The sequence below is a fragment of the Pinus tabuliformis genome, chromosome 9 (assembly GCF_031772625.1).
Source record: "Pinus tabuliformis cultivar Carrire ecotype Pingquan chromosome 9, CPIR1, whole genome shotgun sequence".
Classification (NCBI taxonomy): domain Eukaryota; kingdom Viridiplantae; phylum Streptophyta; class Pinopsida; order Pinales; family Pinaceae; genus Pinus; species Pinus tabuliformis.
Genome location: NC_142307.1, coordinates 1,126,870,085 through 1,127,014,263, shown reverse-complemented (window position 1 = coordinate 1,127,014,263; position 144,179 = coordinate 1,126,870,085). Strand labels below are relative to the sequence as shown.

The following is a 144,179-nucleotide window of genomic DNA, read 5'->3' as shown; positions in this document are numbered from 1 at the left end:
GAAACACGCAAAGGCAAAGAGACAAACGGAGAATGGAGGAAACAGAGAAGGAGTCGCATGAGTTGAAGGAGCAACTACGAAAGGAACAGAAGCTGAGCAAACAGGAGAGGGAAGCACAAAAGAAATAAGTATAGTATGGGGCACAACATGTGCAGACAGATGAAACAAAGCCTGTACAGATAGTGGACTCATCAGAATATCTAGCATCAGGAAAACAAGGTGAACCATCGCAGGAGCAAGACTTTGCACAGGAGATAGAGAGAGAGCTTAAACAGATGGATACGGACATGGAGCAGTAGGAGTTAGAGCAGCAGATCGACCTCATGCCTCACCACCAAGAGCTCGACCCACCAGCTTCACCACATCCAGAAGATGAGCAAGTTCCAAGTGACCAAGGAGACACTGAGATCCTTGGAGATCGCCCAAAAGGACAGATGCACAACATCTCATTCGATGAGTCTAAACATAGAGTTATGAAATCTCGTAGAGTGTCAACTTCAGAAGATCATACATCTCCTGCGTAGTATGAGGAACGAGTGACCGTTTCTGACGTGTGCAAACATCCAGTAACCTTGGCTGACTCCACTAGAGCATATGCCGAAGCCACTAGCTCAAGTGTTCGCTTTTTGATAACTGAGAATGAGTGAATGGATAAGGAGATACATACGGCCATGCAAGGAGGAGAGTTGGTGATAGCGCTCGCCCGAGCAGAACTGAAGAAAGAAATACTAGATGAAGTATTATCCCTTAATGTTTAGTCAATTTAGTGTTCCTAAATTGATGTCATTAATTGTCAACCCGAGGCTCGTAAGCTGATGAAGTGAAGGTGTACTATATGTACTTAAGCAACCTCTTAGAGCTTTTTGTCGTTTGGGGTGTTGTTTGTGGTTAATTTATCTTCCTAAGATGGAGTGATGAGTTTATAAACAGATGAGTGATAGTGTGTGTAAGGTGAATTCTAGATGAGTGAGGGTGTGTGATTAGTGGTTTCTAACTACTTGCTGAAAAGGAAAAGCTTGAAAGAAATAAATAACTTGAAATGAGCTGAAAGCAAAGAACCACTTTCTAATGGCATTAGTCACTACTCATGTTGCTGCAAATAAAAATATAAGAAAATCACTTCAAAGACCAATGATAATATTTGTCTCTTCCTAACTCTCTGCTTCTAACACATAGTACTGTGTAAAACATGATTAGGAAGTAGCTAAAGATAAGTCTAAGAAATGATAAAGCTCTAAATGACAAATTATAACACCACTATGCCTTTCTCCATCATTCTGCTTCCAACATACATGGTTATGTGTAACAAGTGGAAAAAAGGAGTAAGTGATATAAGCCAAGACTACTTCAAAACAAGTTGTAATTCATTAGTATTCTGCTCTCTTAAAGATAAACAGTTTATGATAAAGAGACCATTAATCAGTTAGCATACAACTTGAGAAACTAAACTAAAAGCTAAACTAGAAAATAGAGTAAAAGGCAGCACTATGAATAAGACAACTGAAACTACCACTAGATATAAAGCAAATACACAAACACACACACAATCCCGGGTTTAAAAACCTGCAGAAAAACAAATCTGATCAGTCAAAGTGAATGCTGCAAATGAAATGACAATGAAAGTGAATCAAGTTGTACATGTTTCAAAGAAAAGGAAATGTTGAATGGAAAATAAGGAAATAGCAAGAATATGAACATAAAATACTATACAAGGGCTATCATGAACGGGGGCCCTCCATTCATAAGACCCAAAGAAGACTCAAGGATTTGAAAACGTCAAAACAGCACTGTCTTCTATTACTCCTAATAGGTCTGTTGTTTTCTTCAATATAGATGTGATGAATACAAGTCTTAGGATTGATTCCTTTCATGTCAGTGTATTCCCATGCAAAGGCAGTGGAATGTTTTTGCAACAGTTTAGTTAATTCTTCTTGTTGTGGTCTTTCCAAGTTTTTGTTAATGTTCAATGTTTTTCCTGGAAGGATTTCAACTGTAGAACTACCAAACTCTTCCATTGAGAAGAGAGACATCTGTCTAGAGGAGAGATATTCAATGTCTGCATCTAACTGAAATTGTGTAGAGTCATATTCTAAAGGTATTTCAAAATTTTCTAATGTATTTAGAATTTGACTATCCTCACTAATTTCAGAGATGGTTAGAACAGGTTGAATAGTATCCTCATCGTCAACCCACTCATCTTCTCCTATTTCTGTTATTGCCTTTGCTGGAGGATACAAGTTGAATTTCTTGGTGGAATTACCATCTGATATATACATGTCCCCAGACCTACAACTTATGAAAGCATCAGCTGTGGCCAGCCAAGGTCTTCCTAAAATAAGAGGATGTCCTCCTAGATTATTCTTGGGAGTTAAAATCATAAAATCAACTGGATATTACCAAGAATCTAGAGAGACTGGAATATCTTCCAATACACCATCAGGTTTAATGATTGATCTATCTGCAAGCTGCAGCAAAGTAGGTGTAAAGAGAAGGTTAGGAAGCTTTAACTGATCCATGGTCTGTCTACTCATGATGTTGATAGCGGCTCCTAAGTCAATCAAAGTATTTGGGATTTCAACCCCATTAATATGAGTCTTGACAATAGGGCTACCGGGATCCACATACTTTTGCATGGTAATCTTACCCATCATTATGTCTGCAATTTTTCCAACTAGATGTATCCTTTTAGTATCTCTGGTTCTTTTTCCTGTTTTCTTCAAACTCAACTCCTTTATTGTCTTCGCTAGAATGGGAATTTCCTTAATGGCTTGTAACAAGGGGATCTTGATACAGACATTCTTCAATTCATCTAGGAAACTATAGTCAGGCACCCTTATCTGCTTTTCCACTCCTTTGTCGATTTGTAATCTTTCAGGAAAAGGAGGTGTAGCTAAAGGTGTAGGTTGCTCAACTATGGGAGTTGTAGAGGTTGATTCTTTTTCTTTTTCTTTTTGGATATTTTGGTTTTGAAGTGATACTTCAGAACCCTTATTGACTTTGAGAGATTCTTCCTCAGAAATGCTTGGTTGTTGAACACTTGTAGAAGGTTGATCTAAGATTCTACCTGATCTGAGTTGTACTTCATTGAGAGGAACAACCATATAGGTAGGAAATGGTTGACCTTCCATCATGTAAGCATTTTGAGGGTTCCTATTATTTGGATTTGGTAATGGCTGAGAGGGAAGTTGATTTGATTTCTGCTGGGATTGAAGTGATAGTTGAGAATTTTGATTTTGTGGAGGAGGTTTTTGTTGTTGAGGATATGGCAATGATAGTTGTTGACCTTGATTTGGAAGTTGTGGAGCCTGCTGATTCTGAAATGATGGAGGATATTGATAGAATTGAGAAAATCTCCCATAAGGATTTTGCATGCTTTGCATCCATGCTTGAAAATCATTTTGAGGTTGAGGCCAAGGTTGTTGCCAAGGATTCCAATTTGGTTGGGATTGAGAATTCATAGAGTTGTTAAACCCTTGATTCCGTTGTCCTTGCCAAGGTCTCCTTGCAATAAAACAGAGAGATTCAAGTGTATCTGGATCCTCTTGAAAGACTGCTTTGAGGCCAGGAATTGAAGGACAATCCTTGGTCTCATGAGTTTCTGAGCAAATTACACATGTTTCTACAACGTGTGCATCTAAGGGACATTCCCTTAAAGCATGTTTCTTTCTACATTTCGGGCAAAAGATAGCCAAAGCCTCAGCTTCTGCTTTTTGTTTATTGTGAATCTTAAGGGTATCAAGTTGTTCACTAAGACTCCCTAAGATGTCAGTTTTAAATTCATCAAGCATATTGTCGATTTCAGCCCTACTCACTGATCCTGTTGCAGATTTATTTGCTCTTGGGAGAGAAGGATCTCTAGGCCCTTTTTGAGTTTTTGATTTGCCCCTTGAGAGATGGATACAAAGTTCTGCTATATCATTGAGTGAAAGTTGAGAAATATCCCCTTTCCCCATCATGTTTAAGATATCTATCCATTCATCCCTAATGGCTTTTAATAAGAGGGATTTTAAGGTCTCTTCATCCAAGCTACTCATTTTTGCTCTTTTCAAGTTATATTGAAATCTTTCAAGTAAATCTTCTAAGCTCTCATCTTCTCTTTGCATCATTTTAAAAACCTCGTCCTTGTGATTAGTAGGCATACAATAGTCCAAATACCTATCCAAAAATGTCTGTTTCATTTCATCCCAAGTCCTAATGGATTGAGTGAGTAACCCCATGAACCATTTCAAGGCTTGGTCCTTCAGTGTTGAAGGGAACAATTTGAGTTTCTGAGAGTCATCCAGGTAGTCATAAGTTCGACACACCACTTCAAACTCAAATAAGAATGTTTCAGGGTCCTCAGTCCTTAACCCATGGAAATTTGGGAGGACAGATGGTGATATGTTTTTCATAGTGGCTCGGGAATCCTCATTAACAATGGGAAACCCAAATGAATTATCCCCATCTCTATTTCCTCCTCCAAGGGGACCTCTATCTCCATTATTGTTATTGTTGTTTCCTCCTCCTCCTCTACCTCTACCTCTACCCCTACCACCTCCTTCTTCTTCTGCCATGATGATTCTCCTAGGGATTTCAAAATCTTCTGGTTCCTCTACAAAAGGTGAATGAGAAGAGATTTCTCCTTCTTCTTCAGATGATTCCACTTCCTCAATTACAATTGGTCTTTCTGTAGGAGAAAGAGAAGAGTCTCTTCTTGGTTCAAATTCAATAGAAGGTGTAGGAGAGTCAACTCTTGGCTCTTGAATTCCAGGAATTCTAGGACTAGGAGTGTTGGTTGGAGATAAGGGAGGTGTCTCTTGTCTATCCCTTGAAGCAGATGGACTTGTAAAAATTGAACTTCGAGCTCTAGCTAAAAACCTTCCTCTAGAATCTCTAGCTCTATGCATGTCATTTTTTATTATTTTCTTCAAGTCAAGTTAATAGTTCTTTTTCTGATCTTCCAGTTCACTCTAGGTGCAAGAAGAGAGCATACTCAAGAAACTACCAAATCAATAACTTTCTCTTTTCTGATCCTCCAGATCACCTTGAAGTGCAAGAGGAGAGCATACTTTGATAGGTTATCAACTTCTTTCCTTGAAATTTTTTTATGTGTTTTTTTTCTAAGAATATGGCTTCTTAATTTCACTTCCCCGGCAACGGCGCCAAAATGTTTAGTCAATTTAGTGTTCCTAAATTGATGTCATTAATTGTCAAGCCGGGGCTCGTAAGCTGATGAAGTGAAGGTGTACTATATGTATTTAAGCAACCTCTTAGAGCTTTTTGTCGTTTGGGGTGTTGTTTGTGGTTAATTTATCTTCCTAAGATGGAGTGATGATTTTATAAACAAATGAGTGATAGTGTGTGTAAGGTGAATTCTAGATGAGTGAGGGTGTGTGATTAGTGGTTTCTAACTACTTGCTGAAAAGGAAAAGCTTGAAAGAAATAAATAACTTGAAATGAGCTGAAAGCAAAGAACCACTTTCTAATGGCATTAGTCACTACTCATGTTGCTGCAAATAAAAAGATAAGAAAATCACTTCAAAGACCAATGATAATGTTTGTCTCTTCCTAACTCTCTGCTTCTAACACATAGTACTGTGTAAAACATGATTAGGAAGTAGCTAAAGATAAGTCTAAGAAATATTAAAGCTCTAAATGACAAATTATAACACCACTATGCCTTTCTCCATCATTCTGCTTCCAACATACATGGTTATGTGTAACAAGTGGAAAAAAGGAGTAAGTGATATAAGCCAAGACTACTTCAAAACAAGTTGTAATTCATTAGTATTCTTCTCTCTTAAAGATAAACAGTTTATGATAAAGAGACCATTAATCAGTTAGCATACAACTTGAGAAACTAAACTAAAAGCTAAACTAGAAAACAGAGTAAAAGGCAGCACTATGAATAAGACAACTGAAACTACCACTAGATATAAAGCAAATACACAAACACACACACAATCCTGGGTTTAAAAACCTGCAGAAAAACAAATCTGATCAGTCAAAGTGAATGCTGCAAATGAAATGACAATGAAAGTGAATCAAGCTGTACATGTTTCAAAGAAAAGGAAATGCTGAATGGAAAATAAGGAAATAGCAAGAATATGAACATAAAATACTATACAAGGGCTATCATGAACGGGGGCCCTCCATTCATAAGACCCAAAGAAGACTCAAGGATTTGAAAACGTCAGAACAGCACTGTCTTCTATTACTCCATATGCAGAAAATTACAGTCAAGAGTGCTAGAACAGCACTATCAAAACAGAGTCTTGAAATGCACTAAAATTATAACAAGTTCATAAAACACAGCAACTAAAAAGTAACATTAAGCGTACACAGACGCTAGTTTTTATAAGCATCTAAACGATTGCCTAATGCATAAAGCTAGAAACTGAAAATTAACTAATCTGTCATGCGTAATAAAGGTTCAGCAACACGTCATAAGCCTCATGGATGAGCTGGAGGTTCTGGTCGTTATGGGAATTGAATCCAGAGTTGGATTATGTTTCCCACAACCTGCGTAACACGGACAAATCACCAGTTGCATTGACATGACCCAACAGCTTACGCAACACCGTTTAAGCTGCCTTTGTTGACCGTGGCTTGACCCTCGTTGGCCGAACCAATAGCACAGGAACCTTGAGCACCTTTATTTCCACGTGCCCATGTGGTTCGTTTTGCAAAATGACACGTGGAACCTTGAGATTAACAAAAAGGCTGCGAAATCATCAGATGGCTGCGGAATCGCTGAATGGCTGCAGAATTGCCAGACAGCTGCGGAATCTCTGTAAATATGTCAAAATCTAAACAAAACAGTCACACATTAGCAAAGTTCACTTAATCATGCTTAAAGACATCTAATGTAATGATCTGGGTATGTTTACAAGGAAAATGAGGCAAAAGAGAGAGATGAGTGAGGGAAAACTGTAGTTAATGATGGATAATCAAGTGCAAAGTAGAGGCTCTACACTTAACACAGTTATGCATGTGTTGTATTCCAGGTTTGGTATTGTTTATAAGGCAGTCATCCATCTCAACGGATGGTAGCAATGATGTGCTAGAAGAGCACGTATCTTGTTGAACGTGCATGATGTTGTTGATTAAATGCAAACATGGAAGATGAGATACAAGGGAGCCCCACTTCACTTGCCTAAGATGATGAAGCCCAAAGCGGTCAAGCTGAAGGCACACATCTGGAGTCAGATCCGAAACTATGAAGAGCTCTAACAACTCATCACTAGTCTACAGACATCCCATGCACGTGTATTCAAGAGTATGGATGTTGTGGTGCGCTCACATGCGATCCCATCTATTGGGACTCTCACCCAGGTGAAGACAAAGGAATAGGTCCAACTAGAGCTTGACACATACTTTGACTATTTGATGCGAATAGCCACCAGCCCAGGCTTGTCGATCAGTGAAGACACCACGCACAAGTATGTTGCTAGTCTGGTCGTGCTAAACATAATGATGCACATGCTTTCACATGAGTTGGAAAGAGGAACCCGAGCAATGTACCTGGATGATATGGAGGCAAGATTCAGGTTCCAGAAAGATGTCACCTTGTATTACATGGACACCTTGTATTACATGGACACCATTGCGAACTACCAATATTGGCATCAATACGCTATTGTTGATCATCGCGAGGATGTTGAAGAGTTGGACTTCCCACGGTTGTTAGAGTCATAGTGATGTCTTCCATGGATTTCTCAAGCCATTTTGTCTCACATGGGTAAATGTGCATTCTAATGTAACATCTTGTCAAGTGTAGTTGGATGTGACAATCATAGAGTAAATGAAGAGTCATGAGGGTAGATGAATTGTCACAAAGGGGAATGTCAAGGGTCACCCCACCCTTTGCTATAAGTAGTCCCTCATAACTCATTGTAAAAGCTTTTGGTCAGCCAAGCTTCCGATAAGACTATCTTAGAGAGAGCTTGGATAGTATTGTAACGAGCCTTGGCTTCTCCACTGCGTAGAGCTAGTAGATCTCTTTGGAGAAGCAGGTGGTTGTGGTTGTAACGTTCACTATCGGAACTAGTGGCTAGACATGGATGTATTGTATGACTGGAACTTACACTTATTAATATAATAAGAGCCAACACATTTCATGCATGTGTTGTATTGTATTTCAACTATCTATTTACTCTAATTGATATATGTATTTGTTTGGTTACGCATGCATGTATAGCTATTTCTGTGTATGTATGAATCAATATTTTTGAAATGTGTTGTTGGTTTAACCATCACTTTGGATTGCTAGCTAACTTGCCTTCCATGTTGTGATGGATTGCTAGCTTTTGCTTTTGCTTTGCTTTGTGGTCTGTTTGCTTGGTTTGTTCGTAGGTTAGTTTCATATGAAACCATGCATGACTCTTGAAACAAGCTGGGTAAAGTACAATAGGCCTTGTGCACCTATCACTACTTGGTTATCTGTCATCCTACCTCTGTATGAAGAACTTGTTACTTTTATTCCATGATACGTCAAAGGAAAATACGTACTGTTCAAAGCGAACCTTGGTGAAAACACAATGCTTGTGCGCTAACTAGTGTCATCTACTCTAGTCGGTTGTTTTTGGGTTAACCTTTGTCAGCTCAGTCAAGTAGAGTAAGGTGAGGGGTAAAACCTTAACAAGCATGTCAGAGGTATATAATAAACTACTTCTCTAAAGGAACAACCTCTTCTGCTCTCAATAAGTCGGGATCCCTCGTCCGCCTCTGAAATGAATAAGTGCTATGCATAGTTATGAGAAAATAAGAAAAAATAAAAAGTGAAAATTTTCAAAAAAATGAAAAATGAATAAGACGAAAGAAGAGAAAGGTTTCTGGAACAGATAGGTGATGCAAGTAACTCCACCGGGGTATTGACCAGGCTCACTGGCAACAAAGCAATACTTGTGTTCCTGCATGACTTCGTCGGGGTAAGGTCCAGGCCTGCTGGCAGTGAAGCAACACCAGAGATGAAACTAAGACTCTAACGACTATACTACCTGTACACCATATACCCCTCAACCCCAATCAAAAAGATTGTGTTGCCTTGGCTTGGAATGTGTGTCAATCGACGAAGAGCTTGGCAGATGCTACATCTTACAATCAAGCTAGTGTAAAACTAAGACGAGCTAAGAAGTGAACAATACTTCCGGAGGTGTTAGACTTCTTTTTCATGAAGAAGATCCATTCAGATAACTGGAGTTCTACTAGTGTGTCACCAAGTTTTGTAGCGGCTACAACCACCCTCCAAATTTTTTCCTTAGCTTTGTTTTGGAGCCTCCCTACCAACCTTTCACAACAACATATCTTTCTTTGTCAAGTACACAAGCTTCAGTGATTTGCTTGCAGAAAGACAGTCTATCTATCAAAGCTTGTTCCATCCCCCTCACAGGTTGTTTCTCCAGACTTGGTCCAGCTCTAGGTTGAGTAGCTCCCTCAAGAAATTTCACAATTTTGGAGGGAAACTAGCCTTCCCTCCAGAAATTGCGCAATTCTGCCTGGCAACCTACTAGGCTCCAGAATTGCGCAATTCTGCCAGTCAAGCTTCATCTAGAAAATTGCAAAACTCTGCCTAGCGAGGCTTCTTAGCCCAGGAATTGTGTAGTCCTTGGCAACAGTAAAATGCTCTGCCCAAAAATTACGCAAATATCCTGGGCAGCCAGACCAGCTCCCTTCCAAAAATGCACATTTTCTCCCAGCAGTTGAGTAGGCTCTTGCATGTGCATTTGGTTTGATCAGTTCCACCCGGGACCAAGGAAACTTGACTTGCATGCATGGGCTTCTTTTCCTTGGAATATAAAAATCAACATGCAAAAAGAATCCCTAGATTTTAGGGAGTTATTTTTAGCAGTTGGAGGTTACATGCAAAGATCGTTTTAGAATCTTTCCTCCAAGTGTCCCTTTTTCCTAGATTTGTGGCATGTGCATCATGAGATTCAAACTTATTTATTTGACGCTTCAGAGCTCATTTCTTCACATCGATATTGGAGTTATAACATCCCACAGCACATCTAGGACTCTTCGACACATCTAGCTCAATTATTCACCGGTAAGTGGTCTCAACTTGTCTTTTGCAGCATTTTTGTCGCTTTTTGTGTTTTCGCTTGTGTGAGTGTTGTTTTCTTGATTTCTTTGAACGCTTGTTGTTGTTTACATGCATAATAGCTTGTACTGGCACCATTTTAGTTTTCGTTACTATCTCACTATTGTGGCATGCATGAAATTATTTTGCATGAATGGTCATTGATTTGACAACTCGCTTCACCCACATGCATGTTATTCCGTTTTCTGAATATTTCATTCACTATTTGCATGCACGATCATTTTCTTGTGCTTACACTTAGTTTCGCCATGCATTCACTTTCACATTTGTTTTCAGTTTCCTGTTTGCGGGTCTGGGAAGCCTTGGCCTGGACTCTGCCTCACTGAGACAACAATGCGTAATCCTGAAAGGGAAGGATATACCTTCCCCTCAGGAAATGTGCATTTCTACCTAGTAATTGTCCCAAGCCTACTTTGCACAATTATGAGGGACACTGACTACTGGTGCAGAAAATTGTGCAATGCAGTCACTGAGTCTGCAGTGATTGCCATCTAAAATTGCGCATTGCACAATTCCAACAGTCAAAAGTCAACCTAGATTGCACATTGCGCAATTCCAGCAACCACTCATGCCTCCTAGACAACCCAGACTTCTTTTGTGCAAGTCTGGCAACCAGTCTCCCAGCTTCGTAGAAGAAATTGCATAATCCTTTCCAATCATTCTCCAGGTATGTGTTATGTTGTTCCTCCAATTTGCTTTGGTTTTTTGCTCACATATTTATTGCCATACATGTCGCTTTGTCTCTAGATCTAGCAGGTGTTCGTCCACCTCTTAACATTTCAACATCAATGGCCTCTAAGAGAGCAGGATCAAAGGATACTGATGGAAGTGCAACTGGAGCAGCAGTTGAGCGAGTGTCTGCAAGTCTACCAATCTATGAAGATAAAAAGTTGATTCTAGACAAGTACATCAAGATGAAATGGAAAGAGGTGAATGATTCATTTGCAGGCACATTTGGGGAAGACCTCGAAGACCGCCAGGTATACGTGAAAATTCACAAGTCTGGCTTGTACCAGATTGCATGCAGATACCCCATGATCAAATGCACATACATGATACACTAGATCGTCTCGCACGCTGATCCTGAGACGATGACCTTGAGCAGTGTCAGCGAGATGAAGATTGAAACCTTCAGGGCATAAGATTATGATGAGATGTATCAGATATCGGAGCCGTAACTATCATGGAGATTCCCTTCAGCTTACCCAGCACCAATGCCAACTCCAGAGACATTCTGAAGAACTGGGTAAAGGAGCTGACTAGATTTAGGATGACACCCAACTAGATCTACAAGACGAAGATACTGCGGAAGGCGTATCAATACTTGGTCATTTTTGCATGTCAACTATATGGCCAAGAAAGCACGGAAACCTTCCCATAGAGTTGGGTGATTGCACTGGACCAACTGGCCAGAGAGGGTAAACCATGCAATTGGTCTGGCATGTTGGCTCATCAGCTGAAGGAACAGGTAATGAGGGCTCGACAACCACCCAAAGGTATGCAAGCATAAATCTACATGTCCGCCTACATCTTGGATGCAGTCTGTGCCTGACAGGAGTTTCCAGGCTTGAAGTGGGCATGGTCACCGGCGGAGACTACTGTGAACACTTATTGTAAGATGTTGTCTGAATGAAACTTCATAGGAGTTATCACATGGCTTTTCGATCATTTTTTCACCCCGGTTTACAAGATGATATTCAAACAAGATCCACCCTGCATGTCAATGGCAGCAATGGAGGCACTAATAGACATAGTTGATTGGTATGCCTCACCGTTCGACACCTTCATATGGATGTATAGCGCGGAGAAGCCTCCACATGTTCTACTGAATTTTTCCTTGGACATACTCGTCATGCAGGAAGTAGCATATCACATCTCGACAGGATTGACAACTAGGTTGCACCGGAAGAAGAAGGCACCTTGGCCCACTCTTCTGCTACGCATCGGGTTATAAGAGATCCATAGTTTTAAGCATGTGGATGTCGAAGCAGGGTAGATGAATAAGTATACATTCGACCTCTGAAGTTACAATCTGTATGACCCACACTATCTTGTGAAATATCACTGCACGAGAGTACAGTTCAATAGGATCCACGGGGCATGTCATTGGGTGGAGGAGGACCCATGGATATATTGTTACAACTCCTCTAGACTCAATAAACTGGTTGGCTTCATTGTGGAATGGTTATCAAAGTAACATGAAGCAGCATCTCAGAGAATACCAGAAACAACAGCAACAGTAGAGATGAACATACCATTGTGTGTCACACGCAAGAGGAAGATTTTTGATCGCATGGAGGAAGAGAAAAGCTGCAATTTCCGAGCAGTTCCACATGTGGAGAAAGCAACTATGGCCATAGAGGAAAATAGGCAACAAGCGGCAAGCGAAACGCACAAAGGTAGAGAGAGAAACGGAGAATGGAGGAAACAGAGAAGGAGTTGCATGACTTGAAGGAGAAAATATAAAAGGAACAGGTGTTGCACAAACAGGAGAGGGAAGCACAACAGCAACATTTACAGCAAGGGGTGCAACATGTGCAGACGGATGAAACAGTGCTCGTACAGGTAGTGGACTCATCAAAACAGCTAGCATTAGGCAATCAGGGTGAACCATCGCAGGAGTAGGACTTTTCTCAAGAGATAGAGCGAGCACTTAAACAGATGGATATGGGCATGGAGCAGCAGGAGTTAGAGAAGGACATTGATCTCATGCCTCACCACTAAGAGGTCGACCCACCAGCTTCACCACATCCAGAAGATGAGAGAGTCCCAAGAGACCAAGGAGACATTGAGCTCCTTGGAGATCAGCCGGAAGGAGAAATGCACAACATCTCATTCGACGGGTCTCAACATAGAGTTGTGCAATCCTGTAGAGTGTCAAATCTGGAAGATCATATATCTCCTGCGTAGTACGAGGAACGAGTGATCATGTCCGATGTGCGCAAACATCCAAAAGCCTTAGTTGATGCCACTAGAGCATATGTCGAAGCCACTAGCTCAAGTGCTCACTTTCTGATAGCTGAGAATGAGTGAATGGTTCAGGAGCTACAGATGACCAAGCAAGGAGGAGAGTTGGTGACAGCATCCGCCCAAGCAGAAATGAAGAAAGAAATACTAAATGAAGTAATGTCGCTTGACACAGTTATGCAGGCATTGTATTCTAGGTTTGGTGCCGTGCATAAGGCATTTGTCCATCTTAACGGATGGCAGCAACGATGTGTTAAAAGATCACATATCTTATCAAGCGTGCATGTTTTTGTTGATTACATGAAAACCTGAATGATGAGATACAAGGGCGCCCTGCTTCACTTGCCTAAGATGATGAAGCCTAGGGTGGTCAAGATGAAGGCACGCATCCAGAGTCAGATCCGGAACTATGAAGAGCTTCCACAGCTCATCACTAGTCTACAAGCTTTCCATGCACGTGTGTTCAAGAGTATGGATGTTGTGCTGTGCAAACATGCGATCCCATCTATTAGGACTCTCACCCAGGTGAAGACAAAGGCGCAGGTCCGACTAGAGCTTGACTCATACTTTGACGAGGTGATGCGCATAGCCACCAGCCCAGACTTGTCGATCAATGAAAACACCATGCACAAGTATGTTTTTGGTCCAGACGCGCTAAAGTCAATGATGCGCATGCTTTCAGACGAGTTGTACAGAGGAGCACGAGCAGTGTACCCAGATTCTATGGAGGCAAGATTCAAGTTCCAGAAAGATTTCACCATGGAGTATGTGGACACCATCGCATACTACCGATCTTGGCATCAGTACTCTACTATTGATCATCGCGAGGATGTTGAAGAGTTGGACTTCCCACGGTTTTTTGAGTCATAGTGATGTCTTGCATGGCTTGCTCAAGCCATTTTGTCTCACATGGGTACATGTGCATTGTAATGTAACATCTTGTCAAGTGTAAGTTCAAGTGTCGATAGTTGGATGTAATAGTCATAGAGTAGATGAAGAGTCATGAGGGTAGATGAACTGTCACAAAGGGGAATGTCAAGGGTCACCCCACCCTTTGCTATAAATAGTCCCTCATAACTCATTGTAAAGGCTTTTGGTCAGCCAAGCTTTTGATAGGACTATCTTAGAGAGAGCTTGGACAGTATTGTAACGAGCCTTGGCTTCTCCACTGCACAGAGCTAGTACATCTCTTTGGAGGAGCGGGTGGTTTTGGTTGTAATGTTTTGCTATCAGAACTAGTGGTTGGACATGGATGTATTGTATGACTGGAACTTACACTTCTTAATATAACAAGAGCCAACATGTTTCATGCATATGTTGTATTGTATTTCAGCTATCTGTTTACTCTAAATGATATATGTATTTGTTTTCTTACGCATGCATGTATGGCTATTTCTGTGTATGTATGTATGTATGAATCTTTCTAAAATGTTTTGTTGGTTTAACCATCACTTCGGATTGCTAGCTAACTTTCCTTCCATGTTGTTATGCATCCTTGTTCGTGTGTTTCCTTCTTAACTCTGTGTTATCACAGGTTTCCAAGGGGTGCACTCATCTCAACCCCCGTGTGTTAGAACCCCTCATGCACCTTCCTTGGCTCACTGCATATGTCACACACTTGCTAACAACAGAGTTATCTTACTTTCCTCTACACGAAATCGCGGTCAAGGCATTACCATACGACCCACTGCTGGTACTCCTACACTAAACGGTCTTAGGTCTAATTCAAACTTCTTACCGAGGAGATCCCCTGACTTTTTGGCGGGTCTAGCACTATCAACACCTACCCAATGGGGTGATCCATATTTCCATAAATATTCATCTTCTTATTCTCCCAAACTTGCCATTCCTCCTTTTCAACCATATCAACACCAACCTCCTCAATGGAGTGATCCATTAATACCTAAACATCATTAGTATCCTCAACTCCCATATCAATACCATCCACCTCCACCTCAACCATAACCATCTCAAATACCTACTCACACTAAACTACCTGCACAACCATTTCCAAACCCAAATAATAAATTAACTCATCCCACTTACAGTGTTGATATACAAAATTTCCAAACAACTCCTCTTGATCTAAAGGATATTCATATTATATTGGGAAGAGTATTGCCAAAAATATATTCTCTTACTGTAATTAAAGAACAACATCTAGAAGAAGAAGATCCATAGGAAACTAAAGAATCATTGACCACATTGTATGGAGGGATGCATTGGAGCCTGATATTGAAGAATTTCTACTATGCTTATCATCAGATGCTATGTGTGTTTAAGAGACTAATCAACAAAAAGTAGAAGATTTGAATGTCATGGCAGAGGAAGACATAAAGAGTGATCCAGATGAGCAAGTGAACCAAGGGAATCACAATTATATTGAACATTGGTTCTAGAAAACCATTAAGTTGGGGCACGACTCTCCTAATCTTCAACGATTCTTGATATCATCTCAATCAAAGAAGTTGAACTCTCATATTATGGTATATATCAGAGCATATATTTCAACCCTACATATGAGTTTATTTTCCACCCTAGTACGTACATGGATCCATTGGAAATATTTCTATACTTGAAAGATAATTTTTTTTTTCAAGTAGAGTAGGACAAAAAAAAAAAGAGAAAAAGGGAAAAGAAGAGGAAAAAAATAAAATCTCAGGTGAAAACCTCCTTTGAGACGCTTGACATTGACTCACTGATTGAAAACCTCTATGAGGCAGTGAATGGTTTGAAAAAAAAAAAAAAGAGAAAACATAAAAAAAGGAAATAAGATCCTAGGTAAAAACCTCATATGAGGCGCCTAGGTAGTACTTGTTGGTTTAAAACTTCATTGAGGTAGCTAGTAGCCCTAGGGACAAAAGAGGTAGAAAAAGAATAAAAAGGAAAAAGAAGAGGAATTTTTTTTCTCGAGGTATACATCTTTGTTTGCATGTAGTTACTCTCCCACTTGCATAATCATTAACAACAAGTTAGCACCATAAGAAGAAGTTGATTAGAAAAGAAAGCATATTCTCAAGGGAAATCAAACTTTATTTTTTCACCTCCTATGCCAAGATGCTCCAATAGGGCCAAGACTAGGTCAATCCATCTCTTTTCATCCTCATAATTCATCTCCATGCAATTTCCCACTCATCCCCATTCATTTTGAGCACATTTGGAGCCTTTCCCTAAAATGATGCGAGAAACTACTAAAATGTTACGCGAAATTTCATATCTTAGTAAAAAGCTACGACCCAGATTTTTTTTTTACGTTTCAAGGGAAGGAAGTCAACCATAGGTTTAAAGAATTCTTGCACTGCCTCCAAGTGTCAAAAAGTGGGTCCCATCACCTTACATTGATGATGATGGTGGTGGTTAACGTCCGTTGAGACCAAACATTGGTCTATCGGACCTAAAGAAACAAATTATTTATTTTGATTTAAGATTTTATTCCTATGCTCAAAAAGCTTGGAGAGAGCCTCCCGAGCTCACTATAATTTTGACATTGTAAAAGGCTAGGAAGGTCAGTATTGTAACAAAGATTGTGAAACTGAGATCTAATGTGGTTGTAGGCAGGGCACTCTATGAGGAAGTGTTTTCATCCTCGATGTTCCTATTCTCACATATATGGCAGATCCTTTCCATCCATGGCATGGAGCTCATGAGAATTCGTTCTAATCTTTGCTATATTAATTTTCTTCTTTGAGCTAGTTAAAATAGAGAGATACTTTTGATCTTCTAGGGTGGGGTTGATGACCTTCTTATAATAACTTAATTTTCTTTTAGACGCTAAATATTTCTCACACCACATTTTTTCTTTGAACTTATAAGTAATAATATCTTTAATGTTATTTATGTTTTGCAATGCATCATTCTCATTGATCTCCCAATAGTTTAACGAGGCCCTTGTGTCTTTATGCCACCCTTGATTGAGCCTTAGGTGGTTTTGGCTGGAATTTAAAGCTAGCTTAGGAAGTCTATGATCGTCTATGTTATTGAGTTTGTGCTTGTACAGCAGAAACCTAATCATAGCTAGGCTCTCAATAGGGGAAATACCTGCTTCTATAAGGAGAATGGGATAGGGTGTATTACTTTTAATTTTCAGGTTATAAGTTATAAAACGCTTCTGGATTTGCTCAATATTTTTCCATGATTCTCTGGAGATGCTACAACCCCAAACCTCACAGCCATATAAGATAACAGGAGTGACTAAAGTTTCAAAGAGGAACTTCTTTTTATCCCACATTACGAGGTTTGTTGTTTTACAATTATTTTCAAGACCAAAATAAGCTTTCCAACCCCCATTAATCCTTTTCTCAATGCTATGGTTCTAGTTGAGCTTGTGATGAATATCAATTCCTAGGTACTTGTAAGAATACACTTCCTCCAAGTTATTATTATCATACATAAAATTAGTGTAATTGTCCTTCTTGGATTTGATAATCATAACTTTTGTTTTGTCAGTGTTAACAGTCATACCCATGGTAGAGCAGAAATCCTTAAGAAGCCTGAGGTGCTTATCAAGATCAGATGGGCACCTTGCCAAATGAACAATATCATCAGCATAGAGAACAAGGATGACGATTATCCCAGCTAAGATCGTGCCATCACATCCTGCGTCCTCTAAATAGCCTTCGAGCTTATCGATGTAAATGTCAAATAGGGTAGGGGAGAGGGGGCAACCTTCTTTAACTCCAATGTTACACTTAATATCTTTCAACCAACCCTCATTTCTCTTTAGCTTGGCAATTACATTCTCGTATAACCTTATAGTGGTAGCTCTCAACTCGAGAGGAACCTTTAGCTCTTCTAATCTATTCCAAAGGTTGTATCTAGGAACCGTATCGAAAGCTTTTCTAAAGTCCACAGAGCAACAAAATAAATTGGATTTATCATTACGACATTCTTCCGCAATGATCCTAAGCGTAACAAGGTGGTCTGTTGTTGAGTGATGCCTTATAAAACTTGCTTGGCCTTTAGCCCGCTTACCTTCACTTTCAAGCCATATGCTTAACTTCTTTTCCAAAATACTACCATATAACTTGGCTAAGAGAGGATTGATCATAATTGTCTGATAATTAGAGGGGTTATTTGTATCCCCACTTTTAAAAATAGGGATAATGAGGCTCTCAGTCCAAGGTTTAGGGAACCCTTGCTTGACTGCTTGATTGAAAAGCTTGTGGATGTGGGGGATGAGGACAGGACCTCCAATTTTTAATATTTCTGCCTAGTAACCTTCAATGTCCTTAGCTTTCCCATTAGCGAGGCGATTAACCCCAAACTTAATGTCTTCTAAAGAGAAAACTTCTTTCGTTGTGAGCAGGGTTTCCAAATTATCCATGACATTTGGAGATTCATAAAGCTTTTTAAGATAGGAATTTCAATCGTGAAGAGAAATTTTATTATTATCTTTAGTCTTCCTAGTCAGAATCTGCCTCCAAACTTTCTTAGGAGCTACCTTAGAGAGGTGTAAGAGATTCTCCTGTCTTTGATGAATGTACTGCCTCTTTTTCCTTTTAGTTAGGGCTTTGTATATTTTTATCTTGTCCATTTTAAGAGATTCATCAACAGCTTCCTTAATTGCTCTCCTCACACTTTTACAATCTTTGTCATGCCATGGATTGGTTTTGATATTTCTTTTATTATTTGAAACTTCAATTGAGAACTTGTTAATAGAATATGAGAGGGTTGTAGTAAAATTATGATAGAGGTCTTCTATGTTGTCTATACTAGATAAAGGAAGCAAATTAATTTTTAATTCATTTAGAAAGAGATCATTTTTATTTCTATCAAATATTAAGTTCTTTTGGCTGTAAGTATTATTTTCTGTGGGAACTCTATGCATGACAAAATTGAGAGTTATAAGTAAAGGCCTATGATCAGAGTCAGTTTCGTGGTCGTTTAAGATGTCAAAATTTATTATTTCGATGTATAATGGGATATCAGAAATAACGTAGTCTACCACGCTACTACCAAGTCCATGGATGCAGGTCATCTTGCTGGAATTGGGCCACTTATTTAGACCATTGCAAATTATGAGATCCTGAGCACTATAGAGCTTGACTAGCTCCGACCCAAACAAATTTTCCCCGAGGTCTTCAGAGCTCCTTTTGTACCTACTAGCCAAAGTAGGGTCTTCGTCTAACCAAAGAGGATTAGGGTTGGAATGATTGCTTAGAATAATAGCTAGGGGAATCAATCACTATGGTCTTATTTACAAGCTTGTTTTAGGAAAAAGCTACAAAAACAACTTTCTCTCACTTTTTTGGCTAGTGGAATGTGTCACTAGGCTTCTAATTTAATACCTCATCAATCCCCCAAGTCAAAACTCAGACCTAAGCACTTTAAAAAATGGCCTAAAAGAACTCCACACATTTAAGCATGTTTCACAAAAAAAAATATGTATGACTTTTTTCACATTTTGAAGAAAAATAAGCCATCACCATGTCTCTTGTTATCGATGACTGATCCAATCAAGCAGAATCAAAATCCCTACACTTTTAGAAATTGACATTTTTGTATGGGCTAGTTTCTTGCCTCCTTTCCACGGCCACAACTTAACCTTTCCTTTTTCCATTTTCCACAATGTTCACGTACAAAACACTCTTACCTAATCCTCATAAAGTATCCATAGTGGTCACAACTCCAAGAAATGGTGAGTTTATGGAGCCTTTTTTATTGATACATGAAACTTTGTTTCTTGTAACAGCCTTCAAGGGCCCAACAAAGCCACCATTTTCCATCACAAATTGAAGGGAAAAGGCCAAGAGGACCTTGGGAACATCACATTGATCATAAAAAGGACCCCAATAATGAGAAGAAGGTTGGGTAGTAATGATAGAAGCATATTTACATGCATCCAAAAATTGGAAGTAAATCTCCACTCACTAAGAAATGAAAGAATCAGACTTAGTGCTTGCAAACATTCTTTAGCACCAAAGTACCATGACGCAGCTCCACAATGATGCAGGCACAACATAATTCTAGCAAGCATTCAGGAATATCAACCTACAGTCTAAGCACTCACATTCAGGTAATTTAACAAAATTTGCATTCATCTCACTCATTCTATGACTTTTTCCAAGATTCCTCCATCATTTCCATGTCGCTTTTATCTTTTTTAATCACTCTATTCAAATGTTATAGGAAATCTTCCATATTTCTACAAGAAAATACCAAGAACAGAAAGAGAGTGTAGAATTAAATTTTTCCATATGCGGGCAAGAGAGGAGGTCTATAGAAACCCTTAGCACCTACATATTCCACCCATCTTCAATTTTCTCATCATTGTTCCATTGACCACCCATAACAATCCACTCGTCCACCTCTTTTTCACCCATATGTACCAAAGAATGCCTCTCCACCACCATAAGAATAATCCTCTTAAATTATAAGAATTTTTGGAGGCCACATTCAGAGGAAATTATGAACATGAGGAGCTTATGTGGCTACTACATGAAAGCACACAATCATGTAGTAGCCTGTAGAATCCCTACAAGCCCAAATTTACAACATTAATTTGAGGAGATTTGAAGACCACCATGTTCCAAGATCTTAGTAGAAAATGTTGAGTAGATATAAGGTCTCCTATATACTGCTAGAGGATCCTCAATCATCATTTATTAGTAGCAAAAAGTCAACTATAGCAACAATACTTTGACAGTCTAAACTAGAGAGGTAGAAATATAAATAAAAACTTCAAAAAACCTCAAAAAGTAATAATATAACTATTTAAGATTCTATATTGCATCACCAACAACTTCAAGACCATCAAGGAGAACTCCAACAATCACATCAATAGCCTCAAGATCCATGACACCTACAAGAAACTCTGAATGTAGGGCAAAGGTATGCAACTCTCAAACCTCGCCCTTCAAACCTTTTCTAGCTTGAGAAAAAATTAAAAGTGTGAGAAGGAAGGTATTTTTATAGCGATATTTAGTTATCATGCAACCTTGGCCTTATCTAGCAGTGAAATTAACTTTTCTCTAATGGACACCCACAAGTGTGGGGGATGAATGAGACAAAAGTGAAAAAATAATTGAGAAAGTGTGTTGTTATCATTTGGTTATGACAAAGGACAAGAAGTGCAAGGGGGTAGGTGTGGCCTAGATCACTTAACTCAAAGCACTTCGAGCTCAATTTGCATGCAATATTTATTACATAAATTTTTTAAAGACAATAAAAAGCAAGATAAAATAAAAAATAATGAAGACTTGCTACAAACTACTTGCTGCAATATCCTACAAGAATGGCTACAAGATCCTACATGCACTGCCACTAGTAAAAAATGAGAGATTGGTGACTACGTGACTAAAAACCTTAGTCACCACAATTATTTCAAGTGAATTACTACTAAATCTGAGCATTTTTAAGTGACCCAACTAAAAATGACTAACTTAAATGACTAATTTAGTCTAGGGCTAAACTATACGGCTAGATAATAAGTGACCTAACTAAACGTTACTACCTTGAATGAATAATTTAGTTTAGGACTAACATATGTGACTAGATAATGTGACAAAATTAAAAATGATTAATGTAAAAGACTATTATAGTTCAAGAATAAAAATATGACCAATTAACAAGTACACGTATATGAATTAATCTTTTTTTTGCTCAAGCAAGAATGAGACCTTCTATTCAAATGAAGCAATAAGAGGATACATAATATATAGGTTGTCAAAGATTTGACAAACACCCAAAGTTTGGGAACTGAGCCTCAAGCTCAAAAACACGGCTAAGGGCCCACAAAACCATACAACCAACAAAGCCAAAGAGCGGACCCAAAAGTGATAAAGAGACCCACGAGCCGACCTAAAGGTGAAAAACATGCACGACAAATTTGAGCCATAGATCTACATCCACAATATCCAATGGCTAAGAGGGATATCGGGCAGACAAAATGCACTAGGAATACCCGCCCGATGAGGGCAGTATTCACAAACTACCTGGAGCCACGTGTTACATGGTCAGTGGCATCAGAGGCTTTTCCGAAAACCCGCTTATGGTAAAGCAGACGCCCGATAACTAGGGAAACTGTAGCAAAACCGTCCCGGTCCCACCAACCACAATCCCGACAAACCTCAACCCTAGATCTACTGCTACCTGATCCGATGGCTAGAAAGGATATCAGGTTGAAGAGAAGAGCGGGGGATAGCCGCCCAATGAAGGCGGTATTACCTTTCTTCCTAGAGCCACGTGTAACTCCGTTTGTGGCATCAGAGACTCTTCGGTAAAACCACTTCTGGTACAATAGGATGCCCGATAACTCTAGTAACTTTTGAATCATTGACCGGAGAATCCACAGTTTTATCATTTTTGTACCAACGTTTCGAATCCCAAATGGGATCCATCTTCAGGATATGAGAATGATGATGACAGAAGAGCAGCGGAGAAATAATAAATAGTGATGAGGATAAAACTTTTGGATTAACAAACTGTCGGCTGAAATTATTTTTAATTATTTTAATTAATTTTTATTTTTATATAATTTAATATTAATTTGTTTTTTTTTTTTAATTTAATTATATTAATTTGTTTTATTAATATTATATATATAATATTAATATGTTTAAAAAAAAAATTAATTTGTTTTAATATATAATATTAATATGTTTTAAAAATTAATTTGTTTTAATATATAATATTAATTCTAAAATGAAATTAATTCCTAAATAATTTAATTAAATTATTAATATTAATTATATTATTAATATATTATTAATATTAATTATATTAATTATATTATTAATATTAATTATATTATTATTAATATATTAATTAATAATAATTATATTAATTATATATTAATTATAATAATTATTGTTATTAATTGATTATATTAATTATATTATTCTTATTTATTATATTATTATTCCTAAATATATTAATTATATTATTATTAATATTAATTATATTAATTATATTATTATTATTAATATATTAATTAATATTAATTATATTAATTATATTATTATTAATTATAATATTATTAGTACTAATTATATTAATTATATTATTTTAATTATATTATTAATATTAATTTGTTTTAGTATATAATATTAATTCTAATATGAAATTAATTTAATTTTATACCCAGGGAAATATTAATTTTCATATGAAATTGATTTTAACCTAGGGAATATTAAATTATTAATATTACTTATATTATTAATATTATTAATATATTATATTATTAATATTAATTATATTATTAATATATTATTAATATTAATTATATTATTATTAATATATTAATTAATGTTAATAATATTAATTATATTAATTATATCAATTATTATTATTATTATTATTATTAATTTGTTTTTTAAAAAAAACAAATTAATATTAAATTATATAAAAATAAAAATTAATTAAAATAATTAAAAATTATTTCAGCCGACAGTTTGTTAATCCAAAAGTTTTATCCTCATCACTATTTATTATTTCTCCGCTGCTCTTCTGTCATCATCATTCTCATATCCTGAAGATGGATCCCATTTGGGATTCGAAACGTTGGTACAAAAATGATAAAACTGTGGATTCTCCGGTCAATGATTCAAAAGACTCAAGCCACAGAACTCTAGTAACTGCTGCAAAACCCCCTTTCCTGTAGTGAAGCGATAGATCCACTTTCTGGTTTAGCGCTCTTCCTCCTCTGTCGTCCATTCCTCTGCCAGATCCAGAACTTGCACTGCCTGTTAAATTAACCCTTAACATCCATCATCTTAGTTTTCTGCTAGTTGTTTCCCCTTGAAGTGATGATAAATCTCCTTGTCTTTGCGCGCCAAAGTGTTGCAATCTTCGTACAGTTGTCCCACCTGAACAAACTCCCACAAGAAGCACTTGTTTTATTTTGTGCAAATCACCCCTTCATTAGCTAGCCTGTCTGCCACTTTGTTGGAATCTCTGCGTACGTGAACAAAGCTCAGAGTTCTAAGTGTACTGAGGTGAGATTTAACTTGATGAAATACTTGCGAAAGTCTCCAATGATTTGAAACTTTTTCTGGTGTTGTACCAGTGCTTATCCTTTTGACCAAATTAATCGTTAATTTTGACTCTGCCTCTATGATTGTGTTATGTAGATCGTAGTTCATCAGGATTTCTAAGCCCTGCTCAATGACCATGAGTTCTGCCATATCGTTGGTGGCCCTCTCCAAATGACTATGAAAAATGACTTTGATATTTCCCTCGGCATCCCTAATGACTCCTCCATACCCAGCATCCCCTAGGTTCCCTTTAGAGGCTCCATATATGTTGAGTTTCAGGAAGCCATGAGGAGGGGGTTGCCAGAAAGCTTTGCCATCTGATATGTGCCTAGCTATCTTTTTGGAGTTAAGACTGAAGTCCCAACTGTTCTAGGATGTGAGTGTCCCTTTGACCAAGGGGTTTCTCAAGAGGTTGCTTCAAAAAGACATTAACTGTTTCTTTGAGTTGTTTTAGGATCTGAGCCATGATGCCTTGAGTTGAACGAGATTTATCTTTGAAGATCCTGTTGTTTCATTCTTTCCACACATACTAGATAAAAAAAACCTGGAATCAGTGTCCAGACTGCGTTGACTATCTCATTATCTGAGAAGTCTTTCCTCCAATTCTTTAGAGTTACAGTAATGTGATCTTCACTCCTAACAGTTTGGTTGAAGATAGAGTCTACCCAATTGCATATGGAGGAGGTGAACGCACAAATGTTAAGTAGGTGATCGATGGTCTCCTCCTACAACCCACATAAATGGCATTTAGAAGGACCTGCAAAACCTATTTTTCTAAGATTTTCCTAAGTCAAAATCTTTTTATGCTAAACTAGCCACATGAACAATTTGATCTTCATCCATTGTGATTTGCTCCAAAGGTTTTTCCAAGGCTTGTCAGGATTTGGATGGTCAAATCCAGTGACTATTATTTTGGCTTCTTTGAGGTTGAAGTTGCCCGCATTGTTTCTACCCCACCTTAGTAGATCATTCGAGGTTGATGATAAAATTTTCCTCTTTTCCAAAATATCTTCAAGAACTTTAGCTTGAGCTTTCAAGGGGGTCCCTGCACTGTATTGTGGTACCTTCCAGATTCTCCACTTCCTTTCCTCTCCTAACTAATCCCAAAAGTCACTTACCCGTTTTAGTCCTTTTTTAAGGGTATCACTTTTGATGATGTCTAGACCTTCTCTGCAGAGATTTTGTTCCTGCTACCAGTTGTCCTCCCAAAACCAGGCAAGATTCCCATTTCTTATCTCCTAGAAACTATGATTTTGAACTAAGGCTCTATTCTCCCAAGCCTTGTTCCAAAAATGAGATCCCCTGATGTGCCATGTCATCCAAATGTGGTCCTTTTCCTACCAATCCTTTGCATAGTTTTGTTTCCATAGCTTGGTCCATGGATTGTTAGTTTCCGTTAGCCACCTCCACCAAAGTTTTTCCCCCAAGACTTTGCTTAGGGTGTTCGATTCGTGGAGACCTAAACCACCATGGGTTTTGGGTTTGCGGAGATTTTCCCATGCTACTAGGGCCAATTTCTTTTTCTCTTCGTCTTGACCCCAAAGAAAGTTTCTTTGAGTATTCCTGATCTGCTGTAAAACTCCTTTTGGGACAGGAAGGGCTAAGAACATGAAAACTAGAATGATTTGTAAAACAACCTTTGTAAGAGTTAGTCTCCCTGCTAAATTCAAAGATCTGCTAGTCTAGTTATTGACTTTGTCCTTTAGTTTATTTGTAACTGAATCCCAAACTTCCTTATTCAAGGGTTTGTCAGTGAGAGGCATTCCCAGATATTTAGAGGGAAGATTCTCTCTTTGAAATCCAAGAACTATGGCGATATGTCTTTGGATGGAAATATCCGTATTGAAAAAGAAAACTTTTGATTTTGTGGGGCTTACCTCTGTGCGAGCAGCCGTTGCAAAATCCTGCAGGATTTGTTTGAAGGCTTTGGCTTCCTTGACAGTGGGTGCACCCTGTAGCATAGTATCATCCACAAATTGTTGATGAGTCAATGTGTCCCCATTCTGAGTGAGTTTTGGCCCCTTGATTCTTCCTTCCTCCTTGGCTGTATTGATCATTCTACCCAATCCTTCCATCATGAGAATGAAGAGGAATGGGGAGAGAGGATCGCCTTGCCTAATTCCCCTTGAAGGCTTGAAGGTTCTTGAAGGAGAGCCATTGAGAAGGATAAAGCAACTTGTTGTTGTAACTAGGGCCGTGATCCACTTTATCCAGTTGTAGTCAAAGCCATAAGCTTTAATAATTTCCTTTATGTAGGGCCAACTTAGCTTATCATAAGATTTCGCTATGTCCAGTTGTATTATCGTACCTGCTTGCTTATTGCTCTTGAGGGAATGAACCAATTCGTGAGCTTGGATGATATTGTTGAGAATTTGTCTGCCTTCCACGTATCTAGTCTGCTCCTCTGACACAAGCGATGGAAGTAGAGGTTTGAGTCTATTAGCAATAACTTTGGAAATGATTTCGTACACCACATTGCATAACGCTATGGGTCTAAATATTTCTGGTGTCATGGCTTTTTCTTGTTTAGGGATTAATGCTATGAAGGATTCATTAATCTCTCTAAGAACTGTTCTTGATTTTCTCGAGTCCTCCACCACATCCAGAATGTCATATTTGATGATTTCCCAGCATGTTTTGAAGAAGTCTATATTGAAATCATCTCGGCCTAGAGCTTTCCCATTGTGCATCTCTTTGATTACTTCATTGACCTCTTCCTCCATTACTGGCCTGTTGAGATTATAATTATCTTCCCTAGTCACCAATTTTGGAATATTCTTTGTGAAGCTCTTAATGAATTGAGATCTGTCTGCAATGGTTTCTCTACTATGCTTTGAAAATGTTGTACCAAAACAAATTCCATTTCCTTGTGCGTATTTAACTCTTCCCCTTACGAATCTAAGAGTTTTGTGATCCTATTGTGAGCCCTGCGTTTCATGGTGGACTTGTGAAAGAATCTGGTGTTTCTCTCCCCTTCTTTTATCCATTTTACTCTATATTTCTATCTCCAGAAGATTTCCTCCTGCTGACATCGATTGTCCCATTCTTGTTGCAGAGAGTCCACCTGTATTTTCCTTGCCTCTGTGAATCCTTCTGTGATGAGAATTTGATCAGTTTCTCGTAATTTTCTCTCCACTTCTATTTTGGCTTCAAAAATGTTACCAAACTCCTTCATGTTCCATTCCTTGAGCCTTCGTTTGCTATGCTTGAGTCTCTAATTCAAGAGGAACATTTTTGTGCCCTCGGAGTGCATATCTTCCACCGACCAATTTCTAATATTAGTGATGAAGTTGGGGTGAGTGAGCCATGCATTTTCGAACTTGAAAGGTCTATTTCTCGGGGTTCCAATAAAAGAAGCCTCCAACTGGACTAGCCAGTGGTCTAAGCCTCTGAAAGGAAGGATCCAAGGATTCATAGTGTGACCGGAGAGAAGGAGATCCTCTGAGATTACGAATCTATCTAATTTCGATGCAACTTGGGCAGATCCCCCTCTCCTGTTAATCCATGTGAAGGTGCCATTTATTGTTTCCATACTCACTAGTCTCATGTTGTCTAAGAAGTTATGGAAGGCAACTGAGTCTCGTCCCAGCATTCTGTTTCCCCCTTTTTTCTCTGAGAAGGATCTAATAATGTTGAAGTCCCCTCCCATAATCCAGGGGATAATTGAGTGTCTCCCTCTTGGCTCCTCCAGAAAGGTAAGGAGCTTTAGTTTGTCTTCTAGAAATTGAGGACCATAGACATTTGTGATCAAGTAACACTCTTTGTCCCCTAAAGGTTGTATTACCATTGAAAGGTGATTTCTGGATGCTTCTGCATCTATGATCTCAAATTTTTGGGGATTCCATAGGGTGAGAATTCCTCCTGCTATATTATTTTCTTTGAATTCAAGGTACTCATAGTTGTTGAGCCATTTGCTGTGAAGTTCTCTGATCTTTTCTACTAAGCATTTTGTTTCCTGTATAAACACCATGTCTGGTTTTTCTTCTTTTATTCTGTTACTGAGATTTCTTTGCTTTCTTTTGCTGCCTAGCCCCCTAATGTTCCAGGTTGTGAGCTTCATAATGATGTGTTTGTGAAAGAGTAACTAGTAAGATCTTTCATCTTACCTGAATTAATCAGGAGTTTCCCACATTCTGACAGGAGATCATTCTGCCTCCTTCTTCCTCTTTTCTTACCTAGGTTTTTGATGGAGTATCCTGATATACTTTCCATTTGTTTGACCCCTTTATTCTCCTGATTGTCATAGTTCCTTTTGACTCCTGCAGCCTTTTTTTGAGACCTTCAAAGGAATAGTTGTTGCACTCTGTCAAACTCCTCTTGTGGCAGAGAGTCAATCCCTTTGTTGGTTCCCTGTTCTAGAAACTTTTCTAGTTCAAGGTTCTCCCTATCAAGAATCTTTTGTAGGTCTTGATCCTCCATTCCTCCTTTGCTTGGGGTCATCTCCTGGTACTTTCCAAGTCCTATAGAGCTTAGTGGGTCCTCCTTTAGTTCATTATCTACCTGTATGATGTCCATGCTGTCCTCTTTTTCTCCCTCAGTTGGGATGTTCTCCAAGTCATTACTCTTTCCATTTTCTTCCCCCTCTTCTTCTGAAATCTCAAAACTATTGTGACATGGTGGTTTTTTCTCACTAGGTTTCTTTTTGTGCTTTTCCCCCCTCCTTTCCCCCTGCTTGCCACTTTGGTGTGACCTTCAGGGTCTTTTTTGATGTTGCTTTTCAGATTGTCCTCTATTTTTTTGAGTGGTCATTATCTGAATAGGTGCCCATGTTCATGACATTTGCAACATTTGAATGGGATGTGTTCATAGTCAATCGCCTGTAGCCATACCTCATCATATACTTCCAGGATGACTTCATCCGGGAATGCTCCCGATAAGTCCATTTCTACACATATGCGGGCGAAGGATGTATATTTACCTCGCAGAGTTGCCTCTGATATCTTTAAAAAATGTCCTAATTTATTACCTATAGCTTTTAAGGATTCCGGTAGCCAGTAATCTAAAGGTAAGGAATATAATCTAATCCATACCGGGACCGATGTGAACGTTTCTCGCTCCGGAACAAAGTTCATCATCCAAGGTCACATGTAGAGGCCTACAACAGCGTAGAAGTATGGTCCTCCTTCGAAAATTCTGTCTTTATCCTCCAGGTTCGTGAAAACCATGGTAAAAAAACCCTCGGACCCAAGATGTATAGTTATTTCTCCTTTTGGTTTCCAGTTGTTTCTTATCCAAGTGTATAGTGCTTTCTTCGTGGGCCAGATACCCATAAACTTGCATATGACCGCATAGGTTGCCATGTGATCTCTGTGCACCTACAAAGTAGGATCATTTAGGACCACCTGTGGTTTAATATTAGACTTGGGCTTGCAGGGTCCCATTGTAGCCCTACCCTCTATTCTCTGACCATTGTCTCCAGCTTTGTTTCCTTTCGAACCTCTTCATGGGTCCCTTCTTTTTCATGGGGTTTGATGCCTTCTGCCTTTTGGGTACCAGTTGTTTTTGTCTCATTCTCCATTGAATTTTCGAGCTTGTTCCGACTTGGCTCTCTGCCTCTGTTTGAAACCACGTTACTGTAGGAGGGAGTGGAGCTCCCTCCTCCTTGCCCCTCCATAGTTACCAGCTTGCTTTTGTCGCCTCCAGTTCCAAACCTTAGTTGCTTCGGCGCCTCCTAAACCGTAATCTTTCACGTATATGAATTAATCATTTATGCTATTCATTTTTAATTGTGTCACTCCATAAATGGAAAATTTCAATTTTGATACTAAAGTTCTACATTTTACTAAATTTTAACACTACAAATGGATTTAGAGATCCCCCTCTCTTCGAATCCATCTGCAGGTCCCTTAATCCGTTTCTAGTGTTAAAATTTAGAGGTAAAAGGGTCTCTTAACCCATTTATAGTGTTAAAATATAGAGACTCCTTTAAAGGGGTCTCTAAATCTGCATGCACTGGTAAAATGTAGGTATATGGATTCAACAACCCCCTTAAAGGAGTTTATGAATCCATCTGTAATGCTAAAATTATAACAATTTTATACAATATAGAGTATAAGTTTACAATATATAATAGTTTTATACTCCCTTTGGAAGGAGGGAGAAGAAAGAGAGTTTGAAAGTAATATAGAAGGGTTTTAAGGGTTAATAGGAATTTGTTCCTCACATCTTAGAGAGATGACACACAATTTGTTGTGGGGTTTTTTGTGATTTTGTTACATACCATGGTTGATTATTTCACTGGATTCATAAAGACAATTATTTTATTAATTTGAAGTCAAAGTATGTTGATTTAAACTTGGTCAATTAATATAAATGTAGATTACTCTAAAGCTATATTATTCTATTAATAATTCTACATATACATGCATTACAAATGTGCACAAGTTCTAATAGAGCATTCACATTCTTAGAATGTGCACACACTATTATTAAAAACCATACATACTAACAATTCTTATGGCTCTTTATGTAGAATAACATGCCATGGCTCCCATATCCAAGATGAAATTTGAATATTCCTTAGAGAGTATATATGTGGTTGTTTGAGGGTTACTTCATGTTCCTTGAATGCTTTATTTAGGGCCTCAGGCCCTCTTTTCTCCTCGCTTAGAGATAGTACATTCCGCAAGACACATTCTTATCATGTAAACCATACCAATGGTGAAAAATATCCCCCATAGATGCCAAATATCCCATAGATATGTTCTGTGTGGTAATTCAAATACTTGTTCAAGAAGATTGATCATGGGAAAATTCAAATATGACCTAAGAACCTTATGATCCTTCCTTGACAATGGTTAAGGCCCCAAGTGCCACACATGGTGTAAAAATCCTCCTAATCATATTGAGGCCAAAATTAGAGGCCCTAATACCCGACTATGGCACACAAAACCTTGAAATAGCACCCATAACACACTTGAAGGCTAGATATATCTTAGAGAGGATATTTGTGGTGGTTTGAGGCCTTTTTCATGTCCACTGAACTACTAGAGAAGTTTTGTTTATGGATTAACGATCTTGTTTTCCTTCCCTATCTGTTATAGAGGCCATAAAATCCATTCTTATTATGTAAAACATACTAATTGTGCCCATATTCCCATTCTAATACCTTGTTGTTGTCTAGGAAATCCTCTCTGCGGATAGAGAAAAACTTGTTTTAGGCCTAAGGCCCTTTTTAATTCCTTGACCAAGATAAAAGCCCTAACTCTAGTAAGACCTAAGCCCTAAGACATAATATATAAGCTCTAAGCCCTTAAAAAACATAAATCAGTTCCACATTCTAGGGGACTCAAAATGTGTTACCAATTGGATGAAAGGAGAGGCTCGTCTGGAGGTATTAAATTTAGAAGCATGGAAACTCAAAATAAGAGAAATTGTTTCGAACTTTCGAGCTATTAGTTTTCAACACATTTATAGAGAGTTCAATGCCACAATGGATATGCTCTCAAAGAGAGCATTAAAATTGGAGCAAATAGTTATTATCATTCATGAGCTTATGGACAACAAGATTCAAAGCTCATTTACCATTTCAATTGATCATTTTCCATAGATCACAATTCTCTTGAGGCCAGTGAATCTTCAAAAAATATGAACAATATTCTACAGGATAGACTCAGACAATAGGAAATAAAAATGTTGATAATTAAGTATCTCTGTTAAAGGGTTGTAGTTTTCAAATTAGTATATTGATGTTACTACTAGAAGTATATTGGAACTTAATTAGTTAACATCTATTTGTAATTATTTTAGTCAAGTCAATCTACATAGGGAGTCCAGAGCAATGTAACTCTAACGGTAATTAATTTTCTTGCACATCTCTGATTTATTATGGAGCTATGTCTAATAGTGGACTGAAAATTTTGTATTTGAAACTATGTATTTTTCAGATTCCAAATAAATAACAAAAAAGTAACTCTTTTACAATGAAAAAAACACTCCCATATATCATATGGAAAACCTCATAATAGAACCCTTATCCTAAATGGAGGCATAAAATCCCTCAAAAAAGTTTTATAATGTTCTTTATGGCTTTTTTCATGCATCGTAAACAAACAAACAAAAACCATTTTGGGTTTGAGGCTATTGTTTTAATCCTTCGCCATGATACAACCCTACCCATCCTTACGATGTAAAACACAATAATGACACTAAATATCCCCATAGACACTAAAGTAACACCCACTTGAATTTGTTTTGCGTCTCTTGTTCTGGGGTTGCACGCTAAAATATATATAAAAAGAATAGATAATCGTATTGTTGTCTGGTTTGAGGTTCATAGGATGGGGGATGCTAAGGTGTTTCCATGTCTGAAGGCATTGCCATTGGGACCAGAGTACGTCCCATGGAAGTCAAATTCGCTGACCTAATTGGGTATATTTGGAAGATAAAAAAGAAGCTAGCTAGTGCAGCATTTCCAAGATAAATCCTCCAATACCCAAGGCACCCAAGAGGGTTCATTGAAAATATGAATCGTTGTTTGGTGCAATTATAGAGCAACAACTACAACGGTGATACAATTGGTGTTGTTGCAATATTACCACAAAATGCTCAGGGTTCCAATGCTTATAAATATGACAATGAATTGAACAAAGGCGCCAATATTACGAAATTCACTCTCCAACAACAAATAGGATGGAGTCCCAAGTAAACCATAGGGGGATATCTACTAACCATGTTGAAAAAATCAGTATGGGAGCATGGGGATACCTACACACTTGAATAATTTCATGCCAAGGTGAAGTTGTTTGCAAGGTATAAACTAAAATCCTCAAGTGACCTTGTTCCTATGGTGGTGGAAATGTTGTTCTAGACTGAAACTGTTGATAAGCCTTTTATTGTAGAGTATGCTAATGATATCTCTAGAATTGCCTTTGGGGAACCTAATGAGAAATTTATACCACAATCATCTACGCCACAAGAGACAAAAGTAAAGTACCAAAGGAAACACAGACAAAATAGGGTTCTCAGAATTCATGTTTGGACCTCTCAAACACTGCTTGGAATATGCGGATTTCCTCACAATCTCAAGGGTCATTGCTCTGTTATGTGCCTGACGAGGTGCCCAAAGTGACTTCACCAATGGTTTACATTGCCATGTTGTTCATTTGGTTTGATTAACATGTGGAGGACCATGATCTGCACAGTCTAAACTATTTGCATATTGGTGCTTCGAAAAATTCATATGTTGTGCCTCGAGACGCAGCTGTCGCATTTGAGGAAGTGATCAGACATGAAGGTTATGGGGCTAGGTTAATGCAATAGGTACATGCCCCGTATTTATTTTTCATCCGTAGTTTTTTTTCTTACCTTTATTTATTTTCCCATTGTAAAGCCCATATCCTTTTCCATTCCTTGAATTAATAAGATATCTCTCGAAATGTCACCTGTGAATTGGGGCATTGCTACTTTGGAGCTAGGATAAATTGTCCAACATCAACTGGGGGCATTGCTACTATGGAGCTAGGATAAATTTTCCAACATTAATTGGCAGCATTGCTACTAAAAAGCTATGATAGCTTGTCCAACATCACCTATGTTTTAAAGATTGCAATAACATTATATGTTATACTTTATTGTGCAGAGATCAAGGTGCTAAAATCATACATCCATTCAAAGCATCTTGATTTCTAATAATAAATGCATTATTCCAAGCTCTTAAAGAGTAAATGTATTTGGGGGAAGAGCTTCTTCAACCCATTTTCTCCACCTAGCAATCTATAAAGGGTTGTGAGGCTTACAACATGCTTGATTGTGTTCCCTGAGCACATGATATCATGCAAATGAGTGAAAAATAGCATTTTGATTTAGCATCTGTGAGTAGCACCTTGAAGTTTAGATTTGAGGCTTAAAGAGATCCATCCATCTAGCAGATGACTCGATTGTAATCCCTAAAAATTTGTAGCTGACCCAAGCCTCCTTCTAGTGCTAATGTTATCAGAAATTTGGCAATCTGTACCTCAGCATTGTTACTAGAATATAGCACCCCTTCCTGTACCACACCCAAAAAGGATTTTGAGAGATTCTTATAACTATGAACACCTTCTATTTCACTAGGGTTTGGATTTTCTTGAGAGGTCCCATTGAAAAAGCTACAAGTTATAGATTAATTAGTATCCACGTCAGAAATATCTTGCTTTTCTTGGTTCTTTCACTTATAAGTAGTACTTGTATGCTGCCTGAAATTTATAGAAGACCATGGCTGGTGTGATAGATTTTTCTTGGAAGAGGGTTGCATTTCATGTCAGCAATATTGCCCAAAGGACAAATATAGGTAGAGTGATGAGTCTTTTTTACCTCCTCATTGTCCAACAAAGATTATAAATCTTCCTCAATAGTTGTCTCCATTAAATGGCCAAATTCCAACAAAGAGGAGGAACAAGATAAAATGTGACAATCAGCAAAAATCTAGTTCCAAAAGGTTTGATATTATCTTGAAGTTCCATGAAAGATGCCTTTTAGGTCATGTAACAACCATCTAAAAGTCTTGTATGTTGAAGTATATATGTCTTTATGTGCTAGGGTATTCTTGAGAATCATCCACCCAATCACCATGGATTTAATAAAAGGGTTGCCTTCTAGTTTCCCTGAAATCTTTGAATTCACTTGATTTCCTTGTCCTAGTCAAACCATCTTCTATTAACCCATGTAAAATCAAGGAATGGGTCTTATCATAAGGTCCTTTGATCCTGTACTCAAAGAATGATTTCCTGTAGGACTATTTCCAAACTTTCCAGATAGGCCCCATAACATCTAGAATCATTTTGAGCTCTTTTTATCTTGTATTTCCATAAAATATGTTTGACTACTTTTTCCTTTTAGGTCATGCAAAAACCATCCAAAAGTTATGTATATTTAAGCCTGTATTTGTCTACTATGATATTCTTGAGAATCAGCCACCCCATCACCCTGAATTTAAAGAAAGAACAGGCTTCCAGTTTCCTTGACATATTCGAATTCACTCAATTTCCTTGTCCTAGACAAACCATCTTATATTGAGCCTTTGTGAAAGTGAAAAACAAATGTTGGATATTATTACAAAATCCGTTGGTCCTGTACTTAAATAAGGATGTCATTTAGGACTATTTCCAATTTTTTTAGATAGGCCCCTTGGCATCTAGACTTGTTTTGAAAAAACTATCATTAGAAATGATCTTATAGAGTTCCATAAAATATTTACTATTTTTCATGGAGACTTTGGGGATGACAAAATTTTCTCTGTAAGAACCAATTTCTTGAATATTCAAAATGTATAACCCCATTTATGAAATCATTTTTTGGACGTTTCTATTCCTACAATGCAGGGGATTAAAACAATTTTCTATCTATCTGACAATAAGGTCCTAATTGACCTAATCATATCCCAACCGTTTCTAGGCTCTTCAAATTCTAATGCATATATTTGGATACTAGCTGCCAAGACTGCAAATCCTTTTTGAGGATTACTAAACCTGATATACCAAAAGCATGTGTTCCACTTATAATGACAAAACCAAAACAGCCCTTTTATACCAACAATATGTATAGCATCCTGAATTTTGTTGCTCTCTAATTGTCCCTAACAACAATTGATATTTGAAATGACAACCATTTTGGGTGCCTTGTATATAGAAGGACTTATCTTGCAAATGCCACATTGGATAGCTTCATTCTCTATCTTCAAAATGTATGAAATTGGGTCTGCAAATTTGGCCTTTATGTGATGGTACTCTCGTTCCAATGGAAATGCCTTGAGTGATAAAAACACCTCAACATTGTCCATCCATTGAATCTAAAGCCATTTTGATTTATATTTTGGCATGCTACCCACAAGAAGAAACTAAATACAAGTTCAATTGGGTGTTACTTAGCTCAAACTTACTCTCACTACAAGGATTGCAATAGAAAAAATCAATCACATGATCAATGGCTTCTCCTACTTCATCATCATTCATTTCTTCTGCCCTGTAATGTGCCTATGTTTAAAAACATTCCTTTTGGTTCATATTTTTGGTCCACTCTATGTTTGACTATCTCCTCATCAACCCAATATAAGGCCAAATAACAAGAATAAAATGGAGGATATTTTTCATTCACTTTGTAGATTAAACATTCGATGAGAGACCTTTTTCTCCACGTTCAAACTTCATGTACACTTAATCACTCGATCACCTAACTCCTTTTATTTTAATATACCACCCTCATCCTCCATTTTTTTCCTGTTTTTAATCAACCATTACATGCCTAGTTAAACTTTGTCTCACACTTATCAATAAGACATCCTGCTGCTTTGTAACACGGGAAGGCATCAATGAAGTTTAACCTAAGTGATATGAGAAGGGTTGGGCATGGAATCCCCCCAAGGCATGTTTTGGGGCTCAAAGCCCAAGTTTTGACCCGATATTGTTGTAAAGACTCCACGAATTGCGGGAACGGAGCGTGAAATGTATGATAGAGTCACAGGGTTGTCCGCCCTAGACTTGTAATGTAATGTTGGCCTACCCATGGTCCGCGGACCATGGGATTGTATAAATATAGCGAGACTCTAAGTGTAAAAGATAGCAAGGAAGTAGTAGAGAAAGAGAAAGATTCTAAGTGACTAAGTGTGCCTTTGGGTCGTAGAGTAGGAGAAGGCTCTGCAGCTGAGTGTGCAGAGGCCTAGTAGTCCACAACTGAGTGCGCGGACCCCTGTAGTTGAGTGCACAGGGCGGAGTCGAGTCTGTAACTGAGGAAGAGATTAATAAAGAGAAGTTTTATCATAATTCTGCATATCTGTTCTTTGGTTAATGCATGTTTGATATAATTTACAAATATATTGTTTACTTACTGCGTGCACCTGTATGAATGGTTTATATTGTTTAGTATAACTTAAAGCATGCATGTAGGCTAAGATAATAAACTAACATTGGAATATCAATAAAGTCTTGGGTAATAACGCAAAGAGTAACGTTCAGCCCTTGAGTAGGGTTGCACGAAGGCAGTATCTCAGGCTGCGAGGTACAAGAAAGTGCACAAGGCGACTTGCACGTAGGGTCAAACTGCGGACCACTTGAACTCATCAGACATATCCAGGGTGCGGAAACCTGGTTCTAGCACCCTCCCATACTACTTCAGGTGAGACCTCGGTTCGCACTCCATGGACTATTGCCAAAAGGGCCAGTAGTACCAGGATTTGTTTGGCTAAATCAACTCTGAACCTAGGTCAGGTCCCAATAAGCCAACAAATGGTTCTATTGCTGGGACCGGGATCTGCATAAGAGATGTTTGATGTCGTGTCACTGGAATCCGATGAAGAAATAAATTGAAGAGTGGTTGGACAGAAATATTCACGAGTTTGTGGCGCAGGAAAACAGGAATCCGCGAGTATTGAAGAAAGAGTGGTTAGAGCGCTACTTATATATGGAAATCCATGAAATTTTCTTTGCATTCTTCCCCTCTGAGTTGTATGAGTGGATCACAAAGCTAGCAGATAGTCAAGGAAGGTGTAGGCTCGACAAACCTATTGTGTGGACTCCAGAGTTGGTGCGCAGATTAGAAGCATCGGAAGATAGGATCGCGCATGTTGTGGACCATTGGCTCGATCGAATTATAGGAGGGTTTATCACCGAGTTCGTGGTAGATACTTTAGTCAGCTACAGTGAGGCGGAACGACGCTTCCTCAAAGGACCACGAGGCAAGTACGTTAAATATTTGAACACTTGGATTAATATGCTACTGTGTGAAAAGCAGGTTATGCAAATAAATTGATGTTTGGGACTACGCAAAGTGGGAGGATCTACATAAACGAAGGTAGCGCAGAGATAGAAACTAGCCCCTTGATTTCACCTCCGCGAGAAAGTGAGGAAGAGCTCGTGAAAGTTTCACCAAGAAGTGCGATCAGTCTGATAAGGTAGCGAATTCCGTGCATACCACCCCCACCTACACCACCATCGGTTCACCATCTTCACCCCCATCTTCGCCCACACCACCTCCGCCTCCACCACAGTTCAATATGGTGAGCACGATAAATTTGTCGGTGTTCAAAGGAGTAGGGAACGAAGATCTAGATTCGTGGTAAAGGCTCTATGGGAAGCGCAAGGAGTCACGGATGACAACATAAAGAAAGCAATGTTGGTCAGTGCCTTGCAGGATTGCACACTACCTTTCTGGAGACATGCATGAAGCTGCTGCGCGACAGCAAAGCGGTGAAGGGGCTACAAGAACTCATCGCTAGATGTGCTAGACTAGGAGAACCACACGTTGTCTGGAAGCTCGGAAAGCACGCAATGTGAACAAGAAGGGAGATGAGATTGACTGCGCAAATCAGGGAATATGAGATGGACCAAGTGATTTTGGATCTAGGATCGGACACGAACGTCCTGCCAAAGTAGACATGGGGGCACATGGGCAGGCCCGTGTTGCAATGGTCTCCTATTCAATTTCAAATGGTGAACCAGCAAAAGATCTTACCGATGGGAAGATTGCAAGGAATAATGGTAGATATCGAAGGTGCAAGCGCGCTTGCATATTTCGAAGTGATAGAGATTGTTGATGACAGAAATCCCTATCCCACGCTACTAGGAATAGATTGGGCCATTGACATGAATGGAGTGATAAATCTAAATAAGGGCAAGATGGTTTTTGAGAATAAGTCACTACGCGTAGTGGTACCTTTAGACCTTGCGGAAGGATCGCGCTACACAGAGCCATTTCATGACTGCGACAGCGACGATGATCTAGACTGTATCTACAATATAACCACTCGGGAGTAGGATTGGGTGAATCCTACAGCGGATGGCAGGATTTTTTGGGAGCGCGAAAGCTCCTGCACCTTAGATTTGGACGAAGAGATAGAACGATGGTAGAACCGGTTACACGAGGTAACCACGCTCAACTGAAACATGATGATAAGGTCACTGCGCTACGTGACAATAGAGGTAAGAGATTTGCCTATGTATGACAGGTTGACAACGGTGGATGATTTCCTGAACAAATTTGAAAAATAAGTGCCAGAACAATAGCGGTTCAATGCTTTGAAATGGGTACTGTGCGCTACGCTCGCAAGGTGGTGGGGTATGCACCAACGGAATTTTGAGAACTGGCACGAATGCAAAAAGATGATGCTCATGCAGTTTAGAAAGTCTCAGATGCGGATGAAAGCTGGGTATGATGGACGAAACAACCTGTGTTGCCACCTCTCTAGATGGGTACAGGCGTATGGTATGCAACCTGCACGAACGCACACCATCCTTGTGATAGGTAACAGGACCAACAAGCAGGAGCGAGCAAGACGATGGCGTGAATGACGAAGTATGATAAGACCAAGCACGCCAAAGATTATCTACGTGGAAGCCTTTAACAAAGTATGTGAATTACTGAACGCAGTCCACCATGTGTGGCGCACTGACTGGGATCTGTGCATACCAACGGTTCTATGGGCTTATAGGACCATTTGGAAAACCCTGATCGTGCGGGCACTTCCGACGCTGAAGGATGAAGTAGATTTCATCCCTATGGAGCATGCAAAGCCTAGTCCGCACATAGCAACAACCATAGATACAACAGCTCGCGAAGCCCGGAAAGAAGGAATCACACAACCGAAAAAAACAAAACACATGAGACTTGAGGGAGAAATACAACAGGGAAACCTTAGACTCCGCGAACTCAAAAAATAAAGGGTACGGTTAAGGAAGAAAAGTGCTTTGATGGACACAGAGGTCAAGAAGCTAGAAGATGAGATAAAGGAAGAGTTTCTCCTTGAACAAACTAGGATGGTAAGACAAGGTGCATACGATCATATTGACAAGTTTGAGAACTATCGTCGTGAATTGGTTAGTCTGATGCCTTGGCTTGGACTGCATATCGCCAAGCGTAGTGACCAGGGTAGCGCATTGCAAATGGTGAAGTGTGCGATGCCGACCACAACAATAGAAGGTGGGGATTCTCCGAGAACCGTGATGGAGGACAGGATGGAGCCCCACACGGGTGGTGCAACCACTTGAATAGCCAAGGGAAGGACACTCTTAGTGCTCCAAGCAGTTGGATGGGAGCACGGGACTGTAAACTATTCTACCCAGGAGCTGCATGATATTGGAGATGCACATAGAAACAGAGAGTCACAAGGTCCGTGACTACACATGGGGGGCTGCACTGCCGCATGAGTTGGCCAGAAAGTGACTGTTGAAGTCATTATTCAAGATGGGATTCTCGACTTGAGGCCAAATGGAGTGGGCGGTAGGCATTTAAGATGCGATTTATGGGAAAGATTTGGGAAAATCTTCCACCAAGAAAGCAATAATGGACCAAAATTGGGGGGAGCAGTCAAATTCGAATTCAAAAAGTGCTATAAAACACAAAGGGCTGCCCAACAAACAACACTTGTTCATTTGCGAACTACGCAATTGAGCAGAGCCCTGAGCATTGTGAGCCGAGTGTTGATTGAACCCCTGAATTCACGAGTGATAGATTACAACCCAGATACGATGACAGCAACTAAGGATGGTCTGGGAATAGAAGAAGTAACCACCGGCAAGGCCGCGCAGGCCCTAACTGTGGAGGATGTTCCAGAAGGTGCCAGGGTTATGGAAGAGATCCCAAAATCATCACGTACGCCAAGACCCAAGAAGGATAAATAAGCAATGGCTCCCATACGTGTGTCCCCGAGGAACCCACTGCACAACAAACTATCAATGGAAGAGAAGGGGAAAGATGTCACAATAGAAACAGATGAGGAAGAAGAAGATTTGCATGCCCTTATCATCGCAGAGGAAGAAGATGAAGGCATGGAGGGGGATACTCAACCTAGGCACTCTACGACAAAACTACCCACCTATGTCCCTCCACAGAAAGGGAAGGCCAAAGTACCCAAAGACCTGGACGAGACAAAGAGTTCACTCCAGACCCCGCTCCTCCTAGATGGCATTACATTTGAAGGCACGCACCTGGGCCGTGTACCAACCATGAAATTTGAAGATTGGGACCTCGCTGACTGCGAGAAGTTCCCTCACTTTGAGACTAAGAACCTCATGAAGTAGCACACCATAGGGGTAGTAACAACATTGGAGTCACCGAAATGGTTGTGCGATGTGGAAAAGGTCGGGCCGCTGAACCTACTTTGGGTGACGCATTTCCACCACCCCCCAATAACCATTTTCTTCATGAGGAAGCTACTCTTCCTGGTGCATGATGGGTATCTGTGACTGGAGGAGCCCATCCCCATCATGGCAAACCTAATTCATCTCATTTCCTACAAAGGAAAGGACCCCTCGACCATATCAGACGGAAAGGGCAGTGATTTGGCCCTCGCGGAGGCCATGACGACAAAGCATAACCTAGAAAAGAAGAAGAGGGGTTACGCCAAATCCAGCATCGAGGATAAAGAAGTAAGCATGGCAACCTAGATCCTGGCAGGCAAAGTTATGCGGAAGTGTCGCGCAGACGAGGTACCTGCGCTAGTGGTCGCACTGGCCGAGCAGTGCGTGGAGGGGGTCCAGTTTAACTAGTCCAAATTCCTCTGGACAGAATTCTTAGAGAATTGTTGCGAAGCCCAAGAGCAAGGTAAAACCTTCCACTATGTGTGGTTGTTGCTATCCATAGTGCTCGTAGTGGGGGAACTAACGGAGGACAATCGATTCCCCACAATTGATAGATATTTACCATAGGCCACGAAGTACGCTTTGCTCTGGGCCACGAAGGATGCGACAAGGATCCGCGACACCAAGATCTTCTGGGTGCTTATGGAGATGACCATCTAAATTTGGATCAACCGTAAGCCGTGGTTGTCGCCCACGGTTTACAATAGTCTGTAGAGTTTTGTAGAATTTAAGACAGATATGCACAACATCTTTATCAGGGCACGCAAGGATCTAACAAAGCAGTGGACAAAGCTACCTTTTGTAGCCATTGACGATGCCATTTTTATTGTCTTGGAGGCATGGCCTCCAGAATGGAGCGACCCAGATATTGCAGAACTCGAGAGGGTGGTAGCGCAAAAGAAGAAAGACGATGCCAAGATGCGCATTGCGTAGTTGGCCAAGAAAAGGCGGAAGGAAAAAGCAGCAGCCGAGGTGCGGGAAGCATGGGAAGCAGCACATAAAGTCACCGAGCAAAAAAAGGCCGCAGAAGTAGCCGCAGCAGCATAGGAAGCAACCATGAAGGCGGGCGAGGGCCAAGAAACGCCCTCACAGGGGTAGGAGGCAAAGGAAGCAAAAACAAAAGAAGGAGGCACGGACCCACGAACCGTGTCCACACATTTGAAGCGCCCATACATGGTAGAGAAAGAGGATTGAGGAAGAAGGTCAAGGCCTTGAAATTTTCCATTGATCCGATCACACTAACCGAGGGTGATCTGTATGACATCGGCGAGACAGTGTGCGATGTCACCAATGAGGCTCTTCAGGATTTTATCCAAGAGCACCAGACTATGTTGGGCGCCCTCAAAGCATAGTTGCAGGAGTTACAGGTGCACCCCCCTCAGGTTGGTACCCTTTAAACCAACCTCACAGTAGGATCCTCAGCAGCAGAGAAGATGTTGCACACATAGATGGAAAACATAATAGTGTTGCCAGAAGGGGCTCTAGTGACACCGAATGAGGCCGATAGGTTTTCGGTTAGTGCGATGAAAGGCCATGGTGTTAATCTAGCTTTCCTTCTGCGCGAGACACTATATCTATTACAGGATGGGATAACGGCAGAGCTACGCACTAGGGAGAGCTGCGCGATCCAAGTCCTCAGCGACCAACAGATAAATATGGAACGACTCAGCTTGCATCACAATGAATTGGTGTCGCAAAATCAACAGTTAGTGCAGGTGGTAGATGACGCTTGCCGAAGCGTCCTGGAGCTGGCCATCCCAGCAGACCTACTAGTGGAGGTGCGGGTTCACAGGTTAGCAACAGGAGTCCACAAGCCCAGGGAAGAAACGACAAAGGTTCAGCTGGAGTTGAATCTTCAGATCGTCGAGATGTGGTTAAAGGCATAGCCATCCACTCCCCTGGAAGTCAGAGAACAGCGCACTATCACTATCACGGTGGGACTGGAGGAAATCAGAGGTGCAGTGCGAGACTACACCAGCATGTTGGAACAAGCACTTGATGTCCTCACAACTCTATAAGAGGACCCCAACATCCAACGCTTGGAAATAGAAGCGTGAGAACTCCAACAGCAATATGATAGTGTCCGAGGAACTGCGCAGACAGTAGTCCTCACCCAGAGGCTTGCGAGGATGCAGCAAGTTAAAGCACTGAAGGAGCAGGTGGACACGACGCGACACAAGGAGGTAGTTCTCAAAGCGCACGTCCAGCCTTGGATTGACGAGGCCTTCACTATCACAGCAAACATCGAAGGAAATCTCGTGCACATACAGGGGATGCACACATTAATGCAAAGAAGCACCCCAGACACAAAGGTCTCAGAACAGAATATGCAACAGATCCAGCAACCAGCAACTCAGTGCACTGCTGACCTCGACATAGTTCGAGAATAGTTGGAGGGACTTGATGCAAAGATCATCGCACCGACAGAGTGACTCGAGGGCGAGTCACAATGTTTGTGTTGGGGGCCTGTTGGGCATGGAATCCCCCCAAGGCATCTTTTGGGGCTCAAAGCCCAAGTTTTGACTCGATATTGTTGTAAAGACTTCGCAAATTGCGGGCGCAGAGCGCGAAATGTATGATAGAGTCACAGGGTTGTCCACCCTAGTCTTGTAATGTAATGTCGGCCTGAGTGAGGCTCTAAGTGTAAAAGATAGCAAGGAAGTAGTAGAGAAAGAGAAAGAGTCTAAGTGACTAAGTGTGTCTTTAGGTCGTAGAGTAGGAGAAGGATCTACAGCTAAGTGCGCAGAGGCCTAGTAGTTCGCAACTGAGTGCGCAGACCCCTGTAGCTGAGTGCGCAGGGTGAAGTCGAGTCAGTAACCGAGGAAGAGATTAATAAAGATAATTTTTATCATAATTATGCATATCTGTTCTTGGGTTAATGCATGTTTGATATAATTTGCAAATATACTATTTATTTACTCTGCGCACCTGTATGAAATATATATCCCTCTATATAAAATCATACGTCATGCATTAGTGATGGAGTTTGAAGAGAAAAATGCCCCATAATAAATATGGTCAAATTTTAGTTGTCCACATGATGTAATACTGCTCACAACTGACCAAACGTCTACCTTATGCTAATTGGATAGTTTCTTTGTAACCCAAAGATACTTTCCTCCTATTTTTTCTAATGTTCAAGCTAGGGAATCTTATTGATGCCTCAATCTAATCATGGTCTCCACTAACTGTCCTTTTTTAGAGTTCCACCCCACTTCCCATTCACGTACTAGACCACTGTTATGCATTTTTCGACATGGTATCCCATATTTCATGTTGATCCCCATCATAAACATTTGCAACATAGTGAAAATTTATTGAATGAAGATGGTGAATGAGATTATGTGATAGTTTGTTTTCATACGTATACACCTAATCAATGGAGTTAGACCCATTTACCTATCTGCCTAGCTCAGTGGTCTTCAATGAGGTGGTAAGTTGTCATTAAAGCCTTCCATACAATTGATCCCCTTGCCCAATGCCACCCTTTATGTTGGATTTTTAATCCATTTCTCTATATTGTATGAATCTATGTATTTTATTGTGATTATTTATTCATGGTATTACTAGCAATTACAGATCTTGCTATCCATGGACAAACTATGCTTTAAGGTTGCTTCTGTACTTAATCATCTTCTTGTTCTATTTAGCTAGAGACTTGGTATTTTTTTTTATTACTCTTTCCATCCTTTGATATAGTAGTTGTTTTTGTAGTTAATTTTTCTCATCATATATAGCTAGATACCTAGAATTTTTCTATTACTCTTTTCAACTTTTGATGGAGTAGTTGTTTCTAAACTTAAATTCTCTCTTGCCCTATTCTTTATTTCAGTTTTTGATAGAGTAGAAATATGAGACATGTTTTCACAATTGTTAGTCTCTTGTACTTACATTGAATGTATTCTTGAGTCTTATTGACCTACTAATGTGGTCATTTGTTGGACATTAATAAAATTATCTTATCTTGCCTCTTATAGACTAGGGTTATGTTGCCAAGAACTGGAAGGGAGAGCAGAATGGGAAATGTGAGTGTCTAAGGTTTCAGGTATCATAAATGTTTTAGTATTTTACATTTTCATACCTAGGGTATAGGGTTTCATGTTACCCAAGGAACCAGGATATGAAACATATGCAAAAGCCGAATATCACCTTCATTCTACATGCTTGTTATAATCACGACCCTTGCAAGTCAATTAGATATTGGTTTAACAAATGATTAATTTTCTTCACTTGTCAAACAATCTAAACACACAATATATCCTTGTAAAAATTGGAACCAAGCATTGACCAGTTGGTAGTGATGCGAAATTCATGGAATGAATTACAAACTTTACAGTATAAGTAGTTTAAGTTTATTAAACACATGCATATCATGATGGATAACCTTGAATATATATAATATATAAAATAAAAAGTTATGAGGCTTACCCAACTTGCTTGGAAACAAGGATAACTGACAAAGTACTACCCATATTCAACAACTTTCTTCTTTCCTTCTAGTTGAAAATCTCACCAAAAACTATCACAATGCCAATAAAATGTTATAAACCATCAAAAAGCCATACTCTATTACATTGCTTTATGCACCAACATCTAATAAATTGAATAGTTGATCCTAGTTAAGACATGCTTATACTCTCTCTATTGTTGGGTCTTATCAACCAGAAATGGGACAAGACTGTCATGTTGCTGGTAGGTATGGATCAGGGCAGACTTCCACAATTGTCTTCTTTATACAGATAAAATTCTATATTTTTCATACTATTTTTTAAATTTAGTTTACCATAATCAGTTGCAAATTCAATATGAAAATTCCATCTGCATCTAGGATAACAACAAACAAAAGAAAATTGATTTTGCATTCTAGTCTAGGTTTTTGACATGATTCTTATAGTCTGAATTGTTGTTTTACCTAACATTTCCTCTCTGTGGCAGTTGCATTTGAAATGTTGGCTAAGAAGATGACAGCTGTGTCAATGGAAGTATTGGTGGTTGGAGGTGTTCCTTGTTGTATGTGCAAAATTCTCCTTGTCATCACTTACACTTTATGGTTTTATTAATTTGTGTCATTGCATTATGAGTATTGTTGGAATGCATGTGCTCAAGTTAGAGTTAAATTCTAATTCCAAGAAGTCTACATAAATTTTTGAGTTTGCATGGAGATTTAGGGATATTACATTTCATAAGAGGATGTGGAGTATCATCTTAACTTCCTTTTGCTTCTTCTCATGAGGCTGGTGTAGAATGAAGGGGAAATTGTTGTTACATTCCCGAGGGAATATCATTTTTTTCAGTCATGGTAAGTTGTTCAATTGGCCTTATATCATTTCTCATTTCCTGAATGAAGGAGGAGTTAAAGATCTGAATTCAGTACAAGAAGCATGTTTTGGCTGACTTGTGACAACAAATCTAACCCAAGATTTCTTCTTGGTCCATGGAAACATCTACAATCACTAATATAATATGTTGATATCTAGATTGTTTATAAATTATAATATAGCATAAAGTTAGTCTATGATTTCACTCGATCAATGAAGATACATATAGCCAGTAGTATAAATTGCTGGTCTTTAGATTTTTCTTAAAAATCCCATGCCCAAGACTTTGTTTAGGGTGTATAAACTCAACTCGTATTGAATGTGATAGCTATGGAACTAAATCTGTTTTGACTATTTTACCATTTGTAAGTAATTTCCAAAGCTTGTAAAGTTGGACACATAATATGATTCAACCCTAGTCATAATGGTTTTCTAAGCTTATTTCTTGATGGAGTTTTTTTGCTAAATATGGAAACAAAATCTTTAAATGTTTATAGTATATATACCCATTGTTGACAGTTTTTCACATCTATACTTATGTGGGCATATATTGTTAACATACTATACTTAAATTATTGGCAAGTTGTCTTTGAAGGACAATTGGTATCCATGTTTAACATCTCGTTGTCATGAACCCCCTCAATAGGGAGACCCCTACTTCCTCTCAAACTCCAACTGATTGGATTATGATTTTACGCCTCAAAGATAGTTTAGAGGTGTATTTGTAGATTTAACTCAATTTTCAATTTGGGCCAAGATTGGTTGAAAGCGTCTACTGTTAATTCATTAAGTTGTAGCTAGGTTTAATGGATAAGAATCTTCACTATGTGAGACAACCCATTGTTAGTCAAGCCATTAAGAATCAAGAAGCAACAGTTGTTGCTAGTCAAAGCTGGCAAGAGCTAATCTGGCCAAGAATAATAATGATGGAGTAGTTGCAAGTCAAAATGTACTCAAAAATTTCTTATTATATGTTGTGTCGATAGAAGCTTGGTATCAAGCTATTTTCTATAATTGTAATTTGTAAATAATACATGATGCTTGTCATAGTCTAAATGTTTTGGTTTGTGTTTAATTCATATAATTGTAAGCAACTTGTTAAAATATTGTTAAGTGACTTAAATAATATAAGAACAAGTGAAAATACTTATAAGAGATTCAGACAACATACCAAATACACAAAGGCTTGATAAAGGATAATAGATGTTATCTGCGAAAAACAAACTATCATAATTTGTTAGAATGTTGTTAAGTGAATATAACAATGGCATCCATGTAGAAGATGAAGTACAAATACTTGGAATAGATTGTTGGAAATAATACTGAGAGGGGGGGGTGAATCAGTATTAGCAAGTCAATAATATTTCATTTCCATACTCAGATTCATATACGCTACTTTAGTTAATGGAACTTGCGTGTATACGCAACTTTTCTTAAGGCAACTAGTGTATATCCTGCAAACTTATGATTCAGTTAATTTTTCATATGTTGATCTTTAATCAGTGCATCAGAACCATATAAACACTAACCAGGTGCAGTAAAATAGAACAGACAATCAGACACACATGAACACAAGATATAAGGTGGAAACCCAATGTGGGTGAAAACCACCTACTGCAATTGTCTCTATCTTCCTTTTAATAAGAAACTTCCTTTTACAATTTTTGTACTGGTGCAGTATTATACCAGTACGCAGGCTTCTACCTGCAGAAGGCTACAACCTTCTCTCATTCTCTAGCTTCTCCTGGAAGGGAGCTACAACCCCCTAGCTCTTGTACTCGCTGATATGATTACTAGTACGTAGGTGCCGGGCTACAGAAGGCTACAACCTTCTCTTTTCTTCCAGGGACCATGTTTCATAAATTTTCAGACTAGATCCATTAATAACATCATTCAAACATCAAATACATCTGCATCAATCAATCTCCTTTGCACCAACCACAACTGAATTAATCAATCACTTTTCAGAATGCTGTAACCAAAATACAGTAACCAAAACCTAGAACACTGTAATAGCAACCAGAAGTAGCTAAAGCATATTTTATGAGGTATACACTACTTTATTGTGTCGAACCTGTGTGCATATGCACTTTTCTTAAGGCGAACCTGCATACAGATCTGCAAATCAAATTTAAGATGTATACACTGTTTTGTATATGCGCCTTTTCTAAGGTGAATCTACATACAGATCTATAAATGATGATTTAATCTTTACAACAATTCCATACTTCAGTTATACCCATATCATCATATTTATAGTCTACAACATGCACCAGTTATTTAGATAAAAGATCAAAACACACAAAGATACTTCACTTCAAGTCTTAAGATCTTGACCCATCATGCGCTAAGGTTCATCCTTGATTTAGATCCAGTTGTGCACCATAACCCAATAACATGTATTCTAGATCTTGCTCTTCATTAGATATTCAATTCATGAATGCTTTTTCCTAATGATCTTCTCCTCCTTTTATAGTCTTAGGCCTTACTCAATACCATTGACCAAAACCACTTAGAACCAATACCTTGGACCAAATACCTGGGGTCAACACTTCAGACAAGGATACCTTGGACCAATACCATGGACCCAATACCATTGACCAAAACTAAGTTTTCCAACATGTACGCACCTTTCCTTCCGTGAAAGTGCGTGTGTATGCTATGCGCGCCTTTTGGTCTGCGAACCCGCGTGTACACGTGGCTTGATTAATGGAGAACCTGTGTATACCTCTTTTTCTTCATTCTATGAGTTTGAACTATGATCTATCATCTGAGTGAGTTGCCATCAAGGACAACACCTGTGTCATAGTGCCAACAATCTCCCCCTTTGGACTTGATGGCAACCCCAAGTCGCTCTCCCCCTTTGTCATCAAGGGCAAAGGGTTATGCTGCCCCTGAGTACACGCTGAATTTTCTGATATTTTGAAGTGTGCTGATTGAGCTCCATGCTCAAGTCCATGCTCCCCCTGAATATAAGCAAGGTCTGCAAAAATATGACTCTATACATACATCATAAATGACCTTCCTATCACCAATGACTCATACATACATCCATCTCCCAACCAAGTGGGATATACCAAGTTTGACTCATCCACCCAACCAAGTGGGTATATACCAAATGTTTATACATGTCAAAACAAGAGCATTACATCATCCATCCCATGCATAGTGGGGAAACAAAATAGGTCGTTTCATGACCTTGACATTAAAAGATATACATGACATAGAGACCATATATTTGAAACAAGACTATGATAGTTATCAGCAACTATCATCAGCAACATCTGTCAATCACCATCCAGACTAGCAACCATGATCTCCCCTTGAACCTGTTCCACCTGAATCAAAAACAACTGTGAATTTGTACCAAGATCTTCTAAGATAATGTCAACAATGCATTATTAGAAGTATATGCTCCCCCTAAACCTGTGCCAGATGATCACTGTAAGACCCATGTTAGACTCCTTTCATCCTGAGTCCGGCCCACTGTTTTTCTTCAAACCAACATATACGAGACAGTATCCACAACAACCTCCATATGTACATGGATACGCTTCATGAAACTCGCGTAGAACCACTTTTCTTTGAACAGTAAGATGATGCATCAACTACTTCCAGCTTCTACCTGAGATATTCAAATGTCTCTCTGGGCAGTCGTTTGGTGAATATATCAGCAACCTATTCTTTGGAAGGAACATACTCCAATTTGACCTTTTTTTCAAGCACTTGTTCACGTAGAAAATGATATTTGATAGGTATGTGCTTGGTCTTGGAATGCATGACTGGATTTTTTGAAATACTGATTGCACTTGTATTATCACATAGAATGGAGATGGGTGGAGTACATGTGATCTGAATGTCTTGCAATGTTTACATCACCCAAATGAGTTGTGTGCAGCAAGATGTAGTAGCCACATATTCTGCTTCAACTGTAGATAATGTAATTGGAATTTGTTTCTTGCTGAACCAAGACACTAATCTGTAACCCATATAGAATGCACCACCACTAGTGCTTTTTCTGTCATCAACACTTCCTGCCCAATCTGCATCTGTATATGCATGAAGTGTAAGATCTGTATCTCTAGGATACCATAAACCAAAATTCTGTGTTCCTTGAAGATATTTGAAAATCCTTTTGACTGCCTGAAGGTGTGATTCCTTTGGATTGGCTTGGAATCTTCCAACTATTCCTACTGCATGCATGATGTCTGGTCGGGTACCTGTTAGATAAAGCATACTACCAATCACAGATCTGTAGGTTGGTTGATGTACTGCTACTGATTCATCATTTGAGTTGAGACTTCATCCTGTTACCATAGGGGTACTTACTGGTTTAGAATCTTCCATGTCGTATTTTTTTAAGATCTACTTGAGATACTTGGTTTGTGACAGAAAAATACCATCTTTATTTTGTTGAACTTGTAGACCAAGAAAATATGTGAGCTCACCAAGCAGGGACATTTCAAATTCTTGTTGCATTACCAAAGCAAAGTTTTGACTCATGTCTTCTTCATTGCTACCAAAAATGATATCATCAACATACACAACAAGTATAAGCAATTTAATATTGTCAATCTTTGTATATAGATTGCTATCAGATGATCCTTTTGGAAAACCTTGTTGATGGAGATATTTGTCAAGACGGTAATACCAGGCCCTTGGAGCTTGTTTTAGACCATAGAGAGCCTTTCTGAGTCTGCATACAAGTTTTGGATCATTTCCAAGGATGAATCCATCTGGTTGCTCAATATATACTTCTTCTTCTAAGTCCCCATTAAGAAAGGCAGATTTTACATCCATTTGGTATACTTTGAATTTCTGAAAACTAGAAAGAGCAAGGAACATTCTTATGGCTTCAAGTCTAGCAAAGGGTGCAAAAGTTTCTTCAAAATCTATATCTTCTTGTTGAGCATATCCTTTACAAACAAGTTTGGCCTTGTTTCTAATAACTTCACCATTTTCATTCAGCTTTTTTTTGAATATCCATTTGGTTCCTATGATATTCTTATCATGAGGTATAGGAACTAATTCCCAAGTATTATTCTTTTCAATTTGCTCAAGTTCTTCATTCATGGCCTTGACCCAACATTCATATTTGCATGCTTCATTTACATTTTGTGGTTCGATGGAGGAAAGCAATTCTAGATAGCTTGAAGCTTTTGTAATAGTTCTTCTTGTCTGCACACTTGCCTCTTTCTATCCCAAAATTTGAGTCTTTAGATGATTTTTCTGAACATACCTGGATGGAGTCTTTTCTTCTGTCGTTATTTGTTCTTCTGGTGCTTCATTGGTTTCTTCTTCAGAATTAGTCTGATTTGATGTGGAAGGATAATCCTCATCTTCTCCACAATCTTCGGTTTTTACCTGCTTTGGATTTTTGCATGCTTCATCAACCACAACATCAATACTTTCAATAATTTTCCCAAGTCTTTTATTATAACACTTATATCCTTTACTTCGGGAAGAGTAACCAAGGAGAATGCCTTCATCTACTCTGGGTTCAAACTTGCCAAGTTTTTCATCAGTCCTTTTGATGTAACATTTGCTTCCAAAAACTTTGAAGTATTTTACAGTAGGAGTCTTACCATACCAAAGTTCATGTGGAGTTTGAGTGTTGTTTACCCGAACATTTGCTTTGTTGAGAATAGTGACAACAGCGAATGTTGCTTCACCCCAGAAGGTTGCAGGAGTTCCAGACTCATCTAGCATTGCACGAGCCATTTGTTGAATAGTTTTGTTAATCCTTTATACCACTCCATTTTACTGAGGAGTCCTTGCAGTGGAGAATTGCCTTTTTATTCCATGTTCTTCACAAAAGTCAAAGAATTCATCCGAGGTAAATTCCCCTCCTCGATCAGATCTAAGACATTTGATTTTGCAATCTGATTCATTTTCAACCAGGGCTTTGAAGGCTTTGAACTTTTCAAATGCTTCATCTTTATGCTTTAGAAGCCATATCCAACACATTTAGGAAAAATCATCAATGAACAATATAAAATATTCCTCTCCACGAGGTGACTTTTTCCTTGATGGACCACATAAATCAGAATGAACAAATTCAAGAGGCTTACTAGCTTATCCTTCCTTGTTAGGGAATTGCGACCTGGTTTGCCTACCAAATTGACATGATTTGTATATTGTATTTTCTGGAATGCTGATATCAGGAAGATCACGAACAGCCTGGAATTTGCTTGCTTTTCTTATTTGAGAGAAGCTTAGATGCCCCAAACTTTTGTGCCATAGCCAGTGTTCATCATTTTTTCTTAGATAACATTGTTATTGTTCTCCCTTGAGTATATATAAGTTGTTTGGAGTTCTTATACCTTTGATCATGGTTTCTCCTGTATCAAGCTCACGAACAACACATCCATTTGATCGAAAGACTACTTCATTTCCTTGATCACACATTTGACTGACACTCAACAGGTTATGCTTTAGACCATGAACATACATAACATTCCCAGCTTTAACATTTTCTTTTAAAAGAACAAAACCTTTACCTTTTATGATAGCAGGAGTGTCATTTCCAAATGAGACCTTCTTTTCCTTTTCTAAGGCATTATATGACTGAAGTTTTTCCTTATCACCTATCATGTGTTCGAGCATCCATTGTCGATGTACCACTGATTTTCTTGTCCTTCTGCATACAGGGCTATACCACATATTCTATTTGTGGTTCTTTATTTCTCCATATTTTGGGATTTAATGAAGTTTGCTCCTTCTGAGATGTTTGCCGAAATTTACTCCTGCATTCAGATTCTTCATGACCAAAGTTGTTGCAGATAGGGCATTCTATTTCATTTTCAAGAAGAGAAAAGTTATTGTAGGTTTGTTTCATGATCCTCGTCACATCCCTTTGATTTCGTGTTTCTCTAGTCATGATGGTCTTGTAAGCAACACATTGAGCAGCTTTGTGTCCAAAGTTATGACATGAAAAACATTGGCCATTAAAGAAGTTCCTGCGATTATCGAATCTACTAACCTCGTGATTGTAGTTGCTATTGATATTCATTCTTGAATCAGATTGAGTATGATTTACCTAAGATTTGTAGCTTCTGTTCATCCTTGAAGTAAATTGAGCCTGATTTACCAGGTGATCTGCTTTATTCCTTTGCTATCAATTGGCAAACTTTTCACTTCTCTTTGCTGCATCAAGATAGCTTTTAGTGGAGGTTGACGGCTTCTGTGCTTGGGATGCTTCTTCAGTATATCCAAGACCTGTCTTTATCAAAGGAGAACGCTGCACTTTGATAATTTCATTTAAGGTTTCTGATCCTTTAGTAAATCTAAGATTGAGAGCTTTTATTTTCTCAATATCCTTTCTTAGACCCAAAATTTCACATTCTAGTTTTTCATTGTGTTTCTCTCTTTCAGCAAGTTGGAATGTCAGAGTATCTATAATCATATTCTTTTCTTTTAAACATATTTTGAGTTTAAATATTTCTTCATAAAGGTCATCTTCATCTAAAGCATCCAAGAAATCATCATCTTCAAAAGCCATTAGAAGTCTATAGTCATTACTATTTTCATCTTCATCACTATTTGATAAACCATCGCTATCTTCATTAGTATAGTAGCTCTTCTTACTTACACTTTGTTTTCTATTCCATTTTTCTGATTCCTTACCTTTATTAAGCTTATCTTTATGAGGACATTTGGTATCATAATGACCGACTCTTCCACAAGCAAAACATTTGAAAGGTAGTTTACCTCTGAATCCGCCGGAACCCCGTTGAAGGTTCTTGAAAAAGTTTGTTTCTTCCTCTCCTTCTGAAATATGTCCTGATTCATTGATTTTTTCTCTTCCTGAAGCTTTGAATTCAGCTTATCTCATATCTGATGGACCTCCTTTTCTCATTTCAAAAGAAGTTAAGATTATGTGCAGTTGTGTCATAGTAATAGTCTGAAGATCCTGCTTTTCTTCTATGGCAGATACTTTTGATTCAAACCTAGTAGACAAGGATCTTAAAACCTTTTCAACTAAAGTAACTTCTTTTATCTCTTCACCCAAGTTCTTCATGCAATTAACAATCTCATCTATACGTAAGAAGTAACTAGCAATACTTTCATCATTGCGCATTTTGAGAGTTTCATATTGAATTCTGAGAGATTGCAGTTTTGCATGTTTTACCTGAGTGTTTCCTTCATAGCTTAGAACGATCTTGTCCCATATTTCTTTGGCGGTTTTGAGCTATATAACTTTGACAAATTTTGATTGTGACAAACTCCCCAATAATGTATTGATAGCGTTGGCATTGGCTTCACATTGATTTTTACCTGCCGTATCTATAGGAATTGTTGATGGAAATGTATATCCTCCTTCCACAATTTCCCATACATCTGTTCCAAGAGATTGAAGATAGGTTGTAGTTCTTACCTTCCAATAAATGAAGTTGCTCCCATCAAAGATTGGTGGTCTAATAGATCCCTCTCTTTCGTAGTTACTCATGATGATAGATCTTCCTTCAAGCGATCAAGATTCTTCTGAAGGACCTGCTCTGATACCAATTGTTGGAAATAATACTGAGATGGGGGGTGAACCAGTATTAGCAAGTCAATAATATTTCATTTCCATACTCAGATTCATATACGCTACTTCAGTTAATGGAACTTGTGTGTATACGCAACTTTTCTTAAGGCAACTAGCGTATATCCTGCAAACTTATGATTTAGTTAATTTTTCATATGTTGATCTTTAATCAGTGCATCAGAACCATATAAACAGTAACCAGGTGCAGTAAAATAGAACATACAATCACACACACATTAACACAAGATATAAGGTGAAAACCCAATGTGGGTGAAAACCACATGCTGCAATCGTCTCTATCTTCTTTTTAATAAGAAACTTCTTTTTACAATTTTTGTACTGGTGCAGTCTTATACCAGTACACAGGCTTCTACCTACAAAAGGCTACAACCTTCTCTCGTTCTCCAGCTTATCCTGGAAAGGAGCTACAACCCCCTAGCTCTTGTACTAGCTAATATGATTACTAGTACATAGGTGCCGGGCTACAGAAGGCTACAACCTTCTCTTTTCTTCCAGGTACCACATTTCATAAATTTTTAGACTGGATCTATCAATAACATCATTCAAACATCAAATACATCTGCATCAATCAATCTCCTTTGCACCAACCACAACTGAATCAATCAATCACTTTTCAAAATGTTGTAACCAGAACCCAGAACACTGTAACAGCAACCAGAAGTAGCTAGAGCATATTTTATGAGGTATATGCTACTTTAATGCATCGAACCTGCGTGCATACGTACTTTTCTTAAGGCGAACCTGCGTACAGATCAGCAAATCAAATTTAAGATGTATACGATGTTTTGTAATGCAGAACCAGCGTGTATATGCACCTTTTCTAAGGTGAACCTGCGTATAGATATATAAATGATGATTTAATATTTACAAAAATTCCAAACTTCAATTATACCCAAATCATCATATTTATAGTCTACAACATGCGCCAGTTATTCAAATAAAATATCAAAACACACAAAGATACTTCACTTCAAGTCTTAAGATCTTGACCCATCATGCGTTAAGGTTCATCCTTTATTCAGATCCAACTGTGCACCATAACCCAATAACTTGTTTTCTAGATCTTGCTCTTCATTAGATATTCAATTCATGAGTGCTTTTGCTAAATGATCTTCTCCTCCTTTTATAGTCTTAGGCCTTACTCAATACCATGGACCAAAACCACTTAGAACCAATACCTTGGACCAAATACCTGGGGTCAACACTTCGGACAAGATACCTTGGACCAATACCATGGATCAAAATACCATGGACCAAATACCACGAACCAAAACTAAGTTTTCCAACATGCACGTGTCTTTTCTTCCGTGAAAGTGCGTGTGTACACTATACGCACCTTTTGGTTTGCGAACCCGCGTGTACACGCAGCTTGGTCAATGGAGAACCTGTGTATACCTCTTTTTCTTCATTTTGTGAGTCTGAACTGTGATTTATCATCTGAGTGAGTTTCCATCAAGGACAACACCTGTGTCATAGTGCCAACATAGATTTAGGCACACATACAATATACAAAAGCTTGATAAAATATTAACCAATTCTATTTTCCAAAAAAGAAACTGGTGGAACTTGTTATAATGTCGTTACGTGAATGTGAGAATGGCATCCATGTGGAATATTAAGTACAAGTACATAGAAGATATTTAGGCACAAAATCTTGATGAAAGAATGATATTATGATGAATGTTACTTGTTGAAAAACACACTAGTATATTTGTGGATCTTAGCTTAATAAACAATCTCATTGGGAGCATTAGGAATGGATCGTAATGTTTGGTGATTTTTAGTATTTTAATTATGGACATGATATTGATGGACTTAGATAAGGAGGTATGCTTATCAGTTTGGAAGATTGATGGTTCTAATTACTTTTGAAGTTTGTGTTTTCTTGTACATTAACATATTTAAATAAAACTGTGATATCTAGAGCTTGGATCAAGCTTTGTCATTTTTTAGGTCCAACCATACATTGTGAAACTAATGGAAGCCTTGAGCTCTCTCAAAAGTCTAAATTAAAGAGATATTGTATCTGTATCACAATTTTGTTGCCAGAATTGAAGCATCCTTGTAAAATGCATACATTAGAGATTATTATGGATAAACTTGGTCTTTAAAAATGGAAACACCATGGTAAAGATGGTTGTCTTTAATATATATGTTCAAGCTTTTTGGTTTAAGTATGATTCTTCCTTGAATGTTTCTGTGATTCTTCAAATTTCCTGGGTCATCCAGGTTCAATGCAACTGATCATTGCTTTCATTTGCACCATGTTGATGAGGTTATCAATATTTTATGATGTATTGTGTTTTTAATTTCTATGGCTCTAAGCATTGCCCTATGTTTGACAAGGTGTACATGGTTGTGTGTGTTATATATTTTTTAGCTTGGGTATAATACTATCTGGATATTTATTTATTACACCAAATTATATCAATTTTATTAAAGTTGGATAAGATTGGTTTCTTGCCTAGATAAAAAAGGTTTAATATTATCTTCATTTAGAACAATTGTTGAATATTACTTTGATTGTAAGATTTACATGGTTGTATGCATGTGTTGTGCTAGTGTTGAGAATTGCCATGTTTTGTATGGTTAAATTTAGATCACAACATTAATAACGACATTAACTGTCACCATCTAAACAATGGCTTGAATTTATATCTGGTTCTAATGTCATTAACATCTGTCCATATTCAAATAGGATTCAATTATGGAGAAGCAGCTAATATAGCAACCCCTGAGTGGCTTAAAGTGGAAGAAGAAGTTGCAATCCATCGAGCAGCTATGGCCTATCTTCCTATGCTTTCACATCAACAACTGTTATATTTACTCACATTGGATTTCAATTCAAAGTTTGTATCTTCTCTTCTAAAACAACTCTGATAGAGAATGACGTTTGAAGAATTTTTTCGTGTGAAACTCTTCCATTTGCATGAGAGCTTGATGTACTTTGTTCTGAAAAAAATCATCTCATATTTCATTAGCACACATAAAAGAACATCAATGGGTCAAAGAATGTGCATGTGGATTACACTGTCTACATAGAACTGCTTTGGAATCAGTTTTAAGAATCAACTTTTTTCTGAATAATCTTATAATAGCTAAAAATTCTATCAACTAATCATATTTGTATGTCATGAAATCACACACCTGAAGCAGATGGAATTCTCGTAAAAGCAGGGAAACACCACCTTTTCTACTGGAAGTTAATATCAAGTTATCAACCAATCTGATGGTGTCACAGAAGAATATTTATGTCTGCTTAGTCATCCATCTGTCTCCATTAAATGAATCGATTCTAATAAAGAGGGGCAATAAACATAATGTAACAATCTGCAGAAATCCATTTCCAGAAGGTTTGAGCTATCATGCATTTAGATTGAGCCTTTATGCAAGTGAGAAGCAAGGGGTGGGTATTATCATAAAGTCTTTGGTATTGTACTCGAAGAAAGATTTCTTGTAGAATTATTTCCAAGCTCTCTAGATAGGTACCTGGGAATCCATACTCATTTTGAACAGACTATCATTGGGAATTATCTTATAGAGTTGCATAAAAGCATGCATGTCTATTTCCCGGAGCCTTTGGGGATGACTAATTGTTCACTATAACAATCAATTACTTGAATTTTTGGCTCTTAGATTTGTCCCATCTATGAAAGTTGTTTTTGGATATTTTATTTCCACCAAATGAGGAGATATAACCATTTCCCAGTTTTTCAAAATCCAAATGCAGTTCCTTGGATACAAGTTTCCAGGCCTACCACACCCTTTTGAGGACTCCCAAACTTGATATCCTGAAAGTTTGTTTTCCACTTACAATCACATATTATAACCACTTTATACCACCAATATCCATAGAAGTCTTAATATGATGACAGTCTAAAGAATGTTGATGGGCATCCCTATTCATATATATTCCTTACAATTTATTTCCCCATCTGAATTATTATTCTAGTTCTAACATCAACCGATCCAATCCCTTGTCCCCAACAAAGGGCGTAGATTCCCTAAGATGCCAGAGGTAGCCCTCAGCTCTTTACATTCCACATAATTAACACCTAAGTAGTTCTAATTTTCTATAGCTTGAAGTGGTATGAAAGGAATGGGTGGTAGATGTGTCCTATTGCTACATTTCCATCTCCTATGATAACCTTTCTGGTAATGGGATATCTTGTGGCCACCATTTGTTGAGCTTTCTCTTCAAATACATTTCGGACCTTGTCTTCCATGTCTTTCTATTACTAATCTATTTTTTTAATGCTTCTAGTCAATAGCTAGAAATACATCGGTAGACTTGTGAAGGAAATTCTTTTGGTTAAACAACTGCGATTAGCAGGAATTTACATCCATGAATTACATGTGTATCCACCCACATGACACAACTCCTTCTAGAGGAAAAATGGCCCACAAAAAGCAAGCACATCACAAGTGAGAATCAAAAGTGTGTGAGGAGCATAAAAACCCCTTTCTTTAACTGTTGAAGCTACATCCTGATGATTGACACTAAATTACCAAATTCAATCGACTACATCCAAAATAGTAGATTATGAACAACCCACCAATGTATCTAGTCAAGTCAACCCATTCCATGAGTCTCAAAAGAAACTGATCAAACTCAGGTTGACTTGGTCGAACCCATCCTATAGTTAATTACTTATCAAGGAAACTTAGGCTTATCATGTGAGTCTCTCTTATCTTGTGAATCTCACCTTATATTATGAGTCTTGACTCTCACTGAGTCAATGCTAAGTTAACTTGCCAATGTGTCTATAAAATAACATTTGAGGGTTCACTGGCTCATTTTTATTCGTTTTTGCTTAAGACTGGAGAGTATTTTATCAGCCATAATTTACAACAGTAGCATCATAACTACACCACTGGTAGGGTTTGAAGTTGAATGTTGTACCGAGGAGCATGTTACAACAACAGTAGCATCATAACTACACCACTGGTAGGGTTTGAAGTTGAATGTTGTACCGAGGAGCATGTTACAACATCTTACTAGGGTTTTTGTCATTTGGTATTTGTTATGTTTCATAAATTGTTTTCTTTGCTAATATATTCAATGTATTTGCATTATATTAAATGTAACCTTTCATATATGTTATAAAAATACATTTATTTTTCTTGAAGATCTAGGGCCCTCATTAATCAAAAGTTATGCCTCTATCCTTATTCAATTGTTAAGACCTCTTAATTCAGGTTGAGAACTTCTCCACAAGATATATCTAATATGGATTTTGCTTCCTCTTGTTCCATCTTCCACTTCTTCTCAGCAAGAAGAGTCAAGAGACAAGTTGACTTTTCTGTTGTGTTTATCAATGTGATTGTTTGGTTGGGGTTTGTGCTTGAAAGTAGATGATCGTAGAAGACCTTTGATATGTTTGGTTACCTGCACAAAAAATGAAAAAGACACTATGTATTGCAATTCTTCAAATGTTGTAGAAGTAGGTTCATGAATTCTCATTCTTGTTATATTGTAAATGATGAATTTTTTAGTTTTTTGGTTTTAGGAATTCTGGGGTATTAGCTTTGTGCATGGTTCAGATTTTTTAATGTGAGAGTTTTGAGCTTTATTTTTTTCCTTATATTTGTGAATATGAATTTGTTGTAGTATCAACAGTGAAATCATTTGAATCTCAGAGGTTGGGTTGTTGGGTTGTTGGAGTCTCTATATTAAATGCAAATATGTTGAATCAGTGGTGTGATTTTGTTGGGTGATTGAGACTAATATTTGATCCTTAGCATGTGTCAGGATCTTTATCTACATGGTTCTTAGTCTCTCAATGTTTTCCTTTTTTATGAATTGATGTCTAGTACATCAGCAATTCAGCCCGAAGGAAAGAGAGAGAGGTAGTGCAAAGTATAGGTTGTTGGTACAAGGCTGACCCTCGGTATAGACTCACATAAGAGTGCAACATACTTACTCTATTATAGAGCTAGACTTTAACTTGGGTGGGGAGGATAACAACTATTCCACCCAACCACCCAAGCTAAACTCATTTGACAAAGTAATCTATGTCATGTTTATTACATGTTTGTGGGGAATTTATTTTTGTTTCTTACCCTTTTTCATATTTGTTAATACTTGAATTTCTATTGTTTTACCTTTGTTAATACTAGGTTAATAATAAGCTATTGATTTCATGGTCAATTATTTTTTGTGGGGATGTTGAATATTCTCTTAATCCTTCTCTTTTTCCACATTTGTCAATGCCAAGCTGTTTTTGTTTACAGGGTTATTTGTTTTTTTTTCTATATTTGCAGAAACTAATGGATACTTCATAGTTAGCTAAATAAATTCTAAAAATTCTCATTTTCCAGGAAAGATCGGTTCACCGCTATGAAAATACTTAACAATGATCTTAGAGTGTTCAGAAATATATCTAAAGAAGTCTACAGAGAGATAGCAGAACGGATTACAATGGATGACTTCAGGTGATGTTTATTTTAGTGTTTATATTTAACTTCACCCTTTAATATTTTTTCCTTTCTGTAAGGTTTAACCTAAACTTATGATTGTACGTATGGGGAATACAAACAACTTAAACATTATAGGCATACAGAGTCTAAACAAATTTCTTTGTTTTGAGAGATTAGTTCAATTTTATATACAACCCTTTAATCTGCAATAATTTGATGTTTCCTATAATTAAAGCTTCTAGGATTAGGGCCCTCGTTAATCAAAGGTTGTCTCTCTCCTCATTTAATTGTTAATACCTCTTGATTCAGGTTGAGAAATTCTCTATAAGATATATCTAATGTGATTTTTTTCAACAAGAAGGATGTTAGGTGTATATACATGTTAATTATTGCATTCTCCAAGCCCACTTGTATATTTTATAATTATTTCTTCACGTTTGGCAGGAAGATAACTTATAACAACCATATAATATGTTTCTATGTGTATGTGCTTTTCTTCAGTCTTGATTGGTAGCATACACTTTGGAAAATCCCTCAACCTAATCCCAATGTCAGAACATTGTTTGTTGATCACACCTGTGCACCTTCAATTGGACCTCTAATTCCATCTCTAGTAAATAATCATCTTATGGGGTCGATTGGAAAATTCGGGGCCTTTTGTGAGTCACCAATTTGACTAGTATCCTAAATATGCCCATCATGTTTTTCCTCCTTTTGAATGTTCATCAGTGATTTCTTGATCTAATTTTGTATCTAGCCTTGTTTGAATAAACTTTTAATCTGATTGGTCACAAAGATTTCAACCTCAAGTTGGCCATGTTGCTCATACTGCTCCAGGATGGTTGGAAAATCCTGGCACTCCTATACAACATGTTGCATGAGTTTCTAGTGCAGCTTGTCTCATGCCACGTTTAAATGCAGGTTAGATAATTGATGTTGTGTAGATCTAATAATCTAAGGTTCCTTGTTAAAAAAGGATCAATATAATCAGATGTTTAGAATTGAAGAATATATAGATGCAAGAACAACTCAACATCTTAATAATTGAATCTAAATACTATTTCCTTTAGGTTCATCTATATAGATTTTCTATATGCATACATATATAAAATTTCAAATGAAATACAATGTAAAATAATAATAAATCAACATCAATAAACATAAAAAAATCTATCATGGACTTGAAAACTGCAAGGATAGATTAAAAGCTTGACCTGTGACATGAGGTCATGAGCTTGAGCTATGGACTTGGTCAATGGACATGCGGTTCAATGAGATTAGTTGAATGTCATTTTTTTAGGTTCAATGAATTTTACCGTCAAGGTTGAAGTTCACATAACCTTGTGATATAGACAGGGAAGATAAATGGAGTGGATAATCTACGCATTTTGAGTTGACTAAGGGAGAGGTCGAGATATTGAAACCATGTGCATTTTTAAATAAGGATAGAGAGGATTGAAGTAATAATCTGCTAGATTTAAATTGGTTATGAACTTGGGTGAGGTGGAGATAGACTATATGTGCTCCTAGGTAAGTAGATATGCCTTTAGTCCAAACAGGGTCAAACTATGAAGAGAATGGCACACATTGAGTTAAAGTGAAGTGAAGTAAAGATAGAGAGTGCATGTGCTTAGTTTTCTCAAAGAAAGAGCATCGTTAAATCCTCCATGCATGCATGTGACCCAGTTAACTCCCATAGCATGCCAGCTCACTCCTATATGCATGTATGTGTTTGCAGTGGACTCCAGTTGACTCATGTGTGTGCTTTGATGACTCAAGAATTCTTCCAGTTGACTCTCATGCATGTGAATTGATGACTCAAAAATTCTCCCAGTTGACTCATGTGCATGACTACTGACTCATTTATGCATCTATATTTTTCCACTTGTCTCAATAAAAAGTTGCCACGTTTTATCACATGATATTTCCACATCACCCTATTATAAATGGACCTTCTATAAATAGACATGCCAAAAATACCAACCACTTGAAAATATAAAAAGATAGAAAATATCTGAGAAAGCTAGGGGAACCCTGGTAAATATAGCATCCCTAAAAGTAGGCACTTCTAATATATAAATTCCTCACACATACATCAAACCATAATCATTGGACTCAATTTTTAGTGAGCAGTTAGAATATGTGATCAGATCCGACATGCAACCCCTGCTAAAAATAACATTGTATTGTGTGTCACATGAAAGTAGTTCATTGGAATTGTGAGCTCACAAAGATCTCAAATATACCATCATCACCGACATGCAAGCCTCCAAACCCTATCTCCGAAAATGTGGGATCACTAACAATAGTAACACTCTCCAATCTGATAGAAACCCTTTGTTACATCTGTTTCTAAATCAAAGATCACATCACTGAACCAATCTTGTATGTGAACTCTATGCTACCACCCCTAGCACGAGCAAAGTTGTCTGGAAATGCCTCTGAATGTAAATCTAATGAAATGTGTTGGCCCTTAACCCTCCATATTTGTAAGGGGGGAAACTTGGGGTTAACAAAGACTCCAGAAGCTCAACACTTCCTTTTCATAGATATTTAAAACAAATTTTACATATTTTATTAAGGATTGTGTTAGGAATCAGAGCTCAAAGGTGTCAGTGCACTGGAATAGATTCAAGTGCTGATTTTATGAGTACCAACTAACCTTCTATAGATATGTAGAAATTACACCAGAAATTGGTCTGCTTTACCATCTTTGACGATAACCATTTCCAATCAGTGACACCTAAACATTAGACAATTAAATAGCAATTCTCCTGCTCATTGAAGCAAGTGTTAACAGTGGATGGTTATTACAAGTCTACTCCCAACAAAGATTATATGGAGTTAACATAGAAAACTTTAACGAGTGCCATATGAAAATGAAAGATTTGAAAAATCATTTGGACTAAGTATGATAATTTCAGAAGAAGGTGTCATTGAAATATTTGAAAAGTCATCTGGAATGAGTATGATAGTCTTAGAAGTTGGAGATAGAAAGATTTGAAAAATCATTCTTAGCATGGTTGTCGTAGAAGTTAAAGGCCCTTATGGAGGAAGAAAATTGTGACTTTAAAACATGTCCCAAGGTTGGGGTTTGGTCTGCATAGGATAGGCTTCTTTCAATTGAGGTGTCAAGTGGCAACTTTCATGCCAAATTGGCTGGGAATTGCATCAAACCTTGTCCCTTTTCTATGAGACATGTCACTTTGGTGGGGAAAACCATAGTTATAGTTGAACCTGGGTGGATACTTTAATACTTGGTCAATATCAGTAGTGAACCTTGTTGGCAACTTAATTTTCTTGTAAAAATCTTTTTTATGTTTTGCTTTTCCATATTAATGTTTCTTTAATCTTCAACTAGGCTTCTATGGTCTACCTACAATGCTTGGGAACTTTGTTCTTGATGATTTATATGGGCTTGAGCTATGCAACTTTTTTTAGGGATGCTACTAGCTTTCTTGGATTGTAAATTTACACTCATTTTTAGGTAATATTAGTTTAGCATTGCATGAGTGCGTTTGTGTTTTAGGATAGACTTACGAATTCTCCTTACAATTGTAGCAAAAACACTCTAATGATTTCGAAATATAGTAGAAAAATTCTCATTTTTTTACAAATAACCTTATATTCTTCTCTTTGAGGGTTTAGGTTGATTTTCTATTTGAAGACCACACTATACTAGAGTATTCATGACTCTTGCTACGATGTGTAGAGAGTACATATATGGTCGCTCAAGGTGGACCACCCATAATACACAATTGTTGCTACCCAAAGCTAGTCATCTCTAAATACAACATTATATAACGCTGGAGGGTTGTTAAAGTGGAGAAACTATTGAAGCCAAAAAACTTAAATTATAATTTATATTGTAACATTAGTCACATGTCACTTAATAAATATTGCATGGCTCACTGTAATTTTAGTGTTTTTTTCCTAATTCTCTCAGGTGCTTTGCTGCAACGACCTAGAACTCCCCCAGCATGCAATGGTGGATTTCTTTTTCAGTTAACTAATTCCAAACATGTGATAGAACGACCTGGGTCTGGTCAGGTTGATGAGGCATGTAACATCATTTCTATTAGATTTTGTGCTCCTGAACTTTGATGGAGGTTTCCTAGTGTTCAAAATTCTTCAAGTGCTTTGGAAATTTTGGTCCCATTTTCAAAATTTTGATTGTATTTTGGTCCCATTCTTTGCAGACCTGGCATTTAGGACCAACTCATCCTAAAGAGAAGTACTCGGAAAATGATCTTCCTAAAATAGTTGTGAGAAGCCTCAACCAAGGTTCAAATGTTGTTAGCATGGATTTTCATCCTCAGCAGCAGACAATCTTATTAGGTAATCTGCCATTTCAATTTCATTAGGCTCCTAAACACAATTTTTCATCTAAAGTCTTATTTTAAATGCACTCTAATCATGAAATGACTTAAACCTAGTCAATTGGATGAACATTTTTCAGTTGGAACCGATGTTGGTGATATTGCAATTTGGGAAGTGGGATCAAGTGAAAAGTTAACTCAGAAGTCATTCAAAGATTGGGATGCCTCAAATCGCACATTGTCTGTGCAGGTGTAAATATCACATTTTGTTTTAGTTCTAAGTGATTTTGGTGAAGAAATATTTTTTATACTTAATTTTTCACAGCAGTAGTTCTTTCCTATAAGTTGATTCTTAGCGGCATAGAGTTTTGGATGACTCACACTTATTTCTTATTATATGTGTGTAGGCAGCTCTTTCAAAAGAATCAATTATGTCGGTGAAGCAATGTATTTGGAGCCTAGATGGAGAATTTATTGGTATGTACATTTGTTCTTGGTTTAAATTTAGGCATTATATCTGTATGTGATAAAGTTATTTTTACCATACCAATGACTATATGGTAGGCATTGTTCATTGATATAAGCTGGCATGCAAGAGTCGCATTTTCTAAGCATCTAGCTCACATGTATAGTTATAATGTGACTGGAGAGTTAAGGAAACACCTTGAGGTTTGTATTCTAGCTCAAAAATAGGTTACGTTTTTTGTGTTTGCTTTTTTTGAAACATGGTTATAAGTGACAATAGTAATACAACATTGCAGATTAATGCACATATTGGTGGTGTGAATGACATTGCCTTTGTGCACCTTCAAAGAAAGTTGTGTCTTATCACTTGTGGGGATGATAAGATGATTAAGGTAAATTTAGTACCTTCTCCTTGAATTCATAAATGTGTGGATTCCCAATTATGATCAGTCAGTCCTACAAAAACTTGCCAATTTGAACTCATTTTACTATCATGGATGTTTACCATTATGATCATTTGCTATCTGAACTCTTCCATTGTGCAGGTATGGGATGCAGAAACAGGCTGCAAACAATACACATTTGAAGGTCATGAAGCACCTGTCTATTCTGTCTTTCCTCACCATAAAGTGAATGTCCAGGTACTTGATTTCTAGAAGTCTTTCTGCTACTTTTACAGGAATTTATCATTTATGTAGTATGAGGATTACTAGTGAATATCTTTTCTATAGAATTCTTATTACTGGAGAAATTTTCTTCCATGTTTGATAATCATATCTGGCATTTTTTTACTATTAATTCAAATGCCTCATAATATATTTGAAACAACACTATGTCCACAATTTTTTTTTGTTGGTTTCTCATAGGTCATATCCTATAACTACAAGCCATTTTTTTCTTAACTTCTTATGAGAATGTTACACACCCTTCTTGGGTGACTGCCTATGCACCTTTTGACAAGATGGGAATAATAGCCTATTATAGTTGGGAAATTGTTGATAGGCATCCCAACAAAACTGCAACAAAATTCTAAGTGACAAACCTATTTAAATGGTGTATAGCAAAAAAGCTTCTATTTTTTTGAGTTCTTAAAGGGGTTTCTTTCTATTCATTTTATGAAAATGATGTTAATTTCTATGTATAATGAATAAACCATATTTTACAAATTGAAAGTATTGGTATTCATGCTTATTGCTTCTGAAATAGAAAGCTTATTATTAGGAATTGAGTTATTGAGTTGAAAGAATCAACATTTGTAAATTTTTGGCTGAACTATTTGTATTACATTATGTCCTCTTATTTTTAACATTTTATTAAGTATGATTGGCAATATTTTGGTAACAGAATAGCAAGGTGTTCCACTCTGTAGTCCCTTTTAACTTAGCAATTTTTTCTTGTTCTTGTAGGATGTATCAAATGAAGTACAGTGTAGCGCTGAAAGGTCAACCTGATCTGATTATTGGAAATTACAGCGATGGAAATTTAGTTGCATTTTTTATGGCACATGGACAAGGAATCACTTGGGTTTTTTTTTCCACTCGCCATTGTGTTTTTATATCAACAACTAGAAAAGGAATATTTTTTTAAATTTTGAATCTAAATATGTTGTCTATCATCTCAGTGCAACATAGCTCATGCCTTGGAGAATACCAAATACACATATTCAGACATATTGGAGGAATTCTCTTGCTCTTTCAATGTAGATCTAATTGCGATGAATAATGCAGATTTCATTATCACTAGCACATATCAAGAGATGGCAGGAAGGTCCAATGTTTTCCTCATTTAGAGAACATTTTTTAACTCTTATTTATCTATTTGTTCTATCTCAGTTTTGGACTATGAAAATGTGAGAACTAAAAACCTGAGTAGGTATTTCTTTTTCTTATTTTGAATAAATCCACCCTTTTAGTACTCGCATATAAATATATGACCTTGTTGCTGCAGTGAGGATACTATTGGGTAGCAGGAAAGAAGGATTGCTTTCACCTTTCCTGGTCTCTACCATGTGGTTAATGGACTTGATGTTTTTGATCTGAAATTCAAAATAGTTTCACCTAGAGCAGACATGCAGATTTTTTTCCCTTACACAGAAAAGCAGCACCGCCTTTCTACTTTACATAATTCAATTGAGGAACTCTTGTTTACTCTTTGAGAAGACAAATGAACATATGTAAGTTATATTCTCCATGACAATTCGTTTTCATTCTATTTTTGACACTGTCCATTTAGTAATGTAAGTGTGTATTAGACTTCACTTAATGTTCAGACATGGTAGTCTTCGTGGGTTATTTGTCTTGGGGAATATGAAAATGATTGTTTTCTAACCAAATGATAATAATTCATTTATCAATTTCATTTGACCAAAATTTATTTCTTACTGATTTATTCAACAATTTTGCGTGTTATGAAATAATTGCTTTGGCTATGTTTTTAGGTGTGCCTTGAATGGCCCTAAAAAAGCCATTATCTTTTCTACGGAAAGAATCCACCGAGTGAAAAATGGTTTCCGAGTGAAAAATGATGGGATTGGTTGAATGATTTAAAAATAACAAACATCTGAGGGTGCTAGTTAATCTTATTGTGGTTGCTAGTGATATTAACCCATCAAAGTCCAAAGACGGAGAAGAAGTTGCCAAAATTGAAAATATGCATAGACTTATCAAAGAGTATAACCTGAGTGGTCAATTCGAATGGATGTGTTGCAAATGAATAGAATAAATAATGGTGAGTTGTACCACTACATTCTTGACACAAGAGGTTCCTTTATAAAGGTTAGAATTTTCCCTTGTCAAATGCTAATTTTTTTTTTTTTAAACACAGTCGATTACTTTTTATATATTGCAACAAAAAAAGGGAAAGGAAGTTAGTTCCTTGTACATTCAAAGGAGCGTCGGTTCAAAAGTAGTGCACAAAATGGGAGCGCAATCCCCACAACTACTTTTATAGCCCTGTTTCTATAAACTTCAAAAACTATAGTGTTGGTGTCATGGTTTTGAGCTATTCCCTTGTCAAATGCTAATTATATTTTTTTATTTTTTTTTAACACAGTCGGTTACTTTTTATATATTGCAAAAAAAAAGAAAGGAAAGGAAGTTAGTTCCTTGTACATTCAGAGGAGCGTTCCTTGTACATTCAGAGGAGCGTTGGTTCAAAAGTAGTGCACAAAATGGGAGCGCAGTCCCCACAACTACTTTTACAGCCCTGTTTCTATAAACTTCAAAAACTATAGTGTTGGTGTCATGGTTCTGAGCTATGGGATAACTTTTCAGATTTTGACATGATCTCCATAAGCCTCGCGTGGTAACCAAACCCGCACTTAACTTTGGATAAAGCGGACTTAACCATAAACCTTTATCCTCATATAGTGGGAATATACACAAACACACGGGAAATAACATTTTCCGCTTTTCCATAGCCTTGGCGCGATTTTCAATGCTTACCTTTATTAGGCTCAATCTCCACCGTAGATTTTCCTCCGTCAAATCTGACGGACACCTCCGATCGTTGATCAATCAACTTGCACGTCACTCCACCACTGTCGATCCACTTGTGATAGATCCAACGGCTATCAGGGATTTCGGGTGGGCAAATCGCGCGGAGAATACCCGCCCGATAAAGCGGTATTCTCACTCCACCCTCTTGCTACGTGTCCATCGGTGAGTGGAATCGGGTGGTTCCCTCCTGAAACCGCTTACCGCTTATTCTCATCCCGAAATACCATTCCTGCTTATATTCCCGCCTTTTCTCTTTGACTAACTCTCGAGCATGTTAGCACCCGATGACCGTAGATCTGCCACCATCGACGGCTGTGATGGCTTCTCCGAGTTCCTCTTCCACTACTACTGAAGTCAATCCTTGTCCGTTGATCTCTGAGATCCAATGGTTCTTGTGCGATGATTCTTCATCTGTCTCTTTACTCTTACTTCGCGGCATTTCTTCAATGTTTTGTGGTTTATGTTCCTAATTTATTGGTCTCTATTGAGGAGATACCTGACGTTGTTGATTTCCATACTGTCTCAGGTCGCCTGGGAGCCTGCGCAGGTGTACGTGGAGACTTAATTGTTATTTGCAATACCATTACGGTCTAGGCGTTCGTGATTGACATGACTAACGTCATCTTCGTCCAGGAGAGGAGGACAATTGAAATCTTGATTCATCATATAGTGTAGCTTTTTTGGGATTGTGAGAATCGTGTGCTCTGAGCAAGGCTGATTACAGTTGAGAACCTCTGCTGACATATATTCTCTGTTTTCCTCATGCAATCTCCTTCTTGAATTGATGTTTTGATTCTTCTTTTTTATTTTCCCCCCCCTGTAATATTTCTTGTGATATTCTTCGGATCTATATCTTCTTTCTCGATCCTCATACTGGGTGAGGGGGTCATGGTATACTTTCTTCATAAACTTCATTATTCTCTTTGACAATCCCAACTGGTCTATCAATTGCTTTGTTGGCATGGCTATCAACGTCCTTATTTTGGTTTCTCAAGACATGCTTTATGGTTATTTTTCCCAGACTTTCAAAACTTGTTCTGATCCTTTGATAGATTTTGTTGATGGCTATGCTTTTGAAGTCCCTTTTGGCATCCAATGCGGCTATTATGATAGCCAAGTCCCCTATTATTATAGGGTCCTTGATTGCATTTTTGTTTAAAAGCCTTGTGCCTAGGAGAAGGTTGTATGCTTCAGCCCTGTTGTTTGTCATTTCTCCAAGGCTCCATTCATAGGTTATTATTTTTTTTCCATTTGGATCTAGTATAACTCCGCCTGCCCCTGCTTTACCTGGGTTATTTTTTGCAGCTCCATCAAAAAAAAGAATGTGTCTCTTCTGTTCTTTTATCCATTCTGCAAATTCTTTATCCTCCAATCTTAATTTCCATTTCTTGTTTGTGTGAAATTCTTTATTTTTTGCTATAGCTTCTGCTTTTGCTTTGTTTTCTAACATTGCTTTGCTATACCAGTGTTTCTCTTCTTATTGTAAATTGTTCTGGTCCATTTTTGAGATTCCATTTGTACTTATTATCTCTACAACTTGGCTCCAAGTTTTTGCTAGGATCTTGCCTAGATTTGGCTTTTGTTCTTTGAAAATGCATTTGTTTCAGGCTAACCAAATTTGCCAACACAGGATTGAAGGGAGACATTTCCATATCCTATTTATTGTTGCCTTTTTTTCTTTGTATATGGGTAGCTTTTATCCCAGTTTTTATGAAGAGTTGTCAACTGAATTGTTGGATTTATGTTTATTTCCAAAGGACTTGTTGCCTGTTTCCAGCACTCTCTCGCCACCATATAGTTTATGAAGAGGTGTTGGATTGTTTCTTCCTCCTTTTGACACATGACACATTTTGAGGGCCCTTGTATTCCTTTTTTTTTAATTTTCAGAGGTAAGAATTTTACCTTTGAGAAGGGTCCAGGTGAAGACTTTAATTTTGGGCAAACTCTCTGATTTCCAAGCTACCTTCCAAAGACTCCAATCATTTTGATTGTGAAGTTTTTGGAGGAGGTTGTACCCCGATTTCACTGTGTAATCCCCTCCATTTGGGTCCCAAACAAAGTCATCCTGCTCTTCTTTGTTGATGGGCGCGGCCCCTGCCAGATGGACTTTTAAAATTTCCCACTTACTTTTTAGTCTTGGTGGTGTAGCCAGCTTTTTCCATCTTACCCAGTTATATAGATCCCAATCCGAAATAGAATAAAGAGTGTTAAAACTTTGCTCTTCCATCCATCTTTGAAGTCCTCTTAAATTTTGTTGTTGATTTAAGGGGTTTTTCCCCATTATTCTATCCTCCCAGATAGAAATTGTTTTGCCATTCCCTGGATTTTTGGATATTTGATCTCTAATAAGAGGAATTATCCTTTTAACCAATTTCCAGATTTGGGTGCATGGCATGTCTGGAATAGTATCAGTGAGCAGCTTTGTTCTATGACAATTTAAGTATTTCATTGTTAGAACTTTTTCCCACCAGGGACCATTCCCATTTATCACTCTCCAGATAATTTTTGTCCCTATAGCAATGTTCATTAGTCCTGCCAGGCGTATTGCTATACCTCCTTTTCCATAGGGAAAAGTAACTTGCTCCCATCTAACAAGGCTAAATTTTTTATTATCTTGTTTTCCTCCTTGCCAGAGAAAGCTTCTAATTATCAGTTCCATTTGCTTGTGGGCACTTGCCGGAGCCATAATGATTGCATACTGATCTATAGGCAAGGCCGAGAGAAGTGCTTTAATCAGTGTCACTCTTCCTGCCAAGTTGAGCCACATCGCTCCCCAGTTCTGAATTTTTTCCCTCATTCTCTCCACTTGCTTGTTCCAGAATTCTGATTTTACCACTTCCTTTGCTAAGGGTAGCCCAAGATAAGTGAAGTGGCTCCAATTTATTTATAAAGGTATTTCCAGAATTTGTGAGATACGCTGCATTGTTTTTGTTGGGGTATTCCAGCAATAAATTTTGCATTTGGAGTTGTTAAAAATTCCTCCTGAAGCTAGGAGAAATTCATTCAAGACTTTTTTGAATCGTCTTGCTATAATGCAAGATGCCCTGCCTATGAGAAGGCTATCATCTGGAAAGAGAGAGTGGTTTATATCTTTGACTCCGCTCGATATTTGGATCCCTGTTATTTTTTTCTCCTTTCTCTGATTTTTCAGCGTAGCGCTCAGTGATTCAGCCATGATGATGTACAAGAATGGAGAAAGCGGACAACCTTGCCTCAACCCTCGTGTGCTTTGGAAAAATTTATTGGGCCGACCATTGATTAATGGAGCTATCCATGGATTTGATATACATGCCTGGATAATCTCTATGAAATTTATTGAAAAGCCAAACTTTTTGAGAGTTGCTGCAAGAAAGTTATGGTTAACTTTATTAAAAGCATTAGCCATATCTAACTTAACAATCATTCCTCTCTCTTTTCTTTGGATACTGCTGTGAATAGCCTCCTGAACAATTATCACATTGTCTGTGATTTGCCTCTTGGGGACAAATCCTCCTTGGTTTTCTGAAATTATTTCCGGAAGTAATTTTTTCATTCTGTTTGCTAGAATTTTAGTGAGTATCTTATAAGACGAGTTGCAAAGGGAGATTGGCCTATATCTGTTAAAAGTTGTAGGATTGGATTCTTTGGGAATGAGGGCTAGGAAGGAGGATTTTGTATTTCCTCCAATCTTTTTTTTTTAAAGAATTTTTTAGCATTCTCATTATATCTTTTTTGATAATTTCCCAATGTTGTCTGTAAAAGGCCATTGTGAACCCATCTGGACCTGGTGACTTATCAGGGTGGAGATTCCACACAGCTTCTCTGACTTCTTCCTCAGTGATTTCTTTGTCTAATTCCCTGTTTTGCTGGTCGCTTTTTTTTTATATGCTGCAAAATTTCTTCATTAGCTGCTTGTTGGTCACTTGTTGAGAGGAGTTCTTTAAAGTGTTTATGGGTTGCATTTTTTATTGCTTCAACTCCTTTTATTTCTTGACCATTTACTTGAATTTGTTCAATCTGATTTTTTGACCTCCTTATTTTCATTGTATTATGAAAGAAGACTGTATTTTTGTCTCCGGATTTTAACCAGAGGCATCTTGATTTCAGTCTGTTTTCCTCTTCTTCTTGCCTATTTTGCTTATATATTTCCAAATATATTTCATTTTCTTGTATATGATCTTGCTTACTTTCTTCTTTGTTCTCTTTTTCCTTGCAAATATTATCCCTTTTTTTTTGCAATTCGATTTTCCTAGCTTTGTCCCGAAGATCATTTTCTCTTGCCCAATTTTTTAAGTGCATCCTTAGGTTCTTTAGCTTAGTTTCCCAAACATACTGGGGAGATCCTGTGACACTTTTTTTCCAGTTGTCCTTTATTTGTTTGCCAAAATCTTCCTTGTTATCCCAAATTGAATTATATCTGAAGGGAAGGGGTCCTTGATTTTCCAGCTTTCCCAAGGTTAGCACCACCGGCTTGTGATTTGAAGCTGAGTTGTGAACAATTTTACTTTTCACAAGAGTATAAGTAGCTGCTATGCTTTCATGAATAAGAATTATGTCCAACCTTTCTTTTATGTTGTTTTTTCCTATTCTTTTGTTGTTCCAAGTGTATTTTCCATTGCTTGGCGAAATGTCTATTAATTTATGTTCTTCTATTATTCCTTCAGAAGCTTCTCTTGACGGATTGTTGTGGAAGATTCCGCCAAATTTTTCTTCTGTATTCCTTATCAGATTTAAGTCTCCTCCCAAGATTAAGTTCCCACTTTGTCTCTCTGCTATTTCTTCTTTAACTGATTTCCAGCATTGTTCTTTCTCTCTAGAGTGATTTGGGGAGTACACATTTATAATGCTATATTGTTCTTTTGTATTGAGATTTCTCAACTCTATTCGAATCCAGTGTCTGTTGACTATTTTGGGTCATTAATTCCCATTTTCTTTTATCCCAAATGGTGTTGATTCCTCCTGATGCTCTTGTGGCTTCTAACGCTACTCCTTCATAATTTTTTAGCTTTTGAATCATTTTTTGATTTTCATGCTTGTTTAGTTTGGTCTCTTGGATCATATATATGTCTGGTTGTTCCTTGGCTAAAATTTCTCCAGCTACATTGACTTTAAAGGAGGTGTCAAGGCCGCGACAATTCCAAGAGACCACTATCATTATTTAATGTTGTGTTGGTGTGGTCCTCCCTTTCCTCTTTGTTGAGTTTTTTCATGACTTCCTATTTGTTTCCCAAGGAATGAATCCATTGGTTGTTGCGTTCCAAGGGCCATTTCTTTAGCTGTTGCCTCATCTCTAATTTCTTTATTGGATTTCCTTCCCAATTTTTTTTGTTATTACCAGACTTGGGGGATTTCTTTGGCTTTGTTTCTAGTTAGAATGTGGTCCACTGAGGGAGGAGGTGGAGAGGATATAGGGTTGGGGGAGGATATGAGAGCTAAAGAGATGGGGTTTGAAGGTGGGGATCTGGGAGAGGGTGGATCAAAGGAGTCTTCTAATGGCTCAAAAGGATTCGGAGTTGTGTGATCAGGAGGAGTAACCTTCACTGGAGGCTGAGAGGTTGTTTCGTTTGCTTCTTGGGACTGATAGATATTTGATGTGGTCTGCTTATTGGTAGGTTTTTTCCTTTTCACTTGTTCCCATGTAGGTTCTTGCTCTTCTACATTTTCATGCTCTATTTTTTTAAGACACCTATTTGCAAAATGACCATACTCGTGACATACCTTGCATTTAAATGGTATTTGCTCGTAGTCCAGTTGTTGAATGTGTGTCCACTAGTCGACCTTGATCTTTATTGCCTCTGGGAGGCCTTTTCCGAGATCTACTTCCACACATATTCTTGTGCACGCGTGCATGTTGTCTTTTAGCTCACATCTGTAAATATATTTGCCCACTGCGTTTCCTATAGCCTTTACAGATTCGTCTCTCCAACAGTGACGAGGAAGATGCGGGAGCTTGAACAACACAGGCACTGCATTTGGGACATCCATCTCCATATCAAAGTTTGGCGTCCATTTGTTCAGGTATAAACCTCTGGAGTCCATGAAGTAAGGTCCGTTTCTAAATATCAGATCTTTGTCCTCCTTTGTTTCAAAGAGAAAAGTGTAGTATCCCCTTCCATAGAATCGTATCGCTATCTTCCCCTATGTGGTTGCATTCCAGTTTCTTTCCACCCATTTTTGCACTGATTTGGGTGAGGGCCATAGCCTTGTGAACTGTCCAACAAGTCCGCGTTCTGCCAGAGAGATGGCTGCTCTTCTTGGAAGTGCTGGAGGGAGAGAAATCTCTGGGATACTTTCAAGTTTCTTTACAAATTTATTAACTGATGGCCTGTTCCTTGGAGTTCCATTCTCTGCGATCAGAGATGCAAAGGCTTCTGCATTTTCTTCATTCCCTAGCTGCGTGGAAGAGTGAGGATCTCCCTCCTCAGAGGGCTGCATGGTCTGGTTGGCCTCAGCAGCAGGAGGTTGCCGAGAGAAGGATCTACAAGGGCAGCGGCGGCTAGGTCAGCACAAGCTCGGGCTGGGCTGTTGTGCGCGCGATCCCTTGTCAAATGCTAGTTATGTCTCATGAAGGATCAATAATTTCAGCTAGACTAGCGAGGTGCTCTTTACATCTCAATATGGATGAAAGATGTAACTAGGAGAGGGTTTTATAACTGAATTTAAAGAGGCCACGTACATGTTATGCCCAATATATCTTAAATATGTCACTAAGTAAAGCTTATAAATTAAAAAAGAAAAAAATTGTTGAAGCCAATACTCCCACAAAAAATAAAGAAATAAATAATAGTAATGAAATTATATATATATATAGCTCGAGATGTATTAAGTATTAAAATATTTGTATTTTGGTTTTTTGTCTCTCTCCAAGTTAATCAATCGAAGGTTAAGATGTCTTTATGTTGTTCAATCATTCATAGAAATGGATTGAATTGAGTCTATCACTGACATCAACATTTGTTGTCTTGGTTATGTTTTTTCCTATAAGAAGCCTCTTCCTATCACTCATTTTCTTCACAACAAGAGCTACCAAAACCACGACAACCATTTAATTATGTTTTGGACCTTTGGGAGTAGGCTTTAACACATTTTCAGTAAGAGGATAATTATGGGAAGTAAGAACATGGTTGTGGGCATTGATTTCTTTGGTAAGTTACTTCTCAAAATGGTTTTATTCATGTCCCTTAGGAAAAGTTCATGGATTTTCAAGGTGTTGTTTTTTTTATGTCTTTAGTGTTAGTTTATCCATGTGGTTTGGATAGTGTTCAACCACAGTGCTCTTCCTTTAGGAGGGTTGTAGTTAGAATATTGTACAATAGTGTTAAGTATAATAAACAATGTCATTCTTAAGTGGTATGTACAGAAGAGATGAGGGTACACTAGCATATGTGGAGGAGAAAGATATGGTTCTCTAGAGTACACTAGTGCCTTGTTTTCCATATACTGTCACGGTGCACAAATACAAACTCACTCTTCTTTTTTTTACCTGGATAAGCAAATGATGAAAATTTTGTATTTTGCAGTCACAAGGATAACTATGTATTGAAGCTAAGATCTTGATCCCTTAAATGCATCCTTTCCTCACCCAACACGACCATCTTCCATTGGTAACAAAGTTAAATTTTTTATTGTCATTTATCTTCAAGACTATTTCATAATAAAGAAAGCATGCATCCATTGTTGCATTTACTTTGAGCGCACAAATACCACAACTAGGTAACTTCCCTTTCCTTGGTTAATATATTGCATCATTGTGTTTGATATTTAAAAATTATTCTTTTGTGCACAATAAACCTCTATCAAATAGCAACGAAGGATTGTCTGACTGTTTGAGAGATATAAAATATGAATCGATTAAAAATTCACATGGCTATTTCGATTCTCATCTTTGTATTTCACTTCTTTAGAGAAAATTATATATACAAATACAAACTCAACTCAAATCAAATTAAAATAGAGAAGCCTAGTTATAAAGATGTTTCTCGCCACTACCTTGCAATGTTATTTTTCTGAATTATACTTGAATTTGACCTAGATTTATATATTGTTTTTAGCACCAAAGTGACATCACGGTAAACATACGAATATCCAATTAAATATAAGATAAATATGATTCAAAGAATCTAACCTTTAGCCTAAGCACATGGAAAAGTAATTTATGAGGTGTGAAGTTTTATTAGAGGTACTGTTTATTTATTTGTTTTGGTTAGAAAAGGGTTTGCTCTTGGTTTTATGTGACTTTCAATTTATCATTTTTAACATGTTGAGAAATGGGAAAGAATAATGTGTGAAATTTATCTTGCAAACATTGATGATAAATGAAAGTATATAGAGTTTAACCAAGCTACATTCTTACTACAAGAAAAAAGGACATTAGTGAGGGGCGAAAAAGTCACCATAAGCTCATTGGTGACGGTCAAAAAAGCCTTCGTCACCAAAGGTGGCGTCGCCAAAAGTATAGGTGTTGTAGTGACATTTGAAGTCTGTCACCAATAATGATTTATAATGACGGATAGTGACCGTCATCATTCATATGAACAATGATGACGGACCATAGCCTCCGTCACCAAAAACTGAACAACACAAAAGGTAACGTTGCCAAAAGTATAGGTGTTGTAGTGACATTTAAAGTCCGTCACCAATAATGATTTATAATGACGGATAGTGACCGTCACTATTTCATATGATCAATGGTGACAGAACATAGTCTCTGTCACCAAAAACTGAACGTTACCAAAGGTGGCGTCGCCAAAAGTATAGATGTTATGGTGACATTCAAAGTCCGTCACGAATATTAATTATAATGACAAAAAGTGACCGTCGCCATTTCATAAGAATAACAATGACTTATTGTGATGGATATTTCATGGCCATCACTATTGTTGTATATATATGGTGATGTTCGATGACCCTCACCAAAAGCCGCATTGCTGGAAGTATAGGTGTTGTGGTGACATTCAAGGTCCGTCACGAATAATGACTATAATGACAGACAGTGATCGTCACCATTTCATATCAACGACGATTTATGGTTACGGACCTTTGAGGGTCGTCACTATTGATGCATATATATGGTGGCATTCGTTGACCGTCACCATTTCATATTTTGGTGAGGATTGAAAAATGTCACCAAATCTCATTGGTGATGGTCAAAGAGCCTTCGAAAATTGATCGTCGCCATTCCATATGAATGTCAGGGCATGATGGAATCAAACCACCAACCTCCTGCTTGTAAAGCAGGTGCTCTTCCATTGAGCTAGCATCCTTTAAAGAATTAGACTTTTAAAAATTAGACCTTGAAACTTCATAAATTGTAAATTCTACAGCTTTCAATAAATTAAAGTCTCGACAATATTTTACTAAACAAGCAAAGCAACATCAAAGCTGCAGGTCCCTACCTAATGGTTATGGAAGTTATGAAAAGTGGGTGGATGGAAAAATAATTATGTATAAGAGAATCAATATGTTCAATTGAATACTCAATTAGAAGTGAAACTATGAAGACATTTATAATCTATAAATGACCTATAACTAGCAAATGCACCAAATATTGCAAAAGAAATGTCATAAGTGGATAGCATGTGGAAGAAGAACATTGATGAAGACAAATGCAATATGTTATAGGTTGAGTGAGAAAAATCTCAATGTTGTTGTTCGGTATTTATATATCTGAATGATATCTAAACTTCTGTGAAAATGTAACATGGATCTCCGGAAACCATGAACGACATATGATAAAAAACAAATTATATATATATATATATATATATATATCCCCTTTACATAAACCAACATGTAATTTAGAATTTCACAAGTCCGCACTCAAAACATGACAACAACCAACAAATAAAAGAAATTGACTTGGACAGAAAGCAATAGCTTCACCTTCATTCTTGAGCTGCTTCTGTTTATTTGAATTTGACTCGTGACATTCTTTATCTGAAAAGGAATCAAAATCATCACTAGTATTAAATTCATCCAACACGGACTTTGAATATCCCACTCACATCTGCATTTTTGTTGCCATGCCTGAAAACCATGGAGTTTCTTGTCGATAGTAGAATAAAATGTGTGTTTGTTGCTCAAGAACACATTCCTTATTAACCATTGTTACCTGACAAAAACCAAAGAGACAACACAATATCAGCGTACACAAAATCCCCTACCGAAATATAATCATAACTTAGCAAAGAAGTCTAAAAGATGTTCTTAATTAATAAACTTTGTATTTGGAAATATTGTTTCTTTAGATTTAAAAAAGACGGTTGTACAACACTTCTGTCTATTTATCAGGCAATTATATCATAGCATATGTCACACAGTAGCAATCTACAGTACCTAAAGTAAAAAGACAAATTTTCTCAAAAAAATAGATTTAGAAAAGAGCTTTGAAAACTATAAGTTTGTCATCATGCAAGTTGTGCAAACTATGCAAGTAGTCATTATTTCATAATGGTTGATGTTTCAACCCTAACAATTATTGTGACAACCACAATGAGCTAATCAATATAACATCTAATTATGTATTCCAGTGTGTAAGATTATAATGACAACAAGGTAAAATACCAACACTTGAAAGGATATGTCAAATACTTAAGAAGTTTTTAGTTTACATATAAATAGAAAGGTATAAAATCATGTTTATACAGAAAGGGATTAATAAATATGGGAGATATTGTAGTCAAAGCAGTGAGACTTTTGTAAAGGTAATTTAATTTGCAAGGCTAAAAAATGATGTCTACCTCTAATAGCACAACACCAGCTCCATCCCCAAAAAGAACGCAAGAGCTCCAGTCTGTCCAATCAACATATCTAGAAAGAGCATCTACTCCAATAACCAAAACATTTTTAAATCCACTACCTGTCATTGTTCCAAGAATACTAACCATAAGTAAATGAATTATACAAAAAAAATGGATTTATCAACAATAAGAATAGACACAACAACTCACCTTTTAGGAAACATGTAGTTGTTACAAGACCCAACACAAAGCCATTACAAGAAGCTGTAATGTCAAAAGCCAAGGCTTTTATACAACCCAACTCACTTTGCACCTGATATCAAAATTGCATTTTTTTCTAATATAGAATCATGAGTATGAATAATTAATGCAAAACTTTACAGAAAAATATCTAAAATCTACACGTAGTAAACTATATTTGTTAAAATTATACAAATTGACACAAAAAATACCAATTTAATATGGTTAAGGGGAAAAAAGGTTATGTCCTAAAGACATAGGTTGTCAGCATGCAAAAACTTAATCTTAACAATAACATGAAATCCAAAAAAAAAATGGAACTTTTGAGAGTTGAAAACAAAATATTTTATAGACCCTTGGTTGGATCCCATTTAAAAACTGGAATCCATAAAATAAACACATGCACAATCATTAATATCAATTACTTTTCATTTGGATATCACGAGGAAATCCACTTTGTGGTGGCTACCGCATGCAATTTTCATTCAAACCCAATAGGAATGTAGTTGCAGAAAGATGTTCATATACCAACATAATTATCGATATAGATGGAATACTTTGTGGTACCATTTTATTACATATGTGAGAAGCAAATACTACTAACATAGAACTGGCAATTTTTTAAAACATAATACACACATGCACACAAGAACAAGTTTTGAAGACACCAAATCATGCAAGTGATTGCAAAATGTATCCCAATGAGAAACTCTTACAATGAAGTTCTTTGAGTAATTCTATGTAAATACATTTGAAATTGGTTGCTACCTTGCATAGGTAACAAATGTAGCCTCAGTCACAAGGCCCACAACATTGAAGGAAGCTCATTTGTAGAAAATTCAAAACATTAAACCTAACTATTGACTAAAGTGTGGTTTACTGACCATGAGGCATGTGGGTTAGAGGACCATCAAATTCTGCTGAATGATTAAAATAGAATCTGCTTAACTGTGATATTTCATATGTTGTGTCGGTTAACTTAGTTAGTCATATGAAAAATATGCTCACTTTCTCGTCTTGGTTATGGTCTGCTTCTAGTTTGTCTGTGTTCTAACCTCCATCTAGTCTCAATTGTTTCAACCATTTGTAATTTTTTGTCTTTATGCAATATGCAAAGAGGTTTTCAATACCTTTGCAGATCAAATAGGGCATGTCTAGATCACCATATATAAAATTCTATAAATTTTATAGAATTTTATATATGGTGATATAAACATGCCCTATTTGATCTCCAAAGGTATTGAAAACCTCTTTGGATATGCTGGCAAGTGGCAACTCTCAGCTATGAGGGTTTCACTATCCAAGCAAAAATTCAACTTTAAAAAAGGGAACAACAAAGTCTCCTTAGGGAATGAAAAAACAATTACATGCTTCTTTTCTATACGTCTTATAGGTTATTTCCTTAATGATTTTTTGATCGGATTTTGAACTGCTGTGAGACTCAACTCAAATAAATTCATGAATAGGTGGCTAAATGGTAAATACAGGTATGCTCCAAAAGGATAGACGATATTGACAGTGATGTTTTTATAAAAAAAGTCTCTTCAGTCACTAAGAAGCAAGCTAATAAAATAAGGAAAATAGGGATGCTTAGCATGTGGAAAATAAGGATGCTTTGCATATATTATGACAAGGCACTATAAACTACGGAGTAGTCTTTAACGCGACTTTTTGAAAGCCTTTCCGGCGATTTTTGGTGAAAATCCGGCAGTAATTTATTGGAATCCAAGTTTGATAGCTAATTTCTGCACAATGAAACCGTCCCAGGGGTTTTTCAGGGTGCTGAATCCGAATATGCAGTTAAAAAACCATTTTAACTGCAACAAATCATGATTTCATCTCAATTTCTTATTCCGTCACCGGAATTTCAAAAAGTCGCATTATAGACAACTCCATAAACTACTTGCAAGGAATAGCATACTAAAATATGATAGAATGATCATCTTTGACTCATAGATTTGCAAACAGGAGGCACAAGTTCATTCAGAAAGCAAAAGGATTTTCACAAGGCAATACAAACTATTTGTGAGAAGCAACAGACTAAACTAGGATAACAATCATATGTTAAAAAGTCGGAAATTTGCAAAACATGTACAGATTCCTCCGCATGCAACAAAATTTTTTTGATAAGAGCAATTATATACAAGATGAACCCTCTAGAAGAGAAATTATATACAAGAACGTCCCTGAAAGTTTACAGGAATGTCTCGAGTATGGCCAGCAAGTCCCTTCATCCCCAATGAAATCCATCGCACAAAGGGACATTTCCTTACTCCCCAAAAAACCAGAACAATGGGTATGATATTTTCTTTTTCTTTTTCTTTTTTTTTGGGGGGGGGGGGTGCGCAAGAATAACAAAGGATAATGTCAACCATTTTATCATCAACTTGTAGTAAACATCTTTAGATCCATGTTCAGCTCAGTGTTGCTGAAATTTGAAAATGGACAATCCAAACTAGAAGCAACTAGTTCTAGTACTGCTTTGAGCATTTCCAGTCAGAACCCACCCATGAAACTAGAATTGATCGGTTTTTCCCAAAACTTCTAGTTCAGGAAAAAACCGATCAAACTGGACAGTTTGACCAATTTTGTACCATTGCAACCCCAACCTTGGAAAAAGGAAAAAATAAACCTACAAAAAATCCTAAAACTGCCATAAACCTCATTTCCCATCTATTTAATCATTCCCCCTATATTTGCTTCACAACCTTCTCATTGATCATTTGAGCAGCAAAGAGCATTGATTCAACAATATTCTTGTGTTGATTCATAGTGCTTCTCAATCTGATTCAGAGAGTTTCATCCAATGATTTGGAGCACTCAAGATTTGATTGGGGAGTTTCTTGGATCTATTACTAAACCTGATTTGGATTAAGACTTGGAGTATTGATTTGAAGATTTGATTGGGGTGCTTCTTGTGTTTTTGGTAATGTTGTAAACATCATGTCAACAAAAATATCACCAAGAATCAGGAAAAGAAAATATTGACAACATCAGGAAAATATCACAAAATATAGGCAAATTTAAAAAATACAAAATTATTCAAAGACACAAATAATTGACTTTATGCCCCTCCATCGATGAGTAGGGAAAATAATTTCATGCATCTCATGATAATATCAAGATATTTACAATATTCTCATGCTATTTTCGAGAATGAAAACACTGCACAGTTTATCGGCAATAATATCGTTCTGGGGTAAAATTTGTGACATTGCAATAATACCAGGACCATGATAATCACAATGTTTGCAACACTGGTTTTTGGAGCTACTCTTTTGCCGATTCCAGATGTTGATTCAATTTGTTCCTGCAATTGATTTAGATCTGCTCCTGGAACTGATTCAGAGTGAAGACTTGGAACTTGTAAAGGTATTTACAAATATTCTTCAAACCCTATTTCTCTTAAGAGAGTTTGTTAAAAAAAACTAGAAATTAAATGTAGGGCTTTATTTGCAAATTATTTGTGGTAGAAAAAATGCAATGGCTCCCAAACATAAAAAGGATCCTACATGGAACCATTGCCAAATAGTTGGGGATGAAATGGTATGCAACTATTGTCCCATGGAAATTGGTGGGGTGGTGGTTATACATAGACTGAGAGTCGAAACAACACCTAGAAAATATACTAGGGAAAATTCAATATTTATCTAAAAACTCAACCAAATTATAATCTGACATGCAAGCTGCTATTGAACGCTATAGCACTTGACAAAATATATGCAAGAAGAAATAGCAAGAAATGGAAGTGAACATGATAATGAAAACCATAGTTCTGAAGACTCAACTACTCATCTTGCTAGGGATAGCTTTAGAATCCCAATCCATCCGAAACATGAGGGTGATTATGGCACAAAGAACACAATCCTAACAGGCAAAGAGTTGACTCAATCTTTGTATCCAACAGGCAACAACACCCTTAGTTCTTAGCCCACCATTAGTAACAAATCAAGGAAGTTGCTTGGGAATGCATGGCTAGATGGTGACATGATGCAAAGATAGATTGCAATCTAAGTTCAGCAGGATACAAATAGGGATCTGGACACAGATTTGCCAAATTCTTTAAAAGCCAGGATCCAGATATGGTAGGAAAATAGCAAGTACAAAAATATTTTGTAATATATATAAAGAGAGACAATTAAAAAAAAAACAGTCAATAATCAAAACCATTCAGGAATGACAAGAGTAAAACTACAAGTTTATAACCAAAACCAAAAAAGAAAATTCTAATGCATGTTACTATTAGCCATCCATGTATTTTAATTGATAATTTGATAAGTCATAACCACCATTGACTATTGATAATTTTGAAGACCATCTCGGCATGAGAACATCGCAATTCATAACAATATTTTTGTAAGCAGCATCCACATGTCCATATCAACAGTGAATAAAGGGGTGTCTTGAAGACTATGGCAAGACTAAATAACAGTGTTAGTGAAGTGACCAACATCGTAGCACATAAGGGTAGAATAGACATTGAGAACAAACCTTGAACATGATGACAGATCAAACCTTCTCAAACCTTGACATTGTACAAAACATTAAGTAAAATGATTGGCCTCCAGTTTCTGACCATATCCCTTTCTATTCCTTATAGAATAAGTTTGATCAAATCTGCATTTACCTGCTCCCCCATGTGCCTATTTCCTAGGATTTTCAACACACCCCAAGGAAACACTTACATGATTTCAAGACACATTTCTAACCATTGAAATGGTAATTATAACAAAACAACCCAACATCAAAGCGATTCCCTACAGCAGAAACTAACATTAACAAGTTAATGAATAAATGCACGCAGAACTTCACATTTAACTTCAATGTCACTACAGTGCATTTTTAGGTTAGGCAGATTCTTCTCTTTTAATCAATGCAACAAAGGTAATGATTTTAAACTTTAAAGGCATACCCTTATATCAAATTATACACAAAAATTGTCACAACAAAGCCCAAATGTTGGCTACAAACATCATCTCAAAACAAAAAACACAGCAATACGAGGAATTTTGATATCAACAAAATTGTGGATTGTATAATTTGAAAATCCAACACCTCTGAATTGAGATTAGCCTAGACAAACGCAATTGCTCACCAAGCCAATCAATACATGATAAAAAAGAATTGTTTGCCACTCAATGAAATGCATCTAAACTCCATGTTAACTACTATAACATCAATAAAATATGATACCATCATGATATAGATTCTGTAACTAATAAATTCCCATAAAAATGCTAACGATATAGCATAATATCTCTAGTCCAAGTAGCTCCCCTATTATGGAAAACATTAACTCAAACAATTTGAACCAAGCAGAAACATGGGAAAACAAAAAAATATGGAGTAAAAATACATTAAAGTGTCATAGCAAAGTTAATGATAATTATTCAGCTATAGATCGAATAAATATCTTATGATACTTACTTAGGGAGCACCAGCAAAAAGATCATCTGGAGTAGACGTACACATCAAAACTAAGTCAACATCCTCTGGCTTGACTTTTTCCATTTCAACTTCAAGGGCTCTTCTAGATGACTCTACAGCTAAACCAATTAGTGTTTCATCACTTGCAAAACAAAGTGAGCTTAATGACGTTTTATTCCATGTAAGTGAGGAGGTTTTGGCCGACCCTTTTTTAGTATCCACAAAAAAATATCAATTCTAGACTTTCCTTCATCTATTCTTTCCTTTGAGTACAATTATTCAATCCCCATTCTTACACAGTAAGCCTTATTTCCTTCCATATGCAAGAGTTCCTAATTAAGTGTTCCTTGTAATGATGCTCCCTAATTCTTCATTAAATATAAGATATAGTACTACTCAGAGTCTCAATATGTAGGGAAAATATGTTTTCAACTTATAGAAATTTAAATGGTCATTCCAGTTAAAATACCTTCAACAACTTTGTGGTCTTTGTTGTTTCTAAGGCCTTTGGGATGGCACATACAATACCAAGCCCTGTTGGCTAGGGATAAGCTTTCTTAACAGCCTGTTAGTGCTACATCCACTCATGTTCCCAACATCAACATCAAAGTTGAGGTGCCTCGTTTGATTAATCCACAAAAACTGAAATGATTCGATTTCTTGGTGACAATGTGTTTGTAACAACACTTTCCCAATAACTATAAAACCTGAATATAGAATTTTGGTAGCTACCTCACATAGAACTTGTTAGCAATTTGGAATTCCAACATCTCTATCCACTTTCTTAATCTAACAAATAGGATTTTCTAGCAAGCAATCACAAAAAATGTATATTTACATAAAATCTTTGGAGGCTTTCTAGCATTAGCTGCAAAAGTAATCAACAACAAATATTTTACAATAGCTCTAGTCATCATCAAATAAGTAAATGACACTTGGAGTGTTACTAATAACTATAGTGATCCATAGAATTAGAATTTGGTTGTGTTGTAACTAGGAGTGAAGGTGGCACTTAAAATTTTGGGGCACAAGAAGTTGCTTCTGTTATCAGAAAAAGATGCTTAGATGCATTATTTCCATAATCAGATGATCCTCCAACATCACCATTATTTTCAAACAAAACACCTTCCCATTTTGCCTGTTGCATGTCAGTGCTAATGAAATTTTCTACAAGACTACTGCTACTGGCTTTTTGCAAATTAGAAGATGAAAGATGGGGCATGCCTAGTGTTTTTCTAGGCATGCCACCAACGGGAATGGAAATGGAGACTGTAAATTTCCCACTGCAATCTTAATAGCACCTTCTGTGCCTACTTCCATGACACCACTGGCACTATCCGTAGTCAAGTTTGTACACTGAGCATTTTCCAAAGAAAATCAATTGCTTCCTCTGCCCTGGACCTTGGAAATCCCATTTCAACCATCATAGAAATGGAAGCCTCATCAGGTGGATGACGTCTAAATCGTTGACCTGTGCTTCCAGGAATACTATTTCTGCTTCCTTTAACATCACCTATGGTAGTGTATACATGGGTAATAATGGAAACAACAAAGGTAATCAAAGATGGACTATAGTGACAAAACATTGGATTGCTCCAGATAGGTAGAACAACATTAAGAACTTGAGCTTGTAGAGTGCGGACAAAAACCTTTGGATCCCTTGGAAAGTTATTCCAAAATCCTGCAATAGCTTTGTAATGCCTCTAATAACCAATGTACATGCTCTAGCTTGTCATTTTCTGTTTCCATTCCTTGCTGTGACATAAATGGTATTGTCCATAGAGAATGACCTGTTGCTTCAAAAGTAGTCAAAATACTTTTAATTGTACCATGAGCATAGAAAGAATTCACTACTGCTGTATTGCACATTCGCTTATGGTTTTCATATATAACTGCTGTCATGTCATCCACAACTTTCCTAGGGTAGTGACACTTTGAAGAAAGTGATGACTCAAACTCAGATGAGCTACAGTTCTCATCCACATCAAGACTGTCATGAAATTTTTTTACAAGAGTAACCACCACACTTCAAGCTTCAAGTGTGCTATGGTGCTATCCAAGCCTCCTAAATCCCTAAAGGAGGTTGCAGCAAGAATCTGTCCATGACCTCTATGCTAAGAACAAGGGTGAGTGGTAGTCCCTTTATGCCATATGTGGAGAGCAATGGGATGAAGTGGTTTCATGATATCTCATGTTGATGGCCTCTGTTTCAATAATTTGTCATTGTTCATGCTAGTGACAGTACTTCCTAGTCCCATTGACCTACTTTTTGGTTGTTTATTGTACTTCCTTATCCATATAAGTGGGATTATCAATCCCCATGGAGAGATGCTTGTTTTGATGTCTATTTTTATAACTCTTGCAATTACATCTTGATGTTAGCATTTTGCAACATCAAACATTAGCATAGACCTAGGCTTGACAGTATCACATTTTACTATAAGTAAAATGTTTGTTACAATTATTGGATTGGCAGCAGTCTTGTTGGCTCCTTGCATACATTGACACACATATTTCATGAAATCCTACAATAGTTGATCTTAGTCAATGGTGTCAGATTTTTACCTGGTTTAGCTCTGATAGGGTTGACCACAGAATTGGGGCACACTCATCTAGCAGGTGCTCTTATTGTTGCAGGTCCATATAGCAGCAGATGGAAGTGGTTTGCATTGGTTCTTATGCACATCGCAGTGTGAGGGAGGCACAATTATGTAGGAATGCAAAGTGAAAATGCATGCCTTCAGCATTAGCATATTTCCTGTTTTGGCACCTTAAGTTAAATTCAGTTCACTGCTGTTCCAAATTTAGCAATTTCCAGTTTGCTTCAATTCAACTTTCAGTTTAGTTCAATTTCCAATTGCATGCATGATCTATCCCCAGAAAGGGCACAGATCCCTAGGTTTCTTAAGGCACTGTGGCACTTACATGGTTAAGTCTCCAGTATAGAAAGAGGGTGCAGTTCTCATGGGAGGGAATGCTTGCTTTAGTTCATCTTCTAGTTGGGTTGCACTTGTATTGTAGCAACATAAGTAATTTGCAAGAAGTGTAGAAGGTTTAGGCATGGACAAGCTGATTTCCAAACTTGATACAACCTTTGCAATGGTGTCATGCCTTTCCACCAACACAATTTTGGGTGTTAGGTTGTATGTTGACAGTGGAGACTTATGATGTATGATAGAAAACATATTGGCCTTCTTCTGGTTAGAGGAACAAGACACTAACAAGCAACTGGAACTTGGTGATTGTGGAAAGTACCCAACATCTGGGTTGGGTTTTATCTCATTTTGCATGCCAAAGAAAAGTTGTGGAGTTCCATTCTTGGGTCATCATTTTATTAGTCAAAGTCCCCATTGTGGACTCCTAGGATTAACAAATAAGTAAAAGAAGCCAATATAATTCTCAAGTAAATGCTTACTCCCTCTATGAATGGGATTGAATACTCCAGGAAGCTGTATCAAAAAGATCTTCAACTACTTATTCAATAAAGTTAAAATTCAAGGGTTCTTGGCTACTCTTACAACGGAATTGGGAGATACTAAAAGCTATTAGAGGCTTGGGATCAAAATCATTAAAGCTGAAGGATGGAGCTAAGATGAAGAAGGAGGAATAAGACAGTTTAAGGATCTATTGAAAGTAATCTAAGGAACCTCAAAAAGTTGATTAAAGGATCATATAAGTAGACCTTACAAGGAAAGAAGCTTACTATCTTCAAGGACAACGTCTAACACAATAAAGGAAGAGAACAAATTAGAAGAATCATTCAATTACAATGCTTGGAAGAAGAGGATAGATCTCATCCTCAAAAAGAATAAAGTCTTGGATCTAGTAAAAGGAAAAGTGAACCCTGTATCCAGTCTCTTCATTCCTTTGATGTTTGAGAGGTGGAGTTGTCAACCAAGTAGACCTTGAAGGTCCTTGTAGGGCACATTGTCTATTAGTAACTACAACTTGCATTATTGGGGTAAGCATTTATGGTTTGGGTTTTAAAAAAAAGGTCGCAAGGGACTTGCTAGAGTCTCTATAGAAGCAGTGCAATCTCCCTAGTATCTTGTATTAGATGGGGCACTTGAAACATGAAGTGCTCTTTAGTCTCCACCTCCTAGAAGGAGGAGTGTCGACAAATCTTGTCCTCTTAGGGAATCTAATGATACATATCTTGACATGTAAATGGTGAGAGCATGATCTTAGTTGATGATGGGAATCTTGAGTCCATGGGATCAATGCCTTCATATGTAGCTGGACAAACAATTGACTTTTAAGCTGCAAAAAATGCTTAGCATAAAATGCTAGCTTAGATCTAAGACATTGTGAGGGAGAAAATTAGGTGATTAGAATGTACTGCCATTAGATGTCCTCCTTGATTGATTCATTATTCTATGCCTTGGGGGGGAGAATTCAAGGGAACCTATAAAGTAGGGAGTCAATAAATGGAGATAATGGCAAAATGAAGAAAAAAAGCGGCCTGAAAGTCTCAATATTTCCTTTGACCAAAATGACCCAAGGAGACCAGATCTTTATAGGAAAGGAATGGAGAGCTAGATATGGATCTCTCTCCCAACTCAAGGTAGAGTCTCAAAGGGCCCAAAATATAACCTCTACACCAAATTATTTTGTGGGTTGTTCCCTAGTATTAGAAATAAGTTAGAGTTTCTTCTATTTCCTCCTCGAAGCATTTTATGGAAAGTTGTAAATTGGTTCCAATATCAAAGCCAAGTTACATAAGACCATTCAATTCTTTTAGATGAAGCGAATTTCGTACTCATTCTCTTTCTACTAATTAATCAGCCCAACAATATTGGGTAGAACAAAGGAGAAACCAATTCCATATCCTCTACCCACTGACATTCCAATGAGGAATGTCAAACATTTAGTCCAAAGAGCTCCGAAATGAAAAATACTTCCTTTCTAAGCATTATTGAGAGGTTGGAGACTTAGAGGTTGATGTCAACAATCCCAGGTACATTGATCCAAACTTGATGCTAATGCCCAAAGATAGCCTTACCAGCAACAAGGAAGCTCTTTGTACATAGAACTGTCATATCAAGCACAAACTAGCATATATGGTAAATTGATAATGGCAACCAAAATAACCTTCTCTTTCTTCAATTGGAAAAGGAACTCAAGTTACCAACCTCAACTCATCCCAACTCACATTAGCTTGGATGGGTCAAATATGCACATTAGCTTGTGCTAATCACTTGATTTCATACATGTAGATTTCACTATACATCGATGTAGAATGAGTAGTCTCCTCTAGTCCAAGACTTTTTCAACAGAAATCTTGATCAAGACTCAGTTCCCAGTAAGACCATCTCAAATTTTAGCTCTCCAAGGACATGAATAGTGAGCAGTAACATCTCCAGAACTTTGAATCTACATAGTGACAAGGCAGAAAGCATACATCCTCAGGACATCAGAGGTACATCAGCTTAGTTTGATTTCTGTTTTTTCTCAGTTGAAGGAATTGTCACGAGTCGAAATTAGTGCATAGCTTCATCATTATCAATTTCTTCATTAGACAGTAGAATGAATTTATTGTAACAATTGAGACAGTGTAAGGATGGGTACAAGTCAGAATTGTGACATCCAAGTCACAGATCTATTTCAAGAATAAAAGTATCACATTCATTCTCATCACAGGACATTCATCCTATAAAAGGCAGAAAAAGCTAAGATATTGAACAGCATTCAAAATCCATCATGACCATTACAATCTAGTCAAGGATCTCTCCTTCAAAATTTGTAGGGTTTCTGGAGCAGCACATTTGCCTCAGAAAAGAGCAGCATGCAAAAGTAGTGGTAGCAGCACCTTCAGACATCGTGGGTACTGAAGATTGTGTAAGTCTGCAACAGAAGCACCCTTATTCAAGATTGACTATGAATCAAGAACTCTTGATCCTTAAAGCAAATATAAGGTTGAAACACCTTGTGATTCAAATCAATATTTGTTGTGGCTAGTTAGCAGAGGATTTCAGAATGATGGTACTATATAACCTGGAAGTGTTTTCTGCTTAATGACAACTTTCTTCATGAACAGAGTTGTATTAACAGTAGATGAATGTTAAACATGGCTCTGACCTCCAGGATTATTGTCATAATAGCATCATTGGTATGGAGAAACCTTGCATGGCTTAGATGGCAGTAATATTCAACCATGTAATCCTATCTTGATGTCCTACATCATATGGTCTGTTAGTTGATTGGGTAGACCACGTAAGAGAGACTGCCCATGCATGCGATTTGGTAATTGGAAGTTTGTTGCTTAATAAATCTTAAAAATAAGGAGCAGATTTATGAAGGCCAGATTTATGAATGTGGAACTAAATTGTAATGTCGCCGCAATTCATGAACAAGCTGAGATCACACTTCTTGTCCTCTGTTCAGATTTGGTTCAATAACTAGTTGCTGGGGTTGTTTACTTATGGTGCCAAGATCACAGTCCAGCAGAGGATTGAAGTCCAATTCTATCCTTACAGTTCTGTTCACCAAATTTTTATATGCCAACATTGATAGCAGCACTCTGTATCTTTCAATGTGCATACACAGCATTCTGTGAACAAACCTCTTTCATTCATGCAATATATTTACATATGTGCAAGCAATATGCAAGTACTTTTCACTGTCAAAGTATTGACTGCCACATTGAGACTCAAAGCAGTAAAATAAGGCATGATATATAAAGTAGTAAAATAAGGTAATAAATAAGGCATCAAAGCAGTAAAATTAAAGAAAAATACTCCCTCTCAAAGATTTGCAGAAAATTAACTGAAGATTTTAAGGGCTATTTGGACTAGTTATAGACCTAGCATACCATTATTATGAATTTGAGGGTCATTTCAAAAGGTTTTCCTCTCCCCTTCCATAGAATTATATCACCTTTACCTATTTCTAACAAAGTAACTTAGGAAATACCTTGTGTCCTACAAAAATGACACATGTAATGAGGGTACAGTTGTACCACCATGGTGAACTTAGGTAAACTTGTAAAATTAACGTATGTTATGAATGTTAAGGGAGGTTACCTATATTATGTGCCTAATGGATCTTTGGAATGATCCTTCATTATAGGTTGGGCACCACACATTGGAACCTGAGCACTATGCATTGGGATGCATGTACCTACATTAGGATCTGTGACAACTTACTTGGATGATGATATGGACACCATATCATCACAACAGGTGTGCATCAACATCATGTACAATGGAATCACAGGGAGTACTTTACGACATTATATTTTGGTTTATCTAGCACATGTGAGCCCATTTTTCAAACATGGGACTTGTATGATGTATTATTGAGCTAGTATGTCTCAATCACACATGTGAACATTACTAGGCTCCACTTTCTCTCTCATCATGTGCCTCTAGATGTTTTTAGAAGGAAAGCTTTGATTGTCTGACCCACTTTTCATGCATGAGATCTCTTTGAGCTTCTAGAGAGGGCACACTTTCTCTCTTGTCTCTCCAATGTGGGAGACTATTTGTACACATTTATGAGCTAGTTATGAGCTAGTTAGTGGAGGCACTAATGCTTTGACCCTTTCTTGACCCTCACATGTGGGAAAGGACAGGGTTTGTTGGCCAAAAGGAGTAAGACACTTTTGTGTTTGACTATTTTGACCTTCACGTGTGGGAAAGGGTTGGAGTGCACCACCTAGCATATAAGAGAGGTCCACATATGTGAGGAAGTTAGTTGGGAGTCAGTTATTTACCACTTGTATTGAGCACACCATTTCATGATGGCACATGGTTTTGTAATGATGGCTTAGGAGGCCTCTCTTCCTATAATAGGATGGCACCCCTCTCATTTGTACATGGTTGGAAATGGAATAAAACTCTCGTTTGTACATGGTTGGAAATGGAATAAAACTCTCATTTGCTCACTATTGGTATGAAATTTTTCCTGTCTCTTAAGCATTTAGTCCCAAGTTATAAATAGAAAGGATTTTGGGCATGCACATTACATTGAAGGAAGAAGCCAGTGCAACATCAACAAATGCAAGTAAGATATGGAGTGTTCCTATGTTATTTCATTGTGAAAATGTTTAAGCTAAATTTTGAGTATCGGGGTTGACTATTTTCAGAATTTTAATTCTTTACTTCATATTTGAGCTTAGAAATTTTAATTTTTTTTAGTTATATTACTTAGGCTAGATCTAATACTAGTCTATCCTCTCTTTGATTTCTATACAGTCCAACTTCCTAGAGTGATGTTTTCCAAGCATTCACCAGGGAATGTGTAGAAACTTCAGAAATACAAGGCAAAAGGGATTTTGCTTGAGGGTCAAGATAAGACTCCATGCCCAATGGAGGAATTTAGGGCCTTTTCTTTTCTTTTCCAATCGTCTCTTTGAGTTTTTCCTTTAACTTCTGTTTACATGCAGCCTAGGACTTGTAGACCTTTACCTTTATAACTAAGTTTCCTTTTTCCTGTTTCAATGAGCTAATTTCTTCATCTTTTGCTACAAACAGATTTTGTTCTGTAGATCGACCATAAGAGATAACATAATCTCTAGATTGATTTGTTGTTTGTATGATATTCTCTACAGACCGTCCATTTAAAAGGGGCTCATTCCAAATTGGCTTGCATTCCATTTCTTTGATCTAACGATTTATTGCATTTGCTCAATTTTTTTAACTTAGGTCCTGTCATGCTAATAGTTTTTCTCAAGGTTTATCATTTGAATTTAGCATAAATGAGGTTTTGATTTGGTTTCCTTGCACATAGCTTTGCATCTAACCCTAAGCATAAATAAACTCAAGCAATTCAAAGTTCAAACATCTACTGAGTTTTCATGCCTGGAAATGAATGGCCAACATTACCACTTGCTCTCTGATCTGAGGTTATATGCTAACATTACACCATTGACAAGTGGAAAATCAATTTGAAAGGGGACAACGATCTAACTGTTGAGAGCTGTAATTTACACGTTGGTATAGAATTTTCAAGATTTGACTTTGCATTCTCATATTTCAATTTTTCATGGTATACTTGGCATAATGAACAGTATGATGTCTATCTAAAATCCACATATGAATGCCTAGGTGTCTTGATCTCAGGCAATGGACCATCATACACAATTATGTGTACTCTGGAAAAATCAAGAGCTATGTAAATTATGTAAGATATCACAAGGCAAAAATAAAAAAATAACATGAAAACTGCTTGCAAAATATAAAGCAGCCAAATTCAGTGGCATACCTATAAAAGTGAAGGCAGTCTCGGTGTAATGAATGACCACACAACTCTACTTGCTGCAACATGATTAGAGAAACTAAGCTCTAGGAATTTTCCAAAGGATAAACCCCATGCAGCATCCAGACATGACTACCTATCGGGTTGCTTCTAGAACTCAATCTTTCCTTTCACATTTTAAGCACCTATGCCACATTCATAATTTCCCTTCACTTTCATCGAGTAATGTCAACAGTAAAGGATACAGGAGATACAGAGTATGAGATGATGACATGGACACCATATCATCACAACAGGTGTACATCAACATCATGTACACTGGAACCACAGGGAGTACTTTACGACATTATATTTTGGTTTATCTAGCACATGTGAGGGGTGTCCCCCTTCTTGAGCCCATTTTTCAGACATGGGACTTGTATGATGTATTATTGAGCTAGTATGTCTTAATCACACATATGAACATTACTAGGCTCCACTTTCTCTCTCATCAAGTGCCTCTAGATGTTTCTAGAAGGGGAGCTTTGATTGTTTGTCCCACTTTTCATGCATGAGATCTCTTTGAGCTTCTAGAGGGCGCACTTTCTTGTTGATTTTTGTGTAGCTTGGGAGGTACTCCAAGCCCTAGTGTTCGAGGGTTGGAGGTCAAAGCGCCACAAGTAGACTTGTGGGCTTAGAACCCAAGCTTGGGGTTTTGCACCCATAGATGTTTGGGCCAAAACCGTGACAATTCTTCGACATGTGATGGATGAGGATGATAGCTCTTGGCGAGACGATTCTAACGCAATGAGAATCATCTGATTCTGAGTTGCCGTTGAGGAGTTATGAATTTTGGAAGTCTAATGTTGGGTTGGCACCATATGAGTTAAGGTCGGCTTAAGTTTAGAAAGCCTCCTTGACAGCTGGACAGCCCTAGAGTGAAGTTGGAAGGAGCCCCTCTTTTGGATATAAATAGAGGGTGATATGTCAGGTTATTACACATCCAAAGAGAGCAACATTAAGGCAGTGTTAAGAAGGAGGGACAACAACTCAGTGAAGAGGGAGATACCTCTGTTTTGCCACAGGAGAAGAGGACATAACAGCGTGAGGGCTTAGGGTTGGTTTGGGTGCCTCTTTGACTGCATGGAGGGCTGTCTCATGCCACAGCAAGGCCGAGTAAGGCAAGGTGTGAATGCAGGTGAAAGGAGAAGGGATTGGGCCTGTTTGAAGGTTCGATTGAGGGTGGACATTCCCAAATCTAGGCTGCCGCATACCTGTAGGTGGAGATCTAGGGCAGCCGCAATACTTGAAGGAAGACCGAGGCTTGTTTGGAGGCTAGGACAACAGAAAACTGCCTCGGCCTCTCAAGGAGGGATAGCCGCACTCAAGGGAAGTTGTTATGTGCTAGTTGACGTGGGTTATCATGCTAGAACAGGTCGTGGAGATCACAGACCTGTGAAGACTGTTGGAGAAGATGTAACTAGGTTCGGTCTTCATATATGTAATTTTGCTATTTGTACTTGTTCAAGAAAAGAGAATTTATTTTGACATTATTTGTCAACGAGTTGCTTGCTCATTGAAAATAGGTCAAGCACATTTTGAAGTGCTTCTAGGGAGTCAAAGTCAAAATGTAATTATGATGAGACCCTTTGAGGGCATGTTACATCATGTATGATGTCATACAAGGTCATGGGAACACCTCCAAGGCAAGTCAAATCCTATCTTAGCAGCAACAAAGACTACAAGCAGCAAATAATGAAGAAAAATGAATTTAAAAGCTGAACTGTCAAGTCGGCTTTAGGGACAGTCATGTCGGCTTGAAGGAGGAGGGACAAACCTCTATAAATAGAGGTTGTCTACTCCTTATTTGAAAACACCATCTTAGCTAAAGGGTTATAAGGACGAAGAAAAGAGGAGATAAAGGGTCTGAAAGGGCAGCGTAGCAAGGAGACCAAACAGCGAAGGAGGAGAGGGCTAATTCAGGCCTAGTTCAGGAATCCGAGAGCTGGAAGGAGGGCTGAGTTCCCTTGCTAGAGGGCCGAAGCTTTAGGGGCTGTTTGCGGACTGTTTGAGGGCAGAAAAGAGGTGAGGTATGACTATTTTGGAGGGCTTTTAGGGTGCCGCAGAGACCTGTGGTAGGCCGCAGGCCTAGCCACACCAAAACAGGGTTGTGTGGAGGCTTGAGAGGTTGTTATATGCCCAGGACAACAGCACATAGAAGCATCACCTTACCTTGACTAAGCCGTAGTTATTTGAAAGGTGTTTAGTGGGTTTATGAAGGGCTGTTGCAGCATGCACTTGCCCTAACCAGGGACAGCAGTACAGCAGTTTAGGGCAGAAGCATAAGAGACCTAATTCAGATGAGCAGTTGGGTCTACAAGGTCTCCTAAGGACAGCAAAGAAGGATCTCTTTATAGAGAAGAAGAGAAGCCCTAATATTCTAGGGTTTCCTAACCTAGAAGATAAAGTGCTGGAAGACAAAGTGCCAGAAGAAGTGCCAGAAGATGTGCCGGAAGTGACAGTGCAGAAAGAGGAAGGATTTGACTCATGCTTGGAGGATATCCAAGTCAAGGGTCTAGGGTTTGGCAGTTGTTCAAATAAGAAGCTTCAATAAGAGAAAACTTACAAAGGGTTTCCCTCTCAAGAGTGGAGAGGGTTTGTCCCTGGCAAAGAGCCAAATTTTGTGTTCTTGTTATTTTTTTTGGGTAGCAGTTTGATGAAGCACACACATATGCACTAATAAGAACAAGAAGAAGTATAAGTTAACTAAGAAAAAGTAAAAAGACTTCACAAATTGTTATCAAGTCTCAGAGAATCACCACATCACTACTTTGCCCTAGATTCTCTAACAAAGACTAGGCCGCAGACCTATGGTGGCTGTTTGGAGGGCTAAACAAACCAAATTTGGGTGCTCTAGGTGCCTATCAAGATAGCGAGTGGTAGAGGCTTGTAGATTTGAGAAGGCCGCAGTCTTTGGTGGAGGTTTTGATCTCAGATGGTAGGTTGTGTGGGCAGTAAGGATGCCCTAACCAGTGACCAAACTTCAGTCCATGAACAACATATGAATGGTATATTATTTCTCCAGTTTTACCATGTGTTGGGTCACAGTTTGTGACCAGTATTGGATCGGCTAGTTTGCAGCCCATGGGAGCCATTTGTTGGAGTTGCCTCGGGCATGAAGGAACTCCAACTAGGAGCAAATCGCACGGTTGATGGTGTCCTAGGAGAGGACAAGTTGTTGATGCCCAGATTTGTGCAATAGCTCCTCTATTGCAGAGCAAAGGGCAGAATGGTGGAGTCTATGGGCAGCCATGTGTAAGGGTCTTCCAAGTGTGGGGATGCCCTAACAAAGTGCAGATGCTACAACGTGGACTTGGTCTCTCGTGGACTGTTGGAGGGCAGCATGAGAGAAGACCAAGTGTGGACATGATTGGGCACTTATGGTCTGCTGGAGGACAGCATGATAGTGTCCAAGTTGGAGCCCGGTGAGAAACACCTTGATGGACAAAGGTGGTTGCAAGAGAGGCAGTGGTTGAGCTCAAGGGTCTGATCAACCAAGAGCAGTTTGTGGAGCTCGAGACTTGTGTGTGGAGAAGGACTTCTACAACAGATGATGGGCAGTCCTCCTAGCCCATGTTCATTGTGGGAGATGGACATCTTGCAGTGATAGGTGGCAACCCTCTGTGCCATATGTTGGTCTTCATCGGTGTAACGCAAGAAGACCATAGTGGGCTGAAGTCCCTGAGTAGTTGAGGAGCAACAGTGGGTAGATTGAGAGTTTTCACAAGTGGGGTTGTGAACAACTCGACAAGAGTCTTGATGTGTTGTGGCCTTGATGGATGAAGGCACAACTAGTGAACAGATTGGATAGCCAAAATTCAATGGTCAGATGGACTTGGAGCATTTATAGAGGCAAAAGATGCAGATTGGGAGCTGAAGGACCGAGAAGGTACAGGGTACGACCAAGATTAGATGAGAAAGCATGCAATAGCCAGATGGTTAGAGTATCTTGTTTAGGATAGATTGGTTGTCGATGGTCTGACACCAAGTCCCAGTTTTGTATCTTGTACTAGTCGATGTATGAAGGTCATTATCCCTGGTATGGGAGCCCTAGACTAGTGTATTATATGTTGTTTAATATAACGAAGTTGGATTATTGTACAAAATTGTAAAAAGTTGTCCATATTTTATGCATGTGTGATTTACTGTTGTTTATATTCCGTTGTGCAAAGTAGTATCGTTGAGATTCTTGGTTTGGTAGCGTCAGAGATTTTAAGACTCTATCCTAGACCCAAGATCATGGAAATTCAACATGGTATCAAAGCATATATAAACTACTTTGAGGGAAAGTGAATTAAAGTGTGCACAGCAAAGCAACTCAGAGGGAGTTGTGGGTGTCTGGATCATGGAGCAGAGGGTTCAGCTGAAGACATGGAGATGTGGTCTCGATAGACTACATGATGAGATGGGCTGGGAGTTCTGGTGGATCGGTGGTGAACCTGGTGCAATTTAGTGTGTCGTGTGGCGGTTTGTAGATCATGGACTTCCTATGTCTTGTCATGGATGGTTGGGACAGGTCAAGGGTTTCTTTGGCATGGACGAGATCAGGTTGATCGAGATGGCTTCATGTGATGGAATACAGGTTGGCAGGATAGAGTCTTCATCGGATCGTGATGTTGCATGTCCAAGATTGGTGGGATTTGCATGAGTGTTACTTGATCCAGGAGGATGACTGTTTGCAGGATTGAGCTAGTGGAGATCGTGTAGGCTTAGAGGGAGTCTAGCCTCAGAGGGAGCAGCCCCTATGGAGGTTTGGGATCTTCAGGTTCGGATGTGATGAGGCAGAGGCACTAACGAGATTGTCGGATTCATTTTACAAGGTATGCTATAGTGATGGATGCTAGATGGGCTAGTGTCGCCGGATGACGATGGTTACTTCCTAGTCTTGGAAGTACCTCCCTCACTAAGAGGGAGTGTTGATTTTTGTGTAGCTTGGGAGGTACTCCAAACCCTAGTGTTTGAGGGTTGGAGGTCAAAGCGCCACAAGTAGACTTGTGGGTTTAGAACCCAAGCCTGGAGTTTTGCACCCATAGATATTTGGGACAAAACTATGACGATTCTTTGACATGTGATGGATGAGGATGAAGCTCTCGGTGAGATGGTTCTAACGCAATGAGAATCATCAAATTCTGAGTTGTCATTGAGGAGTTATGAATTTTTTGTTAATTTTAGGTATGTTCTATGTTGAGAGCAAATTTACTTCAATTTTCCAGATTAGCAATCACATTTAGGATGATAGTAAAATGCAGATAGAACTTAAACATAAATCGCAAAAAACAAGCCAAGACAAGAGGACACGAGATGTGGCGCCATCCAAGGACAAACCCCAATGTAGGGAAACCCTTGATCAATTCTTCTTATGTTCTTCAATAGTTCAACAGATAGAGAGATAGTACATATACATCAGAAGTCAACACTTTGACTTGACAAGATAAGAGCAGAGATCTTCACCATGAAGATAACTGTTAAAATTGGACAACTAGGTCCAAACTCCATGTTCTGATGCTCAGATTAAGAGGCTAATATTTTGTTGGATTCCTCTTTCTGAGAGGTGTAAAATCCATATAAAAATAGTCTTAATCCGATGAGCAGAACTTATATTTTGAATTTATTATTCTTAATAAATTATATGTGCAAGGTCAGCCAGTTTTGTAATGTAGGCTCACATGCCCAACAGATGTGTCACACACCCTCATTGATGGATATATATACAGGAAAAGTTGGAGAGAATTTGAAGACAACTCAACTCACATCTTCCTCTCTTATCCCAAAGTACGAGCTACCAGGAGGGTTGTTGTGACACATGCTGGGCTGGCTGACCAAAGGAGACTTTGCTGGTTGAAGCATCCTGTTGACCGCCGAAACGAACACATTCATTTTTCTTGTTTCTGATTTGTCTTCTGTAAGATCTGCTTATATGTTCTATCTGCATTTTGCTTATCTACTTGTATGATTGCTGTGAGAAAAGTGAAATTGCTCTTAGCATAGAACATCTACAAAACTTTACATGGTATCAGAGCTGAGGTGAAGACAAACTCTATCTATAGCAATCATCATCGAAGAACAGGTATTCTTGAGGTGATCTCCTCTCCACGTCTGGGTTTTTGGAAGGAGAGAACCAACAGATACGCTGGCCCAAGGGTGATGCCCTAACCGCAGGAAGCCGCAGTCATATAAGGAAAAACCGCAGTAAGGTTAAAGGTTAACGTGTGTTCATATAAGAGACAACCGCAGTAAGGCTAACGTAGCTGCAGTCAAGCCGCAGTCATGTCTTACAAGGAGGTCTGGACGCAGTGCAAAAGGAGACCTGTAGCTGTCAAGAGGAGTACTAATACGCAGTTGAAGAAATAATGAAGCCGCATATAAGTAAACACAGGACATAAAGAACAGTTATGATACGTTGTTCATATATCCAATATTGCTTATGTTGTATACACAATATGGAACCACTTTATACGCTGGGAATGGTTATACATATATACGCTGGAATAATGAAGCCGCAGTCCATACAATATATACGCTGGAATAATGAAGCCGCAGTCCATACAATATATACGTTGGAATAATGAAGCCGCAGTCTATATATATATACGCACAGTTAATGAAGCCGCAATCTTTGGAATGAAGACGCAGTCCATACATATATACACACAGTTAATGAAGCCGCAGTGAAAACCTATGTGCAGTCACGGAGACAGTCATATGAACTCTGATACTTCTGATATTTTGAAGAACAGTTACATGATAAATGTCGGAACTCTATCCACTATAATAATCACACTATTAAGGGAATGAAGCAGTAGTGGAGCCGCAGTCTAGAACGCAGAAATCACACATGCTAGATCTCGCATGGAGAAGCTGGATCTGACTGCACCTCGGTTAGGGTATGAGGTGCATTCATGACCAGAACTCGAAGGTATGATGAGGACGCAGAATTGATCCATGAACTGGGCTAAATATTCTCTCGGCATACCTATGAATTAAAGGCACAAAACTCGGATGGATAAGGAGATGAAGATCTCGGATAAGGACACTGCAATGAGGTCTGAGCTATATAGATTCTCAACAGAGACCTAATCCTTATAATGAAAGTCTCTGCATTACATGAATAGATTGATATGACAATCTCAGCATAAAGATATCTCCGCTCTTTCAGAGATATTCCTGTATCAGTCTCGGCATATAATCTCATTGAAGAGAATTTCAATAATGACTGTGTCTACTGCAATCTGAGCAGTGACAATCAAATCAAGAGCTGCAGTCTCGGTATACTCCAAGGGAGCAGTGATGGATCTACTCTCTCGGATCAACGAAGGTCATTTTGAATATTATCTCTATTTCATATATATTACTGTCTCAGCATAACCAGATTAATGAAGTATGTTTCGGTGATGTCATTGATTCTTGGCATCCCTGAAAAAGGAGATATACCATATCAATAGTCTCCATTGTATTCAGATCTAGTGATCTCGACATGAATATGATCTCAGAAGCAGTCACAATGACAAGGATCACAAGAAGTAATAACATGATTATTACAATTTAAGTATAATGAAAGAAGCAGTACAGCGAAGTGTTGTCGTGGTCTTTATGGTGCAGAGATCCTAAGGGCAACCATAGCGTAACAATGATACACTAAAAGATATTGCGACAACAATGAAGTTCTTAGTGATGCAATGATGTTAGAGGAGCAGCAAGATGGTGATCTCAGCAGTGCTCAAGAAAGAGACTCATAATCCGCAGCTTCAGAAGGCCTGAATCCGCAGTCTGTTGACCCTATACGCATTCACAGTATAAGGAGGTCTGGAAGGACAGTGTTTCGGTTGCTATAAATAAAAGAAGCATGGTGACAGCACATTGATAAGGGTTGTTCCTTAGGACTGTTTCAAGGTTGATAAGTCACTGTCATCAGATCAGCATATGTTATTAGTTGCTGACTGTTTGAGGATCATAGGCCTATCTTGCTGCTGGGCTAGGCCGCAGGCCATAGCGAGCAGCATAGGTTGTTCTATCAGTCTTGGACTGCGTGGCCTACTGCAGACTTGAAGGCCTTCATTATTGATGAGAAGGATAACTGCTGAAGCAGTGTCTGTTAGTACAGCAAGAAGATCACAGTGTTCTGGAAATTATATTGAGTCAAGGTTTGACTATGTTCGACACAGTTTGATGAGCTTCCTATTGATGCCACCTGGATGAACATCAAATGAGTTCAAAGACTTTTGCAGAGAAGCTGGCATTAAGAGGGAGACTACCACTGCATATACTTCTGAGCAGAATGGTGTTGCTGAACGCAAAATAGGACTATTGTGGAAGCTGCCCGTGCCATGCTATGTGACCAGGGTCTTCCAAAGTTTCTGTGGGGAGAAGCTGCAAATACTGCTGTGTACATTCAAAACCGATGCCCTCATTCCGCTTTGGACTCCAAAACTCCCGAAGAGTTTTTCTCTGGTAAGAAACCTGATGTCTCACATTTTAGAATTTTTGGATGTCTTGTCTATTTTCATGTGCCGAAAGAAAAGAGAAGTAAGTTGGATGCTACTGGGAAGAAAGGAATGTTTGTGGGCTACAGTGAGACTTCTAAGGCATATAGAGTCTATGTACCTGGTCAAAGGGAAGTAGAGATAAGCCATGATGTCACTTTTGACGAAGATGCTTCCCTGAAGAAAGTAGTAGATCTTCCTAGATCTGAAGAAAACCATGAAGAAAGACCTGGAAATCTGGAAGAACCCAGGATGAGACTATGCCTGATGTTGAAGGGCCAATGGACCCTATTGATCCTTCCCCTTCTCTAGGAAAGAGGCCATCATGGCTCAGGGACACCCTCGAAGATGCTGAGGGTCATGCTGCCCCAAGGGGAACATTCCGAGAAAGCAAGAAGCCGTGTAGATACCAAGGGTATCTAGCTGCCATGAGTACTATTATACAATCTGAACCTGGATCTTTTGAGGAAGCCATCAAGCATCAAGTCTGGAAGGATGCTATGAGGCTATTATGAAGAATGATGTCTGGGATGTGGTCCCGAGACCGAAGGACAAATCTGTTGTCACCGCTAAATGGCTCTACAAGATTAAACATGGATCTGATGGGAGTGCTGAAGAGTTTAAGGCAAGATTTGTTGCCCGTGGCTTCTCTCAAAAGGAAGGAATTGACTATGACGATATATTTTCACCTGTGGCTCGATATACCACCATCCGATCCATCATAGCCCTTGCTGCTACGCAAGGATGGAGTCTTCATCAGATGGATGTCAAGACCGTTTTTTTTCTGCTGGTGCAATAAAGGAAGAAGTGTATGTAGAACAACCTCTGGGATTTGAAGTTCAAGATCAAGACACTTATGTCTGCAGGTTGAAGAAAGCCCTCTATGGGTTAAAGCAAGCACCCAGAGCTTGGTATGAGAGGATGGTTAGTTACTTGATGAAGCTGGGCTTCACTCGAAGCAATGCTGATCCAAACCTTTGCTTTAAGGTTGAGGAAGGAAAGCCTCTCATTCTAGTGCTGTATGTGGACGACCTCTTCCTGACAGGTGATGACCCTCTCATTCATCAATGTAAGAGGGAGCTTGCTGCTGAGTTCGAGATGAAAGACCTAGGACTGATGCACTATTTCCTAGGCCTGGAGGTCTGGCAGAGACCTGGAGAGATTCTCCTTTCTCAAGGAAAGTATATTGTGAAGCTTCTGGAAAGATTTGGGATGGTGGACTGTAAGTCCATGTCGACACCAATGGAACTCAACTTTAAGACGTTGAGTGGCAGCGCTGCAGGGCCTATCTTGGCCAATCCTACTGAGTATCGTCAACTCATAGGAGCTTTGATGTTCTTAGTGAACACCCGTCCGGACATATGTTTTGCAGTGAATACTTTGAGTCAACAGATGGTTGAGCCTCATCATTTTCACTGGGTTGGTGCCAAGAATCTTTTGAGATATCTTCGGGGCACGATAAACCATGGGCTGAGATACACTGCCGGGAGTGTGATACTCCGGGGATATACTGATGCCGAATGGGCTGGCAGTGTGGTGGATCGTAAGAGCACATCTGGATGCTGTTTCAATCTTGGTTCTGCTTCGATCTCATGGATGAGCAGGAAGCAGAAGTCGGTGGCTTTGAGCACCGCGGAGGCCGAATACATTGTTGTTAGTATGGCCTGTTGTGAAGCAGTTTGGTTGAGGAAGCTCTTTAGTGAGCTGTTCCAACATGTGCTAGATACCACTGTAATACTCTGTGATAATCAGAGTGGGATTCGTATGACTGAGAATCCTGTGTTCCACGACCGATCCAAGCATATTGATATCAGGTACCACTTTATCCGGGATATGGTATAGCGAGGCGCCGTAAGGCTCGATCATATAGGAATTGATGAGCAGGTCGCGGATACTCTCACTAAGCCCCTGGGGAAGGTCAAGTTCCTAACCTTCCGTGAGAGTCTTGGTGTCGTGGAAAGACCCTATGATATGGTCCTGTTGGACGATGAGCTCTGGGAGCTCTGGGGGGCTTTGGGGATAGCTTCTCGGAGCTATAAGCACTCATAATGCTTCTGCCCCACCCTTGTGATTATTGAGCTGGTTCGCCACTCATTTAATCTGTGCCCCGTATGCATCCTACCCATTGAGTTCAGGGCTCATGGGAAGTACCTCTCATTTGGCCAATGAGGTGTGGAAAAGCTAGAGACTATTAGCAAAGACTGATGGACGCATCAGAGATTGCCGTACTCTCTATCTAGGATGGCATGGTCCAACCACTTGATCTGGGATCAAGATTTGTGAGGTCTGGGACCTCTGGACTGATTATGTCAGTCGGGGAATGATGTCTTTGTGACTGACCCACTTCTGTTCTGAAATAAAGAAGCCAGCAAAGCAAGTTTCGGCGGGATGACTCACGATGTTAATTGCACTAATAGATGGAGTTCTCCCTAGTTGAGAGGGAGTGTTAAAATTGGACAACTAGGTCCAAACTCCATGTTCTGATGCTCAGATTAAGAGGCTAATATTTTGTTGGATTCCTCTTTCTGAGAGGTGTAAAATCCATATAAAAATAGTCTTAATCCGATGAGCAGAACTTATATTTTGAATTTATTATTCTTAATAAATTATATGTGCAAGGTCAGCCAGTTTTGTAATGTAGGCTCACATGCCCAACAGATGTGTCACACACCCTCATTGATGGATATATATACAGGAAAAGTTGGAGATAATTTGAAGACAACTCAACTCACATCTTCCTCTCTCATCCCAAAGTACGAGCTACCAGGAGGGTTGTTGTGACACATGCTGGGCTGGCTGACCAAAGGAGACTTTGCTGGTTGAAGCATCCTGTTGACCGCCGAAACGAACACATTCATTTTTCTTGTTTCTGATTTGTCTTCTGTAAGATCTGCTTATATGTTCTATCTGCATTTTGCTTATCTACTTGTATGATTGCTGTGAGAAAAGTGAAATTGCTCTTAGCATAGAACATCTACAAAACTTTACAATAACATAACGAGGTAGTTGATTTGAACTCAGGGGAAGGCATACTGCTTCAACTAATCCTCCAAGTTGACTCCATCACCATGATGCACCCATCACTATGCTGCACCTCATCATCATGCTGCACCTAACACTGTGCTGCACCCAATCACTGAGTTGCTCTAATCACTATGTTGCTCCCATCACTGAGCAGTACCTCATCATCATGTTGTACCCATCATCAACAAGCTATTGCAATGCATTGTGTCGCTGCTATGCATCCATGCCCATCATCATTGTGTTGCACCATGTTGTGCCATCATTACAATGTTGCACCATGTTGTGCCATCATGATGTCACCTATCACATCATTAAGTTGCACCACTGTTACTATGCTACACTTCATTATATCACCCAATATACTGCATATATGCTACAACTATTTATACTACCAGCCTTAGCTGCTTGCTATGGCTTACAGCCTAGCAGAGCAGCTAGGCTATAGTTGTAGACTCCTTCAACAAGTCCATGTAAAAAGCTTTGCCCTTAGTCCTTAATATAGAGACAGCTACTCCCAAACATGCCTAAGTCATGCCTTAGAACAACAGTCTTTACTATTGCTTCCAAGCTTCCTTTGTTGTGACTTAAGGCAGTATATATATCCTTGACTGTGGCATATCCTCACATTATGACTGTGTCCTTTTTGGAGCATCCATTGACAGCATACATATGCTTCTCCTTGCTAAGTATAGTGGACTCCTGTAGGACATGAAGAAGGGTCCTTAATCTGTGTTAGGGTTGTCCTCCTTCATGACTGTGTTAGGCCCTTTCGATGACTGCGTTAAGGTTAGGGTCATCCCATAACACCTAGGCCTTTGATCTGCAACCATGATTCTTCTAGGACTGTGGCTATAGTCCTCCCAATAGGATAGTGGATAGGGCTTGTACTCACAGCAGTTAGGGAACATAAAAACCCTCTTTAAACTGCGGCTTAGAACAGTTTGATAGGGCAGCGTCAAGGCTGTAATCTTTCCAACGTATGAGTGGAATAAAGCAAACAGATAGGACCTGAGTTTAACCTCCTTCTATGACTATGTAGAGCCTTCTTCATCACAACTTCTAGGGCATCTCCTATTAGGGCAATGTATCACCTAAGGCTGTTATGAAACCAGCTCAAGAAAAGATAGAAAAGATAGATCAACGCCTTATAATTCAGCCTCTTCGAGGGGGCAACCTCCTTTACATTACATAAATGAACAATTCTTGGATGATACAAATGAAAAGACCTCCTTTCTATATATAGGAGTCTAAGCCTCTAAGGGGTTATAACATAATCAGAGCCGACGTAACAATAATAATGTAAGGGCACAATAATAACAATAATGGGCTTCTATGGGGCACAATAGTAACAATATGGGCACTACATGGGTACATCAATATAATAAGTGGGTTATACTAATAATAATAAGGGGTTACACTAATAGTATAGGGGCCTAACATGCTCCTCTCCTTCTAAAAGCGTTGTCCTCAACGCTTGAGTAGTTCTTGATGCTTCTGTATAAAATTCTTGTCCTCCCATGTGGAATATTTAGCGGGTAAGTTCTTCCACTTGATGAGATACTCTGAAATTGATCGATTTCGTAGCTGTCAGCTTCTTGTTTCTGTGACTGCTCCAGGTTCCAATATGATTTTTCCTTCCTCTTCAATTTCTGGCAATATTGTTTGAATTGGGATCTTTTGCAACTTTTGAATAAGTGACCATACTTCTTCGTCCTTCTTCCATTCATCCCTTGCTTCGTTTATCCAATCTGGTTGGATAATATAAATAGCAAAAAACAATGCTTCCACATCCTCATCCTTGAAGAGTCTTCCCATTCGGTAAGGTCGCCATTTTTTAAGTGCATGTAGTATTGCCAACATTTCCTTCTCATAAATAGCTTGCTTGAGATGTAGCAGTAAAAATACCCAATCACCTACATCAAAACATTTTTCACTACGATGTTGATCTACCTGTTGTTTCGTTTGATTTTGCACCGAAGTGGCATTATCCTTTAAAAGGTGGAGAACTTGTTGTTGATGCTCGATGTGATTTTTCACTGCTTGAACCTTTTTCTTCTTGATATGTCCTTCTATCTCTAGAGTTTGAGGAGTGGTAATTTCTTCCAATCCTTTACAAGATATGGTCGGATTCATTTCTTGATGCTCGATGTGATCTTTCACTTCTTGAACATTTTTCTTCTTGATACGTCCTTCTATCTTGATAGTTTGAGGAGTGGTAATTTCGAACAATGAATTACAAGATATGGTTGGATTCATTTCTTCTTTCCCGATGTGATCTTTCACTTCTTGCACATTTTTCTTCTTGATATGTCCTTCTATCTTGAGAGTTTGAGGAGTGGTAATTCTTGCCAATGCTTTACAAGATATGGTTTGATTCATTTCTTCTTTCTCTGGGGTGGTGTCCTGGCGTATATCCTCTTCTTTTGATGTTTCTTGATCCTTTTCTTCCTCCTCTTCATATTCTGTGTAAAATAATTTCTTCTCAGCACACCTATGACCTTTAGTGCATTTGCTATCACAATTGTAACAAAGCCCTTTTTCTCTTTTTTCTTCCAATTGTTGTGGTGTAACCCTTGTAGGTTGTGGAAGGCTGGGAGAAACAACACTTCCATCTTTATAGTTGTGAGGGGTATGCTTCCTGGTTTCCATAATTTTGCTTTCCATTATGTCACCAAGCCCTTTTACTCTTTCCAATTGTTGTGGTGTTGCTCTAAAGAAGGTGTTGCTCTTTGTATCCTCATAATGTGCTATCATTTCCTCCGTGAAAATTGACCATGTAACAAGTTTTTTATGAGAGCAAAGCCCTTTATACCATAAAAATTGATCTGGTTCTAAATATGAAGATGCAATACATACCTTTTGTAACAGTTGTACACCATGTAGATCAAAATATTGCTCCATCTGAAGTATCCAATTTACCAGATCCTTGCCATCAAACTTCCTCATCTTGCTTTTTCTTGATTTTAGGACCTCGATCTTGAAACGACTGTAACTCTGTACTTGCGGATATTTAAGTTTTGAAATTGCTACCTGTATTAGCCCTCTGTGTCCTCTTTCCAATGCCACCAGTCTGATCCAAATTGGATTCTCCAAAAAAGAGTTATGCACAATCTCCCAAGATGACCTGATTATAGACCTTTCCAGAAGAGCGAACTTGTATGAAGTGCCACGTGTCAATTTTTCGACCTTTGACTCTGAAAAATATATACAAGAAAACTACAGTCTGTCCTCTTTCTGTACCTTCTTACGAAATTTCAATCCGATGCTCAGAGAGAAAGTTATGACGATTTTCCCCAGGTCACCTGTTTTGAATGTAATTCAGGAGTCTGCAAAAAGACCAACTTCCTCAGATCATATCTCCGCAAATATCGCGCGAAAAGTTCTGAAATTCGGACCCAAGGTTTAGCGTGATTTCTTCTCAAATGGGTATTTTTTGCGACTTCGGAAACGTTACAGAAAAAAAAAAAGTTATAGTGAAAATGCCACGATGACCTGTTTGGAGTAGCGAAACCCTAGAATCCAAAGCTCTGATACCAAATGTTATGAAACCAGCTCAAGAAAAGATAGAAAAGATAGATCAACGCCTTATAATTCAGCCTCTTCGAGGGGGCAACCTCCTTTACATTACATAAATGAACAATTCTTGGATGATACAAATGAAAAGACCTCCTTTCTATATATAAGAGTCTAAGGGGTTATAACATAATCAGAGCCGACGTAACAATAATAATGTAAGGGCACAATAATAACAATAGTGGGCTTCTATGGGGCACAATAGTAACAATATGGGCACTACATGGGTACATCAATATAATAAGTGGGTTATACTAATAATAATAAGGGGTTACACTAATAGTATAGGGGCCTAACAAAGGCACTCCCTCTAGATCTCATCTTCATCAAACCCAAAACAGAATGAAGAGAGATCGCAAGAGTAAGTGTGTGTCAAATGACTTAAAGTCCTCTTTTATTTATACTAAAACGTGGAGGATTAGTGGGGGCAATTTGGTTGTTGGCCAACCTTGACGAATTGTCCCATAACACAAATAAATTCATATCTCCATGAATACATGTTGGAATCGTATGATATTTAGATCAATCCTACACCTCTCGACGAGAGAAATCCAAGAAAAATATCAGTTTCCATAAATAAGATGACCCACATGGATTTTGGCCCTAGTTGCCAATTTTTGTGTAGCTTGGGAGGTACTCCAAGCCCTAGTGTTTGAGGGTTGGAGGTCAAAGAGCCACAAGTAGACTTGTGGGCTTAGAACCCAAGCCTAGGGTTTTTCACCCATAGATATTTGAGCCAAAACTGTGATGATTCTTCGACATGTGATGGATGAGGATGATAGCTCTCAGTGAGATGATTCTAACGCAATGAGAATCATCTGATTCTGAGTTGTCGTTGAGGAGTTATGAATTTTTGAAGTCTAATGTTGGGTTGGCAGTGGCACCATATGAGTTAAGGTCAGCTTAAGTTTAGTAAGCCTCCTTGACAGCTGGACAGCGCTAGAGTGACGTTGGAAGGAGCCCCTCTTTTGGATATAAATATAGGGTGATATGTGAGGTTATTACACATCCAAAGAGAGCAACATTAAGGCAACGTTAAGAAGGAGGGACAGCAACTCAGTGAAGAGGGAGATACCTTTGTTTTGCCGTAGGAGAAGAGGACAGAATAGCGTGAGGGATTAGGGCTAGTTTGGGTGCCTCTTTGATTGCATGGAGGGTTGTCTCATGCCACAGCAAGGCTGAGTAAGGCAACGTGTGAACGCAGGTGAAAGGAGAAGCGATTGGGCCTATTTGAAGGTTCGATTGAGGGTGGACAATCCCAAATCTATGCTATCGCAAACCTGTAGGTGGATATCTAGGGCAGCCGCAATACTTGAAGGAACACCAAGGCTTGTTTGGAGGCTAGGACAGTAGAAAAGTTCCTCGGCCTCTCAAGGAGGGACAGTCGCACTCAAGGGAAGTTGTTCTAGGCTAGTTGACGTGGGTTCTCATGCTAGAACGGGCCGAGGAGATCACAGACCTATGGAGACTAGGCCACAGACCTATGGTGGTTGTTTGGAGGGCTAAACAAGCCTAATATGGGTGTTGTAGTTTCCTATCAAGACAGCGAGTGGCAGAGGCTTGTAGATTTGAGGAGGCCGCAGTCTTTGGTGGAGGTTTTGATCTCAGATGGTAGGTTGTTGTGGGCTACAAGGATGCCCTAACTAGTGACCATACTTCAGTCCATGAACAACAGATGAAAGGTATGTTATTTCTCTAGTTTTGCCTTGTGTTGGGTCACAATTTGTGACCAGTATTGGATCGGTTAGTTTGCAGCCCATCGGAGCCATTTGTTGGAGTTGCCTCGGGCATGAAGGAACTCCAACTAGGAGCAGATCACACGGTTGATGGTGTCCTAGGAGAGGACAAGTTGTTGATGCCTAGATTTGTGCAATAGCTCCTCTATTGCAGAGCAAAGGGTGGAATGGTGGAGTTTGTGGGCAACCATGTGTAAGGATCTTCCAAGTGTGGGGATGCCCTAACTAAGTGCAGATGCTACAGTGTGGACTTGGTCTCTCGTGGACTGTTGGAGGGCAGCATGAGAGAAGACCAAGTGTGGACATGATTGGGCACTTATGGTCTGCTAGAGGACAACGTGATAGTGTCCAAGTTGGAGCCCGGTGAGCAACACCTTGATGGACAAAGGTGGTTGCAAGAGAGGTAGTTGTTGAGCTCAAGGGTCTGATCAACCAAGAGCAGTTTGTGGAGCCCGAGACATGTGTGTGGAGAAAGACTTCTACAACAGATGATGGGCAAACCTCCTAGCCCGTGTTCATTGTGGGAGATGGACATCTTGCAGTGATAGGTGGAAGCCCTCTGTGCCCTATGTTGGTCTTCATCGGTACAGCGCAGGAAGACCATAGTGGGCTGAAGTCGTTGAGGAGCAGCAGTGGGCAAATTGAGAGTTGTTCACAAGTGGAGCTGTGAACAACTCGACAGGAGTCTCGATGTGTTGTGGCCTTGATGGATGAAGGCACAACTAGTGAGCAGATTGGATAGCCGAGATTCAGTGGCCAAATGGACTTGGAGCATTGATAGAGGCAGGAGCTGCAAATCGGGAGTTGAAGGACCAAGCAGGTACAGGGTACGACCAAGATGAGTTGAGAGAGCATGCGACAGCCAGATGGTTAGAGTATCTTGTTGAGGACAGATTGGTTGCCGATGGACTGACACCATATTCTGTGCATACTAGTGGATGTATGAGGATCATTATACCTGGTACGGGAGCCCTAGACTGTTGTACAATATGAGGTTGTCCATATTCTGTGCATGTGTGATTTACTGTTGTTTATATTCCGTTGTGCAAAGTAGTATCATTGAGATTCTTGGTTTGGTAGCGCCAGAGATTTTAAGACTCTATCCTAGACCCAAGATCATGGAAATTCAACATTTCTCTCTCCTCTCTCTCCAATGTGGGAGACTATTTGTACACATTTATGAGCTCTTTAGTGGAGGCACTAATGCTTTGACCCTTTCTTGACCCTCACATGTGGGAAAGAACAAGGTTTGTTGGCCAAAAGGAGTAAGACACTCTTGTGTTTGACTATTTTGACCCTCAAGCGTGGGAAAGGGTTGGAGTGCACCACCTAACATCTAAGAGAGGGCCACACATGTGAGGAAGTTAGTTGGGAGTCAGTTATTTACCGCTTGTATTAAGCACACCATTTCATGATGGCACATGGTTTTGTAATGATGGCTTAGGAGGCCTCTCTTCCTATAATAGGATGGCACTCCTCTCATTTGTACATGGTTGGAAATGGAATAAAACTCTCATTTTCTCACTATTGGTATGAAATTTTTCTTGTCTCTTAAGCATTTAGTCCCAAGTTAGAAATAGAAAGGATTTTGGGCATGCACATTACATTGAAGGAAGGAGCTAGTGCAACATCAACAAATGCAAGTAAGATATGGAGTGTTCCTATGTTGTTTCATTGTGAAAATATTTAAGCTAAATTTTAAGTATCGGGGTTGACTATTTTCAGAATTTAATTCTTTACTTCAGGTTTGAGCTTAAAAATTTTAATTATTTTTAGTTGCATTACTTACGCTAGATCTAATTCTAGTCTAGCCGCTCTTTGATTTCTATACAATCCAGCTTCCTAGAGTGATGTTTTCCAAGCCTTCACCAGGGAATGTGTAGAAACTTCAGAAATACAAGGCAAAAGGACTTTTGCTTGAGGGTCAAGATAAGATTCCATGCCCAGTGGAGGCATTTAAGGCCTTTTCTTTTCTTTTCCAATCATCTCTTTGAGTTTTTCCTTTAACTTCTGTTTAATTGCAGCCTAGGACTTATGTATCTTTACCTTTAAAACTAAGTTTCCTTTTTCCTGTTTCAATGAGCTAATTTCTTCATCTTTTGTTACAAACAGATTTTGTTCTACAGGTCGACCATAAGAGATGGCATAATCTCTAGATTGATTTGTTGTTTGTATGATATTATCTACAGGTCGTCCATTTAAAAGGGGCCCATTCCAAATTGGCTTGCATTCCTTTTCTTTGATATAAGGATTTATTGCGTTTGCTCAATTTTTTTAACTTAGATCCTGTCATGCTAATAGTTTTTCTCAAGGTTTATCATTTGAATTTAGCATAAATGAGGTTTTGATTTGGTTTCATTGCACATAGCTTTGCATCTAACACTAAGTATAAATAAACTCAAGCACTTCAATGTTCAAACATCTAGTGAGTTTTCATGCCTGGAAATGAATGGCCAACGTTGCCACTTGCTCTCTAATCTGAGGTTTTATGCTAACATTGCACCATTGACAAGTGGAAAATCAATTTGTAAGGGGACAACGATCTAACCTTTCAAATGTATCCATACACCTCAGAGTTATCGAAGGTTGTAACTTTATCTTCATATGCAGACGACATGTTTTCTGCTCCGAATTGCAGCGAAAGCCTCCAAATCCAAATCAGGAGAAGAATATGAAATGGGTGGTCCAACGGACTAAGAATGAATTCCCACATATACACATATAACGAGAGATCAAAACAGTTACCCCACAGTATTGCCTGGGTTATTTCCCGGTAGTCATAACCTGTCTTAGTCGACCCCAATTACCTTGTTACGATTCCTTGAGACCGATTCCCCGGTTGTTACCGATTACGTTCTTGTTACCAATTCCTCCAAATCCAAATTAGGAGAAGGATATCTCAATCAAAGCTCGAAAATGAGCGAACCCAGATCTGATATAATAAATACACATGAAAAATCTAGTCCAATCCATAGCGCAGCAAGAATTGAATAGCATAAAAGGGTATGGGATCTGCGGCAAAATCATAAAGATTATGAGCAGAGAAAGAACGAACTGAGTCCCAAACCTGGAAAGGGAGAATGGTGGTCGGGAAAATAAATTTGAATAGGTCCATTTAGATTTTAGAGTAGCCGCCAAATTAGATTTTAATAGGTAGTAAAATCTTATGGAGAAATTGGTATAGTTGCTTAGGTTTTCAGTAAGTTTATTTTTATTTGAGCAAAAGGAGGTCATGTCACATAGAAGTGATATCTAATGATTTTGAAGATAAGTAATAATGTAGGCCTCTTAATAAGTAGTAAAATTTTATAGAGAAATTGCTATGGTCGATTAGGTTTTCATTAAGTTTATTTTTATTTGAGCAAAAGGAGGTCATGTCACATAGAAGTGATATCTAATGATTTTGAAGATAAGTAATAATGTAGGCCTCTTAATAAGTAGTAAAATTTTATAGAGAAATTGCTATGGTGGATTAGGTTTTCATTAAGTTTATTTTTATTTGAGAAAAAAGAGGTCATGTCACATAGAAGTGATATCTAATGATGTTGAAGATAAGTAATAAGATAAAAACTATGTGATGTTTCTTTAATATATGTAAGTATGTTCATATAAGGAGGGAGAATAAATGAGCTTTACACATGAGGGAAATATCTATTAATTTTTAAGGAAGTGAAAAATATGTTTAAATTTGTAAATAATGTTATTAATAAACTTAAATAAGTAGCTTATTATTTTTTAGGAAGTTCACTTGGAGCTTAAAAATACTTTATTAAAAGTTAGCCATAACTTAGAAGGCCTTCACATGTGTTGTTAAGAGAGACATGGGATAAATTTTGACTAAAGGAAATAAGGGGTACAATAAGATCAATGTATAGCACCTACTCAAATCACGAAAAATATACCCAAACTATCAAGATGACACACTTCTATGAGAAAAATTATGAAACACCATGGAACAACTTAGATTAAAACTTATAGCCAAAGCATTAAGAGTTAGAACAGAGTGTTTAAGTGAACACAATAAAAATAGTACACATTGGACATAATATCATATACACATGGATCATACATATCCAGCTAAATGTGGTAGCTAAAGGAAGCTCTTCCTACACCTAATGTCCTAGATGGCTAAGGCAAGGTGTGATCAAACCAATGATACATACATTAATTACATATAGATTTGTATACCTTAGATGGAAAATGACCAATGTGACAGGAATCGTAGGGGTTGAGATGATAATCTATTAATTTTAGTTAACAATGGTATGTTGTATGCTTAACACAATTACTTCAGTGTTCCTTAAGTATCCCAATAGCAATTTCAATTTAGATTTCCAATAGCAATCGCATTAGCCATTAATCACATTGATAGTAAAAGTAGATAGAACATAAAACAATATGCAGAAGAGAAGAGGACACCAGATTTGGCGAATGCCAAGGAAAAACCTCAATGTTGGGAAAACCCTTTGATCAATTCTTCTTATTATTATATCAAAATTTCAGTAGAGAGAGAGAGAGAGTACAAAAGTTAAATTGACTTGCCCAATTCAAAGTCAAAACAGTCCTATCAATTTATGCAGTCAAACTTCATCCATAACCAAAAAGTCAACATTGGTCAAATCAGCAATCAATCATCCTCAGTCAAAACTCAACCTGACCAGGAGGTCAAATTCAACCTAAAATAACTCGATCAAACTTGGTGAAAGGAGAGAGAAAATTGTTATAATTTTTCACGGTCAAACTGCAGTCAACCATGAAGTCAGTGATGGTCAAACTACCCATATTCCCTCAATTTTTATGCCCAAAAATGCGGCGTAAAGAGGCAGAAAAAGGAATGTGATGATGCTTCAACCCTATTGGAGAACAACCTCACAATGTAAAAGGAATTTAGCCATGACGTAACTTTAATAGTGCCCCACATTCACCCCTGGCTCACCACTCATGGCTAATTTAAGGTTATTTCAAGCATTTATGTGGATAATATCATTTTATTTTATCTTATGTATATTATTCTACATTGACACAATTGAGTTTAGCAGTTAAGGACTTAAGATTTAGGGGATTTAGGTGTTAGTGGTTAAGGGTTTATCAGTTAAGGTGTTTAGGCGGTGAAAGGTTAGGGGTTAAGGGTAACAGGTTAAGAGCATAAGAAGTTATGGCTTAGGAGTTGGTTCATGGATTATAGGTTAGGGATTAGTGTCTTAAGATTTAATGAGTCAAGGGGTTTATGGGTTATGAGTTGTGAGTGTAGGGGTTAAGGGATTATGGATTGGGGGTTAAGGGGATAGGGAATTTAGTGGTTATGGGTTAAGGGCTTGTGGTTTGTGATAATTGGACTCCTAATCTCCTTATCACCACTATTGGGGGTTCCCCTATCAATTGCTTTTGCTACCTTCCCTCTAGGTCCCCTAGACCCTATTAAATTAAGTCCTAAGGGAATAGGACAATCCATGTCACTTAAAAGGCTCTCCATTTCATAATATACATCTCAAATATGGAGAAGGAGACCTCAACCAGGTCAACATATTTTCAATAGACCTCCCATATTAATGTGTTTGAGCGAGCAAGTTGGAGAATCTTCACTTGTTAGTGTCCAGCAAGCAGATAAAAAATCAAAAACTCAACTTACTCAGTTTCCAATTCTTCAACAACCTAAGCAGGTAAAATTACTAATCAATTACATATCTTAAGTTGTATTTCACACTTTTTGTGCCTCTTTAGACACTGTGTGTGAAAGGGAGTGACTATGTAAGAATGCACCAAAAAATTTGTTTAGATTTCATATCTCAACCTTTCTAGCAATTTCTTGAGCATAATAAAAAACCCATCAAATGATGGTTTCCCATTTGGAATTTGACGGTAACATCCTTATGTCTATTATGTGGCCATCTAAATGTTGTGTGCTTGCTTTGGTTGGTCAATTTTTGTGTGTAAATTGTATAGTAGAATGCAATTTGTGGGTTACAAACATAAACCCATTTGCTTTTCCAAATCATCCAACTGATATTTAAATGCCAATGCCACATTCCCAATCTTATTTTGTTTGAACACAGTACTAAAATTCATTTGTTGGCTTCTTTATTGGATTTTTGCCAAGGAAGATATGCATGTGCATTGTGTTGGTGTCAGTGAGTAATTACAGTGCTATTATTACAAGTTCCTTGACCAGCAAATTCGTGCATATCCATATGAGATGGTAACAACCACCATTTTTCCCTTTTAAAGGATCCTTATTTATTGTAGATTTGAGGATTCTGTGATCCATAACAAGTTAATGATAGATTTTTCGGCGAAAATCACATGAGAAACCATTTGTCGACGCGTTTCGAACCAACTAGTGTGGTTCATCGTCAGGACAAGTTGAAAAACAGATCCAGCGTTGCCTGTTTAAATAGCTAGAGCAGAGACACCAACGGTTACCTGGGCAAAAAGTTGACTTAAGGAGCAAGGTCAAATTTAGTTATATTAGGTATAAAATATAATAATAAATAAAGGAGTTGTCTATAATGCGACTTTTTGAGATTCCGGTGACGGAATCCGGCGGAAGAAATTGATATGAAATCATGTTTTGTTGCAGTTAAAATGGTTTTTTAACTGCATATTCGGATTCAGCACCCTGAAAAACCCCTGGGACGCTTTCATTGTGCATAAACTAGCTATCAAACTTGGATTCCAATAAATTACTGCCGGATTTTCACCGGAAAAAACCGCCGAAAAGGCTTTCGAAAAGTCGCGTTATAGACTACGTCATAAATAAATCAAAATTAATAAATATATATAAAATATATATAAATTTAGTTACATTAGGTGTAAGATAAATAAATAAATAAATGAAGAATAATAAATTATTTATTTATTTATTAAATAAATAAATATATGAAAAAATATAATTTAATAAATATAATAGTAAATATGTAAATAAATTATTTATTAAATGAAAAATAAAAATAAATGGTATCATTAGTGGGGTAAATAAATATATATAAAATATTTATATATATAAATTTAGTTATATTAGGTGAAATATAAATAAAGAATTATAAATTAATAATAAATGATTTATTTATTAAATATAAATATAAATATATAAATGAAGAATTTACAAATAATAAGTTATTTATTTATTAAATAAATCAATAAATATATAAATAAATATAATAGTAAATATATAAATATAAAAATGTGATTCATTAAAAGGAGAGGAGCGAGGATGGAGGCTCTGACGGCGTTTCGAAAAGGACTGGGTTAAGACCGCAGACCGCAGCGCAGGACCACAGTTAGCGAACGGATCGGGAGCTGGACAAGCAAACAGTTGACAGATCGACTGCAGCTCGCGACAAGGAAGAGGTCACTAACCGCCATGGAGGGTCAACAGATAACGGACCTCGTGGACTTCACCGAGGATCCGTTCAAGGGACAGACAGTTTTCTGAAACCCTAGCCTAGCTTCGTCGGGTTTCGCTTCACCGTTTTCTGAGGGGTCACGCGCACAGGATGTTTTCCCGGTGGTTTCTTTGTCGGAACCCGCAAACACAGCAATCGGCTTGGAGGCACCGCCCCTCTCCCCAGGTACTGCTTTCCTTCTCACCTCGCTCTCGCCCGACGCCCTGAATTTTGATCCTATCTCCTCCCCGCCTCCGGGCACTCCAGGGGTGCAAGTGAATCAAGAGGGGACCACGCCAAACCCTAGCCCGAACTCTGGGGTAAAATCTTCTGGTTTCTTCGGCACCCCAACGGTTAATGTACATCCCCCGAAACCCTCAATACAGCCTAGGGTTTCTGATCCGCTTGCCGAACATCCATCGGCCCCTAGATCGAAGAAACAAAAAACAAAGTGTGTAAGAGCAACCTCGAAGGACATCACTGTGGAGTTCGGAAATCCTGCAGATTTTGAAGAAACCATGGTTATAGCACGCACAGTGTTGGTCGGACATGTGCGGGGGCACTCTTACACGACGGAAAGGCTGAAGCGCTGGGTAAAGGAAATTTGGGGAGGCTTATTCACACAGATGCCAGCAGACCGGGTTCTCCCACGAGGGTGGTTCTCCCTTCGCTTCGCTCATGAGGAACACACGGACACCGTACTTGAAAAATTTTGGCACATAGAAACAGCACCGGTCCTATTGAAGCGATGGAGTTCGCTTTTCGATCCGGAGCGGGAACAAATTGCAGCAGGGCCACTATGGGTCCGATTGCCAGGATTACCTATACAATTCTAGAGAGACGATGCTTTCATCAGAATCGGTAATGCTTTAGGTACATATCTGGACCATGACCGATCCTATATTGACTCAGGGAAGCAAACGGTGGCTCGAATTCTGGTGCACCTGGACACCAGAGAAGGTTTGGAAGAGAAAATCACCCTGAAATCGGGTAAGCACAGGCGTTCGCAGATCCTTGACTATGAAGGAGTCCCCTTCCGCTGCAACCGGTGCCATCAAGTGGGTCACCTCTACAGGGACTGCCCACTGATCAATAGTCCTGTCAGCTCTCCAAAGATCTCGCCCATTGCAACCAGAAGGAACTCTCCTCTCTCTCCTCCAGCGGTCCAGAAGCCATCTGAACATAAGGGTGACACCGAAGCATCTGAGCAGATCAAGATGGACGTGCCCTCTCCTCCCATGACTCGGGCACGGGCAGCTGCAGCAGCCGCATAGGCATCGGGTACTTTTCATATCTCTTCCCCTTTCTCAAATGAGCAATCAATTGAATTTTTAAATTCAGTATCATACTCCATGGCGCATTGCATTATCCCTCCACCTCCCTTTGTATCCTCCACTGCCCCCCCCCCCCCCTCTTTGACTCGATCCCCATCTCCTCCTTCGGAATCAAACTCCAGGAAACCTCCGCCCCATTCATACTCTCTTCGCCCTTGGACTTCACATGCGGATCATTCTGATCCTCTGATTGGGCTGGGTATTATTTCCCCGGGGATGGGGTCAATCTCCACAAGGGGCCGGAAATCTGATCTAAACAAAGCTATCAAGCGTGCCGGTGTCGAAGTAGCATCAGGGCGACAGTCCACCATTGACGGGGTCCTTAGAGCATCGAAACCCCCAAAGCGAGGACCCTCATGAAGTGTCTCTCTTTCAACTGCAGGGGTCTGGCAAGAAACTAGCCATCAAGCGACTTTTTGAGGTCGAAATCCCTGATATTATCCTTCTTCAAGAAACCCTAGGACCTGCTGAGGCCATCACCCTCACTCTCAGCCACATCTCGCCTCGATGGAACTTCATTGCCTTGGATGCAAATGGTAGATCTGGGGGTTTGGCAATTGGTTACAACCCAAAATCCATCAGGCTGGACTCTTCCTGGGGTGGTCCTGGATTTTTGGGGATTGATATCTTTTCAGCTGAACTAGGGATTAATCTGCGCATTGTCAATACATATGGGCCATGCCATCAGAGGGAGATATTTTGGAGACAGCTCCTCAGCAGCAGACTGATGGCTCTGGACCATATCATCTTGGGAGGTGACCTAAATTTCTCTTTGGGTTTTAGTGAATCATGGGGCACTATGGCGCAGATAGATTCCATTACTGACTTCATGAGAAGCCTCTTGGAGCAATATGACTATATTGACATCCCAATGCAGAAGCCCCTACCTACGTGGAGAAATAGAAGGGTAGGTCCAGCAGCACTAGCTCGCAGACTTGATAGATTCCTGCTAAAAGGACCATTGATCCACAAGCTCCACCGGTACAAACAATGGGTAGGATCAGGTGGCATATCTGATCACTCTCCAATCTTAATGGAGATCATGGGCCCCCTCCCAAAGCCGAAAGCTCCATTAAAATTCAATCATCACTGGCTCAAGGATCAAAGCTTCACTAATCGTGTATCAGATTTCTGGAAATCCCATCCTATTGACCGGGAATCATCGATGGCAAGGGGGTTTGTCAAAAATTTGACAGAACTCAAGCACATGGTGATAGAATGGGCCAAAGCAAAGAAGATCAGGGAGGACGAACATCTCATCAGAGTGGAAGAAGAGCTCAAAGCTCTCCAGGATGACAGAAACCTGGCATTTGGATCTATGGGGGACAAGACACGCTTGATTGAATTAGAAAACCAAAAGCAGAGCATTCTAAAGCTCAGGGAGGAATCTCTTAGACTTCGGAGCAGGGCTGTCTGGCTCAAAGCAGGGGATGAGAACTCTAGATTTTTTTCACAATTTTGCAAAAGGAAGGAGACTGGCAAACACCATATGGAATCTACCCCTGCCTGATGGAGGAGTAGCGGACACCTTTAACAAGCTCTCTCAGCTAGGCACATCTCATTTCAGAAATATTTATAAAAGTCCTGCTGGCACAAATCTGGCTGAAATCATCAGGGTGGCCTCGCATTTTCCCAGATTTGTGAATGAGGAGGACATAGATCCGCTCACTGACCCGGTCACTATGGAAGAACTGGAGAGCACCATCAAGTGGTTTCAGAAGGAAAAGAGCCCTGGACCAGATGGATGGACTATTGAGTTTTACTCAGCCTTCTTTGAATTACTTGGCGAAGATATCCTGAGGGTGGTTGAGGAGAGTAGAATTTCGGGACAAATCTACCATGCTATAAACTCCACCTTCATTGCCCTCATCCCCAAATCAGACTCCCCCTCATCCTTCGATGACTTCCGGCCTATCTCTTTGTGCAATGTCCTCTACAAAATCATCTCGAAAATCATAGCTAACCGGATCCGGCCTATTCTGTCCAAGCATATTGCTCCCCAACAGTTTGCTTTCCTGGAAGACAGACAAATCCATGAAGCCATTGGATCTGCCCAGGAAGCAATCCACTCCATCTGGACCAAGAGACTTAAATGCATTCTCCTCAAGATTGACCTCTCAAAGGCATTTGATCGAGTTAGCTGGCTCTTTATCAAAATGATCCTCATCCATCTGGGGTTTCCCCTCCACTTCATCAACTGGATTATGGCTTGCATCACATCCCCCACTTTTAGCATCCTTATCAATGGCGCTGCTTCCCACTTCTTCCACTCCGAAAGAGGTCTTCGCCAGGGCTGTCCTCTGTCACCCCTACTCTTCCTTCTGGTGATGGAAGCCCTGAGTTGATTAATTATCTCAACAAAAAGGGATGGATCAATCAGGGGTCTAAAAATCTCAGATGAGTGTTTTCTTACTCATCTTTTGTTCGTCGATGATGTGCTTATCATGCTAGATGGCAGCATACATGATACCTCCACCTTCAACAGAATTCTAAAGCTCTTTGCTCAAGCAACAGGGATGGAGGTAAACCGGACAAAATCTTCTATCACTCTGGTTGGCACATCAGTAAATGAATCATATGCTGCAAGCCAGGCTTTCCCTTTCTCCACCCATCCTCTGGACAGGGGGCTAAAATACCTGGGTTTCTGGCTTAAACCCACCTCTCAAAAGATCGCGAATTGGGTGTGGCTGGTAGCAAAAGTGGAGAAAAGAATCTCTTGCTGGAGCTTTAGATATCTATCCAGAGCCGGTAGATTAACCTTGATCAAATCCGTGCTGGAAGCTACACCGGTTTTTTGGATGGCACTCGCTTGGATTCCCCGAAACATTTTATCAAAGCTTCAGCGACTTTGTAACAGATATCTTTGGGCTGGCAACAAAGAAAAGCACACTTTCGCTTGGGTTAGATGGAATTCGATTGCCCTCCCCAAGAAATGGGGTGGTTGGGGTTTAAAGGACCTTCCCACTTTCGCCTGTGCACTGGCAGCCAAGATGGGCTGGGTTCTGATGACAACACACAGTCTATGGACCTCCATTGTTTACCACAAATACATTTGGCCCCGAAATGTTTTGGACTGGCTCAGATTTCCAACTTGGAACAAAGTGGGGATATCATCCATCTGGAAGGTCGTGCTTCATGCTCTGCCTCTCATCAGGAACAACATTGTTTGGAGAATAAAAAGCGGGGACAGAGCACGAGTTGGTCTAGACCCTTGGAATGGCAGTGGGGGGAGACACATGCTGCCACAGGACCTGGTCGACTTCCTTTCTGCACACGACATCAAAGTAATTGCTCAGATTGTGGATCAGGACCACTCAGACATTTTTCACCAGGCTTGGAAGACTGCATTCCATCTTAACCTTCCAGAGAGATGGCACACGACCTGGCAAGATTATCGTGCTGCCCTGATGGAATCCCATATCAGAATTACTCAGGGTCCGGATGAACTGATATGGTATCAAGCTGACAGCGGATTGTACACTCCAAAGGAGGGATACACACATCTTATCATCCAGAAAAAGCCCGAGGTTCTTGACAGTTGGTGGCAGAAAATATGGAAGCTCTCAGCCTCTCCCCGGTCTAAGCTATTTACCTGGTGCGTCCTGCGAAACAAGGTACCCACGGGTGACTATCTTATGCGACGAGCATTACATGGTCCGACGAGATGTGCCCTCTGTAAAGCGGATTCAGAATCCTCTGCTCATCTATTTCTGCACTGCACTTCTGTACAACAAATTTGGACCAACATAAAGCCATTCATTCCTTTCAATGGGGATTGGGGTGGTCCCAATCCAATCAGTGCTTGGATTGATTGGGATAAGAGGCACAAAGTATCGAAGGCAGCAAACCTCCCTATTATTGTAAACTGGATTGTATGGAAAGTTAGGAACGGCCTGATCTTTGATGAAAAGGTCCCTCGATGGCCTCTCATTGAAGCAGGCATTATCACAGCATACAATGAGTTACCTGACCCGCCCCCCTCAAAAGCCCGTCGACCAAACCCTCCACCAATCATTGATCTAGGCACTCCATGGGCATATTTCGATGGAGCTGCAAATGCTCAAAGCTGTGGGGGTGGCTTCATTCTGCACCTAAACTCAAATCACTCCTACCATATCAAAGCTGGCTTGGGGGCAGGAACAAACAATTATGCTGAGCTAATCTCATTGCGTCACCTCCGGCATTTTGCTCTTAGTCATCATTGCACTAGCATCAACATATATGGGGACTCCCAGATCATTACAAATTGGTTCAATGAGATTTCTACATGTCACATGCACACACTCAGAGTTATTATGGATGAAGTTCGACAGCTCAAAGAGGCTTTTACTCATATCACTGTTGCTCACATTTACAGGGAACATAATATGGAAGCTGACAAATTGTCCAAGGAGGCCGCGCTGATGGATCGTGGCACATGGGAGATCACTGAAATTTTGGATCAGCAAGAATGAAAATTCTACCATCGACCCTATATAGACCCGGGATATCCTACAACGGGTCTACCCCATACATAACATATCAAAATCGGCAGCAGTTTTACAGACCACAGTTTTTGCACAGCCCTCTTATTTTGAACAACTGAAGGTTGCTGAAAGGCAACAAATCTTTTTTACAGACAAAACAGGATTGCACAAGTGTTTATATCAGACAAATGAACAATGCAATTTTTTGAAAATGTACAGATCCACAGCGATCATGGCATATGCGAAAAGCATCTACATATGTAATCTTTTCATATTAATGAAAACTTTACGGATTTTTCCAGAGGAAAAAAATATATATATAAAAATGTAAATAAATTATTTATTAAATAAAAATAAATGGTATCATTAGTGGGGTAAATAAATACATATAAATTTAGTTATATTAGGTGAAATATAAATAAAGAATTATAAATTAATAATAAATTATTTATTTATTAAATAAAATATAAATATATAAATGAAAGAATTTTACAAATAATAAGTTATTTATTTATTTATTAAATAAATCAATAAATATATAAATAAATACATGAAAAATATAATAGTAAATATATAAATAAATAAAAATGTTTGAAATAAATAAAATGTAAAGGAAATAATGGGTAATTTAGTTAGAATAAATAAATAAGTGAATTAGAACAGAAGAATAAATCAATTAAAAATCCAAAAAAAAAACAGGAAATTAGAAAATAAAATAAAATAATTATAGTTAGTTATAGGTATTAAAACTAAAAGGAAAGGGGATAAATAAATACATAAAATTAAAAATTAAATAATAAAATAAATTAAATAAAAATGTAAGAATAATTAAAATTGAAATTGAAATTATTAGTTTAAACATATAAATAGGTTAATTGTTTAATAGTTTAATAGTTTAATTGTTTAATAGTTTCTTATTTGCAATTTTTAATAGTAATTGTTTAATAAAGGATTAATAATAATAATAAAAATAATAGTAAGAGACAAGAAAAACGATCAAGAAGAAAGTGTTGGGACCCAGCACCTACTGATTTTCCAACCATCATCTCTATTGAGATTGTTGGGTCTCTTTTCAATCTCAATAGCTTCCCTAAATTTCTGATGATGGAAATGCGGAACCTTAGCGATAACACTAGCTTCCTCAATGCAAACATGATGATTAGTTTTTTCTACATGTTCAGCTAACGCGGAAGACTTAGCTCTTCTATGCTTAAGGTCAGCAGCGTGCTCACTAATCCTCTGATTAATGGAGCGACCGGTTTCACCAATATAAGGGGTCCCACAGAAGCAGGGGATAATATAAACCCCTTTCATATCTTTGGGGTCAATAGGATCCTTAACTGATCTGAGGGACGAACGAATGGTGCTAAGGGGCCTAAAGGTCACGGGGACACTATGCATCCTGAGAATCCTTGCAACCTTATCAGTGGTCCCTTGAATGTAAGGAAGATGGACACCTGGAATTCGTTCCTTCGGTTCCCTTTTTGCTAGAGAATTCTTGGCGGCTTTTCTGAAAGCCTTCTGACCCAAGTATCTACTATAACCATTCTCAACAAAGACATCAAGGAGATGGGATTTTTCTTTCTCAAAACTCTTATTATCTGAGATCCTTAGGGCTCGAGTGGCAAGGGTATTGAGGATACCCCTTTCATATCATTGTAGCAGTGACAAGGAAGTTGCCTTATTTGCAACAAGCAAAATTTCTCACTGATGATACATTGACAAAGATTTTTCACCTCAGAGATGTCCTCTTGCAAGCATGGCATGTTATAGAAATAGTCTTCTAGCAGGAAAGGATCACAAGGATCCTTGATGAGAAGGTTCTTCAATATATGGAAGAATCTTGGAAAGAGTATATTCCACTAGAAGTTTATGGATGCAGTCTGGAATATTATGGAAGCAAGCATCAAAGAAGTTTACTAGTTTAGTTGCAACATGAAGGAATAATTGAAGTATTTTATCATATTGAGAAAGGAGCCTCATCATAGACATTTTCTTCAAAGAAAGAGGCAATTCGTGAAAGAAGTTGACTAGATGACAAAATGAAGGAAAGAGGTATGCACATATTTAGATAAGAGCTCTTCTTTAGAAAGTAAAAATCATGTATAAAGAGATATGGTAGGAAGAGTTGGATGCAGAAATATATTCGAAATCATGTGCATGGTATGTCTTGGTTAAATACTAGATGAAATAAGGACTCTTCCATATGGGTACTCAATGTATAGAAGCATGATGGTTATGCATAAAACCTGGTGATATTGATCAACATCTGATATGGTCTCTTGAAAAATGAAAATGAGCCATGATAACTTTAGATGGAGATGCAAAGACCTTGATGGATATGATGTTGAAGCTTGTTGATTGATTCGTTTCAGGAACATATTGATTGATGTTTGCAAGCTGAAGAGCATGGAAAAGAGAACTCTGAGTATTATGGGAAAATAAACCAAGTAAAAGGATGTTGATCTAAGAGGAATCAAGTAGTAGTATTTGATATCATGACTAAAGGTTTTTATGATTTGGTAACTCCAATATTGATGATTTTTTTGAGATGTGATTTGGCTACATGTTGTAGGAGTACATGCTAGAAAGATAACAATTGAGATAATATATCTACAGTTGTTTGGATTAACTTGTAAAAAAGCCAAACTCAAGTCTTGGAAAATCAGAAACCTTGGATGCTTGAGCTAATTCATAACCATATTTAGGAGAAACAAATGACTGAAATTATGTTATGATTGGATGGGTTTGTGGAGTAGTGTAAATTGGAGCAAAATTCTCTGACTCCTACTCATACAAATTCATGCTATGTAGCATAGTTCACGACATATCTTAAATCTAATATGTTCAAAGCCATGTATGATGTAGTTTTCCAGCATAACAGAACCGTCATTTCCAAGGACCGAAACAAGAAAACTTGTTGATTTTTTAATTGACATAGCTTGCACAACTTAAATAACCAGTTGTCTCTGTTAATGAAATGATGTTTTTCTTTAATTACAAGTGAAGTACTAACACATGCTAGACAGTTCCAAGGCATGATAGGCACGCCAGGATGTGTCAGGTGCCAAGGTGTGGAGTGAATGCATGCTAGGGAGTGTGACGACCAAGTGCCAGGGAAACACAGGGATCACTCATTTCAAATGCATGAAAACGAAGTGACAGCAAGTTCTAGGAGTGATAAGGAGGGAGTGAAAAAGTATTCTAGTTAGTGCCAAGGCATCACAAGGGAGAACTAGGTCAAAATGCTTGGAAATGAATTAATAATAGTGTGTGCCAAGGAGTGACAGTGAATTCCAGGTGTCCCAAGGACGAAGTGTGTTAGGAGAAGTTCAGAATAGGACTTGCAGGAGGCAAGCCTATGGTTGTGATAAGGCGTGTACAAAGTAGTTTCAGACAAAGGGAAAATTTGGGTTGGGCACAACATTGTTTTGTCAATGACTTGGTTGGGTTCCCAAGTCGCAAAAAAAGTAAGGCTATCTATGAGGACATGACAACTCGGGAGTGTCAAGGTGTTCCAGGGAATGTCAGGAAGTACTAACACATGCTAGACAGTTCCAAGGCATGCCAAGACATGCCAGTGCTAAGGCATGCCAAAAAGTTCCAGGTGCCAGGATGTGGTGCCAACACATGCTAGGGAGTGTTAGGGCCAAGTTCTAGGGAAACACAAGGGAGCACTAGTTTCAAATGCATGGAAATGAATGAATAAGAGTGTGACAGAGAGTGTTATCGAGTACGAGGTGTTCTAAGTGTCAGGGAGTGTTAGGATGTGCTAGGGAGTGCCAAAGCATGCCAAGAAATGCAGGGGATGCTAACACGTGCTACATAGTGCCAAGGGATTTTTAGGCATGCTAGGTGTTATGGCATGTCAAGATGTAAAATTTGTTGCTTAGTTGTTTTACTACCACGGTTGGATGTGAGCCTTGTATTCGTAACTTGTTAAGTCATATGAGTTGATATTCAACACGAGTAGCCTAAGATGAGCTATAAGAAGTTCTTAGGTGAACAAGGCATAGTCTAGTTGTAGTAATTGTAAAGTGGTCAAGTTGTTGTTATAGTTGAGGCAGGATTTGGTTGGGTTCCCATGTTGCAAAAAAATTAAGGGTAGTTGTGAGGGCATGATAGCTAAGGAGTGTCAAGGAGTGCTAAGGAACGAAAAGGCGTGCTAACACATGCCAGACAATGTGAATGCATGCCAACGAGTGTTGGGGAGTGTTAGGGCTAGGCATAACATTATTTTTTCAATGACTTGGTTGGTTTCCCAAGTCGCAAAAAGGTAAGGCTATCCATAAGGGCATGACAACTAGGGAGTGCCAACATGTGCCAGGAAATTCCAAGAAGTGCTAACACATGCTAGACAGTTCCAAGGAATGTTAGAAATGTTGTTGGGGCCTTCATTTTGGGTTTTTGCGGGAAGACAAGACAAGAACAGGTGGCGAGGATGACCGGTCGAGTTGTGGAGCTAACAGCTCGGGGGGGGAACAGGAACCAAGAGTGGTCTGGCAGTTGCGAAAAGGTGGTGGGGGAGAACAAGAGCAACCGAGCAAGTAGAGAGCAAAGGCAACCAAAGGCAGAGTTAGCCGAGAAGGAAATAAGTGGAACCGACAGTCTAGGTACGAAGAAGAGGATAAAAGGCAAAAGAAATTATGGGAAAGGGTTGGTGATTAATAGTTGTTGATGAACCATGCGAGCCAAGAATCAATGCAACCTTCCTGAGTTGCAGAAGGCGGGTACACCCTTGCTCTATTCGTCTCTGATCTGTGGGTTGGGTCATTCTTGTACTTATTTATGTATTTCTTTCTATGAAGCGTAATGAAAGAGACAGTTTGCACTTATGATGTATTGTTGATTTCTATACGGGGTCTTTAAAATTTTAAAATATTTGTCTATATGTTGTATGATATCCTAAGGTAACGTGAGTAGAATAGTATGGTTGGATTACAGTAGGTGCTTGATTGTTACGAGTTAAGATCAGTTGTGGGTTGTGGTTCACTTGGTGCCTCATTCTACCTCCTCACACTTTAGTCATGACACACCTCGGGTAAGACTCCTTACCCTCTCTGGGTAAGGTGAAAATGTTGTCGTTGTTCTAGACTACATCGGAGCCTTGTTGGCCCCTTGTGCTTGAACCCAAGGTCTCTTCCCTGTTCCCATTTCCATGCCAAGTGCTAAGGCATGCCAAGATGTGCCAGGCATTAGGGTGTGGCACTAACACATGCTAGGGAGTGTTAGGGATTACCACGAAACATAAGGGAACACTAGTTTCAATTGCATGGAAATGAATGAATAAGAGTGCGTGATATGGAGTGTTAGCAAGTTCCAAGTGTGCTGAGGAGGGAGTGACAAGGTATGTTAGGCAGTGCCAAGGCATGCTATAGTGCTAGGGAAGCATGCCAAGATGTACCAAGTTTCGAGGTGTTCCAATGTGTGCTAAGGAGTGTTAGTGAGTGCTAGGGAAACACAAGGGAGCACTAGGTCAAAATGCATGGAAATGAATGAATAAGAGTGTGTGACAGGGAGTGCAACGAGTTCTAGATGTGTTAAGGAGGGAGTGACATGGTATGATAGACAATGTTAAGGCATGCTAGAGTGTGAGGGCAGCATCCAACCGAGATGTGCCAGGTGCCAGGGTGTGCCAACACGTGCTAGGAAGTGTTACAGAGTGCCATGGAAACACAAGGGACCACTAGGTCAAAATAATACATGGAAATGATTGAATAAGATTTTGTGACAGGAAGTGTTAGTGAGTTCCAGGTGTGTTGAGGGAGTGACAAGATATTCTTTGTAGTGCTAAGGCATGCTAGAGGTCAGGGAAACGATATGCTAAGATGTGCCAAGTCCTAGGGACGTGTGCCAATGCATGCCAGGGAGTGTTAGGGAGTGCAATACTAGTTTAAAATGCATGGAAATGAATGAATAAGAGTATGTGACGGGGAGTTTCAGTGAGTTCTAGGTGTGTTAAGGAGTGAGTGACAAGTTATGCTAGGTAGTGCCAAGGAATGCTAGAGTGCAAGGGTGACATGCCAAGATGTGCCAGGTGTTAGGGAATGTTAGGGAGTGCCATGGAAACACAAGGGAGAACTAGCTCAAAATGAATGTAAATGAATGATTGACAATGTGTGATAGGTAGTGTCAGTGAGCTTCAAGTATGTCAAGGAGGGAGTGGCAAGGTTATATGCTAGGCAGTGCCAAGGCAAGCTAGATTTCCAGGGCATGTCAAGGAGTGCTAAGGAGTGCTAGGGAGTGCCAAAGAATACCAAGGAATGTAGAGGGTGCTAACACGTGCCACATAGTGCCAAGGGATTGTTAGATGTGCCAGGTTCTATGGCATGTCAAGATGTAAACTATGTTGCTCAGTTTTTTTATGGCCACGGTTGGATGTGAGCCCTGACATGGTAACTTGTAGCTTGTTAAGTTGGATAAGTTGAAATTATACATGATTAGCCTAAGATGAGTTATATTCAGTTCTCAGGTGAACAAGGCATAGTCTAGTTGTAGTATCTGTAATTTGGTCAAGTTGTTGTAGTCAAGGTAAGACATGGTTGGGTTCCTAAGTCCCAAAAAAAGTAATGGTAGTTGTGAGGGCATTATAGATAAGGAGTGTCAAGGCATGCTAACACATGTAGAACATTGCCAATGCATGTTGAGGAATGTTAAGGAGTGTAAGGGCATGACAAGGGAGAACTAGGTCAAAATACATGGAAATGAACAAATAAGTGTGTGCGCCAAGGAGTGTCAATGAATTCCAGGTGTATCAAGGACGAAGTGTGTTAGGATAAGGTCAAAATAGGAATTGTAGGAGGCCAACATATGATTACAATTATAAGGCATTGGTCAAACCATTTTGAGACAAAGGGATACTTTGGGTTGGGCATAACACTGTTTTGCCAATGACTTGGATGGGTTCCCAAGTCGCAAAATATTAAAGCTATCTATGAGGGAATGACAATTAGGGAGTGCCAAGGTGTGCCTGGATTCTAGTCAAAGTAGATATCAAAGATATTTTATTCAAGGCCATTGAATTGGTTTACGAGGAAAAAGTCTAGACCCATAACATTGATTATTGGAAAATCTCATTCCATTATTTCAATTGTTACAAAGTTGGACATGTTCAAACCTAGTGGTTAGAGTTGAAGGCACTTTTCTTCGACAACAAGTAAAGTGTGTGTACTCTCTTTCTTTTTCCCAAGGGTTTTCACTATCTTGGTTGTCGTACAGTGGGTCTTGTCAATAATTAATTACGTCCCGCCACAGTTTCAAATGGAAGTTGATATTGTTAATTGTGAGCCCAATCATGTCCACAGGAGGCATTCAAATTCTAGTATGAATTTACAGGTGACACTTCATTGTCTTAACAAATCCTCTCCAACCAAATCATGAGGTGTTTCCATGATGGATGGTGTTCCAAGGTAGATATTTAATTTGAGCATGAGTTGTCCAATCTTGTTTTCATTTTGAGAAAAAATAGTAGTGCAAAAGAGCTAAGCTCTCATTCTAGCTTTGAGGTAGTAACTATCCCTAAGTCTCAGCCAAACTCCCTTTCATTTAAGCTTTTTAAGCCTCTTTTGGTCCCCCATGGTTCCAGAGCTTTGTCTAAGCCAAAGCTCTATGTTAGAGTGAAACAAGATAAGTTTTCAATGGTCATTAGTAAGGATATTAGGTTCGAGGATATCCCAAACTTGTTAGAAACTACTTTGGTAGGAAGATTTTATGGTAAGATAGTGCAAAAGGAATCTCTTGCGGCATGGGTTTTGGACAATTGGATGTCAACCCTGGGTTATATGTCAGTTTTCCATGGATTTGTTCACGGTTGGATAGGCTTTCAATTTTGGCTGAGGGTGGACTATAATAAGATGAAGGAGACAGAATGGGATTGGGGGCCATCGAGCCTAGTCCTGGAAACATGGTTGGTGGATTTTGATCTCGCTCACAAACATATCTCGATGCAACAACTTTGGGCTATATTGTCGAGCCCTCCCCTTGTCTTCTAGACAGAGGAGGCCCTTCACACTATTGGCAAGAAGCTTGGTAGATTTATTTCTGTGGACCCTAATTGGTATGTTTCGATTAATAGGCATTAGGTTTGGATTCTAGTCAAAGTAGATATCAAAGAGTGTTTATTCAAGGCCATTGAATTAGTTTACAAGGAAAAAATCTAGACCCATAAGATTGATTATTGGAAAATCTCATTTCATTGTTTCAATCATTACAAAGTTGGACATGTTCAGACCCAATGGTTAGAGTTGAAGGCTCCCATTTTGAGGAAAAAGAGAATTTGGAAGCAAGTTTGAACCAAAACCTACATTTTCAAATAATCAAAAAGTTCATGTCAGGTTGGAACCTATCCTTAAGGTTTAGCGAGAAGTTCAAGTAAACATTACGCCTCCTTCTGCTAAGATTAATTCCCCTTCATATTCTTCTTTGATTTGATCTCTTCATATAAATTCTTTTACTTTGATGGATTTCCCTATTATTTTGCATTCTCCTCTCCATCTTCTATCTCTTATCCTTGCCCCTTCTATTCCTAATTGTATCTCCTCCCTTTAACCTTGAATTGTCAAGCCTCCCTAATGAGGTTCAAATTGTAGTGAATAAGCCTAAACATTCAAATTTTCCCAACACTCTCAAGCCTAAGGTTAGACTAATGGAAGAATGTTTATCAAAATGAGGATTAGCTTCGGAACCACAAATCTCAAATGCAGCAGGTTGAAAATCTCACCTTCTTAACGAACAACAAAAATAACGAAAAAATATTAAAAAAGGAAAAGGAAAAGGAAAATGAAAGACCTTTCAAAGAGGTTGGGAAAAAATAGGATTTGCAAGAGGCAAGCCTACAATTCCAATAATGGGTTGGGAAAAAGTACTTTCAGATAAAGGGAGACTTTGGGCTATGCACAACACTATTTTTTCAATGACTTGGTTGGGTTCCCAAATCGCAAAAAAAGTAAGGTTATCTATAAGGGCATGATAACTAGGGAGTGCCAGGTGTGCTAGGGAATGAAAACAAGTTCTAACACATGTGAGACTGTTCCAAGACATGTTAGGCATGCCAAGACATGCTAAGATGTGCTAGGTTCTAGGGTGTGGCACCAACGCATGTTAGGGAGTGCTAGGGAAACACAAGGGAGCACTAGTTTCAATTGCATGGAAATGAATGAATAAGATTGTGTGATAGGGAGTGTTAGCGAGTTCCAAGTGTGCTAAGGAGGATCAACCCCACCAAATTTAAGCACACTAACCCAAGGATCCAGTGACCCAAATTGAAACTAGATATAAAACCCATTTCAAAATACTCAACCCAGATGATTTCTAAGGAAATACATGTGTCAGATACTGAATTCAGCAAAACCCATTCCAAAAAAAAAGAAAAAATCGGTTTAATTCTAAGGAAAATATGTGCTGGAGCTATAGGCCTGTATTTCTGTCGATCCCCGGCATAAACCTTCTCCTATTACTTGGTCTTACATGTATCTAAGGGATACAATATGGTAGTGCTGATGAGCCCTGCTATGGATCCTGAAGTTTTTTTTGTCAAAGATTCAAAATCAACCCCCATTGCATAAAATTCCACCGAATAAGATCTCTAATATGCTATATATATATGTGTGTGTGTGTGTGTGTGTGTGTGTCTATTGTGGGAGTATAAAATCAGGTATTTAGAACCCAAAGTGCGAATATAGAAAATTGATGATTGATGTTGGAAGTCCAATAATAAGAAGTTGGGTTGCTCGCAACTGAGATTCCAAATCAAAAAAAAAAATCTCCCTGAAGAATTAGAACAGAGAAAAATCAGCGTGGTTAACTAATCCAATATATGGGAGTTTGATGCAAGTGATGACGTTGGCTCTTGACTTACCTGGCTATCAGTTACGACGAAGTTCAGATTGCAGCCATTGTTGATGATTTTGATGGTGTGGTACATAGTAGCATTGGATGTTTGGTGTCTCAATTAACCAAGCTACGAAAAGTTCAACTGGATCCCTGTGCTGGTCTGGATTGAAGTTAGAGTTTTTTGATGAAGCTAATTTTAAAATTGGGCAGGACTGTTTTATGTAACTACATGTAATGGTTCACAATGCTATTGAATGATGTATTGTGCACTAGTCGAGTAGAATTGGAATTGGAATTGGAATTCAACATTGTTATTAGATTCATTTTAGATTTGGATTAATCAAGTATTCAAGAATTTAGATAGATTAAATTTCTTTTTATTTTTAATAAGGAGAAAATGATTGATTTTCATTAATAAAAAGTAGATATATAATTTGGTAATTCATTGTTAATGTTTTTGCATGCCATATATTAGATTTTAAAATAAAATGGTTAAATTTCTAAGTATCTTATTACTCTAAATTATAGTTCTTTTATTTCTGAAAATTGTCTACTATATCAATTTTCACAAAAAAAAGCTTAAAGTTTTTTATGATGACAAATATAACATATATGATTCAAACATGACAAAAAACATATCATGATCTATGAAAATTTTCATGGATGGATGACAAATAAACGAGATGAAGGAAAAAATTTCAAGGGCATCCCTTTATAAGTTAAAACTCCCTAAGTTGCAAAAGGATTCCTTTGTCGAAAACTGAGTAGAAAATCCTCCTTGGCACACAGTTGCATCCCTTCTTTGATAGGAGATCTGCCACTTGATTCTACTCTCTATAGAAATTATTAGAGGCTAGTCTTTGAAAGGCATTCATCAAATATCTTATGCATTGCATCCAAAAAGTAAGGGAAGGTGGTCCAAATTTTGTTCTCAATTGTACCCAATCTAGGATCATCTTAGAATCTCCAAACACAGGTAAATATTCAATCGCAAGCCAGTTAGCACATAAAAGATCCCCAAGAGTATGATTAGCTCAAGGCTATTATCTGACCCTGTGCCACTATACCAATTGAAATGGAAGGTGTTGTCTGGATTCAAAACCAAATGTGTCTCACTTCCACAAACCCTGTTGGTGGATGCTACATAAAAAAATAAAAATAAAAAAATAAGTATGACCATAGCTCCATGAGTCGAAAATTTCTTCTAGGTTGTTCCTCCTTCATTATCCATATCTCCATAAAATATGCAAAGATATTTAAATAGTGTCTCTAGTATCTGGTTCCATTTGTTAAAAAATCTTGAAACCTTCATACCATTGAGTGAGACATCTCTAAATGGAAACCATGTTCCAAATTACATGTATTTTAAGTGTTTGAAGAACCCCACTCCATATCGAAATCGCAAAAGGGCATATTAGAAATAGATGTTCCACGTCTTCTAAATCTTCTTTGCATAAAGAGCATCTCCCAAGATCTTGAAAGCCCCTTTTATGGATATTATCCCAAGTTAAAATATTATTGTGGACCTCCAACCACATAAAACATTTTAATTTGAGAGGTATATCTCATCTCCATGTGTTATGAAACCAAAAAGCATTATCATTCAAGCCATGTCCATGAGATATATGTTTATAAATCTCTTTAACCAAGATCTGCTTATTATACATAACACCTTCCCATTTTAGCTTTTCTTTCTTCTTAATGAGTTTTAAACCTGTTAGACTTTATTGCATTGTGAAACGTGCCCATTCCACAAAATAGATCCTCTGGAAATCCAAGTTCAAATGCATTAAGCCAATAACTTGTAACATAAGAAGATCCTCAATCACAAGAGATTTAGTTCATAAAGTAAAGCCTTTTCTTATGTAAATGCTCAAGGATGCGAATAGAAAGAGTATGTATTCCCTCCACTCCTTTGATATCATCTAGTCCTATTTATATCCTATTCCCCCTTCCAACCTCCCATCTCAGATTTCGCAGTAGCCAATATTTGTTTCTCATCATGCTTCTCCATATATAAGATGCCACCTTCTTCTTTGGAGCCACCTCTTTAATCCATTCCTTAAGCTGTCTATTTTTTAGATATTTCTCTTTAATAACCTATTACCAAATACCTTTTCCCTGGAAAATTTTCCATAATTTCTTGACAATTAAAGCCTTACTAAAACATTATGTGTCTTTTATACCCCACCCTCAATCCTTCTCATGTCTTGCAAGCACTTCTAAATAGACCAAAAGTATTTTATTTGTGGATTTAGGCCTAGCCCAAAGGCACCTAGTTATAATAGCATCAATTATTTTGGTCTAAAGATACTAAGGGGGGAAGATAATGAGGCTTGAGCCCTCTAATTGCAATGAAATCACCTCCTCCCCATTTGTCATGAAATTCTTTGAAGATGTCAATTGTTTAGGGTTTTGTCAAAGAGTGCAGGAAGTAGGTTACCATGAGCATCTCATAGGTATATTTTCCCTCACCTTGAAGGAAGACAAGATCACCATTGCAAGGACTGATTTCATGTTTTTAGTGGATACCATCTCTCAAGCTATAGGCATACCAAACCATGGTGAAAACTGGTTCAAAGGCATGAACCTAGACCTAGAAGAGTACAAACCCTACTTGAAATCACAATACAAAGGAGCTCACTCACATGTTTTCCCATTCAGATACTTGTTGGAGAGATATGCACCATTGATGAAGGCTATCATGAAGTTATTCACATGTGAGGGAAGATTTTTTAGGCTATATCAATACCACATAAGACTGCTCATGCACTTTACAGCTACCAAGTCTCTAAATTTGTCCAGTTACTTGTATAGGAGCCTAACCGAAATGTTTGAAAGGGTGCAATTGAAAGGAAAAGTGCATTATCCCAACCTCTTTCACCATAGCCTGATAAAGGTTATAGTACTCCATCAGTTGAAAGAGAAGAACATGACATGGGACACCTTCATTGAGGCAACCTTGAAAACACATATAACCACTTCACCAAGCTAGCACCAAACCATGTCAGTACAACCCATGGAGGTGGGGTCATCAAGAAAACATGATGAGCCTAAATTTTCCAAAACCCACCTAAGCCTAGCTATCTAGACTAAAATCCTTTACATTCCAATCATCTCTTGGCTGTGATTTCATAGAGAGAGCCCTCTCTGGTTTGGTAGGGCTAGCTACCAAACTAAAATCTTGGTCTATGGTTACCTCCGTCGATCTCCTCATCAGCCTGGGACATTGTGGAGGATAACAGAGGGCATGAAAACTAGGGAGTGCCAAGGTGTTCTAGTGAATGTAAGGTTCCCAAGTCATGGAAAAATGTAATGCTAGTTGTGAGGTCATGACTGCCAAGGTGTGTTAGGGAATGCCCTTAACATGTGCCAGATAGTACGAAGACATGTCAAACAAGCTAAGATGTGCCAAGCAATAAGGCATGCCAAGATGTACAAGGGTGTGACAATGCATGCCAGGGACTATCAAGGCAACAAAAGGGAGGAACAAGTTAAACTACAAGGAAATGAGCACATAATAGGGTTAATAAGTCATCAATTTACCTTTTCCATGAGGGGCATGCTAGGCACACCAACACTAGGTGCCAATAGGTGCCAAGTGCCAAGTGTCAATGCATTCTAAGTGCCAAATCTTCCTCTGTTTCTTCTCATCTAGTTTCCAATAATTGATCTTAAATAAATTTAATATTAAACAATGCCAAAGCATACCAAGTCATCTCAACGCATGCCAAACATGCTAAGACTTGCCAATGTGCATCAGGGAGCATGATGCGTGCTATGAAGTGGCAGAGCATATCGAAGAGTTATAAGGTGTGCTAGAGAGTACCAATGCATGTTGAGGAGTGTTAGGGAGTACTAGGACAACACAAGGGAGCACTAGGTCAAAATGCATGGAAGTGAATGAATATGAGGGTGTGTCGGGGAGTGTCAATGAGTGTTAGTTGTCATGCCAAGGAGGGAGTGACAAGGTATGCTAAGCACGGGTAAGGCATGCTAGAGAATATCAGGGAATGTCAAGAAGTGCTAGAGTGTGCTAGGTAGTTCTGGGGTGTGCTAACATGTGCCAAATAGTGCCAAGGCATGGCAGGTGCTAAGACATGTTAGGATGTGCATGGTGCCAGAGTATGCCAATATGCGTCAAGGAGTTTCAAGGCAATAAAAGGAATAACTAAGCTAAAATACAAGGAAATGAACACATAAGAGAGTTAATAAGTTGGGACTTTATCTTTTTCAAAAGGGGCATGCTAGGCACACTAATAATATGTTCCAATACATGCCAAGTGCCAATGTGTGCCAAGTGCTAATGTTTGTCAATGCAATATTATGCCAAGGTGTTCCAGGGCATGCTAGGGACTACAAGGCATGCCAACACATGATAGGGGAGTTCTATGCTATGCTAGGGCATGCCAACATGTGCTTGGGTGTCCTACTCATGGCAAGATGTTCTAGGTACAAAGATGTTCGAGGTACAAAGATGTTCCAAGACATGGGAGGTGCCTGCAATGAATGTTATTGTATTGTTCCAAAGCATGTTAAGGTGTGCCATGAGTGTTGAGGAGTGCTAGGTCTCTCTCATTAATAGAATTGATAGAGCTTGATTATGTATTAAATAATATAGTTCCTACACATACTAGTGGAACTTTATTTAAAGGAAATTTGCTAGATAAAAAACCTAATAGAGATGAATCATCTGTTGAATCGTAGGAAAACTATATTCTTGGGACTTGAGGGAAATGATACACACTAATTACTTCTTAAAAAATTGATTGACTATTATAACCACTATGACCTTGGATACATAATGAAAAAGATTCCACAACAATGGTCTTAAATCATTATCTTTTGACAAAAAATATAGTAACAGGTACATAGCGTCATCAAAAACTCATTGGAATGATCAATGATGACGAACATTTTTGACCATCACCAAAAGTAACCAAAAAGAGAATTGGTGAGGGTCAATAAAAGATCGTCACTAGAAGTGTCACCAAAGAGAGAATTGGTGATGGGCCTTTAACGACCCTCACCAAAAGTGTCACCAAATAGATAATTAGTGACGGGCCTTTAACGATCCTCACCAAAAGTGTCATAGAAAATAGCTTTGGTGACAAACCTTAAAGGACCATCACTATATACACTTACAACAACGATTTTTTAAAGATCGTCACCATATGCGACATTGGTGATGGACGTTAAAGGTTCGTCACAGGCATGAAGCGTCATCAAAAACTCATTGGAATAATCAATGATGACGAACATTTATTGACCATCATCAAAAGTAACCAAAACGATCATTGGTGACGGTCAATAAAATATCGTCACTAGAAGTGTCACCAAAGAGAGAATTAGTGATGGGCCTTTAACGACCCTCACCAAAAGTGTCACCAAAGAGAGAATTAGTGACAGGCCTTTAATGACCCTCACCAAAAGTGTCATTGAAAATGTCTTTGGTGACAAACCTTAAAGGGCCATCACTATATACACTTACAACAATGCTTTTTTAAAGACTGTCACCATATGCGACATTGGTGACGGACCTTAAAGGTCCGTCACAGGCATGACCCTCACCAATGACCTTTTTTCTTGTAGCATATGCTTTGGTAAAGGGAAAGGAACATCTTAAAAAGATGCCTAACAGTACACCATATACGAGTTTGAAAACAAGTAATATACGACTTTTTATTTTGCATATATGTTCTTTTTTCTCCCTAAGATATCATAGCAAGAAAAATATTGATATTGTAGGAATTGTTTGAGGATCTCATTGAAGTCATTTTTTCTTATGTCCTACTTGATCAATACCTTCTCATGAAAAGACGACTTAAAATGTGAATTAATATGTTCTTAAAACAAATTGGATTCAAAGTTGGTAGATATAAAAGATAAAAACAAATGTCAATGCCTTTGTTTGATTGCTACTTGACTCTGCTGTGGGTAGGTTACAGGAAATGAGATTGGAAAAAGGATGGGGAGACAATACATGACATGTCTTGGATATGATTCATTTGTTGTTGCCTGATACATCGACTTTGGAAATGTTCCTAGTAGTGATTCCTATGGTTTTTAATGTTGTGATTCTTTCATCTCATGGTTATTTTGAGAAAGAAAATGTTATAGGAATTCCAAATACCGGTGGATAGGTAAACAATTTTTTTTATAATTGCAATGTCAATTCCATGATATCCTCTCTTTATTGTTTGAATGTATTTTGAACATTTCCTTTGATTTTGTTTTGTCTTTAAACTATGAAATTGAAAATACTTGGTATCATGTCCATTTAAAAAACATCCAAAGCTTGAAGATGAAATTAGTATTACATGATATTGATTGAAATCATTTTAGTTGTTTTGTATTAAAAGATTTTCATGACTATTAGAAAATTTTACTTTCATGTTGTTATTTGAGAATAGGTTGTCTATATACATGACCAAGTTCATGTGTTAGATAATGAAATGCTATTGAGAATAAAACGACAAAGATTAGACACCACACCTCATATTATTTGTTTTCACAAGTTATCTACAACCTAAGCATTTAAGCATGTAACTTAGTTGGCATGATTGTGCCTAATACTAAGTTACTAAGATGTTATTTTCTATGGTGATGTTTTATTTTCTTTGTTTATACAAGTCATCTAGTCACATAGTGGTCACTATCGCCCAACTGAAGAAAACTTGTTAAAGTTTCTTGCTTTTCTAGGAAAATATGGCATTGAGGTATATGTCATATAAATCCTTTATAGTTGAATTTAGTTTATATTTCAGTATTCATCATTTTTCATATCTTATACTTTGCATTGTATCTTCTCTTATTTTCAGAAGAGAAACTCAATATTGATGGTAAGAAGCGAGAATTGAAGAAAGAGGAGAACAATAATGTTGGAGTGACAAATGCAGAAAGAGAGAGAGAAGAGAACTAGTCTAGTGATACCCTTAAAGCCAATATATCGCATGATACACACACATAGAGATTTATGGTCAAGTCTTCAAAGTTGGTGAATTCACCTGCAACGCCTTGACAACACAATGATAATGTTTTGAAGTGATGAAACAATATTTCATGTGTAAATTGTAGTCCAACCAATATATTTTTTGTGTAAGCTTGGTAGTTCCTCCTTTTTTCATTAAATTTTCATAAACATATAAACAAGTATGACTTTCAAAAAACTTTTGGTGGCCTCAACCTTCCCACAGGAAACCAGATCTCCTCAACCTGCCCGTAGGAAACTAGGTCTGTTGGCCACCTGTCCGCATCAAAAGCTATCCAAAATTGAAACAGTTTGATTCTGGTCATCCAGGTTGCATTAGCTACTTTATCTACCATATGACTCATGCTTAAAAAGTAAATGCTAATCGACATAATACCTAAATTTTACTATCTAGAATTATGCCTCATTCATTCGATGACTTTACTGGGGCCGGGTCTTTCGCACTTGACCCCGATACTTCACTCTGCAGCAGTGTTTGAATCTACTTTTCCATTCTCTTCAAGTAGATATTGTTATGGTATTGCTGCATTTGGACTAACTGGATTTCCTTCTGTAGATCTTTTAGGCTTGGTTCTTCTGCTTCTTCCACTTATGGTTCTTCTCTATCCTTGTAGGTTGTCATTGCTTTAGCCAAGAGATTTTTCATTACCCAATATTGCTGAGTGGTCTTCCTAAACAATGTTTGGTGACCCTGAGAATGACCTGGGTCCTGAATTATAGGCTCTCTTTCTGCTTCCGGAATTTCCTTGTTTTCTATATTAGCATTTAAGTCCCTTTCCCATTCGGCTAGTACTGCCTTTACCTTTGTCGAGTTACCTACGTAGTATGCATTAATTAAGTTTTGGATACTTGTCCTGTTTTTCATCCCCTTTTCCTCAAAGGTTTGCTTGCTCAAGTCTCGATCCCGTTCAATTTCTAATAAGTCTTTTTCCCTGTTACGTTGTTCCCTCCTCATCCTTGTTGTCTGCCTTCTTTTTCCATTTCTTCCTACTCTCTATTCTTCCCGTCTCTGCACTCTTGTGCCTCTCCCTGTCTCACGTTTTGGTACGTCAGGAACCGGTAGTCACCGTATTTTTGTTACTTGTAGTGTGAACCCGGAATAGAACATTAATAACATGACTAATTTCCTTAATATTCATTCTTTCCTTTATGTTCTGAGAATTGGCCTTATTCCTTCTCGATTTCCCAACATTCTTCCCCTCAGTTTCAGGTTGAAATTGCTCCGGTGCAATCTTTGTCCTCCACACTATGCCATCTCTGTTGCTCATTCCCCAGATGACTCCCAAGTGCCCCTTTCTACCCTCATAGGCTAGCAAGATAGGGAAAGTTCCACCATCTTTAGGGTTGCTAAACTTTGACAATCAGTTTTCCTCCCTGACATAACCCCTCAAGACCTCCCTGATCGTCAAACATCCTAGGCTACCAACCCTCCCCTTGGGCTTCCCAGTGGTCTTTCTCTCCTGGCTTTCGCTGCCCCTGAGAGCAAGAAATTTTTCTTTCCTATCCCACAAATCTAAATTTTGTTCCCAAACTTTGAGATTCCTAACCTTCTCCAGGAAATCCCCCCATGGATGCTTTGCCAAATTTGGGTTTTAGCTTTCTCCCCTCCCCGGTCCAAGGGCCAACTGCTTCCCCAACTTCTCCCAGCAAATTCCAGGTCCTACAACGACCCTAATATGAGGGGGTGTGCACAGTCAAGCAGGATAGAGGTTGCACTAGAGTCTGGTTTCGCATCAGGCCTCTCACAGTTCCCTTTGTTTCCATCCCACCCGATCAAGATAACCTTCCCTAAATACCATAAAAAATTCCCCATACATATACAAAGAAATACGCTCAGGATGACTCTACTTTCTGAGTCAATTTGGCCCAGTCTCCTTTTCCCCAGGACCTTTCGACCTTCATACGAGGTTCAATTTTCCCTTCCCCCTCGACCCGGATAACTATCAGGTCTACCCCAACCTAGGTTGATACACCAATAGCCCAAGGGATCCTAGAAGCTTCATACCTTCTTTCGACTGAAAAAACCATTACAAATAACCCACATTCTTCTATAGAACTCATTGCTTTTCTTCTTACAATCGAAATTATTCTCAAAATCTAT

General features: G+C 38.5%; 1 long non-coding RNA gene across 2 annotated transcripts; it reads right to left on the bottom strand.

Moving 5' to 3' along the window:
• Positions 1-56,143: 56,143 nt before the first annotated feature.
• Positions 56,144-115,180, bottom strand: LOC149152615 (uncharacterized). Of its 2 annotated transcripts, XR_016262521.1 has the most exons (4): positions 114,623-115,180; positions 80,358-80,476; positions 79,501-79,729; positions 56,144-56,403 (listed from the first exon to the last, which is right to left on the bottom strand). It is a non-coding gene; the product is annotated as an uncharacterized LOC149152615 (long non-coding RNA). The 2 variants fall into 2 exon arrangements; XR_016262520.1 differs by lacking the exon at positions 56,144-56,403 and having other exon boundaries at positions 79,215-79,729.
• Between the last annotated feature and the right edge of the window lie 28,999 nt (positions 115,181-144,179).